Below are 126,590 nucleotides of genomic sequence, written 5' to 3'. Positions count from 1 at the left end.
CGCGTTCACAGGAGTAACGCTCCTTCACGGGGAACCGCTCCTGAGGGTGCGGACGCACTGCACGCGTGCTTCCGGTGTCGTCCAGCCCCCAGCCTCCACTGACTGTCCCTCGCCTGCAGCAGTGGGACCGTGACTCCGAGTCGCAACCTTGTGGCTCCCCAGTCTCACCCGCCTTCTTCATCCATACTTCATTTTTGATCAGCGAGAGTAGACCGGATGTAGATTCTTCAGTTAAATGTTATCACTTAACCAGCATGGTAAAAAACGTACAGAAAAGGAGCAGTAAACCAGTGGTCACAGAATTCGATTTTGTGGTGGGTTGGACACATGTTTTCTTGTGTCCCCACCTCGTGAGCTTCTATAACCAAGGGTCAGGTATTACGTGTACCACCCAGACCTAAATGAAGATGCTCTCTGACCGCCGCCTTTCGTGGCCTTAACTTCCTGAAGTACTGAGGATGCAAATTTCCTTTCCTACAGTAATCATGAAGAGGGTGATTATATGTATCGGAACTTTTTCCTTTTCCTGTAAAGCTGCTAAACACTTGCAGGCGCTAAACTAACGAGTTGATGGGTTTATTTTTAAGTTGTCTCTCCGTCGGATAGCTGTTTCGTGCTGCACCCTCTTAACGGTAGTGCAGTGGGTGCTACCGGAGTGGTCCAGGTGCAGACTCCCGGGCAGCTGCTCCCCGGCTCAGAGGGGGTGCGAGTATGGGCAGCAGTGCGCACTGAGTGTGGCCCGAGGACTTGGTCTCAGCCCTCCCGGTCACGCGGTCTCATCCGTCCTGCAGCCGGCTAGGTGGGGACAGAAGTAGGATTCTTTATGCCACCGACGTCCAGTGTGGTAGACAAGCGTGCTAGCTGTTGGGAGAGTCTCCGAGCCTTTCCCTAAATGAGGAGGAGTTCTCAGCAATCAGTAACTGCCCGCCCCAGAAGCAGCATTTATTGGAATCCTTCTGCTTGCCTTCATGCTAGCTTTCACGTCACGAAGAGTGTTGCGGGTTCTCGTAAGAAGCATTCTTTGGCAATGACTTTTTCCTGGAAACACGGGAGATGTGACACTGGGCTGCTGACCCCTTTGTCTGCCTGTTCGGTGGGGTGCGGAGGGCGGCGCTCCTGCGCGCCAGCCTATCTCCAGGCGGAGTGGGCACCCCCTCCCGAACAGCGTGCTTCTGGCTCGGGCCGGAAGCAGCTCGAGGTTTGCGCGCTCGGCCCTCCTTCGCCTGGTCTGGCACTTGCGGGAGAGGCAGCACTCGGGGGTAATTCTCGGCTCCTGGGGCCTCAGGGCCTTTGTTCCGTCTGTGAGCTTTCCGTGTGCATTTCTAAAGACCCGATGGACATGCGGAGCGATTTTCCCGGTGCTTAAGCCTTGGTGTGTTGAAAGCTGGAACGCCTCATTTCCATCCAGAAAAGAGCCCCTTCCTTTGACCGACTCTGATCGTGATACAGTCCCCTGGTCTCTAAACCTCAGGGTTTCCCACCCTCGGCACCGTTCTCGCCGGCCCAGCCTGGCCCACGGCTTCTTCCCTGTCTCTGTTCCGTGCCCTGCCTTTCTCCGCATCAGCCGGAGCCTGGCTTAGCTGTGGAGGCAGCCCCTTAACGCTGTCCAGCCTTCAGGGTCGTCGTCCTCCCGCTGCTGCCCAAGCCTTCCAGTGGCCCGAGTGCCGCGCACATGGCCCAGCCTCCCGCCCGCTACCATCTGGCCAGGAGCAGCCTCTCTGGCTTCCCTTCTTAGCTGGTCCGCGTGCACTGGGTGGGCTCCGCAGGCCCCGCCAGCACTCGCCCGGGACGCAGATGTGCGCCATGGGGCAGCAGGCACAGCTCCTCAAGCCGGTGAGATGGTGCACGGCATCGACCGGCTGCTGCGAAGCCCTCCCGCATGGCGACAGCCTTGTCCTCGCCGGTGCTCTGGTCAGCGTGCGCACCTACCTGAGGCACAGTGTCAGCAGCTGACCCACAAGGGCCGGCAGATGGGGGCAAGCGATGAACCTGTCCGCTCAAGCCCCTGGAGACTGGGGTGACCTGTTCCTGCGATGTGACGGCCTCTCCTGGCCAGTCCGCGTGCCCACGGCAGGCCAGGAGTGCCCTGGCCTTGCCCGGACGTCTTGCCCGCTTCGCTTGCCCTGAGCTGCCCCTGCCTTGTCTCTGCTCACTGAGCACGTGTCTGAGTCGGGCTGGTGCTCACTGTTCCTAGAGCTATCTAAGAGCAGCCCCGCAGGCGGAAGAAGCCTGATTCGCAGCGTTTGGTGATTCCCAGGTGTAAATACCCAACTGGGGCACATGGGACGCTCCCACTGTGCAGTCATTGCAGCTGGGAAGGGGTGTGGGCTGTCGCAGGTAGGGGACTCTGGCCCAGCAGACTGTCCCCTAGGGATGCGACAAGTGAGCAGAAAACAGACCTGGGTCAGCTTCGTAAAACCTTCCCTGATCCCAACCCCGAATGACCCTTGAACCTGTGTGCACTTACAGATAGGTGTAAGTTTATACAGATAGGTATAAGCTTATACCACTTTACATCATGTTTCTTTTCAGCAATGTTATTTCTGGAGAGTCCCTGTTTCTCCTATTAGATTACAGGGCATCAGGGGCATGGGGAACACTCAGCAGGTGGATTTCATTGACAATGAGCCTCAGTTAGCCTAGTTCAGTAACTGAAAGACATGTAAAGAAACACCAACTGGGTTTCCTTCCGCGCTAATTTGGTGTAGAAATGGTGGCTACATATAGTACCACAACAAAACACTGCTCACAGAGCACTCATGAATTAGGAATAAATACCCTTCAAGATCTCTTAAAATTCTGCAAGATCCTGACAGCTTTGTGTAAAATAATCCCTTTGCTAATCTGCAAATGGAATGTCCAGGCTCCCTTGCCACTGCAGCTTCCTCAGTGGCTGCATCTTTGCCATCTCAGGGCTCCGAGGATCTCGGTGGCTTCCTGCTGTGGCCGTCCCTCGTCACTCGTAGGGCTGCACTTCCCCTCTTGAATCACCTGGGATGGGCTGCTTTCCTGACCAGACCCCCACCATGTGTAACAGCATACACATTTTTCCTCCTCTCATTGAAGGCTATTCACAATACATGTGAAACTAGACCTCCCCCCTCAGTCTCCGGGGCTGGCTCAGACCCTGGCCCTCTCGTGATCTGGGATCAGGAGTGAAGTTAGGAGACCGACTGCAATCAGCAATTAGGTTAAACCTGCTCCCTTCCCAAAAGACCATCAATCAGTTCCCCTAAACTTAATTCCTCTTCATTCGTGGAAATCCACTTCTACCTGCAGGGGTTTACATCTCAAATTCTCTCATTTCTACCTCACAAGTGAATAGTGCCCAGTATAGGGTTGGCTGCTTTTTTTATTATTATTTTTATTGGAGTAGAGTTGCTTTACAATGTTGTGTTAGTTTCTGCTGTACAGCAAAGTGAATCAGCTATATATGCACATATATCCCCTCTTCTTTGGATTTCCTTCCCATTTAGGTCACCACAGAGCACTGAGTCAGGTTCCCTGTGCTATACAGTAGGTTCTCATTAGTTATCTATTTTATACATAGTATCAATAGTGTATATGTGTCAATCCCAATCTCCCAGTTCATCACATACCCCTGCTTTCCCCTCGTTCTCTACGTCTGTGTCTCTATTTCTGCTTTGCAAATACATCTATACCATTTTTCTAGATTCCACATATATACTTTAATATACAATATTTTTCTCTTTCTGACTTACTTCACTCTGTATGACAGTCTCTAGGTCCATCCACGTCTCTGCAAATGACCCAATTTCGTTCCTTTTTATGGCTGAGTAATACTCCATTGCATATATGTGCCACATCTTCTTTATGCATTTCTCTGTTGATGGGCATTTATGTTGCTTCCATGACCTGGCTATTGTAAATAGAGCTGCAATGAACATTGGGGTGCATGTGTCTTTTTCAATTGTGGTTTTCTCTGGGTATATGCCCAGTAGTGGGATTGGTGGTTCATAGGGTAATTCTGTTTTTACTTTTTTAAGGAACCTCCATACTGTTCTCCATAGTGGCTGCGCCAATTTATATTCCCACCAACAGTGCAAGAGGGTTCCCTTTTCTCCACACCCTCTCCGGCATTTGGGTTTGTAGGTTTTCTGATGATGCCCATTCTAACTGGTGTGAGGTGACACCTCATTGTAGTTTTGATTTGCATTTCTCTAATGATTAGTGATGTTGAGCATCCTTTCATGTGCTTCTTGGCCACCTGTAGGGTTGGCTTCTTAATAGTGGAATTGTGTTTCCCCCCACCCCTGCTTTTATCCCAGTCTCGTTTAATGGAGTGTAGACTGCATTAGATGGTGGTGAGGAGAATCCAGCCATAATAGCATACCTATTGTTAGCTGGATTCCACAGAAAATCGTGGTATTAAGATACTGGTTAGGCTGGTAAAGGCTATGAGACCCCGAAATTCAATGGCTTAAATGAGAGAGGTTTCTCTTTCGTGTAACAGCCGAAGCAGAAAAACAGGACTGATGAGGGCAGCTTCTGGTGCCGAGGACACAAGTGCCTTCTAACCTCCAGTCCCATCTGTGGCCTCGGACAGCTGCTCTAGGTTCCACTTGTTACTGTCTGCATTTTCCCAGGTGGAAGGCACGTCGCACACCCTCGTTCCAGGGTGTCACTCACTAGCTGTGTACACCGTCTGTTGCCTCCACTAAGTCACCAGGCCACAGGATGTGTGTTTGTAGCAGTGTGTCCAGCTCCAGCTGGGACTTTCTGTTATCAAGAGGACGGATGCTACTGGCAACGGCCTCTATCGCAATACACAATCTCTCAAATCAGTCCCCTGTGCTCTGAATTCCTGGGATTTATGATTACTATAACAAAATCCCTCATGATGGGGGCTGACCCTGCTACCCTTGAAAGGCATGTATATATATACAACTTTTATGTTTTTTGAAGTATGAAAGAAGGGGTAATAACAGCTAACGTTTATGAAGTCCTCACCTTGCTCTGTAGCAAGAGCCTGGCACATATTAATCCTCATCTCTGAGACAGGGGCAGTCATCCCATGTTACCCCTGAGAAAACTGCAGCACAGGGAGATGAAAGAATCCACCTACAGTTACCCAGCAGGCAGGGAAGGTCTGCCCAGGGCCTGGCACTCATCACTGCACAGTGGCACAGATTCACAGAAAGGTCAAGACTGGGGAGCAGCTGGGGACTGAGGTCTGTTCTCAGGTACTTAGAAGTTAAAAACAACAAATGGTAAGATTTCATTCTAACATGGTGCTTGCTCTTCCTTTTTATTTATTTAGGTTGCGCTGGATCTCACTTGTGGCACACGGGATCTTTTTTTAGTTGCCGCATGCGGGCTCTTAGTTGCGGCATGCATGTGGGATCTAGTTCCCTGACCAGGGATTGAACCCGGGCCCCCTGCACTGGGAGCGTGGAGTCCCACCCACTGGACCACCAGGGAAGCCCCTCTTCCTTTTTTTTTTTTTTTTTTTTTTTTTGCGGTACGCGGGCCTCTCACTGTTGTGGCCTCTCCCGTTGTGGAGCACAGGCTCCGGAAGCGCAGGCTCAGCAGCCATGGCTCACGGGGCCAGCTGCTCCGTGGCATGTGGGATCTTCCCGGACCGGGGCTCGAACCCGCGTCCCCTGCATCGGCAGGCGGACTCTCAACCACTGCGCCACCAGGGAAGCCCCCCTCTTCCTTTTTAAATGTAGACAGAATTTACACTAAAATAGGCACCGATTTTAAGCGTATGTTTTGGTGAGTTTTGACAAATGTCAACCAATGTGTACCTGTATTACTATCAACACAATAAGATGCAGAGCGTCTCTTTCACAGTGAATGTCCCCTCATGTCCCTCCCAGCTCACCACCCCACTCAGAGGCAACCCCTGTTCTGATTTCTATCACCATAAGCTCTGCCTTACCACTTTTGTGTGGGGTTCTTTTGCTTAGCATGGTTTTCAGATTCAGCCACCTTGTTGCTAATAATAAACCTCCATAGGATTATCATATGATGATTCCAAATTTGTTTATCCATTCTTATGGGGTTTATCCAAACATCTGGGTGTTTCTCGTTTGGCTATTATGAATAAAGCTGCTATGAACATTCTGTGAACTTTCTTTTTCACACCTAGGGCTGCACTGCTGAACCATAGGGAGGCCTACGTTTAACTTTACAAGAAACTGCCTCATAGTTTTCAAAGTGGTTGGCTCATTATACACTCCTACCAGCAGTGTATGAGAATTATAAAACTGCTCCACATTCTCACCAAAATTTGATACTGTCTTCTAATTTTAACCATCCTGGTGGGTGTAAAGTAGTATCGTGCTGGGTTTAATTTGCATTTCACCCATCCTCAAATTCACTGATTCTTCTGTTGTGCTCGATTGACTGTTAGTACCATCCAATTTTTTTTAACCAAGGATGTCAATTTTATTTCTTTAGGTTTTTTTCTATTTAAAAAGTTAATGTATAAATTACACAGTAAAATTAACCCTTTTTATTGTACATGCCTGAGAGTTTTGACAAGCATATGTAGTTGTGTGACACTACCACAATTAAGACAAAAGCTTCCAGCAGTCTTTAAAATTCCCTAAGCCACTTTATAGTCAGCCCCTCCCCCGCCCGCGGCGACCACTCCCCTGCCTGTCCCTTTGCGTGAACGTCCAGTGAATGGGGTCACACAGCGTGGAGCCTGACACCTTAGGTACAGCTGTGCATCCGTTTCTGGGAAGCCGTGGGTGCCCACAGGGCTAGGGTGGTGAGAAAGTAACCTACTCCGGCTAAGAGAGTAATCCGAGCCCGATAAGCCAGACGCAGAGACGAGTCTGCTGCAAAGTTAACAGGAGTCACGCTGCGGCTGGAAAGTCGGCTTGCTTCGGCGGAGAAACTCGTTCTCTAGAATCCCAAGCTGTCAGAACCTCTGCTGTTTGAAAGTGTGTCCGTGAGAGTAACATACCCGACGTTCGCCTGTAGGATCTTGGTCGCTTTCACCTGCCGAAGCAGCCAAGTTTCCACCCAGCGCAACACAAAGCTGGTTGTTTCCAGGGAAACCGGAGCGGTTCATTTGTGGTCCCGCCGAGACCGTAACCTGGGCCCGGCCAGCCTGCGGGCTGAAGCCCCAGCGCGGAATCCTCGCGGACCGCATGGCCGCGCGCCGAAGCCCGCCCAGGACGACCCCTCCCCCGGACACCCCGCCCCGGGCCTCTGGGACCGCTGGACCCGCCCCGGGGGGCCGTCCGCCCGCCCGAGGACCCCGCGTGCCGGCTGCCCGCGCCACTGCCTGACAGCGTCCTCACCGGCCCCGCGCCTGCAGGGGCTGCGGTCGCGCTCCTCCGTCGGGCCGCCGGGCGCGGAGGCGAGCGCCCTGTCTCGCGCGTGCAGACCCGGCCCCGCGCCGGCCGTCCCCGTGCGCGGCGCCGTCAGTCAGTGGCGCAGGCAGCCCGGCACGCGGGGTCCTCGGGCGGGCGGACCTGGGCGGCGGCGGCGGCTGCGGCGACGGCAACGGCGACAGGACGAACGGCGGCGATGCTGTGGCCGCGGCTGGCGGCGGCCGAGTGGGCGGCGCTGGCCTGGGAGCTGCTGGGCGCCTCGGTGCTGCTGATCGCGGTGCGCTGGCTGGTGCGGCGGCTGGATAGGCGGCCGCGGGGCCTGGGCCGGAGCGGGCCCCCCGACCCGCCCTGCGCGGCCGCGGGCCCAGTCCCTGATCCAGGTAAGGCCGGTCCGCCGGTGGGCCCGCGCCCCTCCCCGGCCTGGATCCTCAGCCCCCTCTTCCCCAGGCCGGGACCCCCTCCCCTCCCCTCCCGCCTCCCGGGGCTCTCCTCCCCGGCCTGAGTCGGGGGTTCTGGGAAAAGACCTGGAGTAAAAGTCACGAGTCCTCCGCGCACAGACGGTGGGAGAGAGTAGAGGGTGGGAGCCTGGGTGCCGCGTCTGTGCGCAGTTTTGCTGGTTTGACCCCCTGATTTGACTGAGAAGACCGTGTGCGCCCTGCGCGCTTCCGGAACGCGCCTTCGTTCAGTTTTCATTCACCCTCTTACCCGCAAGTCTGGTTTCTTCCTGGAGGATAAGCAAGAGCTCCTCAAGTACCCTGATAAGATGAAATTTTATTAGCAGAAAGCATACTTGATGACCTACCTTGAACTCTGAGGGCTAAAGCCGTCCTTATGGGTGACTTAGTTTTTACAGCTGAGGAAACAGGCTCCAGGAAGGTCCTGCTCGGCAGAGATGACACAGGTCCAAGGCAGAAGCCAGGTGGGGACGTAGGCCTGTTGACACGAGGTCCAGCTTGCCTTCCACCCTGTTGAGATGCTGGTTGTCCTACCTTCTCTCATCCCCTTAAGAAAGTTTCAGGTGGTACTTTTAGGAAACAGCATGCTCAGTTGTCCAGTTACACTGGCAACACCGTGCCAGAGAACCCAGCGCAGGACGCCAGAGGCGAAAGGCTTGCAGACCCTAAAGCTAAAGGACGTGTGAGGCCAGTGGGGTCTGGGGCTACGAGATTAGAGTTTCGAGTGACTTATTCATTAAATTCTTTTTTAATTTTTAGCTTTCATTTCTAAGTCATTAATGCAGAGCAAATAAACACATGTGAAAAGATGTTCGACATCACCAGCCAGTAGTGAAATACAAATCGAACTTACAATGAGATACCACCACACACCGATGAGAATGGCTGAGATAAAAAATACCGACGACATTTGGTAATGCTGGTGGAAATGCTGAGAAACTGGGTCTCATTTACTGCTGGTAGAAATTTTAAAGGTGCAGCCATTCTGAGGTCAGACTGCCAGTTTCTCAAATAGTCGAACCTGTACTGCACTCCTGCGCATTATCCTAGAAGGACGAAAACTTATTTTCACACAAAAACCCATATGCGATTGTTTATAGCTTTATTTGTAATTGCCAAAAACTGGCAACAGCCCAGCTGTGTCTCGAGGGGTGAATGGTGAAATTGGCACCGCCGAGCTGCGGAATGCTGCTCCCCAGTGAGGCAGAACTGCTGATCCATCAGCAGCTTGGGTGGAGCTCAAGGGCCTCACGCGGAGTGAAAAAAGCCGGTCTCAGAAAGTCTGTAGTGTACAATTCCATTTATGTAACATTCTTGAAACGGAAGTATTATAACGACAGAGGACAAGTCAGTGGTTGCCGAGGGTAGGGGACAGGGGCGGAGGTTGGATATGACAGTAAAAGGTCAGCAGGAGGGAGATCTTTGTGGTGATGGAACAGTTCAGGAACCAGTCATGTCCGTGTGAAGCTATACGTGTGATAAACGATCATGGAATTACATACAGAGAGCCACAAGAGGACAGTGGCTGCAGAACCTGGCGAGGCCACGGTCTAGTTCGCTACGCTGCGCCAGGGTCAGCGGCCTGGTTTGGATGACGCACTGCAGTGTTTACGGTGTGCCACTGAGGGAAGCCACGTGATGGGTCCACAGGACCTCTCTGCACTGTGTTTCAACTTCTTCTGTTTATTATTATTACAAAATAAGCAGTTAATGAAATCCACTTAGATTCCCCAACGTTAGTATCTTACATAATCACTACAAGTAGGAAAGCCAGGAAGTATTATCCAGTCTGCAGACCTACCTCAGTTTCCTATACCTGTACCTTTACATCTCTGTCTATCTATCAGTCAGTGGATGGAGGTCTGGCAGACACTTCTAATTCCAGCCCAGGGTCAGCAAACTGTGGCCCACGGGCCAGATCCTGCCCGCACCTGTTTTTGGAACACAGCCATATTCTTCCTTCTGTGGCTCTTGAGTGTTTGGGGGGACTTAGGCTCACAAAGACTCAAAATTTACTCCCCAGCCCTTTACAGAAGTTTGCTGAGGGCTTCTCCCTTCTCAGTGAGGAGACTGGCTCTCATTAGCCACAGTGTATCCAATTATTTGCTGGTTCCTAGAGCACACATAAGATAGCTTCGGAATTGCTCACCTATACCACTGTGAAAACCCACCTGCCAGCTAGAGTATAGTGTTTGTCTGTCCTTCCTCTGTCTTTACCCTTAGAGGACGTGGTCACGTGCTGTTATCTTTCAGTTAGTACGTTCCTTCTCTCCCACTCATTATGATACGAACTTGTAACACCCTTGAGCGAATTTGTTTTGGTTTGCGTTCCACTTGGGGGTCTCCCCCGTCTATTTGTTTATCCACGTATTTTTTGTGTATGTGAATTAAACATGCTTCTAAAGGTCAGAACATGTAAAGGCGTATTCAGAAGTGCTGCTCCCCCTGCCCTCTGTCCTTACTGTCTGGTTCACACCCTCCCCTGAAGCTAAGCAGTCTCATTATTTTCTGCTTTATCCTTTGCTTCTTTTCCACACGTGAGCAGATACTTGTTTATTGTATTAAGAATATTAGTAACAGGGTGTCCCTGGTGGCGCAGCGGTTAAGAATCCACCTGCCAATGCCGGGGACGCGGGTTTGAGCCCTGGTCCGGGAAGATCCCACGTGCCGCGGAGCAACTAATAAGCCCGTGCTCCACAACTACTGAGCCTGCAAGCCACAACTACTAAGCCCATGTGCCACAATTACTGAAGTCCGCGTGTCTAGAGCCCACGCACCGCAAGGAAGAGCAGCCCCCACTAGCCGCAATTAGAGAAAGCCCCGCACGCAGCAACGAAGACCCAACGCAGCCAAAAATTAAAAAACAGAAAAGAATATTAGAAACAGAGTGTACATGTTTGTCTTTATTCAAGTTGACTTTCTAGCATGCTATGTATTCTCCAAGGCTGATAAGTCTGTATTACTTGATAACTTCATAGCCCTAACTGACATTAATGGATAATTTGTCAGTGTCAAACACATCCATTATTTTATCTAATTCTCATTACAAGCTAAGAAGTAGAGCTGTTGTTATGTCTTTTTTATAGATGAGGAAACTGTGGCTTAGAGTTACATAACTTGCCCAAGCTCACCCAGTTAGTGATATAATGTAATGTAATTGTTCCATTTGGGGCTTGCTTGATTACAAGGACAGAACCCCCTCAGACTAGCCTGTCTTAAAAAGGTAGCTTTTAGGACTTCCCTGGTGGTGCAGTGGTTAAGAATCCGCCTGCCAATGTAGGGGACATGGGTTCGAGCTCTGGTTTGGAAGGATATCCCAGGTGCCACAGAGTAACTAAGCCCGTGCGCCACAACTGCTGAGCCTGTGTTCTAGAGCCCGCGAGCCACAACTACTGAAGCCCGCGTGCCTAGAGCCCATGGTCCGCAACAAGAGAAGCCACCACAATGAGAAGCCCGCGCACCACAACGAAGAGTGGCCCCTGCTCGCTTCAACTAGAGAAAAGCCCACTTGCAGCAATGAAGACCCAACACAGCCATAAATAAATAAATAAATAAATAAATAAATAAATAAATTTACTGGAAAAAAAGGTAGCTTTTGAGTAAACACACAGGGAGGGTATGCAGAAGAGAATATTACCAGGATTGGGTGGATTCCTCTCCGTTTATTCCTGGCATCTGCCCTAGTTGCCCCTACCCCTCAGACTTTGCCTTGCATGTGGCTTCAGCCTGTCCTATACCTTTCATATCAGTTCCTTATCACTTCTGTTGCCCTTATACCCAATATTCAGAGACTACCCTTAGGGGTGCTCCCTGAGTGGAATCCTGTGGTCAGTTGGCCTCCCCCTTCATGTTCTTTGGCAGCTCTAGAGGGGGCTGTGCAATACATTCACTGTTTAAAATAAGTAATAGCCATTTTTGAAATCTTGGAGGGGGGAGGGTGGTATCATAAAAAGTTATTAAAAAAGAAATATGCAGAAATTTCCATCATCCAGCTGCAAGTAGTAGGTATTAGTATTTTGAGTCTTGTTTTATCTGTCACTGCCCCCTCTGTTTTGCTCTCCTGGAGTAATTTAAAGCCAATCCTGGGATATCCTATAATTTCATCTGTAAACACCTCCTAAAAGCCTCTACTCTAGCTTCACTGATAAACAGTATTAACACGTCCGGTTCTTTCTTGATCGCCTCTTCAAGTCTGTCTTCTTTCTCACCTGTCTTTCAATCTCTGTTGTTACTCAGATCCCATTCTTGTCTTACTGGCCATGTGTGTTCCTTGTTATCCCTGGGTTATAGCCACCGCCTATGGGCTCATGACTCCCGGAGCTGTTTTTCTCACTCTGAGCTTATCTTCTGAATCTCAGACTTGAAAATCAGAATGCCCACTTGATGTGCAGTGGGTGTTTCTAATGCTCAACGCCTAAATCCCCATTTGTTCTTTCATATTCTCTGCCTTGGGCAGAATCTCCTTCTAAGCGTCCAGGCTGGAAACCTAGGTATTATCTATCATAGGCTGACTGCAATCCCTCAGACACCCCCCCACCCACCGACCCCAGCATCTAATCTGTGGTCGAGACATCCTTTTTCTCTAGTCTGAGCACTCATCTCCAGCCCCATTAACTGCAGCAGTGGCCTGTACCCTGTCATTTCTTACCTTCTCCCCAATTCTGGCTGACCATGCGTAAACCTCTACCCCATAGATTTAACTGCTCTTTCTGTAAATATACTGATTAAAGCTCCAGCTGCAGTTCACATCCGCTTGCTTGGTGGCTGAATACCTTGAACAAGTTTACTTAGCTTCTCTGATTTAGGATCTCCATCTGTACAGCAGGAGTGAGCAGTGGTGAAAAATCTCCATGTGGAGTTATCGTGAATTTTAAATAATTTCGTGCAGGCAGGGTGCTTAGGACAGAGCCAGGCATGTGGGAAGCCCCCCAGACGTTAAACATTAGCTGTTTGTTTTCAGTATTAGCAAAATGACTGTGGAGCTATCTGTATGCTCTTCTGTTTAAACCTTTGCATAATTTCTCATGACTTATGAAATAAAGTGCAAATGTATCCGTAGGATAACTTTCTGCAGTTGGAGTTTTGACGCATATTATCCAGTTGCTTTCCTGGGAATTTGTTCCTAATCACACTGCAGGTGACAGCTGATGGGTGTGCCTGTTTCCCCAGCATGCTGACCTCCCTAGAATGTTGGTGTGATCGGATCATGTCATGACACTGGGCTGTAAGATTCTTGTCCGAATGAACCAGACACTGCCTATCTTAATCTTGTTTAGATTGTTATAAATCCGGAAACAAAAACCTAATGAAAATTCTCATAGAAAGTTCATAGACTCCAGAGAATATGGGGAAATAGTGGATTGAAATGAAAATTTGAAGCCAGCTTTTTTTTTTTTTTGGCTGTGCCACGAGGCTTGCAGGATCTTAGTTCCACGACTAGGGATTGAACCCCCTGCAATGGAAGCATGGAGTCCTAACCACTACGGCCAGGGAATTCCCTGAAGCGAGCGTTTTTGCCACTTTTTAAAAAATTGAAGTATAGTTGATTTACAATATCATATTAGGTTCAGGTTACAGCATAGTGATTCAGTATTTTTAGATTGTACTCCATTAAAAGTTAAAGTTATTACAAGATAATGGCTATAATTTCCTGTGCTGTACAATCTATCCTCGTTCCTTGTCTAGTTTATACATAGACATCTCTTAATCCCATACCCCTATCTTGCCCCTCCCCTCTCTTTTCTCCCCACTAGTAACCACTAGGTCCCTAAATCTGTGAGTCTGTTTCTTTTTTGTTGTATTCACTAGTTCGTTTTATTTTTTAGATTCCACACATTCGTGATTACACGCAGTATTTGTCTTTCTCTGCCTGACTTACTTCACTCAGCATAATACCCTCCTTGTCCATCCATGTTGCCGCCAATGGCAGGATTTCATTCTTTTTTATAGCTGAGTAGTATTCCATTGTGTGTACATGCCACATCTTTATCCATTGATCTGTTGATGGACACTTAGGTTGCTTCCATATCTTGGCTATTGTAAATAATGCTGCTATGAACATTGGGGTGCACATAGTTTTTCAAATTAATGTTTTTGTTTTCTTTCTAAGAGTGGAATTGCTGGATCATATGGTAGTTCTATCTATTTATTTATTTAATTTGGCTGCATCGGTCTTAGTTGCAGCACTTGGGATCTTTATTGCAGCATGCGGGACCTTTCGTTGCGGTGCATAGGCTTCTCTCTAGTTGTGGCGTGAGGGCTCAAGAGTGCATGGGCTTAGTTGCCTGGCGGCATGTGGGATCTTAGTTCCCTGACCAGGGATTGAACCCACATCCCCTGCATTGGAAGGCGGACCACCAGGGAAGTCCCTATTTTTAGCTTTTTGAGGAACCTCCATACTGTTCTCCATAGTGGCTGCACCAATTCACATTCCCACCAACAGTGCAAGAGGGTTCCCTTTTCTCCACACCCTCTCCAGCATTTATCATTTGTAGGCTTTTTAATGATGGCCGTTCTGACCAGTGTGAGGTGATATCTCATTGTGGTTTTGACTTGAATTTCTCTAATAATTAGTGATGTTGAGCACCTTTGCATGTGCCTGTTGGCCATCTGTATGTCTTCTTTGGAGAACTGTCTATTCAGGTCTTCACCTCCTTGGTTAAGTTTATTCCTAGGCATTTTATTCTTTTTGATGTGATTTTAAACGGGATTTATTTTTTACTTTCTCTTTCTGGTAGTTCATTATCAGTGTATAAAAAAGTAACAGATTTCTGTGCATTAATCTTGCATCCTGCAACTTTGCTGAATTCGTTTAAGAGAAGATGTACTTTACAGCCATCAGATTGATTTTTGTTGTCTTGGGCCTAGGTGAAATGACAATGGATACCATCTTGGCTCGATTGAAACTCCTGAATCCAGATGACCTTAGAGAAGAAGTTATCAAAGCTGGATTGAAATGTGGACCCATTACATCAACCACAAGGTTTATTTTTGAGAAAAAGTTGGCTCGGGCTTTATTAGAGCACAGTACACTGCCTTCGCACCCTCCAGACCACGCCACTGCAGGTGCCCCAGCCCTGGGCCAGGACACACAAAGGGTTGTGAAGTCTGCGGTAGGGAGCCCGGCTGAGCGGGTCAGCTTTTCTGAAGACAGAGATTTTGGTTATAGTGTGGGCTTGAATCCTCCGGAGGAAGATGCCGTGACGTCTGAGACCTGCTCAGTGCCTTTCAGTGCCTTGGCCGGGGTCGGCAGCCACGAAGCCATGCTGCGGGCCTCTGCAGAGCCGCCTCTATACTATGGGGTGTGCCCAGCGTACGAGGACGCCCTGGCGAGAAATGGTAATGTGACCAGCGCCGTGGTTCTTACACAGGTGGTGCGTGGACAGCAGGGGGAGAGGGGTTTTGAAAATCACAGACTACAGAGGAGAAGAAAGAAGACTTTAAACACCATAATCTTATCACTCCAAATTAACCATTGTTAGCATTTTTATATAGTATGTTCCTGAATTTTTTGTAAATCTATATAGAAAGTTTTAGAAATTAAGAAAATTGGATTCTGTGGAGATATACTTCACTTACAGATATTTATGGGCTGGTTCCATTTTTTGATTAACCATCTCCCTCCCTTTTTTTAAAAATAAATTTATTTATTTTTGGCTGCATTGGGTCTTTGTTGCTGCACGCGGGCTTTCTCTAGTTGCGGCGAGCGGGGGCCACTCTTCATTGCAGTGCGCGGGCTTCTCATTGCGGTGGCTTCTCTTGTTGTGGAGCACGGGCTGTAGGCGCACGGGCTTCAGTAGTTGTGGCTCGCGGGCTCTAGAGCACAGGCTCAGTAGTTGTGGCACGCGGGCTTAGTTGCTCCATGGCATGTGGCATCTTCCTGGACCAGGGCTGAAACCCACGTCCCCTGCATTGGCAGGCAGATTCTTAACCACTGCGCCACCAGGGAAGTTCCTCTCCTCCTTTCTCCTTTTTCCTTTTTTTTCAAATTCACTGTAACCTGACCACCTCTTATATTAATGAATGCAAATGGCCAATGAAGGTATAAATAATTTTCAACATTAAAGAGTTGTAATTTTAAACAAGACTAAAATAGATAGGATTGGAAAGAAGTAATGAAAGCTTGATGTTGATCAGAATGAAGTTGCATTTTGTAAAACAAAGTATATATGATGTATACATTTTATAGTCTGTAAAGTAAAAGTGAAATTTCTTCCTCCCCACCAGAATCTTACTCTGTAGAAGTAACCACTTAATAAGTACTTTTGTGTATCGTTCCTCACCCTACTTACTCTGTTTTATTCGTATATATAAATTTACATTATTTTTATTTTTAATATATTTAAATTTAAGAAAAAAATATATCTGTATGTATGTACATTGTTTTTATTTTTATAAAATTGGTAACTATAAGTGTCCGGTCAAAAGGTATGCATTTTTAAAACTTTGAGGGCTACTGCCCTCCAAACGGTGTTACCATTCACTGTGGATGAGAGAGTAACTTTTCCAGTCTCTCTGCTATACAATATGGAATGTACATTCTTATCTATCTAAAAACAGAAAACGGGCGTCTTGTTTCTATTCCATCAACCATACTGCATGTTATTAAACTTCCCTTTTTGTCTTTCAAATAAGGGAAATCTCTATCTTGATTTAGGTCTATTACCTTTTTTTTTCTTTTTTTCCTTGTGTATTTCATTCCTGTGACTCATGTATTTTGTAACTGGAAGTTTGTGCTTCTTAATTTCCCTCAACTTTTCCGTTAATCCACCCACCCACCTCTGGCAACCACTTGTTTTCTGTATCTGTTACTCAGTTTCTGTTTTGTTTGTTTTGTTTTTTAGATTCCACATAAGTGAAATCATATGGTATTTGTCTTTCTCTGTCTGACTTATTTCACTCAGCATAATACCCTCCTTGTCCATCCATATTGCCGCAAATGGCAAGACTTCATTCTTTCTTTCTTTCTTTATTTGTGGCATGCGGGCCTCTCACTGCCGTGGCCTCTCCCGTTGCGGAGCACAGGCTCTGGACGCGCAGGCCCAGCGGCCATGGCTCACGGGTCCAGCCGCCCCGCGGCATGTGGGATCTTCCCGAACCGGGGCAGGAACCCGTGCCCCCTGCATTGGCAGGTGGACTCCCAACCACTGCGCCACCAGGGAAGCCCCTATTGACCTTTTTTTTTAAATAAGTAAATAAATTTATTTATTTATTTATTTTTGGCTGCATTTGGTCTTCGTTGCTGCGCGCGGGCTTTCTCTAGTTGGGGTGAGCAGGGGGCTGCTCTTTGTTGCGGTGCACGGGCTTCTCATTGTGGTAGCTTCTCTTGTTGTGGAGCACGGGCTCTAGGCACGTGGGCTCAGTAGTTGTGGCTCGCGGGCTCAGTAGTTGTGGCTCATGGGCTCAGTAGTTGTGGCTCGCGGGCTCTAGAGCACAGGCTCAGTAGTTGTGGCGCATGGGCTTAGTTGCCCCACGGCCTGTGGGATCTTACTTCCCTGACCAGGGATCAAACCCACATCCCCTGCATTGGAAGGCAGATTCTTAACCACTGGACCACCAGGGAAGTCCCTAGTCATAGTTTTTTGCTTACTTTTTAAAATTATTTTTATTTAGATCGTTAGTCCAAAAATTTTACTTTTTGGTATGGAATAGTATACTTGGATATAAAAACTACATATACAGGTACAAGATATGTATCATTTATATCCATGTACATACATATGATCAAAGTTATTGTGTTCTTTTCACTAAGTAAACCCTTTTTTCTTGAAGATTAAAACTCTGAAATATTAATAAGAGAAAAGCCAGACCGCTGGCTAACAGTCGTTAGTTACCAAACCCAGGGCTTCAAGTGTGAACTAAGTGACGGTGGCTGCAGTTCCTCGTCTCTGCTTTTCCCACACAGAAAGGGTTCATGTTTATGAAGACAAGAAGGAAGCCTTGCAAGCTGTCAAAATGATCAAAGGATCCCGATTTAAGGCTTTTACAAGCAGAGAAGATGCAGAGAAATTTGCTAGAGGAACTTGTGATTATTTCCCTTCTCCAAGCAAAGCCTCTTCACCACTTTCTCCTGTGAAAACAGTGCCGCTCTTTAGCAGTGGTGGGTTAAGAGGTAAATTGTCTGGCATTACTGTCAGATTTACTCCTGGGTATTTTGTTCCCTCTTTCCTGGTAACTAGTTCTCTCCACCTTTGAGAGCAGCCTGGTTTGCTGGGAACAGAGAGCTGAGGCCCAGGCCATGGAGCAGCTGGAGGAGGGTGGGTCAGTAGGCTGGTCTGGGTGGAAGTGGCAGGGGCCAAGTGGGTCAGGCAGCTGCTGAGGGGACCGTGGGAGAAGCCGCAAAAGGGCCTCCATCGCCTTCTGTCCTGTCCCCTTTGTCACACTCTTGGCCCTGTGGCCGGTTGGGTTCAGGGCCCTTTTAGGTGCTGAGACCTTTCTACTTCCCCCCGTGAAGCTACACTTCCTTCTAGGACTGTGGCATCTGCTTGGCTGCAGACGATTCTGCGGTGGCTGAACCGTCCAGCCAGAAAGCTGGCCAGCGCCACTCCTAGCTCAGGACCAGGGTCTTGTGAGGGGCCTTTGCTGTCAGCATCGTACAGAACCCCGGCATCCCAGCCTCGTCTGGTCCCCTCCACTCCATGGGCTCACGGCTGCTCTGCTCCCCAGGCTGGCTGGGGCTCCCGAGGATGCGCCTTTCCTTGCAGACGGTTGGCCTTGGATCGAGAGTCCGTGTGCCACCTCACGGAGGCCAGAGTGATTTGGGGCGCTTAGAGGCCCCTCACACTTGGTGAAGGTTCCTCAAGATAGCCTTCCCACCTCCGCAGGTGTCGTGATTCGGCAGAAGTCCCTCCTGGCTCCCTGCCTTTCTGGGGGCGCTCCTGGCTCTTGGAAGGCCCCTCGCGAGTGTGGGTGGCGTCCTGGCCGCGTGCCCTCGCACTCCTCCCCCGCCTTCTCCGCAGAGCCCTCCCCTCGCTGCTGCGGGCTGGGACACACGTCCGTCTGCTGTGGATCAGCTTGTTTCTTACTTTTCACTACAAGGAGATCGTCAGCCTCTGTGGGAAAGATTTTCTTGCCCTCAGTGAAGCGCATAGTGGATGATGAGAAAATGTGAACTTAAATGTTCTTCAATTCTGTCTCTTAACAGATGGGTTGTACTTGTCTGATTCAGAAACAGCAAGCAAAGAGCGAGCAAACAGTTATAAAAGTCCTCGTACACAAGATCTCACGGCCAAACTTCGGAAAGCTGTGGAGAAGGGAGAGGAAGACACCTTTTCCGACCTTATCTGGAGTAATCCCCGGTATCTGATTGGTTCGGGGGACAACCCGACCATCGTACAGGTAAGCCTGCTTCCAGCATCATAGCATCAAGACTGCGGTGGTGAAAGTGAAGCCCCAAATCTGTGGTTTTGTTCCAGGAAGGATGTCGGTACAACGTCATGCACGTCGCTGCCAAAGAGAACCAGGCTGCCCTATGCCAGCTGGCCCTGGAGACGCTGGAGAGCCCCGAGTTTATGCGGCTCGTGTACCCGGACGACGAGCCGCATATGCTGGAGAAACGCATCTGCTACGTGGTGGACCTGTACCTCAACACCCCTGACCGAGTGGTGCGCCTCGTAGCCGGGCTCAGGGTGGAGGCAGTGTTGGGGTGTTTATTTACCATGTCTCTGCACTGCGTCAGCTCAGAGGAGATGTGCGTTTGTTGAGGTCAGAGAACTCCGAAAGATACGGTTGGACCCAGACCCGCTCACGTGAGAAGTGCACCCCGCTGGCTGGCGCGCCGGGGTCCCAGCTGGGGTGGAGCCGTCCCCAGGACACGTCCCTCCTGGCCTTTGTTCAGAGAGTCCCAAGCTGATAGGAGGGTGGGCGAGTGCCACAGAGCTAAAGGGAGAAGGACGTAGGAAGGTTTGGGTGCCTTGTAGTCTAGGGTCCTAGATACGTCTTTCTTTAAATTTTTATTTCATTTATTTATTTATTTTGGCCGCGTCAGGTCTTAGTTGCGGCATGCGGGATCTTTCGTTGCGGCGCCCGAGCTTCTCTCTAGTTGTGGCATTGGGTTTTTCTCTCTCTAAGACGTGTGGGCTCAGTAGCTGCAGCACGCGGGATTAGTTGCCCCGTGGCACGTGGCATCTTAGCTCCCCGACCAGGGATCGAACCCATGTGCCCTGCATTGGAAGGCGAATTCTTTACCCCTGGATAACCAGGGAAGTTCCAGTGGGGAGATGGGGCACAAAGCTTAAGTAAGGATTCTTGAAACAGAAGAGTTTTTACATATTTATATGAGGGAAAACCCAGAGATGGCTGAGAACCAAGGATTGTTTCTGAGAGAAACCGAGGGGTGTGAGAAGTCGTGGTGGGCAGGAGAGGGAATTTTAAAAAGCCTATTGTATTATTTCGTAACATACTGAATATGATACATTGAACCCCAGAACTGCAAGCAAGAATAACTTCTCAATTAGCAAGAAAGGAAAGGGGGAATGGAGATAAATTTGGCCATGCTAGCAAAATTAAAGAAGGGCATAAAAGAGAAAACGGTAGCTACATGAAAGCAATAGTAAGTGTGAAATAGGGCAGAAGGAACCAAATCCAAGTGTATGAGACTAAGTGTGAACACAGTAAGGCTGTGCGACACTTCAGTCGGGAAGTGTAGCTCCTACACGCGATGCAGGACACGTGCCCGGCGGGAAATACAGTCTTCTCTTAACGCCTGCAGCGCTTGTTGAAAATACGCATCTGTGGATCCACAGAGACCGCTGAATAAATTCTGGAAACTAGATGTTACAGGTCATGTCCCCTGACCATAGGCGCTAAGAGTAGGAATCGCCTCAAGCGCCTGGACTGTGTAGCAAGGCCGGGGGCTCCCCAGAGGGTGTGGTGTGGAGGAAAAGCGGGGTCACCAGGCGTGGCGGGAGGGCCCACAGCCTGCCGGCTGCGCGGGAATGGGGCAGAGGCTGGGGTCAAGTTGGCGGGGCTCGGAGCAGGTTAGAGAAGGACGTTGTGTGGGTGAGGGAGAGGGGTGGCCAGGAGGAAAGGGGTGTGGGGGGCATGTTGCGGTCTGATGCCCTGAACGCCGAGTGGACGCGGCCGCCCCGATGTGCAGCGGCCCCGGCCCCGTGGGGCTGGCCGGGAGCTGTGCCGATGCTGGAGCCTGGGCCGCAGGGCTGGAGGCGACTCAGGTAGACCATGGACCAGGAAGCGCCTGACTGGAGCATAGCTCTGCTCGTTCTTCTTGTGCCGTCTGCAGCTGTGGAAGGCCGGCCGGAGGTGCTGACAGGGCCTGGGTGGCCCACGGAGCCCCGGCGGCTGACTGTGTGGGAGAGGGAGTGGTGGTGCCGACAGGATGTTGAGGTAGCGAGATGCCCCTAGAAGGTGTGGAGCAGGGATCGGAGCCGGCCTGAGGGTATTTGCTTGCACAAGGCCCCGGGGTCGCCTAGTGGAGTGGGGGCTGGAGCTGGGGGAGAAGCTCTGGGCGAATGCAGCATGGCGTCCGGAGGGAGGGACCTGAGGGCTGGAACGTGCGGTGGCCGCAGGTGGACTTGAGCGAGTTCTGTTTGGGATGAGCTGCCTCTGAGCCTGAGGCTGTCCAGGTGAAGGTGCCGGAGGTGGTGGTTCCACAGCTCGGGGGCTGCTGGCCTGCGGGCAGCCCGGGGAAGGATGCCACCAGGGGCAGGTCCGCACTGGAAAACCTCGTGAAGTCAGGAGGGGAGAGTTTCGTTTGCTGCAACACTAGCGACTAGAGAAAGTTCTCAGCACAGACCGGATCGTGGTCTTTGCTTCATTCTGGAGGTTGTCTTCATCTGTTTATTTTGCTTTTGTTTGTTTTTGTTTGTTTTTGTTTTTGCGGTACGCGGGCCTCTCACTGTTGTGGCCTCTCCCGTTGCGGAGCACAGGCTCCAGATGTGCAAGCTCAGTGGCCATGGCTCACGGGCCCAGCCGCTCCGCGGCATGTGGGATCTTCCCGGACCGGGCACGAACCCCTGTCCCCTGCATCGGCAGGCAGACACTCAACCACTGCGCCACCAGGGAAGCCCTATTTTGCTTTTTGAACGTTGATTTTAAGACATTGTACAGGGCCCTGAGTTGTTAAAGCTGCCGTTTGCTGAGCAGGTGTTACACCCTAGCTCTGTTGTAAGCTTCCCACAGGCACTAGACACGCAGGAACTGGGACGTTGTGCCGGGCTCACGCCCTGGCATAAAGTGGGTGTGTGCTAGCATGCCAGTTGCTTTTCAGTTATAAAAGCACTGTCTTTTTATAGTCTTTTATTTTTGAGTGTTTTTGTTTGATTGTTTGTTTTACTAAATACCTATTTTTACCTTAAAGCAACCTTAGGAAGCAAAAAAGTGTGTATAAGAAGTAAGTGTTCTTCCTTTTCATCTCTCTCAGGGCTACGACACACCATTGCATTTTGCTTGTAAGTTTGGAAACGCAGATGTGGTCAATGTGCTCTCTTCACACCCTTTGATTGCAAAAAACCCAAGAAATAAATATGATAAAACACCTGAAGATGTAAGTACCTATTAAAATGCTATTACTACGTAGTGTTAGAAATGAAAATACATAAGATTACAGTCTGCGATCACAGCTGCTGTGACCACGCAGGTAACTCTGTGTGACTGTGTGTGCCTTGTGGCACACCTTAGAGCCCTAATTGTTGAGTAAGATGCACTCTGTGAAGACGCTGCCTCTGTAAAGCCAGGAGGGAGCGAACTGCCTGTTTGCTGATTGTATTTTCCTGAACCTGGTGGTCAGGTTGTTCTCAGCAGCTCACTGTCTTTTGTCAAGTTCCCTCTGTGAGTCCTTCAGCTGACCAGGGTCAGAGAGAGCAGAGGAGGTGGCACTCACGCTGCTGCTGCTGCTGGTGAGGATGGTGGTGATGAGGATGGTGCTGGTGAGGATGGTGGTGACTGACTGATGGATGGTGGAGATGGTGATGATGGTGGGGTAACGTGTTGGTGAGGATGCTGCTGCTGCAAGTAGCTGACATGTGTTGAGCTCAGTGTGCACCAGGCGCTGTCCTGAGCCCCTCCCCGGTACTCTCACCTGGCCCATACAAGCCTTAGGAAACAGGCCTTGTCATGATCTGTCAGCAGTTGGGCACATGTGCCTTAGAGAGGGCAGAGGTGCCTCTGTGCAGTGAGGTGGAGAGGAGAGTGGGCCTGAAAAGAACTGGAAGATGGTTAATTTGTACCAGGCATTGGAGTTGTGAGCTGGCCTGGACCTGCCAGCCCTTTGGAAGTAGAATCTGTAAGGTCCGATTCTGGCAGTGCCACTTCCTCTGTAGTTGCTGGGATTATGTAAGTCGTGCCCACTTCTGTAGAAAGTTTAGAATACAGGTAAAAAGGATAAAATTTACCGGACAATTCCGCAACTCAGAAATTACCATTATTTTGCATAAATCTGACTCAACTTTTTGTGTGCATGGGTATGTGTATTTTCTCAATATAAAGTGCTATTTGGTAACACGTTTTTAGAGCGTTGGACATCTCTCAACAATCAGTTACAGAATTTAAAAGAAAATACTTGCACTACTTGAAGGGTCCACTGTGCGGTTGTAGTTTGTTTCTGTCACAGGCTGGCAGGAGGTGGTAATTTTGTGGTTCCTTCCTTCTTATTTTAAGGTTATTGGTTCTTTTGTTTTTTTTTATTGTTTGTAGCTAAAATGTTCACAGTTCTCTAATGGCTGAGAACATCGATTCCTGTAGTTGCAAGAATAAAACTTGTGTTCATGTTAGATGGGAGTTGTATATCAACCCAGCCAAACCATAGCAGACAGGCTCCTAGCCAGGGAGGCGCCCAGACCGAAGGTGCGGGCGTGTCTGCATCTCTGCTCTGACTTGATGGTGTACCTTAAGATTTCCTTTCCTTGCAGAAAATTAGGAAATGGAGAGCAGCATAAAGAAAGAAGACAAAATTCGCCTGTAATCTCAGAGCTGGTTCTTCTTTGTCCTGGCCCCTCGAAGCCGTTACAGAACGAGAAGGAGGGCTCCGCTGTTCCACACGCGTTTTTATTGTGGGCTTTATGAGATGCTCAGCGTTAGGACACTACCCTTGTTTCACCGACTTTACAAGTTGCCCTTATGAAATCATTTTAATGATAAGATGTGATCAATCAGATTTAGAGCGTTTACGTACTCTGTTTTTTTGAAACAGGTTATTTGTGAAAGAAGCAAAAATAAATCTGTGGAACTGAAGGAGCGGATTAGAGACTATTTAAAGGGTAAGTGGGGAGTGGGCGCCCGAGGTGTGGCCCACGGTGGGGCAAGTCCTGGGCGGCATCTAGGCCAGGCCTTGTGTGCAGGAGTGAAGCAGGGGCTGCTGGGAGCCTCCGAGTTACCCTGTGCTGCACCTCCCGCTCCTGGGAGACCGACTTGTCTGTCATTTGTCTGTTGCTCACGGCCTTGCCCCTCGACCTCCGCGGCCCTCTTCCTCGGGCACAGCCTGCAGGGTGGCGGGGAGGTGGGAGGGGCCTGCCTGGAGCCCCTTGGCCAGCCGGTCCCCCGCCCTGCGGCCTCGCCGCCCCGGATCGCCACACTCCAGGCCGAGGGCCTTTCAGACCGTGGCCTGCGGGGCAGCGCTTTGCACTCGGCTTTCGGGGCCTGGCGCCTCTGGACCCAAGCTCCCGGCTCGCAGGCCGCAGGGGCGCGAAGGCAGCCAGGGGCGGGAGGCATTTCCCAGCCCTTCCTCTGCCTTGTTTCCGGGCAGTTTGAGGAGTTGGCCCCGCGCGCTGGAGGGCCTGGCCTCGGATGCTTGAGGCTCTTCGGCCTCCCCCGTCTGCCCGTCCTTACTTCTCTCTCGGCTGCCATTCCTACCCGACTCCCCGTTGGTCTCCGTTTAGTGCAGGGGTTGGCCAGGCCTGCGGTGGCGCCCAGCGGCCACCACTGTCGCTCGCCCGATGTCTCTGGGTCTTTCCTGCCCCCCGCCCCATCCCTGTGGCCTCACTGCCTTTCTTCTTTCCAGGTTGTGATTCTGTTTGGAGACGGGTGTTCAATGATACAAAACTGTAACGTACGAAACAGAAGAGGGAGCTGGGGAGGGAGGGGGTCAAACGTGTCTTCTTTGTAATGTTCCTCTGCTTGGCTTCCGCTGCTCTGGTTCACAGGTCCTGCCTCGTAAGAACCTGGGGGTGAGCAGGTGTTTGCCGCCCCCCCCCCCCTTCTTTTTACTTCCCTGCAGAGGAAGAACGCAGGGCTCGTTATGTGCAGGAGTCTGGCGTGGACTGGCCTCTTGCCCGGGTCCTTTGGCTCCGGGGCTGTGGCGGCCTTTTCATTCACCGTTAGCATCGCTGACTCACGTGCAGAGCCCTTGGGGTAGCAACCGCGCTGTTGCCCAGGCTGGTTCCCAGGTGCCTGACATCCACTGGGTGTGGGGCTGTCCACGCAGATGGTCCAGCCCTGGTGTGTTTCCTCTCCCAGGTCACTACTACGTGCCCCTCCTGAGGGCAGAGGACACGTCTTCTCCCGTGATCGGGGAGCTGTGGTCTTCAGACCACCCGGGCGAGGTCTCTCACATCAGCCACGGTGGAGGTGGCCCCAGAGACCCCGTTCTGACCCTGCGAGCCTTTGCAGGGCCCCTGAGTCCGTCCAAGGTGAGCATCTGTGGAAGCTTCTGGAATAGCTCCTGGCCATCCCACCAGCATGCTGGGTTGTTCCAGCCTTTTGCTTTGTGTTTGGTCCTGGAGACCAGGACCCCAGAGAGTTGTCAGTGAGGCTTCAGAACTTCCCTGGAGAAACGAGTGTCTTGACCCTGTTCTTTCTTTCTTTCTTTCTTTTTTAACATTTATTTACTTATTTTTAAATTTATTTTATTATTTTTATTTTATTTTTGGCTGTGTTGGGTCTTTGTTGCTGCACATGGGCTTTCTCTAGTTGCAGGTAGCGGTGGCTTCTCTTGTTGTGGAGCACAGGCTCTAGGCGCTCAGGCTTCAGTAGTTGCGGCACGTGGGCTCAGTAGTTGTGGCTCGTGGGCTCTAGAGCGCAGGTTCAGTAGTTGTGATGCACGGGCTTAGTTGCTCCGCAGCACGTGGGATCTTCCCACACCAGGGCTCAAACCCATGTCCCCTGCATTGGCAGGCGGATTCCTAACCACTGTGCCACCAGGGAAGCCTGCCCCTGTTTTCATTAGCCAGGGCAGGTATGTGATGAGCCGTGCTTCCGAGAAGCGAGGTTTACCTGGGCTAACGCTCCTCACACCAGCGTCACCTGACTCCCCTCCCCCAGGTGCCCATGGCCCTTCGCACACCATATTGCCCAGGTGGCTAGGCTGTCCATTCCAGGGTCCTTGGATTTGTACTGTCACTAGGAAACTTCCATTTGCAGACTCCGGTGTTCACCTTCCAGACTGAGGTACTTCATACACTGACCTGTATATAATCTTTCCTCTTAAAAGAAAGTTGTGGCTTCCCTGGTGGCGCAGTGGTTGAGAGTCCACCTGCCGATGCAGGGGATGTGGGTTCATGCCCCGGTCCAGGAAGATCCCACATGCCGCGGAGTGGCTGGGCCCGTGAGCCATGACTGCTGAGCCTGTGCGTCCGGAGCCTGTGTTCCACGGCGGGAGAGGCTGCAACAGTGAGAGGCCCGCAAAAAAAAAAAAAGAAAAGAAAAGAAAGTTGTAACTATCGATAGTTAGTTCTCTGAAACTATAAAAACGTTAGGATTAGATTCAGCTGCATGAAATACCGAAAGCACAAATATTTATTTTCCTGTCATGTGATGGCAAGGTGTCTCAAGGCCCTTGGGGTGACAGCTCTGCAGTGTCTCCCTCGGGGCCTCCTGGGTCAGCTCTGATCCTCAGCCCAGCCCAGGCCTTGCCAGGGTCCCTCCTGGCCTCACCGGGACGCAGCCACGGCCCCTTAGCTCCAGGGCAGTGGGCATGTTGCGCGCGCTGGGTTGGTGGGGGAGGGCTGCCTGGTGACGTGGATGCCTAGTGCAGCTCAACACACTTCTGTTCTAGGCAGAAGATTTTCGCCGACTCTGGAAAACCCCGCCTCGAGAGAAAGCGGGCTTCTTCCACAGCGTCAGGAAGTCTGATCCGGAGAGAGGCATCGAGAGAGTGGGAAGGTACTTCAAGGGCACGAAGTGACAGGGCCAAGCGCTGGTGTCACCTCGCGTGCTGTGCCCTCGTGTGTTGACTGGGGCTTTCAAAACAGCAGTTCCCAGAAGGCGTTGACTGGAGAAGGCGTTGACTGGAGACTTTTAAGGCCTTTTCACTAAGGTCTAATTCCTTGCGAACGTGCCCCCTGCAGCTTGTGCAGCAAGTCTCTGTTAAAACAGTCCCTCCCGGGGGTGGGGTGGCCGAGGGGCATGACAGTGTGTGGGAGAAGGTGCCGCACAGCCATGGAGAAGATCAAACACAAGAGGGGGGCGTGGCCAGAAGCTGCTAGTGAAAGAAGCCCCTGAAAAGTGTTTTCCACAGTTCAGAAGCTAATTTACAGTGTGAGCAAATAAAGCTCAATTGAATCATTTTAGAACTTTTTCTCAAAATATGTGCCCAGCCTTAGGTTTACGACTTGAAAGTGAAAAGGACCTCTAAATGTTCATGTCTGGCCCAAACCCGAATCATCTCCGACTTTGTACGGTTTCATGAGAACCGAAATGTCCTGTTAGTGGAGTTTTACCGTTTGCCCTTTTTTTGATGGCTCGTGAGTGTCGGTGTGAGCACTATACTTGGGCTGGCGTCTCCTTTCTCCCCGTGACCCTGGCTTGCTCTGTAACAGGGTCCTACCCAGTGAGGGAGTGCTGCTTCAGGAAGTGGAGTGCACTAATTCAGCCCCAAATTTAGGATAACATGGAATTGTAGCCAAGGTTGCAGGTGCCGTTTTGGCACTTCCAGTGTCAAATGGCCCTTTTCTGTTTAGTTAGTTCTGTGAGTTTTTCTTCTGGTCTCACAACTGGTTAATTTGCTTTATTCTTACAGGCAGCTGGCTCATGAGCTGGGGTATCCCTGGGTCGAATACTGGGACTTTCTGGGCTGTTTTGTTGATCTGTCTTCCCAGGCGGGCCTGCAAAAACTAGAAGAATATCTCACCCAGCAGGAAGTGGGCAAAAAGACCCAACAAGACATGGGGGAAAATGCCGCCTGTCTGCAGGAGGACGCCTCAGCCCTCGGTAAGAGCATGCAGTGCGTCTGCGGCCGGCGGGACTGGCAGCCCGTCCTGTGGCCGCATCCGTGGCAACCAGCCGGCTTCCTTCTCCTTTTCCTGCCTGTGAGGGGGAACAGCTGGGCCTGGAGCCTGGCATTCTGTCTGCGGGCTCCTGCTTGCCTTTCCCAAGGCATGTTGCAAGTGGTTTTCTGTCGTGGAATCTGAGGAGGGAGGAGGCTTGGAATGCGGGAGTGACTCGTCGCAGGGTTTGCGCTGTGCGGGGTGACACCCCACAGCCCCCATCCATACCGTCTCTCCCTCACAGGCCGTCACAGGAAGTGCAGCAATTCCATCTCCGTGAGGGCGTTTCTAGATGAAGATGATGACATGAGCTTGGAAGAGATCAAAAACCGGCAAAACACAGCCCGAAACAACACCCAGCCCACGGTGGCTGCTTTTGGAGACTCGGGGTGTGACATCCTTCCCTTGGAGCAGAAGACAGACCTCATAGAAGCCTCAGCCCCGACCAGTCCCCGCAGCAGCAAAAATGGGTTTTGCAGCCCCCCGAGTGACAGCAAGACCCTGGGTGGGAAGAGGCCAAAGGCCCCAAGTGGGGAGGACGCCTTCCTGTCACCTGTCTCCGGCTTGACTGTGGAGTTTGATAAACTGAATTTGCAGAATCTACAAAGTAGCTTTTCTAATAAGACACCCCGTCCAACTGTGAAAACTAGAGATAAGAGGATCCTGACATCAAGAGTGAACCCAGCAGAAAGTGACATGTTAGGACCTCTTGCTGCTGACAAACTCGGGAATGACCAAGGAAGGACAGAGCACGGAATGTCAGCTGGAATGGCTGACATGTGCCTGGACCCCGACAGTCCCACGCAAGAGGCCCGTCACGGTGGCAGTTCTGAGCCCTCGGGGGTCCCTGCCTCGAAAGAGTCCGTCCAGAGCCTCTTCCTTTTTGGGTATGAGTCGGGAAGCACACACACGTCGAGGGGCAGTGGGCACGGGCGCCACTGTGTGATTCCCAGACAGTTCCCTCCACCCTGGCCTGCCTGACGGGCACTTGTGGTTCCGTCTCCCTCGCGAGTCTGTGTGGCTCCTCGGGTGTCCTCCAGGCCGGTGGGAGACGGCGGTCTCCTTGCTCGCTCGTCCTTGCAGCCTCTTTGCTTCCCACAATCACTGAGCTGTCCTGTGGGTTTAGTTTGTTTTTGGAAGAAAGGTCGTCTTGGGGTCGGTCTCAGTTGCCCGGCTGATGGCCCGTCCCACCTTCTGCTCCATCATCCTGGAGGCGGGGTACGCAGAGCGCATCTTCCCAGCAGGGCTGGGGCCGGAGTCTCCTCCCGCGGGCAGTGCGTCCCCCCGCTGCCTGGATGTCGGCCGGACCGCCGGAGCCTGCGGTGGCGGTGCTGGGGCCTCACACACGCCTCTGTTGCTCTGCTGGTTCTGAAGGGGGCGGTGGCGCCAGGTGCGTGTGTGGTCACGGCTGTTCTGCTTCTCTCGCACCTTCTAGAGAAGAGCCGTCAAAACTGGATCGCGATGTTCTGGCGGCCCTGGAGTGTGCGGACGTGGACCCTCACCAGTACCCGGCCCTGCACAGGTGGAGGAGTGCCGTGCTGCGCTACTCGCCCGCGGACAGACAGAGGTACCTGCAGCCCGGCGGACGGTGTCGCCAGGTTCACGGGGGAGCTCCCCGCCCTTGGCCGGGGGTGGCGGAGCAGAAGGGGTGCTGCTGAGAGCTGAGGGGGGCGGGGTGGGGCAGCCAGGGTTCCGCTCCGGTCCCGCGCCCCTCGTGCGGGACGCAGTAGTGTGAGCTTGCAGTCACGTGGGAGGCGTCTCTTCCCGGAGCCCCAGTGGTCCCCGGGTCGGGGGCGCGGCTCCGGTCTGTGGCCTCCGCTCTCCCCACCCCGCCCCGCCGTCCCTGCTGACCGCCCATTCTCCGTTTCCTCAGCTGGCCCAGCCCCTCGCTGAAAGGGAAGGTGAAGTCTCAGCTGCTGGACATCGGTGGCCCTCCTAGCGGCGGCAGCCCCGGGCGCTGCAGCCCCGGGCGCTACAGCCCCGCTCGCAGGGGCCACCTCCACCGGATGGCGCACCTGGCCCAGCTCGCCACCTTGTAGGGCCCGTGCGCGCTGCTGGGGCGGTCAGCTTTTTCTTTGGGTTTAAAAAAAAAAAACAAAAGGAAAAAAGGAACAAGGAAAGGTAATGTGTTTATTGCTAAAGTTTCACCCAGAGAAAGGATATCAGTCCTCATTTAGAGGGTAAAAGAATTTTAGAAGATGCAGGTGTCCTGTATAAAATGTCGCTTTCTGATACTTGGAGAGAAGTGGGTGAAAGCGAACTCAGACGCAGATTTCCTGGAAACCGTCAGTGTGGTGGCGACAGGCTCGTTAGCTGCCCCAGGGGCACAGGAGGGCACCAGAGAGGCCGGGGCGCCCCGCGGGCCCCCGTCCCCCGAGAGTAGCTGCACTCACTTCAGCTTTGTTCCTAAAACACAGGTGACTTTCGTGCCTCTTCCTTTCCTGGGGAGGGTCTTTGACTTCCTGGCTCGTGACAGAAAAGCCTCTCTGCTTTGCTGCTCAGCCCCGCTGGTTAGACAGTGGCGAGGTGGGCATCCAGGAGTGAACGAGCCTTCAACGTGTTGGAGACTTGCAGCGACAGTTACAAGTTGAGTCATTTAAGTGAGTGACCAGAGGATGAAACTAGCTTTTCTCTTGGAAAAAGTCTAGCCGTTGGGAGCCATGCAAAGAGTCACACACAGCTCCCTCACCAGCAGTCACTGGAAGGTGATTTCCTTTTCACCAGCACTTGACCTTTCACAGTGCACCTTATTTAGCTGCCAGTGCAGTGGTAATAAAATAATCTGAAAGGCGTTGCCTAGTTTCGAAATGTACCCCATATTTTAGAACACATTTCAGTTGGATTTGCTTTATGAAAGAGCATTGCGTTTTGGTACAGAAAAGAAAGGTTTACTTTGGAGGACGTATCTGATCCCAGCTCCGTTCCTTTAGTGCAGTTTGTCGCCCCTCCCCCTTGGCTGTACCTGCTGGAGGGTCTGCGCAGAGCTTTCTGTGCCAGGACGCTGCAGCTGAGCTGAGGGCTGTTTCTCTGGGTGTCACCAACGACTGCTCACAGCGGTGTTCTGGGGACACTGCCAGTGTTTTATCCAAAGTGAAAACTTCTAACGCTTCTGCGGAGTTCAGTGCCTTTTGTAAATCACTTTTGCTTTTCCCGAACTTACTTTTTGAGAATATACAGTGATAGCAAGTAGACGTGAGATTTTTTAGTGGTAAATATTCTGAATTTAAATTTATGTAAAAAAAAACCCAGAAACTTATTTCTTTCACACGATAACGAGAGGCAGGTCAGGAATATTGGAACCAAGATTTGGATTTTAAAATTCAAAAGGTTGTTACACAGGGTGTTTTCACTTGTGTAGCAGACGACTTAAGCCTAAGACAGAAAAATACATTCTGTTCTAAAAACCAAATGGTATTTAAAAGACATCTCTATTCTCAAAGAAATCAGAACACAGATGTAGTCATAGTGATGATCTGTTTTGTCTAAAATTTGACCGTGCCGTCCTATATATTTTTGTAAATATTCAGATGGAAGCTAAAGTGATTTGCCCGTATTTTGCAGACTTCTGCTCCTGTTTTCTGAAGTTTAGGCCTTCTTTGATTGTTTCTCCATTTGTTTGTATAAGTTGGCCCCGGTTCCACTGAATGCATAGTCATGTGTCCTGTGGTGATTTTGTCTTTTTAAAACTACTTAATGAAATAAATTATTTTTAAAACCATGTGATCATCATTCTGAGCTTTCAGGAAGACCTCTCTCGCCTGTGCCCAGGCAAAGTGTCCTTTTTAGCAAACTTTTAAGCAGTGTTTTGGTTAAACAGAACATTGATCTGAGAGTGGTTTATCTGCTGTTTGGGGCCCTTTCCTTCCTAACAACACGGTTGTGAAAAACCTTGGCATCAGTTCAACTATCGAATATTTTATAACTGCCCTGGGAAATGGGGAACCTTCTTCTGACATTGACAGTGTGTCGCTTCTTCAGTTGGGAAGAGGTGACAGGAACCCTCTGAGCGGGGGGCAGCGGCTAAGGTGCCACGGGCTGCATGCAGGCGGCTCCGGAAGGTTCCCCGCTCCTGGATCCAGACGGACCCTCCGGGATAGTGTTTGGATGTTTCCAGAGGCATTTGCAGCTCAGAGGGAACAGCTGTGGGGTGACTGCCTCGTCAGGCGTCCCCAGCCGGGTTTGCCCCCCAGGCTGCTGGAACCATACAGGTCTGTGTGCGCGCAAGGCCCGCAGGGAGGGGTTTCTTCTTACATGTGCCCTCGGCCTCCTTCCTCAGCCGTCTCAAAAGAAAGAAAATATTTTGGAACAAACAGCAACACGGTCAGTAGGAACCACTACTGTTCCCACTGCTGTCAGCTCAGGATCCCTCCTGTCACACGGGCTCTTGGGGTGGTTTTCCACCTTGGTCAAGCTTAGGATGACGTTCCCGACGTTTCAGAAGTTCTCGGTCATCTGTCCTACCTCGGGGCGGTTTCCAGTGCGACCTCCCTGGGCCCCTGTAACTAACTAACTGACCCCGTCCAAACACCACTGTCCTGCTCCTGGGCTCCTTTCCTGTTTCTAAAATGCTGCCTTGCTTCTCAAAGGTCAAGTGTAAAGGGGGGACACGCCACGGAAAAGCCAGGTCTGCAGACAGGACAGCAGGGTGGCCGCGCAAGCCCGAGGGTCCAGGGGCCCAGGGCCCGGCCGCGGGGCCTCACAGCGCCCGAGGCCACACACGGTGCGGCCTCTGGCTTTTCTGGTCTCAGCCGTCAGCACGGCCCCTGGGTAACTTGTCGCAACTATTTCGCAGAATGGTGTGTGCCCGCTGCTTTTACTTACCGAGCTCACCGTCCTGGGTCAGGGCCTCTCACTGAGGGCCTGGCGGGCAGACACCCTGCAACACTGCCAGCCCAGGGCGCACAAAATACTGGGGAAAGAGCCTTCTGCCCAATCTGTCTCAGCAAGTTTGCGGCTGTTATGCTGCACAGGCTTCCTGCTTCCTTTAAAACACTCACAATTAGTACTTTGAAAAACCAGTAAAACACAATTTCATTCTGTAGGTATTTCCAAAATTGACAGAAATGGATCGAATATCCCAATTAGTTGCACTGACTGCAAAAATGTTCACAACCACTTCATAGAAATTGTACTTCCGTCTAAATAAATGGAGATTTGGGATGGACGTGTTGTATCTAAATATTTTAATCCACAAGCATAAAAGATTAATAGCCACAGGTAAACAAGGACTGAACTGTCAGCCAGACACTTTATTGAAACAGGGCCCCTCCTGGTCCGTCACTGCCCAGCCCCGCCCACGAGAGCAGCAGGTCGAGTCACCTCCCTCACCTGCTAAGGTGCCCCTCCTCTGTGTCGGAAAGGCCTAGCAACACACGTGAGTTCAGATCCAACAGTGTCAGGGCTGTGTGACTCGGGAGTGAGAAATGGGTTTTCAAAACAAGAACCAGATGAGGAAAATCTTCAATCGATGAAAACTTAAGTGACAAAGAGTTCTAGGAAATGAAAAGAGTGTAAAAAGCAGCGAAATAAGTTACGAATGGAAGAGCGCTGGTGCCCACCTCCTCCTGCCTGACGGGCTCTACTGACGGACAGCTCGCTGCGGCGTCTGCCGCGGCCCCTGTGGGGACGGCATCTGGGGGCCTCGTCCAGTCCCTGAAACAGGCCTGCTCGTTCCTGTTCCTGAAACAGGCTCATCCTGGTGGACAAGAGTGAGGCAGAGACACTGCGAGAGACGAAGCTGATCTGACCTGAGTGCTTCCCTTCTGCATCCTGGGCCAGAAGCTCAGCGCTGCAGCACTGCTTCGTGGATCCTTCTCTCCGGCTGCTACGCCCTGGAGCCCTGGCCCTGCGGCGCGGCCTGTGTGGGGGCAGGGGAGGAGCCCGCGGTCTCGGTGGCACCCACACCAGGCCGGCATGGGGCTGAGGAGGAGAGCGGGGCCTCGAGGTGGCCCTCAGGAGCGAGAGATCTTGTCAGGAGGCATGAATCCCGTGTCCCCGAGGGTCCTGAGCGCCACTCGGCCATCTGGCCGGACTACCAGGTGCGTAATGCTGCCGTTGTTGAGGGAAAGGCGGAGCCAGCCTTCTGGAGGGAACTGCAGCGCCCTGGAGGAGAGAGCACAGGCTGGGAAGGGGCCCACCCCAGATGACAAGGCCTCAGGGGACTTCCCTGGGGCTGGGGCCAACACCTGCAAGTCCCTCCCATTTTCAAATGGGGTTTCTCAGAGGAAGGAACTGTCGGGTGGATGCCAACCCATCAATCAAACAAGGGGGAGGTGACAGCCCAGCCCCTCTGGGACGGGGGATCAACCCAACTCAAGGCTTGCATGTGAGTCACAAACACACTAGTTAACAAATGCATGCAACTGAATTGTTCTTCCAGTGTCACCAAAAGGGGACGGGGGCAGCCAGAAGGTGCGGCAGGGGCAACCCACAACCCCGGAGCATTTCCACGCGCTTAACGCTTCTTAGGCACAGTTGGTATCTGCTGAAGAGCCCAGCAGGACTATGGCCTCCGTCCGAGCCGCCGGACCCCTCTGTGCCCCAGGACACTGGGGTGAACAAGCGGCACCCCCGTGGCTCGCCTTCAACTGGCATGCCCTCTGTCGAGTTTTGCCGACTTGAAGGATTAACTACCTACACGCTGATTTTTCAAGGCTCAGCGTCACCCTCACCGCTTTCAAAACTGCCCTAAGTTAGGGAGCAGAGCGCCCTCACGTGTCCCGGGGGCACAGGCCGCTCCCAGCCCAGACGTCTCCGGCCGGCCCTCAGCACTGGGGTCAGTGCTGTCCCGGGATATGGGAGGACGCGTGTTCACACAGCCCCGAAGTCGCCCTGAGCGGCACACGGGCTGGGGCTGCCCCCGAAGCCCAGCCCCTCCTCCCAGCAGCTCTCAACCCGGCCGGGAACCTGGCGCCGCAGCCTGCTCCTCCGGCGCAGGGCTGCTCGCCCCGGGCCACGCGGGCGGCTTCTGAGGGCAAGCGAATGGGCCCTCGTGAGAAGGGGGACCCCCTCAGCTCCTGAAGCACCTGCGGAGCACCTTGAATGGCCCCGGGGGAGGCTGGGTCCCCACTTGCACTAAGTGGGATGTGGTCAAACACACTAGCACCCAGCTGGCCTTCCCAGGTCCAGGGCCCTCCGTGACTCTGCCTGGGGCTCAGCGCAGGCATCACTGTGAGGGCCCTGCACCTCTGGTGCCAGGACGAAGGGACCTGGTTGCCCCACGGACACAGGAGCCCCGCAGGAGCAGCTGGAGCTGCCAGGGACTAAGGCGCTCACAGGTTATCACCCTGCACAAAACAGATCCGTGGGTCCTTCGTCACACACATTCCAATTAACAAACAAAGGGACATACGAAACCATTAAGCAAACACCACGCACAACCACGGGGGCAGGAGCCATCGACAGGTGCTGAAACCAGCTGGGGGACCTCAGGGAAACGGGCGCTCGCGTTGCCTCCTACAAAGTGGGACTCCGCGTTGGGAATGGCAGCGCACAGCGCCTAAACCAAGCGACCACGTCAGCATCGCCCGGGAAAGGCCGCCCACGGTGGGCACCTCAGTCTGGTCTGTTCCCAGCAAAAACATGCAGTCGTGAGAAAGCCGTTCTACCAGACCACCGGCTGGGCCTGGCGGGCACCATCAGACAAGAGGAGGGGGAGCCGCGCTGGGGGCACAGGCCGGCGGGGGAGGGGGGAGGCGGGGCCGTGATGGGGTGGGGCAAGGCGGGGGGCGGGGCGGGAGGCCGGCGGGGGAGGGGGGAGGCGGGGCCGCGGGCGCCCCGTTGGGGCCTCACCTGCACACGATATAGCGGATGACGTTGGCGTGGCAGATGAAGATCTCGTAGCTGTCCTCCTGCTGCTTGGTGTCCGCCCGGTGGATGTAGTTCCGGAAGGCGGCCTCGATCCGCGCCCCGTCCTCATAATACTGCTGGGGGCAGAGGGAGGGATCGTCCGTATGGAGGCAGTGCGCGGGCCCGCCGCCAGGAGCCCAGGGGCCGCCAGGAGCCCAGGGGCCGCCAGGAGCCCAGGGGCCGCCAGGAGCCCAGGGGCCGCCAGGAGCCCAGGGGCCGCCAGGAGCCCAGGGGCCGCCAGGAGCCCAGGGGTGGAGTGGAGGCCGCTCCCGGGGAAGGCCGCCCGGGGGGAGTTTTTACCACAGCCTCCGGCTTCCAGTGAGACACGGGGGGGTCAGGCTCGATGGGGGCGCCTTCCCTCAGCAGGTCTGTGCTGACCTTGCAGACGCCTGCGGAGAGACACAGGACTCAGGGCCCCTTCAGGAGCAGCCGGCCCGGGGGGCGCCTGGCACTCACCTGGCAGGTGTTTGCTGATGATGTCAGTGGTCTCTACTGCACGGGTCATGGAGGAATGGACGATTTTATTAAACTTCAACCCCAAGCTTGCAAGTCGGAGACCGGTTAGTTCAGCCTGCTCACGACCTTGAAGGTGGAATACACTGGAGAATTACACGTCGCCGGAGTCCCTGTTTGTTTACTTCACAAATACTTCAGTCCTTACCAAGCACCACTAGGTTTGGGGGACAAGACGGGCAGCCCCTCCCGGGGCTCAGGCCTAAGGAAGGGGTCAGGCTTTCAACAGGTAAAATCAATGAGACAAACCAGCCACCTTCAGCCCCATAAGGAAGAAACATTGAAGACAACGGCCATGGTGGAGGCTGGCTGAAGTTTGGGTGGGGTCCTGTTTACTATTTCTGGGTCCCCCACACCATTCCTACTCAACTTTGTCCAAAGATTGGGTGTCAGTGCGCCAGTGACCACCTGCCGCTCAATCACCACCACTAGGGTGTTAACACATGAGGACGGACAGCCTCAGCACTGCTGCAGCCTGGGTGCAAATACAAATGCTTTTCCTCAAATGTATCTTAGAATCCAGTCGAAACGCCCTTGGAAAGTCAGTCTCAGCTGGATGCACGATACCACAGATGCAGCTTTACTTCCACCCGGGCCTGAGGACAGGCCAGCAAGCCCCTTCACACAAGTGGGTGCTATCTCATTCAACAGACAGATTTTTTTAAATGTAAACTCTATCTCCAACCTCCCTGCCGTTTCCTTGCTAGGAATTTCTCCTACAGACACATGAGCACAAAGACCGAGGCGGTCCCGCCCGGCGGGGGCGGCTGAGACCCGCCACCGTTTATGAGGAAGGCTCTCCAGCAACGAGGTCAAGCCAGAAGGAGCACCGGGCGGGGCGCCTCCGAGAGCCTCGGGCCCGCGGGCAGGATCCACCTTAACGAGGACGTTTTCAAAGCCTGTGTCAGATTTGGCTGATTATTACTAATAATGACAAGGCTCGCATCTGGGTCGAGAACACCCGACACAGGTCCAAAGAGGCCCAGCGCCCCAAGGGCACCTTCAAGGAGGCCCAGCCACGTACCCAGGGGCGTCAGCGTGCGGTCCTTCTCCAGGGAGGCGTCCACGTGGTACTGCGAATGCCTGATGAGGAAGATGTGCCGTGTGGCCTTGGCCTTGTAGTGGTCCAGCCTGGACGCCAGCTCTTCTTCTCCGGGCTCCAGGTTCCTCTTCCGCAGGTTGACCAGGGACAGTGGTTCTCTCCTGATGCAGAAATACGAGACGGTGTGTCCTGTGCCCCTGCTCACAAGTCACCCCCAGTCTTTCTGACAGAGGGGCTTCCTGGGTTGGTGAGGCACAGGGGAGGAGCCAGCACCCCCCTTCTCTTGGCGCCAGGCCCGCCCTGGGCGGCTGGATGTGAACAGAACAGACAGGCGAAGCTATTGTGCTGCCCACGTCCTTGTGAGGAGACTGACAGTCACAGCAAGGGGACCAGGGACGCAGAGAGGAGGAAGGAGTGTCTGTGGAAGGGCAGGTGGGAAATGCCCACAGGGTGGCCTCACTGACGGGGACGCTGTGCTGCCCAACAGTAGCCACTGACCATGTGGCTACTTAAATTCAAAATCATGAAAATTAAATACAATTAAAACTCCATTTCCCCAATCACACTAAACACATTTTCAATGCTTAGTAGCACATGGGATAGTAGGCATCACATCGGACAGTGAGGAAAATGCTCCCGTTACCACGGAAACCCCCTGGATGGCCCTGCTGGAATGCTGGGAGGGAGCTGCAGCAGAAAAGATGCTGAGACACCAGCAAGTCTGGTGAAGACAGGCACTCTGACGGCTCATTGGCCTCAAGCTAACAGAAATTACATGCCTGTGAGACCGGCAGAGCTGGGCAAAGAATGTACTCAGCTGAGGCAGTGCTGGAAGAATAAGTTTTGAGGGGAATAATGGTGAATTCACGGGTTCTGCTTGGGCCGTGCGAACCTGGGGAACCTGGGGTGCCTGTAACATGGCCAGGCCGAGATGCCACACTGGCGGTCACGTGGGAGCTGGGGCTGAGCCAGAGAAGACATCTGGGACCTACAGGCACAGATGCAGGAAGCCTGGCTCCTCAGAAAGAGGCTGCAGATTTCACTGGATGAGGCCCTGGAACTTTCTAGCATGGACACCACCCCCCTCACCCCCCCATAAATCTAGACTTGGCAAGTAAATACAGCAATGTTGGCCTCATACAAGGCTGGAGTCCGGCTCTACCTCAAGTCAGTCCTTTAACCTGAGTGACTCTGTTTCCTTAAAAAGGCCCAAGAAATTCACAAGATTGTACTGATGTTTGAAAAAGAGAATATGACCCCAGTCTTATCCCAATTGAGGAACATTCTATAAAATCCCTGATCAGCCCTGCTCAAAACTGTCAAGGTCATCAAAACAAGTCAAGTCTGAGAAACCGTCAAAGCCTGACTGTCCTGTGGGATCCGGGAAGACACAACGGACAACATGTAAAAACTGAGGAAATTTCAATAAAGTACGGACGTCAGTTAAAAATATCGTATCTATACTGGTTCACTGATTGTGACAAGTGTCCCATATTAGTGTGAGGTGTTAACAACAGAGGGAATTAAGTGTGGAGTATACAGGTACTCTATCATCTTTTTCTGTAAATACAAGATGATTCTAAGATAAGTTTACTTTTCAAAAATTAAAGGTTAAAAAGAATACCTATTTAGTTCCCGATACAACTAGGCCAGCAATAAATATTGGATCTGTGCCCCACACTCAAGAGTGTCAAGGAGTGAAGAGCTGGGACTGGGTAAGCCATCCCACAACCCAGAGCAGGGCTGTCCAATAGAAACAGAACACCGGCAACATACGTAATTTAAAATTTCCAAGTGGCCACATTTACAAAGCAGGAAGAAACTGGTGAAATTTCAGTAACTCACTTTATTTACTCCAGCATACCAAAACTACTATCGTTTCAATACAGTATTTTAAGATCTGCACTGCTCTGGTTTTTAAATTTAATTAACGTTAAGTAAGACTAAAAATTGCTTCCTGATCACAGGAGCCACACTCAAAGGGCTCAATAAGAACACTGACAGCGCGCGGCCAGGTGGGACCGGGACCCCTGGACCTCACGTTCCTACTCAAGATGGCTGCTGGTCCTGTCCCCGCGAGGCCGCCTCGCGGAGGCCCCTTCCAGGGCCCATCTCCACCTCGCCGTCTCAGCTGTATCGCAAATATGGGACCAACGTGCCGTCACCCAATCTGAGGATTCCGAAGTTGGGAAACGGAAACAAGGACAAGAGCCCTACAAAGGTCCAAGCCCTCCGTCTAGGACTGAAAACGACCACTTTGGGCTTCCCTGTGCGCCAGGCACTGTCCCTGGCATCACGGTGCTCCTTCCTCAGAACGACTCCCTGGGCAGACGAGGAAACTGGCGCTCAGAAAAGGGGTCGAGGGACGGCCCACGTCCACAGCCACCCTTGTGGCCAGAACCGAAAGAGAAACCCGCACGCAAGCCTGCCCCGCCCGCCCCTCCGCGGAACCGACCACACCGACCGGCCGGGACGGCCGGGGCCCGGGAAGGCTCCCGCCGCCGGCCCCGCACCTGTCCCAGTTGGGGTCCCAGACGCCGGGCCCGGGGCGCGCGGCCCGCGCCCACGCCGGCGGCTCGACCACGCGCGGCTCCGCGTCCCCGCCCGCGCGGGGCTTCCCCACTGCCACCGCCGAGAAGAACACCGCGGCCGAGCCCCCGGCCAGGCCGCAGGCCGCCAGCTGCAGCGCCTGCCGGAACGCCATGCCGGCCCGTCCCACGCGGGGCCGCGTCGACTCCGCGCAGGCGCCTTCGGGCGCGGACGGCGCGCCGCAAGGGACAGGCTTCGGCGGGCGCGCGCTTCCGGCCGCCGGGCTGCGCGGGAGTCGCCGGGATGGCCCTGCCTGCCGCGGGCGACTTCCGGGAACGAAGGCGGAGCCCGGTGGTAGGCGGTGGTTCTGAGACCCTTCCCTCGACCCGCTGCGGGGGGCCCGGGGCGGGAGTCGTTCCTGCCTTCGAGCAGCTAGTGCTTACGCGGCGCCCCCGGGGAGCCGCTTGGGCGGGGGCGCAACGGGAGGACCGAAGCCGGCGCCGAGCGGCTGGGCCGAGTCAAATGCGGGAAGAGCCCATGGGGAACCCGTGCCCCGCAGATGACTTGGGGTTCTGGTTTAAGTGAACTGGGAAACTCCCGCAGGGTTTGCTGGTTGCCTTGTTTTTACGGTGGCAAAATACACATAACGCAAAATTTACCATCGTAACCGTCTTTTAGGTGTACAGCTCAGGGGCATTAAGGACATTCTCTTTGTTGTGCAAGTATCACCACCATCCCTCTCCAGAACTTTCTCATCTTCCCAAACTAAAATTCTGTCCCCGTTAAACACTTAACTCCCCATCCCCTTCCCTCAGCCCCTGGCACCCACCACCCTACTTCCTGTCTCTATGAATTTGCTCCAGGGACCCCAAAGAAGTAGAGTCAGACTGTATTGCCCTTTGCGGACTGAATTATGTCACTTAATGTCCTCAAGGTTCATCTGAGTCGTAGCATGTGTCAGAATGTCCTTCCGTTTTTTTAAGGATGAATAATATTCCATTGTATGGATGGACGACATTTTGTTTATGCATTCATCCATCAATGGACATTTGAGTTGTTTCCCAGTTTTAGCTACTATTGTGAATAACACTGCTGTGAACATGGGTGTGCAATATCTCTTCAAGTCCCTGCTTTCTGTTCTCTTGGGTGTATACACAGAAGTGGAATTGCTGGATCATCTTGACAGACTTTTAAATGGGGAAGTGATACGATCTGATTTACATTTTTAAGTCACTCTGGATTTTGAAGAATAAATGTATTCCACAGAAATACCCAGACCTCTGCTTAAGCATGGTGTCTTGAACCCATATATTTATGTCTCCTTCTTCCAGAAGGTCGCTTATTAAAATGATAGCAAAAAAATTTAAAAAGACAAATCTACAAGGACATACTTGAGTCCACAGAAGAAACAAAGCCAAGAGATCAACTGACAAAATTTTGGAAGCTGTAAATCAGATTGTTATTGATCTGAGGAGATGGAATATCTGTCGCCTGCACTGAGGGAAGCCAAGAAGCAAGTTCATCTATTCCGGTGAGTCTGGCAGAGCCTGGCCAGTTACAGTTACTAGCCCCACCTCTGAGCTCTGAGGACACAGCAGGACTGACTGAAAACCTGAGAGGTTGCACTATTCATCCCCTCCATCACCAGTGTATTCAGGTGACTACCTCACCTCCAACATGGCAGAAGACTAGAGAACTTTCATTACAGAGGATCTGAACCAGAAGGCCTCTGGATCTGAGAACACCTGACAGGTGAGACTGGGCTGCAGTAATAAAGATGAAATTATATGAAGTTCACATACTAATAGTAGGACTCTAACCCCTTTTCTCCAGTTAGCCACAAGAATGTTGGCCACTGTGCTTATACCATGCTCCCCTACAGCCACCACTCTCCCTGCCCCACCCCCCAACCCTGGGCAAGAAATGAAAAGATTCCTCTCTGGGTAAACTGACCAGCCCAGGAGAAAATACCTCAGTTATTGAAAATGGGTGGTCCCCAACAAAACTGGGTCCCAGGCTTCCCTGGTGGCGCAATGGTTAAGAATCCGCCTGCCAATGCAGGGGACACGGGTTCAAGCCCTGATCCAGGAAGATCCCACATGCCGTGGAGCAACTAAGCCCGTGCGCCACAACTACTGAGTCTGTGCTCTAGAGCCCACTAGCCACAACTACTGAAGCCTGCACGCCTAGAGCCCGTGCTCCGCAACAAGAGAAGCCACTGCAATGAGAAGCCCATGCACCGCAAAGAAGACCCAACGCAGTCAAAAATAAATTAATTTTAAAAAAAGAAAAAAAAGATCAACATGGACTTCCCTGGCGGTCCAGTGGTTAAGACTTTGACTTTCAGCGACTTCCCTGGTGGCACAGTGGTTAAGACTCTGCACTCCCAATGCAGGGGGCCCGGGTTTGATCCCTGGTCAGGGAACTAGATCCCCCATGCTGTAACTAAGGAGCCGGCAAGCTGCAACTAAGACCCGGCACAACAATGACGACAACAACAAAAACTTCGTCTTCCAGTGCAGGGGGTGTGGTTTTGATCCCTGGACATATGGAGCTATGCCTCTCAGCCAAAAAACCAAAACATAAAACAGAAGCAATATTGTAACATATTCAATAAAGACTTTAAAAATGCTCCACTTCAAAAAAAATCTTAAAAAAAAAGAGAAAGAAAAGGATCGACAGACATTTCAGGAAATCCCGATAGGGTAACACAAAGATCAAACAGGGGAAAAACAAAAAGCAAAAAACCCTGAGAAAATAGAAGCAGCACGCGAGACAGAAAAAAATTCAAAAAATATATAATTAGGATCCCAAGAGATATTGTATCCATGAAATAAGGATGGGAGGCAATCAGGAAGCAATGTTCTAAGAATGAAAAAGCAGGGAGGGAGGGCTAAAGTAAATGACCAACGGGAAAGCAGACCCCGCTGCTGAAAGGGTGGCATACAGGGCCGCTCAGCAGGTCAGGGCAAGCCCTGGTCTAGAGGGGCCCGCGTGCTATGGGGCCAGGTAGCCAAGCAGTAGTACTGTGATATATGTTACCACAATTTCTTAAACGTTTTAAAAAATCTGAGGGCAGCCCTCTGATCACCCATTTCTTTCAAAGCAACAGCAATTATTCTGAGAAATTAAAATCACCACAGAAAAAACTACGTTATAGTTTATTGTGATCCTAATTCAATCCAAGGTGAGAGGTGAAATCATCTCTACTGTATTTTAAGTTTCTTAGGGGAGCACCACCTGAGGACAGGGACCACCTTTTTAAAAACGGATTCTGACATTCAGAGATTTCTGTTTCTCCATCGTCATTTTAGGGTCATCTTGAATCACATGATCTAGAGGCAGGCTGGGTTGTGCCTGCTCTCTCACCCGCACCCCCCCCTCCCCCCGCGTCATCAGTGTGTCTGAGGACCCCTCCCGGTCATCTTCACTTCCGCAGAGAGGCCAGGTAGGTATGCCAGAACAGAGCTGCCAAGTCGGCACAGCGCACCCGGAACTGCCGGAGAGAGCACGGGCTGCAGCACGAGCAGGGCCCTGGGCACACTCATCAGGCACCCACCCCCCAGGACAGAGCTCAGTCGCGGGTCAGTCACGCACCCACTGCCGTACCTGCTGAGCCTTTCCTGCGTACAAGGCACTGTGATGGGGCCCAGCAGAGAGGGCTGAGGACAGTCCCTGCCTGATGGTGTTTACGGGACAGCAGGGAAAATACTCCTTCACTGAGCACTTCGGCTCCTGGCTCAGCCTCTCACCCCAGGACCAGTCATGCAGGTGGCCTCACCCGGCTCCTCCCTGACAACCCCACGACCTGCTCTTCACCCTAACCCATCCTATGCCACTACCCTGCTTCTATGATCTGACAGGCATACTCCCACCTGAAATCACCTGTAGTCAATTACTGGGTCTCCCAGGCACATAAGCTCCATGAAAGTAGCAGTCTGGTCTATCTCATTAGTCACTGTAGCCCCAGAGTCTAGAGCAGCAGGGCATACAGCAGGTGCTCAATACATATGTGTTGAATAAACTCCCTGCCCCTTAAGCACGCGCCGGCAACCACCTTTTAGGAAGGTCTCTAACCCCAGGCTTGCAGCACTGTCCCTACACTAGTCAGGACTCCATTTTCCAGCCTCTCTACTTTCCCTGCCATAGACCCTTCCACGTCCTCAGCCGGTCTGTCTTCTCATGTCTTTACTTCATCTTCTATATGCCTTAGAACCACAGTGCATAGCCCTGGTTTCCTTCCCTTCTTGTTCCTCAGATGCACTCCCTGGAAAAACCTAGATCCTCCTGCCTTCTCACCTGCCTCAGGCCCCAGGCCCCTGCACGTAAGTCTTCAGCCTCTCCTGGCTCCCCCGTCTCCAGTCAGCTTCCTCTCCTATCCTCCGCAGCACCAAGGTGACCACTTCTTTACTCCCCTCAAAATACCCATCCCCCCAAGCCTCCCCACCCCTCCCCCTCCCAGAGGGAAGACAAGGTGTGGCCGGGGTCCCCAGTGAACAGTGACCTCCTCTCTCTGCTGTGCTCACAGGGGAGGCGAGCCTTCCACCTGAAGTGCCCCTCTGCTTACGCTGCAGTCCCACGCCCACCCCCGGCACTGGGGCAGCCTGGGGTGCCACCAGCATGCAGCGTGGCCACTCTTCTCCCAGCTGCAAAACCTTCTCCTCCCCTGGCCCACTGCTAACTGCCATTTTCCCCTCCGCTTCCCAACAGTCCGAGAGACTTTTTGAGACTTGTAGTTTATCTTCTACCTCCCCACCCACTCATCAGTTCTCAGCCATCTGGCTTCAGCCCCATCGAGCCACTGAAGCTGCTCTTGGGAAGGCCATTTTTAAAGCCAATGGAAACATGCCGATTTTTATTTTGATTTAACTTCCTGCAGCATCAGCTATTGCTGTCCATCGCTGCCTCTGGTTTTCTGCTACCCCTTGGGGGGTGTGTGTGTGATTACCAAGCCCGTCCCCTCCCCTCTTCCCACCCTTGCAAGGTACCTCTTTCCCAAGGGGGCTCCTGCCCCAGGTCTCTTTCTCTCCTCTCCCTAAAGCAGGATGGAAATCAGCCTGTATGAGCTAGTTTCAGGTAGGTTACTTAAATGGGGTGCAGAAAAGGGTTAACACAGCAGGCCTGAGGCCTGGGAATCCCTGGAAAGGCCTGTTTGAGAGGCTGGTGCTCGGCTGGTGTCTGGGAACTTGGATTTCATGTGGGGTTCCTGCCTTTCCTCCCGGGGTGTAGGGAACTCTGGTGCAGGGGGCGGTGCCCATGTGTCCAGCCCCCATTAAACCCTGGGCAGAAACGCCACGTGCCTGCGTTTTGCGGGTGGGTGAGGGCTTGCTCTGTGTGGTCCTCAGGGGAGGGAGGGAGGGAGCGAGCACAGGATGCCAGCAATGGATTCCCAGGATCCAGCTGTGCATCCTGGCTGCGTGGCCCTCATAAACTTAGGCTGTGAGCCCGTCCACCCGGCAGTGGTCTTGGGACCCAGACACAGATGGGCTGTACCGCGTGTGGAGGCAGTGGACACCGGCAGGGCCTTCAGCAAACCGGAGGGCGGCCTCACCGCAGCCTGCCTGCGGCCTGCGGTCCCGCTTGCAGAGGTTCCCCACCCAGACGCTCCGACCCTCGGCTCAGAGCCCCTTGCCCCGCCCTGCTGTGGCCCTGACGTCCCTGCAGGGGAGGCTGCCCTCCCGCAGCTTCGTGGGCGCGGGCTGCAATCCAGCCCTAGAAAGCCGAGCGCTGCCCGGGAGGAAAGGGCGCAGCGTGGACGCCGCTTGGGAGGCCCCTCCTTCTATGTCACTTTGCCTGCCAGAATCCAGACCGGTAACGATTCCGGGCGAAGAGGAAAGCCCCAGAAGGAATCGGAACTTGGGGTGACCCTGAGGCTCAAAAAAAAGAAGGCTGGCGGGGGTGGGCTTTGGGGGAGCTCGAAGCCCCTCTCTGGGCCCGCGGTGCCGGGCTGGCCTTACTTGCAAAGGGACTTAGTTGACGTTAATAAACTGCACTGGAGTCCAGACTCGCCAGTTCATCTGCAGCGCCGGCCAGAATCCTCTCTTCATCTTCGCAGTGAAGGCGGCCGCGTCCTTCCCCTGGAGAGTGGGGAATGCAGGGGGAAACGCAGACCGTGAGCAATACCGGGGCCCCAAAGCCTGACACAGTGATTTCTTTAAAACTGCAGTTTGTTCCATTTATATGGACACAGCACACACGTGTGCTTGAGCAGCGGTGCAGCAAGGAGCTAACAATCCAGCAGGAAAATCATCAGAACAGCGCTCACACTGTGTGCAACCTTCGCCCAATGACCCCTGAGAGCTGAGCTGACGATGGGATTCACGCTGCTGGTCTGGGCACCAGAACTGCTCTGCTGATGGCTCAGCTGTCAATTCTTTCCAAAATAATCTCCAAAGCTGATGCATTTCCAATCAAAAGTTGTCAGGAGCTTTTAAAAAATGGACCCCAGTAAATTGATTCTAATTGTCATCTGGAAGGATAAATGCATAAGAATAGCCATCTTGAAAAAGAATAAGAAAGGAAGGCTTACCTTACTAGAAATTTTTAAAAATGCTGTAAAATTATGGCAATTAAAAAGTCTAGTAGCAACAGCCCAAAACAAACCAAATCATGGAAATGTGGAAATGAATAGAATCCAGCAAAGAACAAAGAGTCCAGATAATGGCCTGTACACATGGGAATGAGAATATGATAAAGTTAACATTTTCCTATACTGGGGACTGTTCAATAAATGGTAACGAGACAGTTTGCTATCTAAGTGGAAAAAACTAAGACTGAAGTATATCTCTCACTATATTAAAAACAAACACATAATACTAGAGGAAAGTATAGGAGAATATTTCTATTATCTTTCGGCCTATCAAAATGTACAAATAAAAATCACAAGAGTAGAAGAAGAAAATATAGGAGAATATTTCCATTATCTTCCTTTAAGGAAGCCTCCAAAGGAAAAGAATGACAGATTTGAATGCATGAATTTTTTAAACTCCTGTATGGAGAAAGCCACCATAACACCCTTTATTTATATAACTTATGCAAACAATTTAACTTTATATGAAGTTAAAAGACAAACACCTGGCACCTCCTGGTGGCACAGCGGTTAAGAATCCACCTGCCAATGCAGGGGACACGGGTTCGAGCCCTGGCCCGGGAAGATCGCACATGCTGCGGAGCAACTAAGCCCGTGCGCCACAACTACTGAGCCTGCGCTCTAGAGCACGCGAGCCACAACTACTGAAGCCCACGTGCCTAGAGCCCATGCTCCGCAACAAGAGAAGCCCCTGCAATGAGAAGCCCACGCACCGCAACGAAGAGTAGCCCCGCTCGCCGCAACTAGAGAAAGCCTGCGCGCAGCAATGAAGACCCAACGCAGCCAAAAGTAAATAAATTAATTAATTAAAATAAAAAAGTGTAGGGAAACAAACTTCACACAGAGGGAAAAGCCACAAGGGTTAGGAGCTCTCAAGAGTCACAAAACCTGTGTCTGAATCCTGACTCACGGACTCGTTACACGACCTCAGGCCAGTGTTTACCCTGCAAATAACTGAAGGCCTCAGCTTCCTCAACCGTCAGGTGGGGTTGATGTGAGGCTCAAAGACCTGAAGCACTGGATGCAGAGCTTGGAACAAGGCAAGTGCTCAATAAATGTCTGCTGATGCTATTATTCTGCACCACTGCAGGGAGGACAGAAAACGACAGCCTTTTTGGGACAATTCTAGGAATTAACCAAGCAGGAATCCTTACACAAAAGGGACAGGCATACGGTGGGTGGAACGGTCTGCAGTCTGTAACACAACGTCTGCATCACAGAATGCTGGATGCAGAAGCACCTGTGGTGTGTGTGCCGTATGGATAGTGTGGTCCCACGTGTCTCATGATGTGGTGGGTACTTTATGCACTTTGGTAACATTTGCCATATACGTAGAGGCAAATGTTTTTGTTCTTTAATGGAAATATACTCCCTTCCTATTTGGAAGGAAAAAAAAGGGAGAAACTGCTGTGGTACCCTCACTCCTAATATGGGCACCCTCTACTTTCTCCTACCTCTGATTTCCCAAGGACTTCCCAAATATTTCTTTTTACTATCAGGGATTTATTAGCAATCACAGTGAAGTTTAAACATCTTTTCTACTGCCCACCAGGGTCACTTTAGACAGCATGGGTGTTCTCCTTACTAATAAGAACTTGAGGTGAGGTTTCAAAATAAAACCCAAGTGAGAAGCATTCACCTGCTGTGACTGGTTGAACGAATTACTTTCAGGGCAGAACATGACACGTCTCGGGCACGGAGGTGGAGAGGGGATGGTGAGGGAGCCAGTTAGTGGAGTGAGATTGGGCAAACACACCTCCCAGGTCTTCCGTTGTGATGTTAAGTCTACACTGGTAAGTTGCCTCTTCAGAGCACTTGTGATGTCCAGACCCTGAGTGACCACAGGCTTCTGCAAGGCCACTAGGGGGCTGGAACTTCTGTGCCATGGATCTCTCTGGCAGTCTGGTGAAGCCCATGGACCCACTTCTCAGAATCATGTTTTGTAACGTATAAAATAAAATATGTGGGACTACAAAGAAACCAATTATACTGAAGTACGGCTATCAAAATATTCAGAAAAAATTTTATGACAGACCAGTATATATGCTTCTTTACTAACACATTCAGTGCTGAGACTTGCCAGCAGGTGTAAGGAGTGATAAGCATCACTGATACTCTGGGCTATAACTGTGACAATGGACGTGTGACAGCCCACTCTCTGGGACGGCCACCGCAGGCCAACAGGTGCTGCTAATACGACTGTGCTTTGCTTCTGACGTTCACAGAGGACAATGTGAAACTTAAGTTTGAGTGTAAATTCACAGAGCCTCTGCATTCCAACCACAGCATCCCTGTCCAAAGAAGAGCTGGCCTGCATGAGTGCTATATGGCAGAGACCAACCTCCAGGGAGTTCACGATGAGGAAGAACGATGACAGGAAGGCGGGTGCGAAGAGGAGGCGGCCCAGCAGCAGCCTCGTGACGCCTGCCGAGGGGGCCTCGGGAGGGATCCAGTCCCCACGAAGAGGTGGAAGGAGTGACCCAGCGGCCCTGTGAAAAAGAACCTGAGGCCCGCGGTGGGGCTGAGCTGGACACACCCATCCTGGGGTCAGCTTCACCCCCAAACCCCAGACCCTAAACCCTGAGTCCCTCAGCACTGACCACACAGGTCTGTGTGGCCCTTCTAGAAAATACGCTTTCTACGACTCCTCTCCAGGCATTCTTTTTTACCTCTGACAGACCAGGCTCGTTCCTGACCCCAGCTGTCACATGGCTGGCTCCTTCTCAACACGTTGGCTTGGAGAGTTCCTTCCGACTGTCCTGAATAATGAACCCACCACCATCACAGCCACTCTCTACTCCAGGGCCTGTCTCATTTTCTTCAGAGCACTGATCACTGACTGTCATGGTCTCATTTGCTTAGTTATATAGTGCCCTCTCTTCACCCCTAGAAGGTAAACGCCACAAGACAGGATCGCGTCTGTCTGTCCACTGCTGTGTCTGCAGTGCCTAGAACAGGCCCTGGCTCAGAGAAGGTGCTCGGTAGATAATGGGAGCATCCCTGGTGTCAGAACTTGTCATCAGTCTCTTGGATCATTATCAGGGCTGAAACCTGGTGCTGTGCACTGGCTTGTCTGTATCAGGATTATTCATTGCAAAGAGCACAGAGCACTCAGGAGAGAACTGAACCCAGCCACCACGCCTACAGGGAAAACAGACCAGAGGCCCCACAGAGTCCAGAATCAAAAGATGGGCGAGGGCCCAGGGGCCTCCCAGCTCGGCAGTGAAGAGTCTTTAAACGAGCAGTTCTCCCCTGTCTTTCCCCACCCTTTCACGGAATGTTAAGTGGCCCAGGGCAGGGCTGCTCAGGAGGAAGAGAACGGAAGTCTTGAGGATGGAAGATTGTGATTGGATGACCTCCCAGGTGATTCTGATACACTCCCCCTCTCTGGGGGGATTAGGACTTTAAATATGTTATGGAAAAAGCTGAGATAACTCGAGTTAGCATGCTTACAAAATGTTATTTGTGAATTCTGAACTGAAAAAAATCACTCTTGTTGCAAAAGACTTCAAAATAATCCATCTATACAAACACTACTGTTCGCCAGAGAACTCAGGGTGGATTTAATAGGTAAAGCTTCTGAATCTCTGTGCTTCTGCAATTCAAAAAGTGGTTCAGAAACGACAATTTTCAGGATACGTACGTATTTCTCTTCTGGATGTTTATGCTATGAAAATAACAACAGAAACTAACTGGCCATATTCGAGTCTGTTTTCCTCTTTCAGGGTCTTTGGGTCTTGAAGTCTGATTTTAGGTTCAGGTGACCTATCTGCTCTCAGGTTTCTCAGCCCAATTACAATGGCCACCCTCACCCATGCAATTCAAAACAAAAACCAAATGAAACTATAAAATAAGTGAAGCTAATGTTATCCACCATTCTGACTTTCTCCCATGATGACTTCGATGCTTCTTAAAAAACTTTTTCTGAGGTAGATAATTCCAGGTCTTGATATCCTAGCTTTGTCACACTTAGCCTGCTACTGGGTAAACCAGCCCCTTTATGGAACTCACCTGTAAATGGCATATCTGAGAGGCCCTCTGACATCTAGCTTTTGAGAGCAGTCTTCTTTTTCCTGATTCTTCTCAATCAGCTGGGCCAGGAAGTTCCCAAGTGCTGACAAAATGCCACTGTGGACAGAGAGGTATTCAGAAAACGTGCAGGAGGGCATCTGTTCTTGCACATAATTAGCATGGCGGTTCTAAGAACATGCTGGGGATGGGTAGAGATGAACCCTTATCAGAGCAGCCGAAATGTGAGGTCCCTACATGAAAAGGTGGAGACGGCAGAATTTAATATACACACACAGGAGCACAGTAAGATTTCCATCTGGTGGGTGGTATCAGTGTCATATCCTGATTGTGATGTTATCCTATAATTTTGCAAAAGGTTACCATGTGTGGTTATAAAAGGGCAACAGGAGGGATCCTTATGATGAAACTTTTCTGTATTTTGACTATGGTGGTGGATACACAAATCTATACATGTGATAAAACTGCATGGAATTAAACACACAGTCACTCATGGACGAGTACAAGAAAAGCTGGGGGAATCTGAATATGACCTATGGGCTGTATCCATGCCAGTGTCCTTGTTGGGATACTGTACTACAGTTTTACAGAATGTTGCCAATGAGGAAAACTGGGAAAAGTATACAAGGGATCTCCCTGTATTATTTCTTACAACTGTATGTGAATCTACAATTATCACAATAAAATTTTCAAATAAAAAGGTCAAGACAGGCCCAGTTGCTCAAAGGCTTGGTCTACTGCTGCGTTCTGAGAAGCTCGCTAAGCTATAAAATCCAAAATTCTTAGAAGGGACAGTAAGGAGCCTCTTGATCTGGTCCTTGGCTACTTCTTTCTCATCGTCCCCCTTGCTCACTGTTCATGTTCTCCAGGGACACAGACCCACCTTCCACTCCACCATTATTAGCTAGCTCCTCCCTCAGGACCTCTGCACCCGCTGTTTAAATGTCACCTCCTCAGATAAAAACTGCCCTGACCACTTTATCTGTGTGATACATTTATCTGCTTTTTGTCTAGTTCTTTACTAGAATACAAGCTCCGTCAGGGTAGGAACTTACTTACCTTAATCACCGCTAATGCTCCCCACACAGGAAGCAGCTGTGCACAAGTATGAACGGCTAAATTAATAAAAGGGGACAAACTTATAAAGTCGACTAATTGAAAGTAATGAAGGGGGGATGTCTCACAAAAAGCTCAGTACTCCAAATCAAAGGGCCGACCTAACCGAGCACCGAGAGCGCTGTGTCGGCTTTCTCCCACATGCAAAGCTGCCAAAGAAAACAAGCCTTAACACCTCCCACCCCGTCCAGGCTTCCCGCGCACTTCCTAAAGGCGTTCACCTCAACCCATTCTAGTTCATTCTAGTGCTCAAAACAAGAGCAGGTACTAACAAGCCGGAAGGTAGCAGCGGACGCCGCGCAGGCTGGCGGGTGACAGACTTCTCCCCCGGGGCCCCATTCACCCCTGACGGCCGTCACCTCCGGGGCAGAGGGGCTGGAGGCCCCGAGGTCTGCAGGGTCCTTCGGCTCGTGCACTCCTTTAGTCTGGTCCCTGGGTCCACATTTTAGGGTGTCTAAGAGTTACGGTTCGGAACCGAATATACAGTACGGCACGTGCTGAGCTTTCTGGTTAATTTAAGGCCTCTGGAGGGTCGTTTTGACGCACCAGATTTTGCCTTTCACGCTCAAACCCCCACGTTGGATGCACCTATGGGGCTGCGTCACCGGGCGTCCGAGCTCCGGCCCCCCGCCCAGGCCCGTCCCCTCCGCCGCCGCTCCGCGCCGACCTAGTGGTCGCCTTGGTGAGCACCGGGTAGAGCCGCAGGAGGCGCAGGTACTGGGCGAGCGCCCGCCAGGGGAATGCCCCGACGTCGGCCTCGGCCCTCAGCTTCGACGCCGCCGGCGCCATCGCCTTCCCGGCGCAGCGCGGGCCGGGGACACCGACCCCACTGGGCTCCGGGTGCGGGGCAAGGGGCTGGGACGGCCGGACATTTCCCGCCCCGCCGCGAGCCGCAGGGGCCCCCGGGACACAACCCTCGGCGCGCCGCGTGAGCACCCGCGCACTTTTCCGGGAGTTCCTAACGGGCCACCTCCGCCTCGGGCGCCGGCGGCGATTGGAGCTCGGCGGGGCGGGGCGCATCGAACCTTCTGATTGGGCGATGGTGTGCTTCCGGTCTCTCGCGAGAGTTGGTGGGAGCGCGCCAAATTTTTACGGGGAAGCTGCGGCGGAGGAGTTGGCGCCAGCTCGAAGCTATGGTTCTGAGGAACAGCGGGCGGCGGCGCGCGGAGCCGGGCTCGGACGGCGAGGCCAGCCGGTGAGGGGGGGCCCGGCCTCCCGGGCGGGGGGCGGGCGGCACGGGAGCGCCCCCTCCTCAGCGCGCGGGGCTTCCGCGAGCAGCGGCGAGAGCGCCTGGGGCGCTCCCCACGGCCGCCCGACGTGGGCTCCGGATTAAGAGTCAGGCGTCTCTCCGCCGCCGCCCCTCGTCCCGGTGGTGCCGCCTTGTCGGCGCCGTGTCCGGGGCCCTCGGCGAGCGGCCTGGCGGCGGCTCAGCGGGGACTCTGCGTCTCTGGGACGGGGCCGTGGGGAGGGACGCGCCGGAGCGGGGCTCGTGCGGGGCTGCGCTGCGGGTGCGTTCTCCTCGGGGGAGAAGCCCGGGGCCACGCCAGGAGCGCGCCGAGGCGGTGTAGCCTAACCTGGGGTCGGCGCCCAAGCCCCGGGCGCGCGCTGTGGTCGGCGCGTTGTGTGCTCGAGTCGCGGCGGTGGAGGCGCGCAGCGTCGGCCTCCCGGTCCCGCCCGCTGCCTGGCGCGGGCCCGGCGGCCCTGAGCGCGGTGTGGCGCCGCTGCCGAATAGGAAGAGCCGCTGTGGACTTTGGGCGCAGCGCTCGGACAGTGTCGGTCCTGTCGTAAGCGGTCAGTAACGGTGGTTGTCTTTGTTACGGTTGCCTCCGTCGTTCGGGTTTTGTACTATCACGGGGTTAAAAGTGAGTTATGCGGCTCCTGAGAAAAGTTTTGAGAGGCGGTGTGGTCCAAGTGAGCAGTTTTCGAGTCCACTTAATCCAACACTTGATGCCAAGATAGAACCCAGGGTATTTGGAGGAACGTATTACTAGTACAGAGCGCCGCACGCCCGGGAGCAATTCTCCGTAAGTAGCACTTCATTCAGTCTTGACTGGGTAAAGATCTGGGCCTCAGACTGAAGTTACCTGTGTTCTCTAGCAGGGCCTGGAATACAGTTTTTCTGCGGTTTTGATTGAAGGTGGATCCAGAGATTTTAAAGCCATACCGTGCGGTGGTGTGTTGGTTTCCCACTGCTGCTGTAACAGACGACCACTTAGTGGCTTACACTGTACCAGTGTATTCTCAGGTCAGAAGTTCTAAAACTCAAGATGGGGCAGGGCTTCTTTCGTTCTGAAGGCTTGCGGGGAGAATCTGTTCTCTTGCCCTTTGTAGTTCGTAGAGGCTTCTTCCTCCACCTTCAAAAGCAACACTGTCGGATCTCCAGTCTCTCGCTCTGATTTCTGGCTCCCTCGCGTAAGGACCCTTTATGATGGCAGTGGGCCCATCCAGGTGATCCCCATCTCAAATTCCTGAACGTAGTCACACCTGCAGACTCCATTTTGTCGTGTAGGATAACACAGGTTCCTTGCATTAGGACATAGACGTCTGAGGGGGGAGGGTTGTCAAGTATCCTGCCTGCAACAGGTGGCTGTAATCTTTTGTGAAAAATAAGGATCCTAATCTTGAAATAGGTCATTCTGTTCTTCAAGTGGAGGTGATAGACCCAAGGACTACCTTCAGGCAAAGGAGTTTTTCTTAAACAACTCTCTGACCACTTTTGTTTATAAGTTAATAACTAGTGAAATGTGTTACAGTAATTAAAGACATGAATTCTGCACAGGCTTAGTTCAGATCTTTTTTTTTTCTTTTTAATCTGGTCTCTATTTTGTATACTTAGCTTTCTTAGACTGCTTCCTTTCTTGGATTGCACATACATATTTTTCTCTGCTCACTGGTTTATAAAGTAGCTCATTTATTTACATTAAGACAAAAAGGCAGGACTTCCCTGGTGGTGCAATGGTTAAGAATCCACCTGCCAACGCAGGGGACACGGGTTCGAGCCCTGGTCCGGGAAGATCCCACATGTCGCGGAGCAACTGAGCCTGTGCACCACAACTAATGAGCCTGTGCTCTAGAGCCCGTGAGCCACAACTACTGAGCCCTCGTGCCACAACTACTGAAGCCCACGCAGCTAGAGCCCACGCTCCACACAAGAGAAGCCACCGCAATGAGAAGCCCTTGCTTGCCGCAACTAGAGAAAGCAATGAAACACAGCAATGAAGACCCAATGCAACCAAAAATAAATAAAATAAAAAAAGACAAAAAGGCAAGGGATATCGATTCTTAGCTGTACATTTTTGAGGAGTGCAGAATATAGTTGGCTTAGCTAATAAATAGGCCTTCTGCCAAAAATATACAGGGTCCAGAATCTCAGAACTGCAGTTTAAAGAAGAGACTAGCTTTTTTTTTTTTTTTTTTTTTTTTTTGGGCTGTGTTGGGTCTTTGTTGCTGCACGTGGGCTTTTCTAGTTGCAGAGAGCGGGGGCTACTCTTCGTTGCGGTGCGCGGGCTTCTCAGTGCGGTGGCTTCTTTTGTTGCGGAGCACGGGCTTTAGGCACGCGGGCTTCAGTAGTCGTGGCACAAGGGCTCAGTAGTTGTGGTGCACAGGCTTAATTGCTCCGCGGCACGTGGGATCTTCCCGGACCAGGGCTCGCACTGGTGTCCGCTGCCTTAGCAGGCCGATTCTTAACCACTGCTCCACCAGGGAAGCCCTAGCATTTGTGTTTTAAGTTGGGATGCTAATAAAATAATTGTTCTGTTTTGAAGATAGATAAGCCATAATCACTCTGGTCGATCTAGATGGGATCACACCTGTGGAGTTAAAGATTGTGAACAATTTGGGATCATCCCAGCCTCTGGAATCAGAACAGTTTTGGATAGTTCTGTTGGTGGAAAGTCTTCGTCAAGTACTTAATTTAAGGTTTATGATCAAATCTGTATGAAGAGTTATTTACAAAATCCTAACCAGAGAAAGGCTTGGGAAGTTTGAAGCAGATGTACTGAGCTGAGAAGTGATTTCCCTTCTCAGTTGAGATAGTTCCTCTCACACAGAACAATATTATATCCCCACTTTTATCTATATGTGGTTCTACTGACATCTAGACTCAGGCGTCCCAGAAGATACATCGTGTTTTTAAGGTACACTTTATTCTGCCACAACAGGTGAGTTTCTGTAACCCCAGTTTGCTCATATGTAGTTGGTAAACAGGAGAATATCAGTAACATGTGGAGATTATATTGGTTCATTTGCAATTTTCTCTAGGCAAGGGGGTTGGAATCCGCAGTAGGGAAGGAAAGAGCTCTTGGCTGGAGTGTTGCACAGACATGTGCACTGTTGGCTCTGTTTGAAGAAAATTTCATCTGAGCGCCTGCACCAGGGCCTCCCTCCCATCTCGGGTGGCAGGCTACACTTTTCTCCTGTGCTCAGCAGTCATAAACCAGGACCTCTCCTCTCATGTTGTACATTTAAAACAAACAGCTCTTTAAAAACGTGGTTAATGACGTTGCTGTGTAGAAATTAAAGCTACCTTACAATGTTTATAAACCAGGTAAAAGAGAAAACGGCCTAGCCTGGGTCACTGCTGTCTCTATACACGCAGGCACTGCAGACCTCCTTGTTGCACTTTGCTAGTGTGAAATGCGCTTTCCCAGATGTGCTGTAGCCACCTCAGTGTGTGTAGGAGTACTGTGCTTTATTTACATGTGCCTTGCACAGGGTAGTGCCTGAAAAGTGTTCAGTCAATATTTTTCCAACTCAAATTACACGACTTGAAAACAGATGAATTAGTTCATTCAAGTTATTTCAAATAACTCTGACATTACAGAATTTTACCTTGTAGATGACAAAAAACAGATATTCCCCTCTGTTTCTATTGATCTTCAGTAAATATCACACATACTATATCAAGCACCCACTCAGCTACAAAAAATCCTATCCTCACATCATATGCATCATGTGATTTAATCATCACTGCTCCTTTTTGGTAGAACTAGACTCCCCTCCATTGGTCATTCATTTTTTCATACATAATACTGTGCTGCCAACTTGGCACTTTTCAAAGTGCTTTTACATTCATTGTCTCTAATGCTCATGAAAATCCTGTGTGGTAGATACCGTTAATTGCATTTTCCAAGAAACAAACTAAATTTGGGAACTAACATTTAAAAAATAAAGAAACAACTTTTTATTTTGAGATAGTGGTAGATTCTTATGCAGTTGTAAGAAATTACACAGAGATCCCTTAACCCAGTTTCCCCCAGTGGTAACATCTGATGTAACTGGAGTGCAATGTCACAACCAGAAAATTGACATGATACAACCATGCATGTACACTTATTTATGTGTGTGTGTATTTAGTTTTGTGCACTTTGTGTATTCATGACCACCACCACCACAATCAAGACACAGAACAGTTCTGTCCCAAGGATCCCTCGTGCTACCTTCTTATAGCCACAGCCACCTCCCTTCCCCCATTCGTGGCAGCTACTAATCTGTTCTCCATCTCTAACTGTTATTTTAAGAATGCTGTATAAGTGGAATAAAATATGCAATTTGGGGGAGTTGGCTTTTTCACTCAGCATAATTCCCTTGAGACCCATCCAGGTTATTGCATGTATCAGTAAATTTGTTATCAATGAATTGTATTCCATGGGAAGGATAAAACATGGGTTAAATATTCACCTGTTGAAGAATATCTGGGTTGTTTCGGCTTTTTGTCTGTAATGAACAAAGCTGCAATGAACATTCACATGCAAGTTTTTGGTATGAGCACGACTTTTCTCTGGGATAAAAGCCCAGGATTGCAGTACTGGACTTTGTGCATTTTTAATATCCCACGAGGCAGCAGTGTCCAGCCAAGATTGTTGTTTTTATTAGTGTTCTGGTTGCACAGGTAAACAAGTTTTGAGGGTTCTGCCCCAGTCATCTTTTTCCTGAGACCTGTTACCTTAATGAGCTATTTTGCCAAATTTGAGGTTTTTCAGGGATGCTCCTACCATGTCACAAACGAAATTCTTACACTAGGCAGACTGAGGGCTGTGGGAGTAGATAGTGTCATGATCAGCGGAGACCGGATTTCACTCCTTTCACTCAGGGACGATGGCCCCTCTACCTCTGTCTCGGCACTCAAGCGCCTGGAGCGCAGTCAATGGACAGATAAGATGGATCTGCGGTTTGGTTTTGAGAGACTCAAGGAGCCTGGTGAGAAGACAGGCTGGCTTATCAACATGCACCCTGTAAGCACCTGTGCTTTTCCTCCATCTTCCTCTTTCCATTCAGGAGGGTGGCTGCACCCCTTGTGGCATAGCCCTTGTCTGAAGAGTAGGTGACCCCCAGTGGGAACCTGTTGTCTGGGCAATACAGGTAGAGATGGGATTGTTCGTAGCTCTCCTGCTTTCCTCTCTAACTTCTTTGGGTCATAAAGAGGCCACTGGGAAGACTGAGGTAAGGGGCATCCCTGTTACCCATAAGAATAAAGCTTTCAAAGATGAGGGGGGAACAGAAATTCCCATTTGGAGGCTGTTATGATGCGGTTCTTGTGAATGGGGCCAGTAGTGTTTATGCAAAAGGGTAGAGAAAGATTTTGTTTTTAAAGTGCTCAGTTTCCCAGAGAAGGAGGAAAAGGCTCTTGTGCTGTGTAGAGGATAACTTTGTGCCCGTGTTGACTGCTTCTCTTGTAGACGGAGATTTTAGATGAAGATAAACGCTTAGTTAGTGCAGTGGATTACTACTTTATTCAAGATGATGGGAGCAGATTTAAGGTAAGCCCTTGACATCCAAGAAGCTAACAACCACTCAGTAATGAGGCATAGCTGGGCTCAAAATGGCAAGTGTCCTTTTAGCTCTGCAACTGTGAGGAGAGGGATTGGGAGGCTTGCGGTGTGCAGCTTCCTGAAGCCCTTTAGGGACATGGGCCCCTTGGAGCTGCATTAGTCACCACTTAAGTTGTCCTAAGAGAAGCTAGCTCAGAAAGACTGAAAGATGAGCAGCATTGTGTCTCTTAGACTCTTGCCCCTGTGATATGTGCAGGTCCTAATTTTCTATTGCACTGTCTCTCTTAAGATATGTCAAGGTCAAGGATGCATTGGATCTAGGCTAGGCTATATCACGGGTATAACAGCAAACAGCCTGTCTTCATTTTTCTTCCTTTTTTCTTTCTCATCACCCCCCTGAATGGGTGTGACTCTTGCAGGTGGCCTTGCCCTATAAGCCATATTTCTACATTGCAACCAGAAAGGTAAGTCTGTGGTTCATGGCATCAGGTCAAACGACCTGTGCCTCGTTTTGTGGGGGGATTTAAAACTGGAAATAAAGAGTCTTCAAGAGAAATAAGCAAGGAAGGAAATAGATTTTACTAATGGGAAGTCCTTTCATTCTGATCCTGATTTAGGGTTGTGAGCGAGAAGTTTCGTCTTTTCTCTCTAAGAAGTTTCAGGGTAAAATCGCTAAAGTAGAGACTGTCCCTAAAGAGGATCTGGACTTGGTGAGTATCACCCAGCCCTTTCAGGGTAAGTGAGGCCGGGTCCACCCTGCCCGTGGGGTGAGATGGGAAGAGGACAAGTTCCACACCTGTGGGACAGTATAGATGATGGGCTTTGGTGACTGTCCCTGTATCCTCTTAGAGAACTCTAGTGGCATAGTTGGTGCCACATGCAGAGTTGAACACGGTGCTTTGGAGTTGCCAACTCTTCAAATCATTTATTTACCTTTGAATCGTCTCTCCTTATTTCCTCTCCCCAATGTAGTATTTTTTTTCTCTTTGAATTCATGAGCACCATCTCTTCACTCTGTAGCCAAATCACTTGGTTGGGTTGAAACGAAATTACATTAAGCTGTCCTTCAACACCGTGGAGGACCTTGTCAAAGTGAGGAAGGAGATCTCCCCTGCTGTGAAGAAAAACCGGGAACAGGGCCACACCAGTGATGCCTATACGGCTATGCTCACCAGGTAAGCTTCATTCACATAAGCAGAGCAGCCAGTCAGTCCACAAGGACTGTTTCCCATTTTTCCTACGTTTACAAGATGGGTAGGAGGTGGGAAAACTCAGCAATAAAATTACCTTAATGATTGGCTCCATTCAATGTGGAAACAGTTTTGAGCAATTAGGTAGACTTTCTTTCTTTCTTTTTTTTTTTTTTTTTGCGGTGCGCGGGCCTCTCACTGTTGTGGCCTCTCCCGTTGGGGAGCACAGGCTCCGGACGCGCAGGCTCAGCGGCCATGGCTCATGGGCCCAGCCGCTCCGTGGCATGTGGGATCCTCCCGGACCAGGGCATGAACCCGTGTCCCCTGCATCGGCAGGCGGACTCTCAACCACTGCGCCACCAGGGAAGCCCTGGTAGACTTTCTTATATGTTCCCTTTGTGTTAAATAAATGGTGGATTCCCAGGCTGTATTTTAGCTGTCCCTTTTTTCTTACATAGAGGGTAGATTTGTGGCTCCAAATTTAGTTGCTGTAACAGTAGACATTTTAGATTTCTAATCCCACCATCTTAACACAGTCTGTTTTCATGGTTTTTAGTAAGTGTTAAGATGTCTGCAATTTTTATTAAATACCTATATTTACATAGCACATCTTCTCCAGAGATCCCTGGGTATTATACAGAGAAATTTAAATATAGGACAACAAACACTGTTCATTAAATATTTAGACAGCAACAGTAATAAGAAACAGGGTAAGAGATTAAGAAGAAATCTTGGCTAATTAAAAGTTATGAGGACTTCCACATACAGATGGCCAACAGGCGCATGAAAAGATGCTCAACATCTCTATTAGGGAAATGCAAAGCAAAACTACAGTGAGGTACCACCTCACACTAGTCAGAATGGCCATCATTAAAAAGTCTACAGGGCTTCCCTGGTGGCGCAGTGGTTGAGAGTCCGCCTGTCGATGCAGGGGACATGGGTTCGTGCCCTGGTCCGGGAAGATCCCACATGCCACGGAGCGGCTGGGCCCGTGAGCCATGGCCACTGAGCCTGCGCGTCCGGAGCCTGTGCTCCGCAACGGGAGAGACCACAACAGTGAGAGGCCCGCGTACTGCAAAACAAACAAACAAACAAAAAAAACTACAAATAACAAATGCTGGAGAGAGTGTGGAGAAAAGGGAACCCTCCTACACTGTTGGTAGGAATGTAAATTGGTGCAGTCATTATGGAGAACAGTATGGAGTTTCCTCAAAAAACTAAAAAATAGAGTGCCATATGACTCAGCCATCCCACTCCTGGGCATATATCCGGACAAAACCATAATTCCAAAAGATACATGCACCCCTATGTTCATAGCTGCATTATTCACAATGGCCAAGACATGGAAACAACCTAAATGTCCATCGACAGATGAATGGATAAAGAAGATGTGGTACATATATACAGTGGAATATAACTCAGCCATAAAAAAGAATAGAATAATGCCATTTGCAGCAGCATGGATGGACTTAGAGATTATCATACTAAGCGAAGTAAGTCAGAAAGGGAAAGAAAATACTATATATCACTTATAATGTGGAATCTAAAATATGACACAAATGAACTTATCTACGAAACAAAAACAGACTCATGGACATACAGAACAGACTTGTGGTTGCCAAGGGGGAGGTGGGGGGGGAGGGATGGATTGGGAGATTGGGGTTAGCAGATGCAAACTATTATATATAGAATGGATAAACAATAAGGCCTACTGTATAGCATAGGGAACTATATTTAATACCCTGTGGTAAACAATAATGGAAAAGAATTTTTAAAAGAATGTTTATATATGTATAACTGAATCATTTTGCTGTACAGCAGAAATTAACACAACATTGTAAATCAGCTCTACTTCAATTTTTAAAAAAGGCACACAGAAAGTTAAGATGACTTCAGAAGAACTAATTGTATCCTCTGACAAAAGTTGATCAGTTTGGGACCCTGAACATTTCTGCACACTACCCCCCAACAGTGGCCCATTAATTACTTTTCAGAATATTGCAAGTTGTAACCAGAGACCGAGTCCCCAGAGGCCTGCCTTCTCTAAAACCCATTGCCTTTCTTTCCCCCCTTAATAGTCCATTCGGTATTTGAAAGCTTAGTGGGCTAATATTGGAGTGAATATTCTAGTGACAATGATTCCCTCTTTGATATGGTAAGAATAATTATGATACAGAAATAGTCACTGTTTACCTGTCACTTCACCATGCCTACAGCTTTGTGGCTAGTACCTCATGACGCTCTTGCAGGGTGGGCCTGTTACTGTCATCCTCGTTTTCTTGATGAAGAAATAAGCTCAGTGAGGGTGGGTCACATCTGTAGACATGCCTCCCAAGTAACAGCTTCCTTTCTTTGCTCTTTTAAATGGGGTGTAACTTACGTCCTATAAAATGAATGTCCTAAGTATACTGAATTTCCTTGTGTCTGTGGCCTGCTGCTTGGTGGGGTGGGGTTCATCCAAGGTCATTCCTTACGAAGGGCCTGTCCTGATCATCTCAGCCACCTTGTAAAACTTTAGTGTTTTCATTGTATGGACACTGGTCTTCCCCCCTCCAGCCCCTAGCGGAGCATAGTTGAAAAAGCTGCCGTCTTTATTTTGCAGTGTTCTACAAGGGGGCAGTGTGATTACTGACGAAGAGGAAGCCTCTAAGAAGATTTCTGACCAATTGGACAACATTGTGGACATGCGAGAGTACGATGTGCCCTACCACATCCGCCTCTCCATTGACCTGAAGATCCATGTGGTGAGTGGGCTATTGCATGTGGGCAGTTCCTGATAACCAGGAGGTGATACTGAAGGATAGATCCATAGAGTTGACTTCCTTGGACAGATGTAGAAGTCTTTAGTTAATGCACCACACGTCCTGCAGGCTCACTGGTACAACATCCGGTACCGAGGAAGTGCCTTTCCAGTGGAAATTGCCCGCCGCGATGACCTTGTTGAACGACCCGTAAGTACTACTTGCATTTCTTCCATCTTAAACTTTCCAGTTGTTTTTGGAGAGTGAATTCTGCGCTGAAAGGTGAATTTGATTCAGGTTTGTTTGCTGCTTTTTCCTCAGATACCTTCTTAAAAGAATTATGGGGTAGTTGTTTTTTTCATCAGTTTCTGACCTGACAGTATAATTTGACTTTGCACACAGACATCACGTGACGTCAGTATTTGAGCTAGGCTGGATCGGAACATTTGAGGGAAAGCTCTGACTTCCATTTTGGGTGGTTAATAGTAAAGTGATATGTTGAAAAGTGGATTCTTAACTGGTTTGGGGACAGCTTTGTGATCTTGGGAAAGTCTATACTCTGTTTTCTCACATCCAAAATGAAGTTGTCAGTTCTGTATCATAATCTCCTGTCAGGGTTGCCATAAAGGACAAAATGAGTGATGCATTTTAAAGAGCTTTGAGACTCAGGTGTTCTGTAATTCTAGACTTTTCCTGTGAACAGCTACTCTAGCATTTTTTCATATGTTTAAGTTTTCATATCCTCATGGTATTCTGGACATAGGTCATTCATCCCCAAGATGCCAGTCCCACTTCCTCCTGAACCTTTCCCGGCAGCAGCTTGACTCTTACTTTTAGTAACTGGCAGTAGAGGTGGAGGTGGTGGGTGTCAAGAGGACCACAGGGGCTCCAGAGCTCAGCTTGGTTTGTGGCCGACTTAATGCTACATTTTGTCCCTTCAGGACCCTGTGGTTTTAGCATTTGACATTGAGACGACCAAACTGCCCCTCAAGTTTCCCGATGCTGAGACTGATCAGATTATGATGATTTCCTATATGATTGATGGTCAGGTGAGTGGTGCCTTCTGGGATGTAAGCTCTCTGTGAACAAGGACCATAGCTGGTCCCCAAACCAGAACAGTGTCCACCCTTGGTTAGTACTTTTTTTGTGAATAACGAGTGAGTGGAGTCCACAGAACCTGTTCTAACATCCAGCCACGCCCTGCCTTCCAGGCAAATCTGAGGATTAGGTAGAGTGTCTCTTCTTGGGAAAGCCAGGGCGCTTCAAGCTGCTGCAGAGATTTCGTAGCGAGAGTCTCTGGGCTGCGTGTGAGAGGTGTGTCTTTGGCTTTGTGTCTCTAACTCATACTGACTGCTAATGAACTTCCCAGGGCTACCTCATCACCAACAGGGAGATCGTCTCAGAAGATATAGAAGATTTCGAGTTCACCCCCAAGCCAGAATATGAAGGGCCCTTCTATGTCTTCAATGCGCCTGATGAGGTAGAGGTGTCACTTGGGAAACTGCCTGATGTTTGGGGTAGAGTGGGAAGGGGAGGCAGGCCTGGTGACCTTCTTAGGCCTCAGCATTCCTCTAATCATAGCAGCAGCTGGACTCAGTCCCCAGTGGTTGGTCCTCGTTCACCTGGAGGCCCTGTTGGGTTGGAAATAACAGGCTCACGTGAGGTTGCTGCTCCTCAGCTTTGGAGAGCTGCCTGGAAATCGCTTGAAGGAGAGTAAAAGCAACCCTCTGACTGCTAAGATTTGTTGAATTCAGGTTCATCTAATCCAAAGATGGTTCGAACACATCCAGGAGACCAAACCCAACATCATGGTCACCTATAATGGGGACTTTTTTGACTGGTGAGTCAGAACGGGGGTGGGGGGTGGGGGGGGAGGAGCACCGCTGGGTGGCGCGGGTGGGCTCCGCACTGTGATTGAGAGGAGTTCGCATGAGGCGTCCCCTGGGGGCAGTCTTCCCGGTCTCTTAGGAATTAGAGACTCACTGCCCCATGTGCTTGTCCATCCTCTCATCATTAGGCCGTTTGTGGAGGCCAGAGCAGCGGTCCATGGACTGAGCATGTACCAGGAGGTTGGGTTCCAGAAGGACAGCCAGGGGGAGTACAAAGCACCCCAGTGCATCCACATGGACTGTCTCAGGTAGGCCCCACAGCTCACCTGGCAGCTGGTCACAGTGTCTCATGAGGGCTTCCTGTGAGTGAGGTCCAAGGTTCCCTTCTCGCACACGCTGGTCCTGTCCACAAGAAGTAGCTCCCATCATCTGAGAGAACAGCGGCTGCCGGCTCTGCCCAGGTCCCGGGATGTGTCTTTCATCATTTGTTCATCCTTCATTCAGTCAGCAAACACATGCTGAGCACTGGTCCTCAGGGTGTGGAAACCAGACCAGAAAGAAAGACCTGGTAGAGTGAGGCCCGGTGCTATGGGAGCTCGTGGAGGGGCCTTGGCTTCCCACACGAGGTTGGGATGTGGTAGTCAGGCTCGTGCATGGTGTCCAGGCAGGCTGGGGTGTCCAGGCTGAGGACAAGTGTGCAAAGTGGCTCAGAGTGCTGAGGGGCAAGGCTGGAGTGGAAGGAGGTCTCGTGGGCTTTCTGTGCCTGATGGGGAGGGGTTTTTATCTTGGTGGTCATGGGGAGCCATTGATGCGTTTTCTCTTTAGCCCTGGTGTTACGGCACGTGGATTGAAGGGGCAGGCTGGGTCATAACGTGCACAGGAGTGAAGAGGGCTGGACTAGAGATATTTGAGAGCCGAGGACTTGGGGATCTCTAGATTTGGGGACAGGTGCAGGAGGCATGGCGAACTCTGGTTCTCAGGGCTTGGGGTGGGCTTATGGGGGAATAGAACAGGGCTCGGGTTCCGAGTAGCAGCAGGCCTGGGAGCCCTACCCACGTGGAGGGCCTGGAGACTGTGGGGCACTGTGATGTGGTAAAAAAAAAAAAAAAAAAAAAAAAAGTGATAGTTGATAGATTCTCAAGAAGAGAAGTAAAAGAGAAGCGGGCACCCTCAGTGGAGGCAGCAGCGCCATGGAGGCCCCAGTGGGGCATTTCTGAGGGAGAGGACGGCCCACAGGGCAGAGAGGCCAAGGAAGGTGAGATTGGATGCTGCCAGTAAGAAGATGTGGGTCCTAGAGAGACAACAGTGTGTGTCATGGGGGAAGAGGTGGAGATGGGCGCGAGGTGGCCTGGAGTGTTTCTGTGCTAAAGGGATGGTGCAAGAGGATGAGGAGAGTTTGACGACAGGGTGTGAGGGGCGGGGAGAGCAGGGCAGAGCCTGGCTGTAGAGGGGACAAGCCGTGGAGGGATCCAGAACGCCAGAGGGCGCAGGTTCCTGCCTGCCCCCCTTTGCGTTTCTCTGTGAGGCTGAGAGGAAGGCCGTGGGGCTGGAAGGACTGGCTCTGGCATCTCCTTGTTGGTGGGTTTGTCTGTGAAATTGACTGGATCCGGGTGAAAGCTTTTTACAAGGGACCTGCACCACGTGACGCCTTGGAGATCTTTGGGTGCCCATCAGGACCCTGCATCTTCCTGTGGTGTGTCCGGCTTTGCAGCCTCTCACAGGTTCCTGGGCTTCGTCTCAGAATCATTTCTGCCTTTTGCTCTTTCTCATTCCCAGGTGGGTGAAGAGGGACAGTTACCTTCCCGTGGGCAGCCACAACCTCAAAGCAGCTGCCAAAGCCAAGCTGGGCTATGACCCCGTGGAGCTGGACCCCGAGGACATGTGCCGGATGGCCACTGAGCAGCCCCAGGCACGTGCCCTGCCTCGCTGAGTCGCCCTTCGGCTGGCGGTGGTGGCCTGCTGGGCGCCTCATTGACCTTACTCTCTGATATTCTCTCCTTAGACGCTGGCCACCTACTCGGTGTCAGACGCAGTGGCCACATACTACCTGTACATGAAGTACGTCCACCCCTTTATATTCGCCCTGTGCACCATTATCCCCATGGAGCCCGATGAGGTCAGTGCCTCTCCTGGCCCGCTGCCTGCCAGGGGTGGTCCCAGGCAGCTGATGCGGACGCAGCCGTTGGAGTTTGGTGTTTGGCTTAAAGCCTGGTGTTTCCCCCGTAGGTGCTGCGGAAGGGCTCCGGGACGCTGTGTGAGGCCTTGCTGATGGTACAGGCCTTCCACGCCAACATCGTCTTCCCCAACAAGCAGGAGCCAGAGTTCAGCAAGCTGACAGATGATGGCCACGTGCTGGATGCCGAGACCTACGTGGGTGGCCACGTGGAAGCCCTGGAGTCGGGCGTGTTCCGCAGCGATATCCCCTGCCGGTTCCGGATGGTGCGCCCCACCTGAGGCTCCTGAAGCTGGGCCTCTTCCCGCCAGTGCTGTGGGCGGACCCAGGAAGGACCCAGCCCACAAGGGCTGAAATAAAGCCCTTGCCCCTTGGGCCCCTTGCCAGCCGTCCTTTGTCTGGCCTGCCCTTTAGGGTGCTGTAGGGCGAGCACTTGGCTCCTGGAGCATTCTCTTTGTAGCGTCCCACCTGAGGCAGGTTACTTGGTGCGAGGGCATTTTCCTCTCTTACTCATGTCCTCTCTTGGTTGTTTGTGTTAGAATCCTGCTGCCTTTGACTTCCTGCTGCAGCGGGTGGAGAAGACCATGCGTCACGCCATTGAGGAAGAGGAGAAGGTGCCCATGGAGCAGGTCACCAACTTCCAAGAGGTGACGCACGGGGGGCTGGAGGGGGGACAGTCCGCTTACACGTCTCGCCTTGCACATTGGCTTCTTTCATCGGCATGTTTATTGTGCACCTATTGTGTGGTGGCGCTTGGGCGCCGAGACAGAGGACACGGGGCCTGGTCTGGTCTAGTTGGGACAGGAGAGCGTGGTGCTCGCAGTGAGTGACTCGATTTGGTGAGGTGGGAGAATTTCACAGAGATGGCGAAGGCTTTCGGGACAAAGTGGTGGATGTGGGAGAGAGGAAGGCAAGTGAAGGGTTTCGTGCCCGTTTACCTGAACTGTATTTTGTAGGCAGTGAGGGGCCATTGGGGGATTTTAACTTTTTATTGTCAAGAGACTTTAAAAAATGATGGTAGGGGTTCCTACAAATTACAGGGCAGAATATAGTGACCGTAAAGTCCATCCCATAATGGTTAGAAAATGCCATATGTAAAGCGTGTCACATGACTGGAGGCCCCAGGCGCCTCCCACTTCGCTGTCCTGTTCCTTTGGATGCGGCACATCTTGGGTCTCTGTCAGGTCCTGCTCACCACTTTAACATATTCAGCTACTTTAGTACTTTGCAGTTCTTACCATTTCTAGGATTGATTTCAAGAAACGCCTTATAACAGATTCACCAGGCAAAATTCAAACAAGAACGTGTGCACATGCTCTGCAAACTATGAAGTACTGTGCAGCTCTTGTCAGCTGCAGCTGTCATGTACTTTGGGAACTCTCTGTGAACCAACCTGAGAAGGGAGTCTAGGCTGAGTAACAAATAGGAGTTAAAGAACAACTTGAAAGGAACAAAGTTACTACTTTCTTTTTTGAGGGGTTGGTGTGGGTGTGGGCGCAGCAGGTGGGATCTTAGTTCCCAGACGACCAGGGGTCAAACCCAGGCCCCTGGCAGTGAGAGCACTGGGTCCTAACCACTGGACCACCAGCGAGTTCCCAAAAGATACTACTTTCACGTCCAAGAACCAATGAAATGAGTGAGGAGTGAGGCTTAAGGTATGCTAACTGGAGGGACTCCAGACACCTTAGTGAATCTGGATGTGAACTCTTTCTAGGTGACAAGTAGTATGTCTTAGTAGCTGTCTCCAAAGTCCCTGAAACTTCTCTATAGGGTGGCCCAGGGTCTTTAGGGGAAGGGCAGCAGGTTCACCTTTTTGTTCCTGAGTGATCATCCGGGCAGTGGTATGATGACAGCTGGTGGGAGGTGTCAGCTGGGGGCTCACAGCGACGTCTGGCCTGTCCAGGTGTCATCCCCTGTCATCCCAGCCTTCCGCCCCTTGTTTGGGTCGTCTTCATCTTCCCTCCAGAGTAGCATTTCAGACCTTGCCTTAGCACAGAGATGGATGGGGGATTGTTCTCCAAATGGCTCATTTGCCTGAGATTCAGTTAGAAACAATAAGTATTACGTTTCTGGTATTTCCTGTTCTACTTGATAGATGTTCCTTTTAGTCATTTTTTCCTTACTAGCTTGAGTTTGACTTCTTTGGAGGGTTTTAAGGAATTTTTTAATACTAAGGTCAATTTTGCATTCAAGTGATTTTCTAATGTGACTTTACCAAAGTTAATGTATTTCATAAAATATGGCTACCCTTCTGATTGATGTTTTTCTTCTGGTTAATTTTTGCATAATTTAGATGTTTTCCAGTTTATACTTGAATGTCTAGAGATTGGCAAACTATAGCCCATAAGGCCTGTTTTTGTACAGTCAGCAAGCTAAGAATGGTTTTCATATTTTTTAAATGTTGTAAAAAAATATGTGATAGATTGTGGCCACAAAACCTGAAGTATTTATTATCTGGCCCTTCACAGAGGTTTGCCGACCCCAGATCTAAAGGTTTTTTTTTTTTAGCCAGCTTGTCTAAGAATGCCAGTGTATTCAATTAAGTTATCTAATGAGTGTTAGATAACTCCTAAATACAGTAGTTCTCAAATTTTAGTGCTGCATATACATTTTGGATCAAATAAGTACATACCTAATGTTCTGGTTTAACTAGGTGTTACATTTGGGGAGTGAATAAAAATAAAACAAAAATACGCGGCTATCAGAGCCTGTTTAGCCTTTTATAGTTTCAGTGACTGTTTTTGTTTTTTAGGACAATATTTTTATTTCTAGAAGCTCTATTGGTTCTTTTTCAAATGTGCTTTATTTCTTTAAAGTGGACTTTTTCTCTTGCTGTTTTATTTATTTTCTAATTTTAATTTTTTTTTGAAGTATAGTGATTTATGTTTCAGGTGTACAGCAGTGTGATTCAGTTATATATATACATATATATATATATATACACACATACGCATACGTATGTACATACATATGCATATATTCTTTTTTTTTTTTTTTTGCCTGTGCCGCGTGGCTTGCAGGATCTTAGTTCCCCAACCAGGGATTGAACCCATGCCCTTGCAGTAGAGGTGCAGAGTCCTAACCACTGGACTGCCAGGGAATTCCCTATATATATATATTTTTTTTCATATTCTTTCCAATTATAGGTTATTACAGGATATTGAATATAATTCCCTGTGCTATACAGTAGGTCTTTGTTGTTTCTCTTCCTGTGTTTTAGATTTTTGGTCTTTATTGTCTTTAATTAGCCTCATTTTAGCATGTTTACTCCAGGAGGTTACTTCTCTGACGTTCTCAGGGGTCTCCTCCCACTGTGTCTTCTCTCAGTCACGGTGGGTGTTTTTTCCCCATGCTCAGCAGTTTTGGAATGTGAATTCCTCTTCAGTAGGAGGACTGTCAGGTAATTTTACAGTTTCTTCCTGGTTCCACAAAAGTGACACAGGCCTGATGTCCCTTCTTATCTGGTTCCTTGGCTGGAGGGTCTCAGTCTTAGTGGAGAGTTTAATGCAAATCACAGACCTCTTAGCACCCGTGATGACAGATGCTCAGGGAAGATGCTTTCTTTGCCCAGAGCCCAGAATGCACATGGTTTTGGTGAGCAGACTTGTTCTAGTTTATTCTTTTATGGAGGTGGCCTTTGAGAGTCCTGCCTTTATTTGGGGCTCTGTGTTTTGTCTCCCTGTTGTGTGTAGCCTGCCCCTCCCTGAGGAGGCATGAGAAGTGTGAAGGAAAGAGCTCACAGCACAGGCCTGAGGCCACTGACCTCGGAAAGGCCTGCTGCTCGGCTGCCCTTGGCGTCTGGGAACTCGGGTTCCAGCAGGTTTCTCGCTTCCCTCTGATAGGAAGGCCGCACGGAAGCTCAGTTGCTTGTGCAAACAAGGTGGTCTGTGTGAGCACCTGCTTTCCTTCTGGGATTCCGGGTTTTGGTCCATGCAGGCAGAGCTGCCTACGTGAACGGCCCCCAGTAAGAACCCTGGGCAGTGGGTCTCCACGAGCTTCTCTGGGAGACAGCGCTTCTCATGTGTTGTCATGGCTTGATGCTGGAAGAATTCAGCTCATCCAAGCTTGAGCCTGGGCTCTCCCCAAGCGCCTTTTTCCTTTGCTGATTGAGCTCTGTGTCTTTTCCCTGTGAGTCACCAAACCTGGGGATGGTCTTGGGGACCCCAACACAGGGCCCGGCCCTGCCAGGCACCCATTGAGTCAACTCACTGCTCTGGTTTTGAGTCTGCTCATCACTTTTGTTCTCTGGGGATGACTTAGAAGCTCAGAACTGCATTTACAGGGATATTTTTCACATTTCATTTAGGATTTCTAGGTGTTTGGCATTAGGAGGGTTTTTAAGCTAATAGCCTTGGCTGGAAACAGAATCTGATTCATTGGTTTATAAAGTAATGCTGGAAACAGTCTAGCATCACAGTTCAGAGCAGGTGTTTGGTCTAAGAGGGCCCGTTCTTGAGCCCATACTCACCTCTTAAAACTTCTCATCCATCAGATGAGGGATGGCTGGGATGTTGATGTTGTGTCACATACCTGCACCATGGGGGCACTCGGGGCACCCAGGAAGTGTGGCTCTTGATAATCTAGCTGGGTCCCCTACTTGCTAGCAGATGGGCCGTGCCATGTGAGGCCACAGACTCTGCACTTTTCTCCCGAACCCCAGAGTTCTTTGGGGTGGAGGCTGCTGCTTCCCGTGATGCTGTCCTGTCTTTTCTTGCAAGTCCCCTGCACATCCAGGGCCTGGTGTTGGTGCCTGTCATCTGTCGTCCGTCTGCAACCCATGGTGCTTTCTCTGTCACTCTGTACAGTCTCCAAGTTTTCGTCTTGGTCGCCAGCCTCCACTTCTTTCCCCTTTCTCTGTAGGTGTGTGATCAGATTAAGGCCAAGCTCACCTCCCTGAAAGATGTTCCTAACCGAATTGAGTGTCCCCTTATCTACCACCTGGACGTGGGGGCCATGTACCCCAACATCATCTTGACGAACCGCCTGCAGGTGAGAGAGATTCTCACATCAGAATCAAGCTCTTTTGCCCAAACCCAAATTGCTCCCTTCCTGTCCCCTCACAGCCCTCTGCCATGGTGGATGAGGCCACCTGTGCTGCCTGTGACTTCAACAAGCCTGGAGCAAACTGCCAGAGGAAGATGGCCTGGCAGTGGAGGGGCGAGTTCAGTGAGTGTCCGCCCTGGGTGGTGCTGCTCAGCAGGGAGCCCAGCAGGGGCTAGGTCTCTATCACACACTCTCTTCCCATCACCCCTCCCAGTGCCAGCCAGTCGCAGCGAGTATCATCGGATCCAGCACCAGCTGGAGTCAGAGAAGTTCCCTCCCTTGACCCCAGAGGGCCCAGCCCGGGCCTTTCACGAGCTGTCCCGCGAGGAGCAGGCTAAATACGAGAAGCGGAGGCTGGCAGGTGAGCAGTTGGGACAGCGCGCATCTCCACAGACTGCGTTTTCTCTGACTTGAGTCTTCGTTGGGCTGTGTTGGTGTGTCACCCCTTGAGGTCAGTCGAACCAGTTGTTGCACTAGATGAGACCACTGGGAACTAGTTCTTCCTATAGGCTTCTTTTTGTCATTTATCCTTCGGTGCGTGTTCAGCTACCAAACCCTCCCTGTGGTCTTCATGTGTTTGGTCCGTTCATACGGGGCTGCCGTTTCTTTGATATGCTTCGCTAGCACGTCTTTCTGAGTTTTCTGCTCCTTTGCATTAACCTAAAAAGCCACGTTTGTTGGCATCCATTGCCTAGCTTTCTTGGCTGTGTCCAGGAGGCCTGTCTGCTGTGTGGAGTCTCACGTGCCCCCTACTCTCAATTGTGCCTCAGATTACTGCCGGAAGGCATACAAGAAAATCCACGTGACCAAGGTGGAAGAACGTCTTACCACCATCTGCCAGCGGGAGAACTCCTTCTATGTGGACACAGTGCGTGCCTTTCGGGACAGGCGCTACGAGTTCAAAGGTCTCCACAAGGTGAGGCTGACCTTTGTGAGGTCGGAACAGAGTCTAGTTTCTGAGGTGAAAATCCTTGCTTGGCGCTGTCTGGATGTGTTACTCCCCACCTCTGGGCTGGTACCTGCATTCAGACAATAAATGTGCAGTTGTTCTTAACTTTGAAGAATTAAGGGCCTGGGGCCTCGCAACTATTCTGAATGATTGCTTTTAAAGTAATTATCTAGAGCAGTGGGTCAGCAGACTATGGCTGGGCCAGTCATTTTTATAAATAAAGTTTTATTGGAACTGAGCTGCATTTGCCCGCAGCAGAAACTGAGGCCTGCATGTGTACAGTACACACCATGTGGCCCTTTACTTTGCCAACCTCTGACCAGGAGGAGTGAGGGGGGTGTTTTTACTGACATGTTTGATCCAGGATTAGGATTAGGATTAAGGGAAATACATAGAAATACATAGCAATACCTCAGTTGTAATATCAACAAATAATTGTGTTCTATTTAAGCAAATCATTTTTTTCTGAGAGACCTTCCTTCACTGCTAGACTCAGTGAGTCTTCACATCCCACCCTGCCTTGATAGACTGTCATCATTGTGCTTTATTATCATTTTTAACTTTTTTGGCTTTTTATTATGATAAAATATACACAACATGAAATCTAACATTTTTAAGTGTACAGTTCAGTGGCATTAAGCAAATGCACATTGTTGTGCAGGTATCACCACCATCCCTCTCCAGAACTCTTCATCTTGCAAAAACGAAACTCTGTTCTACCTTAACAATAACCCTCCATTCTGTACCTTCTGTGGACTTTGGTCACTCTAGGGACCTCATATAAGTGGAGTCCCACAGGATTTGTCCTTCTGTGACTAGGTTATTTCTCTTAGCCTAATGTTGTCAAGGTTCATTCATGTTGTAGCTTATGTCAGAATTTCCTTTTTAAGGCTGAATAATATTCCATTGTATGGACATAACACATTTTGTTTATCCAGTCATCCATCGGTGGACAGTTGGGTTGCTTCCATGTTTTGGGTATTGTGAATATTTCTGCTGTGAATTATTCACCCATGGTGTACAGGCATCTCTTTGAGATCCTGCTTGCAGTTCTTTTGGGTATATATCCGGAAGTGGAATTGCTGAATCGTATGGTAATTGTATTTTTTTTCTTAAAGGAGAAAAATTTTATTTTACTTTAAAATTTTTTAAAAAATATTTAATAAGAGTTTCAGAACTCTTTTTTCTTTTTTAAATTAATTAATTTATTATTTTTGGCTGTGTTGGGTCTTCGTTTCTGTGTGAGGGCTTTCTCTAGTTGTGGCGAGCGGGGGCCACTCTTCATCGCGGTGCATGGCCCTCTCACTATCGCGGCCTCTATCGTTGCGGAGCACAGGCTCCAGACGCGCAGGCTCAGTAGTTGTGGCTCACGGGCCCAGTTGCTCCGTGGCATGTGGGATCTTCCCAGACCAGGGCTCAAACCCGTGTCCCTTGCATTGGCAGGCAGATTCTCAACTACTGCACCACCAGGGAAGCCCTACTTCTAAATTTTTAATTAATTTATTTGGTTGTGCTGGGTCTTAATTGAGGCCCGCTGGCTCCTTAGTTGCGGCATGCGTGTGGGATCTAGTTCCCTGACCAGGGATCGAACCTGGGCCCCCTGCGTTTGGAGTGCGGAGTCTTAACCACTGGACCACCAGGGAAGTCCCGGTAATTGTATTTTTAATCTTTTGAGGAACCACCATACCTTCTCACTTTATTTTAATTAAACTATTGAGTTACTTGTTCATCTGTCTGCCTCCTCAGAGTGCCGAAAGTGTAGTGACTGTCTTGTTCTTTAGAGTCTAACATATTACCTGGCACATAGTAGGCACTCAATAAATTTCTTAATTTTTTTTGTTCTTTAAATACCAGACCTTTAAAAGAATTTCTTCTCACATTGGACGGGGAATTTGCTGAAATATTTATGACCTTCTTTGCATTTCTTTATCAGTTGCTCTTACTAGGGACCTCCTGAGTAGCTCTTGTTTCCCTAGTTAATAAGACACAGATGGGCCTGGCTTCTTGTTCTAGGGTACCTCAGGACGGCCATTCGCATCGCGGAAGCTTGGCAGTGCGGTGTCGCCGGCCCCCCACACTTCCTGTTAGCTGAGACTCGCTTCATTTCGATGGAGCAGGGGGAGCTAAGCTGCCAAACGCCAGCCTCACAGCTGCTGGGGCTGAGCTGGGGGAGCTGAGCTGCCTGTCGGCCTCCTTGAGGCTCAGCGTCCCGGGAGGTACAGCCTGTGTTGACACGAGGGCCAGGTGTCACCGTGTTGAGCCTCCCACCCCGACCCCGGCTGGCACTGGGCGCTCCTGGAGTCCTGCGTGCCCCCTCCCCACCCCCTCAGCACTAACAGCCTGATGTCTTCCCGTGTGATACAAATCCTGGGAAGCCTTTCATTCGCTCAGCACGTTTACGGAGTGCCTGTTATGTGCCCGACATTCTTCTAGGTACTGAAAAGGTATCAGCTGGGGGAGTAAAGGTGAAATGTTCTGAGATGCAAGGAGAATGTCCGGTGTTTGACCACTGTGACAGCATGTAGCCTAGCAAACGGAAAGAAATGCTGCTCGGGCAGGAAGTGAGTTCATACGCCCCCGAGCGTCCATGTCTGTCACCGTCCCTAGTGGCTGTGTCTACTTTATTGAGGTAACATTGACGTGGGATAAATCTGACCCTTTCAGGTGGGCAGTTCTATGGATTTTGACAAATGCATACAGCTGTGTAACCACCACCACAGTGATGAGAACATTTCCTTTGCAACCAATTACAGTAGCACACGGTCCTGGTTAGCGTTGCGGTGTCCATCTTCCACCGCTTGGTCTAGTGTCTGGTAAACAGTTGCGTGTTCATAAGTATTGGCTAAGGAGTAAATTGTTATTCTAAGATGTTGCCTCTAATGACGTGCACTTTGCTTTCAGTCAGTGGTTTGTGAGTTACGTAGTTTGAGAGACCCTGTCACTCAGCTTGTCCAGTCTATTAATAAGAGAGTAAATGGAATGACAGGACTTGGACTGGGAGCCCCTGGGCCTCTAGTGGAGCGAAACCCCTGCCTCTGTCACTGGTCTTCAGGCGTGGATTTCATCCCCTTCTCCAGGTAGCTGCCGGGTTCTGGGTTCTGTCCCAGGAGGCTGAAGTTGCCCCACGTCTGAGGTGTCCAAGTGAGTTGTTGCTGTCATAGAGTATTTTCTCCTAGGCCATAGTCTCACAAGAAATAAAAATGTAATATCAATATATTCCTTTGTGTTCAGCACTCCTTTCAGGATATCTGTCTTACATGGGGCAGTTCTAGATTGAAGGTGATTCCGGATTGGTGAGAACCAAGCGTGCTGACCCTGTGAGGAACAAGTTGATGTTGTTTCCGTGTTAAGTTTCTCGGGTGTGATAGCAGTATTGAGGTTCTGTGGGAGAGTGTGCTTGTTCCTGGAAGTTGTATGCTTAGGTATTTAGGGGGCTCTGGTCATGAGAGCTACATCTTCCCATTGTTTGTGCCGAGAGAGAGAGAGAGAGAGAGAATGGAATAAAGGAAATATGGCACAGAATATCAACAGTGGCCCCTCTTGCATATGGTCTTCACTCTGCTTTTTTTCAAGTTTCCTATAGACTGGAAATTTGCAACATAGTAAACCTTGGGCCACTGGCCATAGAGAATGTGAGCTGGAAGAGTGGGGGATGATCACCTTGTGTGGGTCTCAGGTGTGGAGAAAGAAGCTATCTGCGGCGGTGGAGGTGGGAGAGGCAGCGGAAGCAAAGCGCTGCAGGAACATGGAGGTCCTGTACGACTCCCTGCAGCTGGCTCACAAGTGCATCCTCAACTCCTTCTACGGCTACGTCATGCGCAAGGGGTAGGCTCCTGCCCGGGTGCCTGGTGGGGCCGGTGGGGCTAGTGGACGAAGGGAGGAGCTGAGATGCGTGGGGCCCATGGGCACGAGTGAGAGGGGAGAGGCAGGGCCCCAGTTCAAGGAATGTGGCAGAGCAGGTTGGGTAGGGGTGGAGGTCACGCTGGCTCAGAGGGTCCTGGGCATCAGCGGGGTCAGTACTGCTGGGCGTGTTCTTCTGAGCATCCTGGGCTGCAGACAGCGGTGTGGTAGTTTCTGGCATACGACCAGTGAGGGGTGTAAATAAAGCCTTCTGAGAAGTCGAGAAAGCCAGGGCCGGGTGTCCTAAAGCCCCATAGAGACTGTGCCCGTGATCAGAGGCCAAAGGGAGATGAGGCAAGGTGGGGCCTGTGTCCATTGGACCGACAGCCAGGTGGGTGGGGGCCTCGGGAGAGCAGGTGATCGAAGGTGAGGCCTAGCCCCTGTGGTTGGAGACTGGGAGGGTCGGCATGGTGGCCTGGAGAAGGGGAAAGGTGGTGATGGGGCCAGGGACTGGTCTGAGGGGGAGAGGCCTTGATTCTCTGTTGCTGCTTTTTAATGGCAGAGAGGGAGGGGCTGAGAGCAGGGCTAGAACCGGAGCAGAGTTCCCTGGGGCAGGAGGGCCTGGCCTCAGGTCGCTTGACACCTCTGAGACCCGGTGTGAACACTGAGCCAGGTGGGCTGGTGTTTTCCCTGAGAAGTCAGGGGATGAGAGTGGGCTTTGGGAAAACGGAGGAGGCGTGAGACGGTGCTGGGGAGAGTGGGAGGGGACTCAGGGACACACGGCCATCTGGCTGGTATTGAGAGTCCTGCTGAACTGAGGTTGTGAGCTGTTGCAGTGGCAGCATGTGGCATCCTTCCAGAACTTTCCTGAGCGGAGCCCTGCACCTTGAAGTAGGAACAGAGGAGTGTCCTCAGCACAGAGCTAAATTCAGCCTTAGTTCTTCCTTGCTTCAGATGTCCCCTCCTCCCAGCCCCAACTCTAATGACCCTCTAGAGGGAGCCCCTCCCACCCCCTCTGCTGTGACTGTCCCTCCCAGGGCCCGCTGGTACTCCATGGAGATGGCTGGCATCGTCTGCTTCACGGGGGCCAACATTATCACCCAGGCACGGGAGCTGATTGAGCAGATTGGGTGAGTGCTGCACCTGGTCAGCTGCTGAGGCTGGGTGGGCTGCGGCCTGGTGGGGAGGCCGGATGGCTGGGGGAGAGAAGGGACAGGTTGATGAAGATAGAGCTGGAGAGGGGCAGGTGTTTCGTTCTGTGGGTTCACGACCGGGGGAGCCTTGTCCACCGTAAGGACTTGACAAGGGGGTTCTTGCTCTGTAGGCGTCGATGTCCACCATCCATGTGGTCTCATTTCTCTGTTTCCCTGAAGGAGGCCCTTAGAGCTGGACACAGATGGAATATGGTGTGTCCTGCCCAACAGCTTCCCGGAAAACTTTGTCATCAAGACGACCAGTGTGAAAAAGCCCAAGGTGACCATCTCCTACCCTGGGGCTATGTTAAACATCATGGTCAAGGTGAGCCTGCGTCTCCAGTAGGGGGCTACCGTCTGGGCTTGGCTTCCTCGTGCCACTGCTCTGACGGGGATTTGGGAAAGGGGGCTGGGCTGGCTGTCACTGACATGCTCCCATCCTGACTTCAGGCCTCCCTGTCTCCAACGTTCAGATTGTTTTTCTCTAGCCTGAGCATCTGTCCAGAAAACGCTATGCTCAAAAGTTACCTGAGTCTACATTCGCCTTCAGCGTAATACCCAGACTTACAGAAAAAATGCAAAAATAGAATAGAGAATTTCTGTATATCCTTCAGCCTGCTTCCCTTAATGTTAAGTAAGATCTTTTATAAACTGCAGTGTAATTGTCAGAATTAAGAAGTCACCTTGGCACCACACCGTAACTCAACTACAGCTGTATTTGGATTCCCCACTTTTTGTGCACTGCGTTTGGGCGTCCTGTCTCCTTAGTCCCCTCCAGCCTGGCAGCCCCTTGGTCTCTCTGGTCTGTTATGACCAGGACACTTCGATACTGGTCAGGTGCTTTGCTAACTGAGCCTTAATTTGAATTTGTCTGTTGTTGTTTGTTATTAGACTGAAGTTATTTGGGGTTTTTGGAGGAACACTCCAGAGTACATGCCCCGTGTTAGCATTCTGTCAGGGCATGGTGTTGGGACCTGCACTCCCGCTGCCTGCTGGCTTCCCAGTGTCGCGTTATTGGAGTGAGCCAGTGAGTCCACACTCCCAGGAGGAGTGGCAGAGTCTGGCCACATAGCAAAGCCACCACTGTAATTAGTAAAGACAGTGGAGGAGATACTTTCGAGATTCTGCAGATGTGCCGTTTCGCTTGGAACCTTCGCCCCCTGGTTTTAGCGCTAGCAGTGGTCTCAGCAGTGGTTACAGCAGGCATCACTCTGCCCAAGGCGACTCTAGTTCCCTCATTCCTTGAAAATTATTCATCGGAACCTTCTGTAAGGAAGAGCTGCCACCCTTCCCTCCCACTTACTCCCTTGCTTGTCTCTTTATTGAGTCATTTGTTAGGTCGGTGTGGGTTTGCGCATGTTTGTTCTGTTGGGCCACAACCCAGTTCTGTCCTGGCATGTTTTGTTACTCAGCTTGTTCCCCTTTGGCCGCTGGGGGCTCCTCCATATTCACCCGCGTGTCCTTGAGACATGGCCCATTCTGGGGTTTGGGTTTGGCTTTTTTTGGAGTACTTTCTTACTTCCTGGGACTACAAGACACTCCAGCCTCATCTTGTATTTCCCCTGTCCCACCCTGGAATCAGCCACTTCCCCAAGGAGCCTGGCTTCCTTTTATTGGAGGGTGGTGTTAGAAACCGAGATGGGGTCTGAGGTGTCACTGCTGCTCACAGCAGATTGGCTAGGAAATGTGTGTGTGTATAATAACCCTGCACACATGAATGTACGTTTATTTCTCTCTTTATCTGCATATATATTTAAATATATAATCTGAGTCTATTGATATATCCAGCTCCAATCTATTCTCTTTTCCTTATTAGTAACTTCTTTCTCCTGTTTCTAGTTTTCCTAATGTATTTATTTATTTGTTCAACCCTAGTATTTGTGTAAAATAGGTTCAGAACCATGTGTCTGTGAGCAGTAAGCTCACCAGCTGCAGTCGAGCGTTTTATCTTTAGTCTTACACCACCCAGGCAACACAAGGTTTGCCAGAGTTTCTTAAGCCAGCCCTCTGGCAGGGTTCTGTCATGCAGCGATAATGAAGTTAAGCTCGTTTGTCCCAGTCTGCAGGCTCTCTTGGGGTCACCCTAGATCCTGGTTGAATGTTTTTTAATTTGCCTACAGTAAAATTCACTTTTTACAGGGTGAGGTTCTGTGGGTTTTGATTCACACATAGAGGTGTGTGTCCACCACCACAGCGCAACACAGAATAGCCCACTACCCCAGAGGTTCCTGGGTGCTGCCCCTTTGTTGTCAGCCCTTCTCCTTACACCCAAGCCTGGCTCCCCAGCATGTCCTTTGTGTGATAGTTTTGCCTTTTCCAGCGTGTCCTATGAAAGGAAACATGCGTGTGACTTTCTGGACCAAGCAGGATGCACTTCATTTTATCCACGTTGGACACGTGTCAGAACTTGATCCCTTTCTCTTGCCAAGTGGTGTCCATTGTATGGAAGAGCCCCAGCTCTTGGCTGATCTGTCCACCCCTTGGAGGGCAGCTGGTGGTTTCCAGGTTTGGACGATCACAAGTGAGGCTGAGCCCCTCTTCATTCTTGCTGTGCAGGAAGGCTTCACCAATGAGCAGTACCAGGAGCTGGCTGAGCCTTCCTCGCTCACCTATGTCTCCCGCTCAGAGAACAGCATCTTTTTTGAGGTTGACGGACCCTACCTTGCCATGATCCTTCCAGCCTCCAAGGAAGAAGGCAAGAAACTGAAGAAGAGGTAGGAATCCCACAGACTTTATGCTTAGGAAAGGAAATGGATAGACTAGGTTTAACAACTCCTCCAGGAAGTGGACCAGGAGCCAGGATGGGAACAGACCTCAGTTCTAGTTTTTTGGCCTTTTTGATTCAATTTGGAAAGCTGTTCTCGACACTGATGCTACCAACTCTGTTCTCCACCTGTTATATTCTGGTTCTACAGATGGCAGGCCCTTAAGTCATTTTTAGTTTGGAGAAGCATAAACCTCAGGATGGAGAGATGTTTGCTGCTTGATGGATGCTAGAGGGGTGGGTAAGAGCAGGAGGAAGGCCGAGGGCGAGGAGAAGCAGCCAGCATCCCAGGCTTTCCCTCTCTGCTGTGCTTGCCTGTGTTTCTAGGTATGCCGTATTCAATGAGGATGGTTCCCTGGCTGAGCTCAAGGGCTTCGAGGTCAAACGCCGTGGGGAGCTGCAGCTGATTAAAATCTTCCAGTCCTCAGTATTCGAGGCCTTCCTTAAGGGCAGCACCCTAGAGGAGGCGTATGGCTCTGTTGCCAAGGTGGCCGATTACTGGCTGGACGTGCTGTACAGCAAGGTAAGGCCACCCTCCTCACCTGGCTCTGAGGGTCCTGCAGTCAGAGAGGGTCCTGGTGAGCAAGGTGACAGGTGAACTCAAGGCTAATAATTCTGATGGGCTCCCACTACTTCCTTAGTTCCAGGGCCTCTCAGAATCCCCCCTTAACTTCTATAACCAGTGACAGAATTCTGTGAAGGAAACAAATAGCATGATAATGAACGAATTGTAAGCTGTTTGTCCTCAGATAGGCCCCCTGGACTCCTCATCGCTGAAGGAAGCTGCTGGCTCCTCAGTTGGTCCAGCTGCTGTCCGGCTGGCCTATGCCTCTTCTCCCTGCTGGTTCCTCCTTTCCCCATCTTCCTTTTCCTTTTAGGAGAAAAATCAATTCTCTGTCTTTTCTCTTTTTCTGCAGTCTTTGTGCTAATAGCTCAATAAACGTTTCTTGATATTTTTCTGCACACTTTAATAAAAGGTACGGTTTTGTGTGTGGTGTAAGTGTTGCTGTATGCTGGTATGAGACAGCCCTATTACACTGCTGCCTTCAGCTCATCAGGCTAGAGAAACGCAGACTTTCACTTGGAGGAAAGTCTCGGGTAGCCTCACGGTGGTGCTCCCTTCCTTCCGCGTGACGTTTTGCCCACTGCCTCTTTCTCCAGGCAGCTAACATGCCTGATTCCGAGCTGTTTGAGCTGATCTCTGAGAACCGTTCCATGTCTCGGAAGCTGGAAGATTATGGGGAGCAGAAGTCTACGTCCATCAGCACAGCCAGGCGCCTGGCTGAGTTCCTAGGGGATCAGATGGTGAAGGATGCAGGGCTGAGCTGCCGCTACATCATCTCCCGGAAGCCTGAGGGGTCTCCGGTCACAGAGAGGTAAGGGTTTCCAGTGTTAAGGAAGGAATTCCTTAAGGGTCTCGTATGCTCACATTGAAAACCTGCATCTGTTGTGGAACCTCTGTCCTTCCATAGAGAGATGAGCTTCCTTAAACAGTACAGGGAGGGATTTCCCTGGTGGTGCAGTGGTTAAGAATCCGCCTTCCAGTGCAGGGGACGTGGGTTCGATCCCTGGTCGAAGAACTAAGATCCCACATGCCGTGGGGCAACTAAACCCGCATGCCGCAGCTACTGAGCCCGTGCGCTGTAGAGCCTGCTCGCCGCAAGAAAAGATCCCCTGTGCTGCAACTAAGACCTGATGCAGCCAAAAATAAATAAATATTTAAAAAAACAGTGTAGGGATAGTCTGGATTTAGAAAAGGGAGGAACTAGGCCTCAGACCCCCTGCAGGTCAGATGACAGGAAGGCTTTCTGGGGCCCTGGTGGGACCCCTGAGAGAGCGTGGTGAGCCCATCCACCTGGAGCTCGGAGAATCTGGGTTCTTGGGAGACCAGACTGAGAGCACCCTCTCAGTCAGGCATAGGGGAGTGGGGATGTCTTGGAGGGTCTGCTACGATGGGCCCCATCACAAGGTCCATTTCAGGTTTAGGACAGGACTCCAGATCACTCACACCCCCGAGGAGACTGATGCTGTGCTTTTCGAGTTGGGATGATTGAATCACAGCTACGTGTTACATCACTGATAGAGCAAGAAAAGCAGACTGCAGGGCGACACATGCAGTGTACTTCCACCTGTTTAAGTTTACACACATAGAAAGTACTCTTATTTTTTTATGGGTACACAAAATAGTTCTATAAAGCATGCATGGGATTGATAAACACCAAGAAAAATATGGTGTTTACTTCTATATGAGGAGGGTCAGGAGAGCTGCACTGGGGACTTCATCGTCATCTTTATTTTTTCATCCATGAAATAAAAACGGCAGGGCCAGTTTGATAGGACTGGGTGGTGGGTGCACAGGTGTCTGTTGTGTTCTTTCTAAGTTTCTTCATGATATTTCACAATAACAAATACTTCCTCCAATGAAAGAAAGGGGTAGTGACAGTTGCCCTATTGCTTTGCTAATGATGTGAAAACTGGCTTCATTTTCAGGTGAGCAGGTGGGCTCTCTAATATTTTACCCAATGAATAATAATTTTTTAAGTGTTTAATTACATACATGCACATGAATATATAACTTATGTAAGGACACTTGTATAAATAGCTCTGTTAACAGTGGCCAAACACAGACCAGATGGCCAATGGTAGGGGATTGTACATTAAACCGTGGTATTTTAATATGATGAAGTATTCTTTAGTTATTAAGTATGATAAACATCAGATATAGGTATAGTTTATACAAATAACTACAATAAATAGAAACATAGGTTACAAAGTAGGTCATAATAACTTATTTCCATGTAGAATATGTGTGTACTTGATAAGTGCTATGACCTGGTTTAGGGAGGTTTTCACATTGTTGAGTTTTGTGTCTCTTCTTGCCCAGGGCCATTCCACTCGCCATTTTCCAGGCAGAGCCCACGGTGAGGAAGCACTTTCTCCGGAAATGGCTTAAGAGTTCTTCCCTTCAAGACTTTGATATTCGGACAGTGAGTGCTGGTTTTTTCCTACTCTCAGAAGTTTAGAAGGAAAACTAGACAGGGCAGAGTATCCCTGACTCAGGTCTCCTTTTTGGCTGGAGACTTCACTCTTGATTTCCTCCTTTCTGTTATGTAATGAATGAGGAAATAGTTACATTTTAGGGCAAAACTGGAGAAGCTAAATGTTGGGGAGGCCCGTTTAACTGTTCTCTTGGATGGACCAAGGCTTGGGGTCTGGCGCAGGCTTCCAGTGCTGGCTTGGCCCCCTACCAGCTCTGATCCCGGGAGAGTCGTTTACACTCTCCACTTCAGTTTCCTCCTCTGCGAAATGGGACCTTTTACCTTAGAATTTCTGAGAGGGTTAAGTAAGACACGTGAAGCATGCCGCCGCTGCTGCTTTTCTCTCGCACACCCCGCTTGTTGCTGGCTTCCTGCGTGCTCAGATTCTGGACTGGGACTACTACATCGAGCGACTGGGGAGTGCCATACAGAAGATCATCACAATCCCTGCGGCTCTGCAGCAGGTGAGGTTGAGAACTGGTGGAAACAGGGCGCAGTGTGACCTAAAAGCTACAGAAACCTGGGCCTGGCCCAGACTAACAGCATCAGACAAGTGATCGATCTCACCTTTATGTAGGTGAAGAACCCAGTACCACGTGTCAAGCACCCTGACTGGCTACACAAAAAACTGCTGGAGAAGAACGATGTCTACAAGCAGAAGAAGATCAGTGAGCTCTTCATCCTTGAGGGCAAGAGACAGGTAATGGGGCCTGGCCCAGGCCAACAGAGGCTGTGACGGTTGGTGCTGGGCAGTGTCCCAGGGGCACACAGGGCACCAAAGTCTCCACACTGCTGTCCATAATTTTGGATGCTTCCTTCCATTCAGGCATTTACAATGTTTTTTTCTTTCTAAAAATGTACACATTGATACTTTATCCTTTAATTCCTCCCAATGTTCTTCTTTTGTGATAAGAAACTTTGTGAATCATCAGTTTAGGGTGAAGAACTATGTGTAAATGGAGGATATACTAATTAGACTCAGTAACTTGGAATGCATCACTATACCTTGAGACCTCAGTTGTCTAAACTGTAAAAAAAAAAAAAAAAAAATTCTGTTAGAAACTCCAAAAAATACTGAAGACAGTGTAATGAAAAGCACAGCTAAAATCAGAAGAGCAAGAAGAAAATTCTGAGGTGCTGAAAATGGAAAGTGAGCTTCAACCAGAGCAGTAAACAAACTCACCTGCTAAAAGCAGACTCTCAGGTTGAATTTTTACAGTCTAACTATCTTATTTATAAGAGCTATACTTAAAAGGGCTCAAAATGATTAAAAGGATGAAAAAACATATATATCAGGTAAATATTAACCAAAACAAAGCTGATGTAGCTATATTAATGCCAGACCAAAAAAATATTTAGGCCAAAAAATATTAGTAGGGATAAGGATGGTATTAAACTATACTGAAAATCACAATTCACTAGAAATATATAACAATTCTAATAGTTTAGTTTCAAATTAATTAATGTCAAAATTACCTAAGGTAGAAGAAATTGACATCTAATCAGTTTGGGATTTTGACACATCTCTCTCAATTGATAGATCTAGCAGACCAAAAACTAGTAAAAATGTGTACAGTTGGAATGACACAATTGCTAACTAGATTTAGTAGCTAACTAGATTTAGTTAACAAATAGAACCTTGCACCCAGTAATTAAAGGATACACATTCTTTTCAAGAACACCTAAAATAAGACTGTCTGTATGCTGCAAAGTGCATTGCGACAGATTCCAAATAATTTATATACAGACCATATTGTTTGGAAACTAAAAAGAAACACATTTATAAGTAACTCATGGATCAAAGAAGTCACAATGGAAGTTAGAAGTACTTACTGAATGAAAATACTATCAAAATTTGTAGTATGCAGCTAAAGAGGACTACAAATGACACATAATCTATTTAAATGCATATAATAGAAAAGAAAAACCAGTAGAAAATTAAGTAAGCTTATAGCTGTGAAAAATTCGAAAACAGTAGAGTAAACCAAGAAAGTAGAAAGAAAGAAGTTATAAAGGCAAGAGCAGAAATGAACGAACAAACAGTAAAACCAAAACCTTGATCTTTGAAAAGACTTATGAAATAGACAAATCTTTGTCAAGATAGGTATTTCAGGTTTTGTTTTAATGAAAGCATTATCATTGCAGATATAATAAAGCCTGAAAATAAATAAGTAGTTACCTTTCCTAAACAATTGGAAAACTTAGATGGAATGGATAGTATCCTAGAAGAATTATTCAAATTAACCTAAGAAAAAAAGAGAAAAACTGAATAGAACTTTAACCATTAAAAAATGAATCATAGGGCTTCCCTGGTGGTGCAGTGGTTGAGAGTCCGCCTACCGATGCAGGGGACACGGGTTCGTGCCCCGGTCCGGGAAGATCCCAAGTGCCGCGGAGCGGCTGGGCCCGTGAGCCATGGCCGCTGAGCCTGCACGTCCGGAGCCTGTGCTCCGCAACGGGAGAGGCCACAACAGTGAGAGTCCCGCGTACCGCAAAAAAAAAAAAAAAGAATCATAATTAGAAAGAAACAAACACTGGACCCAAATGGTTTCTCAGAGGGATTTTACCGAACTTTTTAAACAAATTATTCCAGAGAATAAAAAAAGAGGCTCCTTAGCTCATTTGGTAATCTTGATAACACTTGTTACCTTGGTAACAAACTGACAGGCCAGGAAAAGGAAGGAGTGTTATAGGCCATTGGCAGTAACAAACAACAGGTACAAAAATAGTAACAAACTAAATTTTGCACCGTATAAAAACAGTAACATTGTGTACAAGCAGGACTTATGCAAGGAATGGCAGGTGTTAACTTCAGAGATCTGCTAATTCAGTTAATTTTAGGAAAAATCTGTTCATCATCATCATCAAAAGAGAAGACTTATGGGATCATTTCCAATAGAGGCAAGAAAGAACATTTGATAAACTTTAATGTCTGTTCGTGATAAAACTTTGAGCAGGCAAAATCATAAAAGATGAGATGTTTCCCTGATAAAGTCTCTGTCGAAACTCAATAGCACACATCATATTTAATGGCACATTAGAATCATTAAAGTTGAGGAACAGGAGATGGATGCCTGTTACCATCACTTCTATTCAAAATTGTTTGGAAGTCCTGGCCAGCATAATTCAACAAGGAAAAGAAGTTAAATTTTAAGGATAGAAAGGCATAAAACTTGTTATTTGCAGATGATATAATTGTTAACACAGAAAATGTAAGGAAACCCAGGAATTGTTTTAACTAATAAGACATTTCAGCAAGATCATTAGATACAAAGCTGATATATAAAAATCTGTAGCTTTATCTTATACTAGAAACAATTAGGATTTTGTTGTTGTTGTTGTTGATTTTTGGCTGCGTTGGGTCTTTGTTGCTGTGTGCAGGCTTTCTTTAGTTGCAGTGAGCGAGGGCTACTCTTCATTGCGGTGTGTGGGCTTCTCATTGCAATGGCTTCTCTTGTTGCAGAACATGGGCTCTAGGCGTGCGGTCTTCAGTAGTTGTGGCGTGTGGGCTCAGTAGTTGTGGCTCTTGGACTCTAGAGCACAGGCTCAGTAGTTGTGGCACATGGGCTTAGTTGCTCCGTGGCATGTGGGATCTTCCCGGACCAGGGCTCAAACCCATGTCCCCTGCATTGGCAGGCAGATCCTTAACGACTGTGCCACCAGGGAAGGCCGGCATGCAGGATCTTAATTCCCCAACCAGGTATTGAACCTGCGCCTCCTGCAGTGAAAGGCGGATTCTTAACCACTGGACCACCAGGGAAGTCCTGCAAAAAGTTTTTTCATGTAACTTGAAAGTCTAATCCTAAAATTCATATGAAGAACAAGTATAAGAAAAACAAAAACAATTTTGAAGATTAACAAGAGGAAGCTTGTCTTAGTATGTAACAAGACACACAAGAAAGTCTTATTAAGGCAAGACCATACAGCAGTAGCGCTAATAGGTACCCTAGAAACAGATCCAAATACGTATGGGAGCTTGGTCTGTCACAGAGGTAGCGTTATACATTATTAAGGAGAACGGAGTGCTTATTCAATAAATGATACTGGGGGAAATGTTTTTTCATATTTCAAGAAGTAAGTAGCTATCTCACACTGAGTATGAAAACAAATTCCAAATACAGATCTAAATTGAAAAAGAAAACAACTGTTTAGAAAAAAACACAGGAGGCTATCTTTATGATGCTGAGGTAGAAAGAGCTTCTTAAGGCATGCATAAAAAACGATCACAAAGGGAAAGACAGATGCATTCAATTAATTAAAATGTAAATTTTCTGTAGTCTGAAACAAGAATGGCAGAACGTTGGTATTTATTGAATCTGAGTTATAAGAACCATGGATATTCATTACTTTTGTAATTTTTATAATAAAAAGTAAAAAACACACACACTTTTATAGTACAGAAGTCACCATAAACAGACAAGTCATAATTCGAAGAAGATACTTGGAATGTACGAAAGTTAGGAATGGTCCATAAGCATGTGTATATTTTTCTGTTGCTATGTAGCAAGTAATCCGAGAACGTAGCAGCTTAAGTAACAGGTGTTTTTGTTTTTTGTTTTGGCTGCGCCGGGTCTTTGTTGCTGCGTACGGGCTTTTTCTAGTTGTGTCGAGCGAGGGCTACCCCTCGTGGCAGTGTGCAGGCTTCTCATTGTGGTGGCTTCTCTTGTTGCGGCATGCAGGCCCCAGAATGCATGGGTTTTAGTAGTGTTTGCAGCGCGCGGGCTCAGTAGTTGCAGCTCGCGGGCTCTAGGGCTCAGGCTCAGTAGTTGTGGCGCACGGGCTTAGTTGCCCTGCAGCGTGTGTGATCTTCCTGGACCAGGAATCGAACCTGTGTCCCCTGCATTGGCAGGTGGATTCTTAACCACTGCACCACCAGGGAAGTCCCACAGGTGTGTTATTATCTTGCACTTTCTGTGGCCTGTGGTTCTGGAATCTGGGGACAGCTTATCAAGGTCCCCTGGCTCAAGGTCTCCCACAGACTACAGTCAGGTGTCATCAGGACTGTGGTCTCATCTGAAGGCTTCCCCAGCAACTGGGGAAGGAGGTGCTTCACTCTGGTAGCTGGTGGCAGGATTCACGAGTGGAGCCGTCCTCATTTCCTTGCTCCATGGACCTATCCAGAGGGCAGGTCACAGCCTGGCAGCTGACTTCAGAGCAAGCACTGGCTAAGAGCCAGAGTGGCAGCAGTTCAGAGATCACTGTGTTTTATAATCTAATCTCAGAATGACATCCTGTCACTTTCGTTGTAATCTGTTCATTTGAGGCAGGTCACTGGGTCCAGCCCACACTCAGGAGGGAGTCATACAGGGGCATGAACAGCTGGAGGTGGGGGTCATCAGGGCCATTTTAGAAGACTGACTGCCCCAGGGTCAACCCCACTGTCAGTTAGGTAAATGAAAAATGAAGTATTTAGATACCACATCACACCAAAAAATGAGTATGGTGACACCAACTATTAGCACATGTGGGGAAATAGGAGCTTATCTGTATTTCTGGTGGGAGTGTGAACACAAGGTCTTCAGGCAGCATGTGGAAGGATGGTTGTTGACGAACCCAGTTTCTAGTTCTGAAAGAGTAGAAATTAACCATTCTTCATTTTAGAATGTCATGGATAGGTAAGCTGATTTATTTGCATAATGGAATATCCTACAGTTAGAATGAATGGACAATGTCCACATGCATCAATAGGGATCAATTTCAGAAATACGTTATTGAGTAAAACAAGTTGCAGTAGGTTATGTACCATGTGTCTCCGTTCATATAAAACTGCAGCTTAAAGTAATGGTATATAGGTTTATAGGTACGGAGTAAAAATTCAAAATGTGTGGGGAGTGGTAGGCACTGTGCTTGGGGGCTGGGAGGGAGAAACAGGGGGCCTTTACCTATTCTTTGCAGTATTTTATTTCTTATGAAGAGGAGAGAGTTCTGAAGCAAGCACAGAAAAATGTAAACATTCACTTCATAATGGTGATGCCTGAGTGACATTTTCTGTCTGACCGTTTCACTCTTAAAAGTTTAAAAATAGATTAGTCTGTAAATGAATACGTTTGCATACAAGTATTTTACCTTATTCAGAGGTGCACTTACGGTGATTTCTAGAGAGAGCCGTTCTAAGGCTCCTTTGGATCTTTGCAGGTGGGCGTGGCACAAGCTTCAGAAGGTGCCCAGAGCCTTGGCGCCCCCGACATGGAGGACTTCGGCCTTGTGAAGCCGCTGCACTCGGCAGTGCCCGTTGCTACCAAGAGGAGGCGTAGCCACTGGGAGAGCCAGGAGGAGGCGCAGGACCTGGAGCTGACGGTGCCCTGGCAGGAGATCTTGGGGCAGCCTCCGGGGCTTGGATCCACCCAGGCAAGAATCCTCAGGGGGAGGAAGCAGGGACGCTGGTCAGGCCTGACCTGTGACGAGCCGTCTCCCTGCAGGGTCTGGGCCCTGAACTGGGCCTTGACCCCTGAGCAAATTGGCAAGATGTACCCAGTTCTTACAGAGCACTTGGGGACTGTGGAAGGGTGTTTCTGTTTCACTCGTGCTCAGCTGTATTTCCTGTCTCCTCCTCTTGCCCTATCCCAGGAAGAGTGGCTGGTCTGGCTCCAGTTCCACAAGAAGAAGTGGCAGCTACAGGCTCGACAGCGCCTCGCTCACAAGAAGAGGCGGCGTCTGGCGGGGCCAGAAGGTGCACCGAGGCCTGGGACCGTCCGAGAGGGGCCCTCCACAGGGCTGGGGGGCTTCTTGCGAAGAACTGCTCGCAGCATTCTGGACCTCCCGTGGCAGATCGTGCAAGTGCGGACAGCTAGCAGTGGGAGGGCGGGACACCCCTGAGGGCGGGAGCATGGCTTATGGGAACGAAGGGGTATCTGGATGGCTCACGATCCTGGGGACCTGGTCTGGAATGGAGCAGGAAGGGCAGGGCTTTACCTTTGTGCCTCTGTGACAGGGCCTGGTGCTGGAGGCCACCTGGGAGATGGCCTGTCCACAGGTATTGAGTGCCTTCTGTGACACGGTGAGACACGCACTGTTGTGCGACCTGTGTTTCCTTTCAGATCAGCGAGACCGGCCAGGCTGGCTTGTTCAGGCTGTGGGCTGTCATCAGCAGTGACCTGTATTGCATCAAGCTGAACATTCCCCGGGTATTCTACGTGAACCAGCGGGTGGCCAAAGCGGAGGAGGGCCCTTCCTATCGGAAGGTACGGGGGGCAGCTGGCGTTGCTGACCACTGAGGTCAGCTGTCTGCTCAGCCTCTGAGGTTGTCTCCGCTATGGAGGAGGCCACGCAAAGACCTAGTGAGCTTTGTGGCCTTGAGAGGGGCATTCTGGGGCCTCCATCTCCTGAGAACCTTCTTGGGACGCTGTAAAAATGCATCGAAATGGTGCTGCGAAGCGCCAAGTGAACGCTCAATGATGGAAGCTGTGGGTATCACTGTCCTTGCTGCGCCGTCCTCTGGCATCTGACGTCCATGTAGCAGGGAAAGGGCTGGGTGGACATTAGTCAGAGGCTGCAGGCTCTGTCTCCATAGGCTCTTTTGATGTTAACGGCTTTATTGGGGTCTAATTCACATGCCATACAGTTCACTCATCTAAAGTGTACGATTCGTTGGCTTTTAGTGTATTCACAGAGTTACGCAGCCATCTCCACTGTCAATCTTAGAACGTTTTCATCACTCCCAAAGAAACCCCGGGCCCCTTAGCAGTCTCTCCCCTCTCCCAGCCCTCAGTAAGCACTGGTCCACATTCTACCTCTAGATTAGCCTCTTGTGGACATTTCACATACGTGGGGTCCTACAGCAGGCGTCCTCCTCTCAGCTGTGGTGTCTTCAGAGGCCGAGCTCCCAGTCAGCTCCACCCAGAGCTCGTTCACTGAGCAAATGAGCACGTTTCTTGGTTGGGTGCTAGGAACCGATTAACAGGTTGATGTCTAGTTGAGGAGATGAGATTCGAGTATTGGTAACTGGCAACTAGACAGAGGAGCCTTCTGGAGAAGGTGAAACTCGATTCTGACCAGAATATTCAGCAAAATATGGATCTAGAGAGAGGATGGGGTGGGTGTTGGGCAGCAGAGGACAGATGATCTGGAATTCTGTAGCTTTCTTGGATGTGATGTGATGTAAGTTTGTAGGAGGACATCCTTCCTTGTAGGATATTTTCCCCTTTGGGCACCCCTCTCCTGCTCCCTCCTCGCCAGGATTCCCACACTCCTTTCCTAGTCTTCTGTCCAGGAAAACATGGCTTCTCTCGCGGTTTTTGCTTCCTGCACCCTTAAGGTTAAACCCAGGAGAGAAAAGAGGAATATAAAGCGGGAACACCTGCCCCTCACAGTCTGGGAGCTTGTCTGCTTTTTAGAAGCCTCGGGCAGCTTCTTGAAGTTATGCCCAGACCTCTTCATTTTACTCATTGGGAGAGATGGGCTGTAGGGGTTTACTCCATGGTTGTGGGCACCAGAGGTTCTAGGCCTGTTTAAACGATGCATGGCTGTAAGAGTGTGCGCGCATGTGTTTGCCTGTGCCTTGTAGCACACATTACGACTTAGCTCAGTTGTGGGGTGAGATCATCGCCATATTGTGTCACCAGGTGAATCGGGTCCTTCCTCGCTCCAACGTGGTCTACAATCTCTATGAGTACTCGGTACCAGAGGACATGTACCAAGAGCACATCAACGAGATCAACACTGAGCTGGCGGCGCCGGACATCGAGGGCGTGTACGAGACTCAGGTAACTGTTTTCCCAGCTGAACTGTGCAAGGATCTATCCGGATGGAATAGAGGGAAACAAACCCCACAGAGGCATGGACAGGCTAGCAGCATTGGCTGTGGACTTCATGGGCACAGTGAATTTCAGCAGCATGTCTGCCGAAGATGGCCACGGGCCTGTGCTCTCCCCCGTCAGCCCTCACACCACTCTGTCTGCCCCCCTTCCAGGTTCCGTTATTGTTTCGGGCCCTGGTGCAGCTGGGCTGTGTGTGTGTGGTCAATAAACAGTTGGTGAGGCATCACTCAGGCTGGGAAGCAGAAACCTTCGCTCTTGAGCACCTGGAGATGCGCTCTCTGGCCCAGTTCAGCTACCTGGAACCAGGTATGGCATGTGCCAGCCGCCCTTGCTTGACCCACCTCCTGCTTATCTCAGGGTGACAGGCCATGTCCTCCTGCAGGGAGCATCCGCCACATCTACCTGTATCACCACGCGCAGGGCCACAAAGCTCTCTTCGGCATCTTCGTGCCCGCACAGCGCAAGGCGTCTGTGTTTGTGTTGGATACCGTGAGTTCTGGGCCAGGCTGTGGGCGAGCCTCGCTGGGGGAGGAGCATATCCCTGGGCACGGAACTCTCGCACCCCTGACCCCACTGCTGCCTTGTTTCCAAAAGCCTTCGCCCAGCAATTAGAAGTGGATCCGCAGAGGTAGCCCGGCCACCCATGTCCACTCCGGGCTGCCCACTTCCTTCCCTGTGGGGAGAGGCGCCGACCCAGCCCTTGTTTGTCTAGGTGCGAAGCAACCAGATGCCCAGCCTCAGTGCCCTGTACTCAGCCGAGCACAGCCTTCTGCTGGAGAAAGTGGGCCCTGAGCTCCTGCCCCCCAGCAAACACACTTTTGAAGTTCGGGCTGAAACAGACTTGAAGGTCATCTGCAGAGCCATCCAGCGCTTCCTGCTGGCCTACAAAGTGCGTGCCGTCGGGGTCCCACACTGCGGGAGCCCCCTCCCTCCTTCCCTCCTTCCCTCCCTCCCCCGGGCCGGGTCCACCTAGCTGTCTCCTTCCCTGCGCCCAGGAGGAGCGCCGTGGGCCCACACTCATCGCTGTTCAGTCCAACTGGGAGCTGAAGAGGCTGGCTGGCGAAGTGCCCGTCTTGGAGGAGTTCCCGCTAGTGCCTGTCCGTGTGGCTGATAAGGTCAGCTACGGGGTCCTGGATTGGCAGCGCCACGGAGCCCGGCGCATGATCCGGCACTACCTCAACCTGGACACTTGTCTGTCACAGGCCTTCGAGATGAGCAGGTGAGCCGAGTGGAGGGGTGTCTCTGCCCATCTTGGTCGTGGCTGGCCTCACGGGTCTCTGGTGGCAAGTCGGCCTTCCCCGCTTCCCTGGTCGTTGTCCCCTCTGGGGCTGGCTGACCCCGTGCCCCTGCAGGTACTTCCACATCCCCGTTGGGAATCTGCCAGAGGACATCTCTACGTTTGGCTCCGACCTCTTCTTTGCCCGCCATCTCCAGCGCCACAACCACCTGCTCTGGCTGTCTTCCACATCACGGCCTGACCTGGGCGGGAAGGAGGCTGACGACAACCGCCTTGTCGTGGAGTTCGATGACCGAGCCCCTGTGGAGGTCAACAGTTCAGGCTGTTACTCCACAGGTGGGTGGGTGAGGCGCTTGGGGGCCTGGGCTGCTGCCTCTGCCGCTTGTTGCCGTTCTGTGCTGCTGGGAACGCTCAGCCCTGTTGGGCCGAGAGCCTGGGAGCCGAGCCTGCAGGGCTCTGCGGGTGTGTGCTCTGCAGTTGGCCGCCCCCAACAGCAGCCTCAGGGATTTTTCTGAGATAGTGCTTGCTGGGGTCAGGCTCCGCACCCAGGAGGGGTCAGTGCATAAGCGGTGGTGTCTGTGTGCAGTGTGCGTGGAGCTGGACATTCAGAACCTGGCTGTCAACACCATCCTGCAATCTCACCACGTCAATGACATGGAGGGGGCCAACAGCATGGGCATCAGCTTCGATGTGATCCAGCAGGCCTCCCTGGAGGACATGATCACGGGCAATCAGGCTGCCAGCGCTCCCACCAGCTACGACGAGACGGCCCTCTGCTCCAGCACCTTCAGGTACCCAGGGGCTTGTGACCCTGAGAACATCACCTGACCTTTTCTTCTTCTTGTGCCCTCTCCTCTCCAAAGGCCGAACAACAGTTTGGGTTCTAGAAGGAGCAGTAGAAATCCTTTTATCTTCTGTCCTTGTTTCGGAAACTAAGAGCTAAGACAGTGTCAGTGGGGTTTCCCTCCGCCTTGCCAGAAACCAGCATAGGGCCAGGCTCCTTCCTCTGCTCATGGGTCTTTTGCTGCCCTCCAGGTATGGGTTGACAGTTCCTGTGGCCAGAGGCGTGCCTGCAGGAAATCGCCAGTTTACTCGGGGTGCGGGTGTGTATCGAGTATCTGCTGTGGGATGCACAGCAGGACATGCATAGTGGGTTAAGCCACACAGAAGGGGGTGCGAATTGCAGCGGTGACACGGGCAGGGAGCACGTGTGCTCTCCACAGCCCACCGGGTGATATGACTGTGGCCCGTTGTAAAGATGAGGAAACTTGAGGCCCCGTGCTTGTGGTCGTGCTGCAGTTGAGGGGAAGGGTTGGTGCTCAGGAGCAAGTCTTGGGATTCAAGAATGGTTTTCTCCAACCGCCACTCCTGTTGCATTCTCACAGAAGGCGGGCAGAGCTGGAAGGAGCAGGCTGCAGGCCAGGGGGCTGGTGGAGAAGAGGCTCAGGGCCCGAAGGCACGGTGTGGTCAGGGCCGAGGGCTGCTGGGCAGGGAAGCGGCCGCTGTGTCCCAAGAGGTGCTGGCAGCAGAGCTGCCACGGGGCGGGGATGGCTGCGAGCCACCTGGGGCGACACAACCAGGGCAGTCGTGGTGAAGCAGATCGTTAGGCCCATGACTGGCCCAAGGGAGGAGGGCCCTGCAGGTCTCTGTGGTCAGTCTTCTCCTGGTTCTCCCAGCAGGTGAGGTGCCTTCTTGTGGGGCACCCCCGTCTTCTCAGCTCTGTCCTGGCACCAGCCGTAGGGAAAACTTGGAAGGTTGTGTTGAGTGTGGTGGTGTTGAGGGGTGCAGATGAGTCACAGAGGGCCGAGGAATGGATCTGAACAGTGAGAAGGGAGGGGGCAAAGGTGACAGCAAAACAGGGAAGAGCTGGTGCCAGCAACAGAGGGGGCGCCCTCTGAACCCCTCCTGCAGGATCCTGAAGAGCATGGTGGTGGGCTGGGTGAAGGAGATCACGCAGTACCGCAACATCTACGCCGACAACCAGGTGGTGCACTTCTACCGCTGGCTCCGGTCCCCGTCCTCGCTGCTTCACGACCCCACCCTGCACCGCACGCTGCACAGCATGATGAAGAAGCTCTTCTTGCAGTGAGTGCTGCCCGTGGCCTTCTCCGGGCTATGCTGATCCCTCAGTCCCCAAGCCAGAAAGATGGCAGTCAGCACCTCTGGGAGTCAAGAGCCCACTTGAACCATAGCGATCAGATGGGTCCCAGGAAGAGCTTAGCTGCCATCGCAGCTTCCAGAGACACGCTGTGCGATGCACAGTCTTTGTTGCTTTTTCATAAGTCACTGTACACTGTGCTTACTGTTCTGCACCTCGCTTGCCTTCGTTAACAGTAGATCTTAGGGAGCTGTGTGTGGATGTACCACGCTAATGGACATTCAGGCTGCTCCCACAACTTTTGCTGTCACAGCGACCAGCGTGGAGTGGCCTTGTACGTGATGAGGTCGTGCAAACACGTCTGTAGAACAGCCTTCAGGAAGTGACGCTGTTGCAGATCTGATCGATATTATCAGATAAATCTAGATGGGTGAACACCAATTTGATCAGTATTATCAGAGAGCTCCCTGTAAAGGTCGTACAGTTCATTGTGCTATTAGATATGATTGGGAATGTATGTCCCCACTCCAGGCCACGCCGCCATGCGGGGTATTATTGCCAACCAGATGGGATAAAATGCTCTCTTGGTATACCCTTAATATGCAGTCCTTATTATGAATGAAATTGGACTTCCTTTTCATATCCTTTGCCCATTTTTCTGTAGATTTGGGGTTTTTTTTCCCTCATTAATTTGTATGAGTTCTTTCTAGATAAAAATTAGCCATTTTTCTGTGATGTGAGTTGCACACTTTTTCCTCAGTCTTTGTCTTTGGTTTTGTTTACGGTAGGGTTTTGCAATGCAGACCTCTTTGTTCTTTGTTGCTTCTGGGTTCTAAGTATGTTTTCTGCTTCAGGACGATCAGCTTTTTTCTCACAGTGTCTTCTGGTCTTCTCTGGTGTCTTGACCGTTGATTCTGAACTTGGTCTGCAGGCTCATTGCTGAGTTCAAGCGCCTGGGGTCATCAGTCGTGTATGCCAACTTCAACCGCATCATCCTGTGCACCAAGAAGCGGCGGGTGGAGGACGCCCTTGCCTACGTGGAGTACATCACCAACAGGTGTCAGCATTCCTGTACCCTTCATTCATCTGTGTCTTATCTGATCCATTCACCTGCTGCTGACAGCCTTAACGTGTCTCGTAGCATGGCTCTGTTGGTAACGAATGCTTTCTGCCTTTGGGTATCTGAAAAAGCCTTTATTTCACCTTTGTTTTTGAAGGATATTTTTGCTGGGCATAGAATTGCAGATGGATCTTTTTTGAAAGTCTTTTTTTTCCTCTTTGTTTCTTTTTGGATAATTTCTGTTGTTATGTCTTTAAATTCACTGATCTTCTGCAGTGTTTAATCAGCCATTAATCCCATCTAGTATATTTTTCATTTCACACTGACAGTTTTCATCTCTAGAAGCTTGGTTTGGGTTTTATACATCTCTAGAGTCTACTTAACATGGTCAGTCTTCCCTCTGGTTTAACACATGCAATACTGTTCTAATAACAGGTTTTTTGTTTTTGTTTTAATTAATTTATTATTATTTTTGGCTGCGTTGGGTCTTCCTTGCTGCATGCGTGCTTTCTCTAGTTGCGGCAAGCGGGGGCTACTCATCGTTGCGGTGCGTGGGCTTCTCATTGCGTTGGCTTTTCTTGTTGTGGAGCACAGGCTCTAGGCACGCGGGCTTCCGTAGTTGTGGCCCGCGGGTTCTGGAGCGCAGGCTTAGTAGTTGTGGCGCACGGGCTTCGTTGCTCCACGGCATGTGGGAACTTCCCAGACCAGGGCTTGAACCCTTGTCCCCTGCATCGGCAGGCGGACTCTCAACCACTGCGCCACCAGGGAAGCCCCCTAATAACGGTTTTAATTCCTGTTCTGCTCGTTATTACGTCTCTGTCAGCTCTGATTTGTCTTCAGTTGATAGATTCTTCTCCTTATTATGTGTTGTGTTTTCTCTGCTTCTTTGCACACCTGGTGATACAGGATGGGATGCCAGACATTAAGAATCTTGGCTTGTCCGCTGGGTACTTTTGCATTCCTGTAAATATTCTTGAGCTTTATGTTGTTACTTGGAAACAGTTTGATCCTGTGGGGCATTTTTTGAGGTGTATAGGCAGAGCCAGAGCAGTGTTTAGTCTAGGGCTCATTATTCCCACTGTTGAAGCAAGACTTTGTGAGCACAGCTGCACGTGCCTGAGTTACGAGGTTCTGAGAGCGGCGGGAAGCAAGCACCCCAGGCCTGGTGTGGTTTTCTCACACTTGCGCGTGATCCATGCTCTGCTGAGTGTGGGGTTTGCTCTGTGCCGCTCTCGCCTCTCAGCCCTGCGGCGCTGGCCCCTCCTGGCTGGACGCAGATGCCTCCCTAGTATCATGTTTCCCGTGTTCCCTAGAAACTTTGAGGGATGATAAAATGTGCGTCTACTTTATATCCCTCTTTAAATAAGTAGAGGGTTAAACAGATAATAAAAGAAGTGGGGAAAGTGGGAAAAAAGGGGAAAACTATTGATTTCATTTAAGCAATTTCTGTTTTGCTTGTTTTAGCATCCATTCTAAAGAGATCTTCCATTCTTTGACAATTTCTTTCTCTCGATGCTGGGAATTTCTTCTCTGGATGGATCCCTCTAACTATGGTGGAATCAAAGGAAATGTTCCATCTAGTATTCACTGTGGACAGGTAAGAGGTAACCAGTCTTAGAGAGCAGAGGTTGGAATCTGAAGCAACTTTAGGGGTCCACATTGGTCCCTTCAGTGCACACTTGAGGGTCGCAGGCCGAGAGCCAGGCACACGGTTCCAGGCCCCGGTCATGTAGTCCTTGCTTTCATGGAGTCTGTGAGAGCAAAGATCACGAACAAGCAAACAAGTAGATGTATACGCCAGTGTCAGCAGTGATGAGGGCTCGGAGTAAACAAAAAGCAGGGTAGAGATAGAGAGTGAGCCACGGGGGAGGGGCCGATTTGGATGGGGAGGTCGAGGAGTCCTCTGAGAGGGTGACGGAACTGCAGTGTTAGGCTGCCGTGAGTTACAGGATAAGCAGAGACAGTGGTCACAGGTATGGGCAGAGAGCTGGCCGGGGCCAGGCCACTTGGGCCTGAGGGCTGTGATGGACACTTGGCTTTCAGTGATGGGGAGATTCTGAGTGGGGGAGTGTCAGGGCCTGACTTCCACTTGGATCCTGAGTGGACAGCACCGCAGGAGGTCAGGGTCTGAGTGGAGCCCGGTTAGTGTCGGCCCAGGGGAGGATATGTGGGGCAGGGTGGAGTCAGGGAGAAGGACTCTGGTGGGCATTGCAGGTGGAGTGGATGGGCTAGCAGAATGAATGTGGGGTGACGCCCGGGGGCACAGGGGCGATGTCTGGGCGAGTAGGTTGTAGGTGGGCCTGTGCTTGGGTGTGTGAACCCCGATGGACGGGGCAGGAGAGCGAGTATGGGGAGAAGGGAGCTGTGCTTGGCTGCGGCGTGTGGTGTTTGCCGAGCCTGACGTTTGCTTGACGTGCACAAGGTGGAGATGCAGAGGTCAGGTGGTGGCAGGGGCGTCAGGGGAGGGGCTGGGGGTGGGAACTTGGGGTCATCCCAGCTGCTGAGCCTGGCAGCTGGGGCTGGTGAGAACACCTGGGGGTGAGCGTGGGTTGAGAGGCCTGAGTGCCCCCAGGGCAGGTCCCCATGGAGGAAGCTGCCAGTGGGTAGGGGAACTGGGGGGATGGGGCCTCAGGCATCAAAGGGAGAGCGGTCCCAGAAGGAAGGAGCCGTGCTGCTGAGAGCAGATAGGAAACAGAGGCTGCCCTTGGTGCTGGGGTTGGGAGGGCCACTGAGACCACGATGGGAGAGAAGGAAGCGCAGGCCATGTAGACGAATCAAGGGAAGGCAGTGGTGGCTGCTGCTCTGAAGGATGGCGGCCGTCAGAGTTCAGATGTTGGACATTCTTGCCTTCCTGGGAGGTGGGAGTTGAATAATTTTAAAGTGAATCCTCTGAAAGAGCAAACGAGAGTAGCAGTCAGCTGTGTACTGAGTGCTTCTGTGCACCAGGCACGTTCCATAAATGACCTTATTCTTAAAGCCGTCCCGCAGGAATCTCACCTGGGCTTGGGGGGCGAACAGGGCACCCGTTGGGCGGTGCTGCTGTGCGCAGACGTGACTGGGGTTGTCTCTGTGTCCCAGCAAGACTCCCCCGAAGAGGGCAGAGCGGAGGGGGAGGAGCCTGAGGAGGAACCTGAGGAGGGAGAGGAGGAGGGAGGTGCACAGGAGCTGGATGTCGAGGACCTGCTGGAAAACAGCTGGAACATCCTGCAGTTCCTGCCGCAGGCAGCCTCCTGCCAGAGCTACTTCCTCATGATCGTTTCAGGTGAGTCGTCCACACTCTCCATAGTGCCTGAGCCACGCACTGGGAATAACGTGGCCCTGGTGGGAGCACGCCCAGAGTCGGGGGCCCCTGAGGGGCGCCCTGGCTGCACAGCACTGTGAGAGGCAGGGAGGAGACCCTCGGCCCTCGCAGAAGCTCACCGTGAGGAAGGCTGCCCTTCCCGGGGCGTCACGAAGGCTTCGTGGCCCTGCCCCCGAGGTTTGTGCGCGTGCACGTATAGTGATCAAGGTAAACCCCAAGTAGAAAAGTTTAGACACTTCCTGAATCGACTGCCCCACTGGCTGGTCCTTGAGGCTCAACTTACGGTGTAAGAAACGCCTATATTTCATCTGGGTCTAAAGGTTTAGTGTTAGTAACACAACATTTTAAATCAACTATACTCCAACAAAATTTTTTAAAACGAAGAAAAAGTTTTAGTGTTACAAATCAAATTATTTAGCTTGATGTGTAAATGAAGTGTGTAAATTAAACACCTGTTATAATTCAGAGCTAATCATTAGAACAGTTGATGAAGAGCATCATAAATTAAATCATAAATTGTCAGCAGACGCATAGACGTAGATATAGGTGCACCCATGTACATAGCGACAGAGGTAGTTCCATTGTGGTTATTTTATATTTTATATTTATATTTTGTCGACTTGTCTTTGAGCCCTTTGCTTTCTTAAGTTCTCTTCTGGAATGTGTGGGCCTGGTGGAGACTTTGGAGAAGTGTGCTGTGCCTGGGGGTCGAGGCGAGCCCTCTGTCTTGCCGTCCAGTGTGAAGGTTGACACGTGTTGCCTGAGCTTGGGCGTCAGCGAGTGCCCTGCGTGTCCCCATTTCTCTGATTGACTTTGGCTCGTCTTAGTGCAGCAAATAGAATCATCGCTACTAATGACATTTCAGCCAGTCTGGCCGGCAGTGTGACTAGCCACAGGGTGCCCCCGGATTCTGGGATGTTGGCGGCAATGGCAAATCTCGGGGCCTGTGGCCTGAGCCTGCCCTCTCTCTGCAGCGTACATCGTGGCCGTGTACCACAGCATGAAGGAGGAGCTGAGGCGCAGCGCCCCGGGCAGCACCCCTGTGAGGAGGAGGGGGGCCAGCCAGCTCTCCCAGGAGGCCCAGGGAGAGGCCGGAGCCCTTCCAGGTGAGCGCCCTTGCCACGGGGGGCCACCACTGTGTGCTCCTCAGGGGTCCTTCCCTCGGTGTCGCGATCGCCGTGCAAAATAGGGAGCAGGCATCGTGTTGCTTCTCTTCCCAGGAATGATCACCTTCTCACAAGATTATGTGGCGAACGAACTCACTCAGAACTTCTTCACCATCACACAGAAGATTCAGAAGAAAGTCACAGGCTCTCGGAACTCGACTGAGCTCTCAGAAATGTTTCCTGTCCTCCCCGGTTCTCACCTCCTCCTCAATAACCCCGCTCTGGAGTTCATCAAATATGTGTGCAAGGTGAGGACACTCCCATTGACGTGTGTGCAGGTCACTCCTTTCTTCCAGAAACACCCACTGCGCCCACTCCATGCAGCCGCTGTGGGAAAGACCTCTGTTCTCACTCCGCTGAGGGGGCACAAGTCAGTGAGGGACAGGTGAGCTCAGAGAGCACAGGTGCTGAGAGGTGGGCTCAGGGGTGGGGCAGGTGAGGAAGGCCCTCTGATGGGGCCTGGGGCTGAGAATGAGACCACTGTGGCTAAGAGGGTCTGGCCATGGGCAGAGGGGATGCAGAGACCCTGGGGAGGGATGACCTGGTGGTGCTGGTGAAAGGTGAGTAGTGGAACGGCAGGTGCTCATGGATCACGTGGGGCTGGTGGGCCAGACTAGGAACTGGACAGGGCTCCCAAAACGTCTGGGCTGCTGTGAAACCTAAGAGGAGAGCTTGCTCGGATGCTAAATGCCTTTCTGGGAAAGGCAGGCTGCATCAAACGATGGCATAATATTACCAGATGAGGACCCAGCCGGCGTTATCCCTTACGGAGCATTTTCCTGTCCGTTAAATTACCTCCCAGCAAATCACAGTTTCACAGTGATCAATTGGCTTCTGATTGTGGTGAAGAAATGGTTTAGTGTACCATTTTAATTCCTTGGTAGACTTCAGAATTTTTAAGTTTTATTTTTATTAAAGTATAATTTACAGGGACTTCCCTGGTGGTCCAGTGGCTAAGACTCTGCCCTCCCAGTGCAGGGGGCCCGGATTCAGTACCTGGTCAGGGAACTAGATCCCACGTGCCACAACTGAAGATCCCACATGCAGCAACGATGATCCCGCGTGCTGCAACTAAGAGCTGGCGCCGCCAAGTAAAGAAATAAATACATGTTTAAAAGAATAAGTATAATTTACATACAGGAAAATTCACCATTTTAGTGTGCATTCCGTGAGGTACCCAATCACGCCTTCAGGATACAGAACCAGAGTCCCCACCCCTGGCACGCTCTGATCTGTCTGTCCCTGTGTTCATTTACTTTTTGAAAGTTGCATGCAGTAAAAGTCACTCTCCGTGCAGTGCAGTCGTTCGAGTTTTCACACATGGATAGGGCTGGCCAGCAGCAGCCAGGTAGGTACACAGCGGTCACCACCCCAGAGACTCCCCCACGCTTCCCCTCGGGCTCAGCTCCTCGCGCCTGCAGCCCTGGAACCACCGATCTGTTATCTGTCCCTGCGTTGTGATCGCTTCCAGAATGTCACACGAGTGGAATGGTTGGTCATGTAGCCTTTTAGGTCTGACTTCCTTCAGTCAGCAGAATGCACCTGGGGCTCCTCCATGTCATTGCTTGTCTCAGTGCTTCGTTCCTTTCCATCGCTGAGTCTTCTTCTCCCTTGTTGTGTGGGAGAACCGCAGTTCCCCGGTTGAAGGACATTCAGGTTGTTTTCACGTTTTTGGTGACTGTTAGTAAAGCTGCTGTAAACATTCTCATAGAGAAGGTTTTGGGTGAACATAAGTTTCATTCTTGATAGAAACCTAGCAGGGGACTGGCTGGGTCATGTCGTGCTTGTTTCTAAAGTGGCCCCGTTTTGCCACTTTTCAGGCCTCTCATCAGCGGTGTATGGCTACAGTCCAGCTGCTCCACAACGCGCTAGAACTTGGTGGTGTTGATTTTCAAGATTTTATCTGTCCAGATAGGTGTGTAGTGGTATATCATTGTGGTTTTAACTTGCATTTCCCTAATGCTAATGATGTGGAGATTTTATGCATGTGCTTGTTTGCTCTCCATGTGTTTTTGGTGAAATGTCCAGAGCTTTTGCCCATTATTAAAAATTGTTTCTTTTTAAAATAATTTTTATTGGAGTATAGTTGATTTACAATGCTGTGTTAGTTTCAGGTGTACAGCAAAGTGAATCAGGGTTGTTTTTCTTATTGTTGAGTTTTGAGAGTTCTTCATATATTCCGTATATAAGTCCTTTATCAGATCTGTGACTTCCAAATACTTCCTCCCAGAATTTGGCTTGCCTTTTCAAAATTCCATTTTTCAGTGAGCAGAGGGTCTTAACTTTTATCTAATTTGTCACTTTTTAAGGGTTGAGCTTTTGGTGTCGTATCTGAGAAATCTTTGCTTTAACCAAGGTCACAAAGTTTTTCTCTTAGGTTTTCTTCTAGATTCTAGAAGTTTTATAGTTTTAGGTTTTATATTTAGTCTGTGATTCATTTTGAGTTAATTTTTGTGCAATGTGCATGTTATAAATTGAGGTTCATATTCTGCATAAACATATCCAATTATTCCAGCATTATTTGTTGAAAAAATCAGCCTTACTCCATTTAAATATGTTTGTGCTTTTTTCAAAACTTAACTGGCCATATATATGTGTGTGGGTCTGTTTCTGGGTCTCCATCAATCTGAATATCTGTCTGTTCTCCAATACCACACTGTCTAAATTTCTGTAACTTTATCAATATGTCTTGAAACCAGGTAGTGTGAATGCTTTAACTTTATTCTTCTTTTTCAAAATTATTTTGACTATTTTAGTTCCTTTGCCTTTCCTTATAAATTTCAAATCAGCATATCAATTTCTACCAAAAAAAAATCCTCTTGGATTGTTGATTGGAGTTGTTTGGAGTCTTGGATTAATTTAGGGAGAATCGATATCTTAATGTTCAGGCTTCCAATCCATGAACCATTATATCTTTCCATTTATTTAAGTTGTCTTTGACTTCTTTCATCAGTGTTTTTGGAGCTTTCAGCATAAAAATAGTGCACATATTTGCACCTCAGGTTTTTATGGTTTGGGTGCTATTGTAACGGCACTGATTTTTTTTTTTTTTTTAATTTCGCTGCGCTGGGTCTTAATTGCAGCACGCCGGATCTTCATTGCTGCATGCGGGATCTTTAGTTGCAGCATGCGGGATCTAGTTCCCTGACCAGGGATCGAACCTGCGCCCCCTGCATCAGAGGAATGGAGTCTTAACCACTGCACCACCAGGGAAGTCCTATCCTGAGAGTTTTAATCATGAATGGATGTTGAATTTTGTTAAGGGCTTTTTCTGTGTCAATTGAGATGATTGTATTGGTTTTTATTCATTAGTCTCGATATGGTGAATTACACTGATTTTCAAATGTTGATCCAGCCTTGCATTCCTGGGGTAAATCCCACTTAGTCGTGATACCAGTGGGTTCAATTTGCCAGTATTTTGTTGAGGATATTTGAGTCTGTGTGTGTGACAGTTTTTTTTTTACTGTAGTTGTACTGTCTTTGTCTGGTGTTGGTATCAGGGTGATACTGGCCTCACAAGATGAGTTAGGAGTGTTCTCCCTCTTGTGTTTTCTGGAAGATACTGTGTAGAATCAGCATTACTTCTTCCTTAATGTTTTGGTGAATTCACTTTCATTTTTTTCTGTCTCTTAATTACATCCAGTGTTCTCCCTATGTAAAAGACATGTATAATGTATATATTTTAAATAATACTGCCCAGTAGGCTGTCGATCCTCATTATAAATGTGCTTGCAAATCCACCCACTTGGTTTCAGATCGACCGTAAACGCTCCTCCTAAAGAAGTCTTCTAAGTGGCGTTTGGTTCTGTGCTCTTGGCATTGTGCTAGGACAGGAGTTGTAGGGCTGGGAGAGGCCAGTGAAACATGCCAGTGCTGTCTTCTCTTGTTTACAGATGGGGGGTGAACGAGTCTCCTGCGGCTCTGCAGGAGCGACTTCCAGTGCCAGCACTGCGGGCACTGACACACACGTGTGCTGCAGAGGCGTTTCTCGGCTGGCCTGGGAGCCCCCCCACCGTGGAAGGTTGAAGTCAACCCCTTTGCAGTGAGACTGTAGAGCTCTGGTAGACTTAGGACTGCCTGTCATTGAGGAAGAAGGAGCCAGTAAGGAGAACACGTAGAGCACACTTCGGTGTGTCCCAGAGTTCCCCGGAGCTGACAGAGACCACAAGGCCTGGGGGCAGGGCCTCCACTCCACTCTTATGGCCCCGAGTCGGGGAATCACTGATGTACAGAAGGCAGGAAGAGTTGAGATGATGCTGAGAAACAGTAGCTTAGAGAGTTGGCTGTGGGGTTTTCTGGTCCAAACAGCAGCAGGGAGGCCCCGGGAGCTGTCCCTGATGTGGGCTCTGTTCTCTGCAGGTCCTGTCTCTGGACACGAACATCACAAACCAGGTGAACAAGCTAAACCGAGACCTGCTTCGCCTGGTAGATGTCGGCGAGTTCTCGGAGGAGGCCCAGTTCCGAGACCCCTGCCGCTCCTACGTGCTCCCTGAGGTCATCTGCCGCAGCTGTAACTTCTGCCGGGACCTGGACCTGTGCAAAGAGCCCTCCTTCTCTCAGGTGGGCCAGCTCCGTCAGGCCCCTTGCTGGTAAAGCCAGAATATCCAGGCATCAGTGGATCAGGGGGTCCTGCAGTACTCCCTATCAAGTGACCCCAGTCTCCACCTTTACTGGGCTACACCTACTGGGCCCCCAGCTAGCTTCGATGTGAATTAGAAACAAACACCCTTTTCAGGCCACTCAGCTGCCACATGCCAGAGCCTTGTCCTGGTAAACACGTAAGTGATGACAGTGGTGATGTGAGTGTGCCCTGGAGCTGTGAGCAAGCAGTACCACAGTTCTCACCACGAGCTTTTCTCTTTCCATCCCTTCTCAATACTGGGGCTGAGGAAGGTGACCTGGTCCCTTTCCTTCTCTGCCTAGGATGGGTCTGTGCTGCCTCAGTGGCTCTGCTCCAACTGTCAGGTAGCCTACGACTCGTCAGTCATTGAGATGGCCCTGGTGGAAGCCCTGCAGAAGAAACTGATGGCCTTCACCCTGCAGGACCTGGTGAGCAGCGGGGCCTGGTGCTGGGGCTTTTCTGCACCCAGCCCGACCGCCCCTCCAGTTGGTGGAGGGTTTGTTGATAAGCAGTTCGCACCCACGGGAAACTAGAGGTGTACACAGGTCTCAACATCGTTACCTGGCCCTCCAAGGTAACCACCTCTTGGGTCAGGCCTTGTCCATGAGCCCAGGTGACTCATTCATTCCTACAGCATCTGTTAGGCACCTACAGGGGCCAAGTGCTGGCTTCATGGACCTTTTTTATTCTAGTGGAGGGAGATACACAGTAAACAGGACAACTAAGTGATGGTAAGAGTAAAGAGAACCAACAGGCAGTGTGTGAGCAAGAGGGAAGCTTTCAGCATTAGTTGGAGGAGTGGTCTCACCAAGAGGGAACATCTCAGCAAAGACCCGAGGAAGGTGTTGCGGTCCAGACAGGGAACAGCCGGTGCCTGGTGTGATGGATGGGGGAGCCCCAGACTCAGAGTCAAGGGTAGGGTGTCCACCGGGAGGGTGTTGGGAAGCAGTTGGGATGTTTGGATAAAGCCCATTATCGAGTCTCAGATTTTATTCAGAATTGAGGTGAAGGCCATGGGGGAGGGAAGCCTGTCAGGTGCCAAGCGACTGGCCAGCCCTGGCCTGGGCCAGGGAGGCTCCTGACTGGGGCTGCTTCTCATTGCAGATCTGCCTGAAGTGCCGGGGTGTGAAGGAGACCAACATGGCCACGTACTGTAGCTGTGCCGGGGCCTTCTCCCTCACCATCCACACCAAGGTGGGGCCTCCCGTGGACAGCCAGCCCTGCTGCCCCTCGGCCATTGGCCCTTTCTGGGTCTCGGCCTTGCATCTCTGTGCCTCCTCTGGGACTAGTTCTCACTGTGACTGGTCATTCCTGTAGGTCTTCATGGAGCAGATCAGAACCTTCCAGAACATTGCCCAGCACTATGGCATGTCGTACCTCATGGAGACCCTGGAGTGGCTGCTGCAGCAGAACCCCCAGCTGGGACATTAGCAAGCTGGGCAGCGCCCCCATTCTCTTCTCTGACTACCCACATCCAAGACGGGCACCCAGGAAGACGACCCTCAGGGAGCAGGTCATGCAGCCCAGAAGAAGCGTGAACCAGCCAGAGCAGGAAGTGGCTCCACCTCCAGGTTCCCGGGGCCCAGCCTCGGCCGGGGCAGCCCTCTCTAGGCCCAGCCTCGGCCGGGGCAGCCCTCTCTAGGCCCGAGAAGCGTCTCCAGCGAGGGGTCCCAGGGCTGCCTTCTCGCTGGATGAACACCCCTCTGCTGCTGCACGGCCCTCCCTGCCCACTCCTCTGCTGCCCTGAGGTGCCCTTGGAGGTCTTCTGTTTGAGCCGAGCCCCTGAGGGTGGCTGGAAGCCAGACGCAGGGCGAGGGGCACCTGAGTGGGAGTCTGCAGCCCCAGCTCTCCAGTTCCTTGCTTCCGGGAGAGGTGGCTGTCCTACAGTCCACGCCAGCGGCATGCGGGCCGCATCCTGGGGACCCTGGCTGAACCTGTGGAGACCTGGGCATCTCTCACACACTGAGTTCTGGGGCTTGGGCCCCTCTGTCTGTGGAGATTCCCAGTCAGAGCAGCCTTTGCCGGAGTGTCCGTATCATGGCGTAGTCACCTCGTCGGCAGCAGCGAGACTGGGCGGGGGGCGGGAAGGCTGAGGAAGGGGAGGGTCTCAGGCTGGGGCTCAGCCGCAGCGGGGCGTGGCACCTCTCCCTCTGAATCTGCCTGTGCTGTGAGGGGGCCACTGCAGCAGGAGGCCTGAGGGCCCCGGGGAGGGAGGAGGCGCGCCATTATCGCGGACTTCGACATCATATGTTAGCACCTGGATTCTAGAGAAGTATTTCTTCACATGCCAGACTAGGTTCTTTCCTTCAGGTCTGAGGAGTGGTTGGGAGAGGATGGAGAAAAGGGCAACAGCAGTTTTATCGGGATTGAGGCAGTTCTGTTCTTGCTTCTCAGCCTCAGGGTTCAGTACAAGACCTGTGACCCCAAGGCGGAGAGGGTCCTTGGGCTGTACCCCCTTTAAAATGCGACACTCACCACCAGCTTGTTCAGGGCCCTGAACAGAGGGGAACAGAGATGTGCCCCTTGCTGCACAGAGATGTGGGCCGTGCTGTTTTCTCCTCCCGGGTGGGGCTGAAAGAGGAGAATGGGCCAGGCTGGGGGACCCTTTGCTGAGCATGAGTTCTCGCTCCGTTCTGCCAGCAGCAGCCCCAGAACATAAGATCAACTCTGTGCACCTCATTTCTAACTAAATGCAACTGGAAGCAAAAGAAAACCAGCCAAATTGGCGAGAACACAGACATGTTAAAAGTGAATCACAGGGGCTTCCCAGGTGGCGCAGTGGTTGAGAGTCCACCTGCCGATGCAGGGGACGCGGGTTCGTGCCCCGGTCCGGGAAGATCCCACATGCCGCGGAGCGGCTGGGCCCGTGAGCCATGGCCGCTGAGCCTGCCTGTCCGGAGCCTGTGCTCCGCAACGGGAGAGGCCACAGCAGTGAGAGGCCCGCGTACCGCAAAAAAAAAAAAAAAAAAAAGTGAATCGTAAATTCAGAAACCCCAAACGGGTGGGCAGTGGGGGCCCCACTGTTGGCTGTGGAGCCTGGTTTAAATTTGTTCTCGTTATCTCAATTTACACTTTGGATTTTCGTTTTAATTTTACACTTTGACACTTCCTACAATTTTCACTGTGTGTATGTTTGTGCACTGCGCCTGGGTTTCTGGAAGGAAGGAAAGAAGACTAAGTAACTGACGTCTGTCTGTCTGGGTTTGTTGGCCCCTGGGTACTGCCCACCAGGCGCATCCAGGCCCAGTGACTGCAAGAAACCTGACTCGGCTTGGAAGGGGATGGAGCCCGTCAGCCCCCAGATGGAGATCAAATCAAATCAGGGCCGAGTTGGGGAGGAGGAGGGCTAACGGCGCTTCCTGGAAGCAGAGCCGAAGTCCCAGGGGAGCACGGAGGAACGAGGAGGTGGGGCTGCGTGTCTCGCCCCCCCCCCCCACCCCACTGTGCTCCCTGCAGCGGGGCCGGGGATGCCAGCGGAGGCCAGCTTAGGGGCTGGGGGCATCTGGGGCGGTGGAGGCCCTAGGGTCACTCATGCTTGGGGGTGGGAAACCTGAGCCCCTGGCCCTGGTTCTTGAGCTGCAGCCCAGCTCCAACTGGAAAAGCTGGTTTCTCTAAAACTAGAGCTGGATGTCACAGGCATTTGAGTGACCCGGGGAGCTGACGAGCATAGGAGAATCTGCAGGGGGGCTGGGTGGGGGCCTCTCAAGGGTTTGTGGCTCCAGTGAGTGGTGCTGGTCTCGTTGGCAGGTGGGGAGGCCAGCTCTGACTTTGGGAGTGACGGGGTCACAGGTGAAAGGATCTGTGGGAGGGACTATGCCTCCTCAGGTCTGTGCACCATCATACCCGTTGCTGGGGAAACCACCGTCCAACCAGGTCGTGGTGTCTTCAGAGCAGGGCCTGGCCAGGCAGAGCTGCTAAGTGGAATGACCACTGTAGCATCCAAGGCCGTAACCAGATTACCGGTAGGCCTGATCCAGCTAGTGCCGGCTTCCCACAGTCCTCCAACCTCGTTCTGCCCTGTCCACCCCTGTTCCCCAGCACCGAATTCCTTCCTCCACCCCAATCCCCATTTGAAATAGAGCCGCAGGGCCTGGGCGGGCATTTTGGTGTGAGCCTAAGCTTTCGTTTTCCTTGGGTACAACTCTCATCGCCTCCCTCCTGGCTCTCTTCCTCCTTGAGAGGTTTGGGGTCTAGGAGGAGCCTTTTCCTGTATTTATTTTGAGGTTTGGGGCCCGGGATGAGCCCTGCAGGAAGCTGGTAAGTGCACTGCCTGAAGGACATGCTGGGATGAGTCTAGGGGTCCTTGTGCGCTCTCAGCCTGTGTGTCCCCCACCTCCACTGGCCCCCAGGTCAGACATGACTGTAGCCTGGCTGGACGTGGGGGCAGCAGACACATCCACACACTCTGCACGCAGGCTGGCTAGAGGGGCGATACGGAGGGCCAAGCACACCAAAAGAGAGAGAGACCCCCGTGCGCAAAGACCTGCCATTGCATGTTTGTCTTTTTAAGAGCCTGAACATGCTTTTCCCCGAAGACGAGGCCAGGAGGGTCTGGTCACAGCTTTATTGGATTCTGGATGTGTGATTTCCTGGCTATGAGGTGAGTGAAGGGTCGGGGTGGGGGTGGGGGGGGGAGGAGCAAAGAGCCTGGGAGGAGAACAGCTAGGGAGAAGGTGGAGGTGGGGACTTGCCCCCTACAGGCCCCTGGGCAGTTGGGGGACAAGATGGACAGGCCGGGATCAGGTGCCGTCCCCTTCATGTCATCCCACTGCCTGGTTGCACGGGGGCCCTTTGGCTGCTGGTTTTGCTGCGACGCAGTGTTGAGGTGTGTGGGCAGGGCCCAGGTCCAAGGTCCAAGCCATGCTGCCCTGGGGAGTGGGGCGCTCCTGGGGCCACAGACTTCAGGGGCCCCCAACAGGCCCAGGTCTTCAGTGCAGCACGACAGAAGGTGGGAGTGGGCTCAGAGCTGGGCCAATCCTCGGGCGTCTGTGAGAGCGCAGTCCTGTTGGGAAGGCTCAGAGGTGCCAAGCCCTGGTCCTGCACCCCGCTTGGGAGCATCCACCATCTGCTCAGACGGGGCAGAGGTGGGGCAAGGCAATGGGGGTGGGACAGCCCAGGCCTGGCTCTGCCCCTCACCTTGCGGTTGGCCAGCCTGGCCTGGGTCTGCGGAGCAGGGATAGGGTGGGGGAGGGCCCTGGCCCAAAACAAGGGCCAGGGTCACAGGCCAGCTGCCTGAGGAAGGCCCTGGAGTACACACCTTGTCAAATTTCTTATGGCTGTAGACCTTGTTTTTGTTCATGAACGTTAGCAAGATCCAGTCGCACAGGAAGGAGCCCTGAGACCGGCAAGACCAATGCGTAAGAGCCTGGCACCTGCCCCCCCGTCCCCCCACCCCCCGTGACCCTAGTGTGCATCCCTTACCACCCCGATAGAGGTCAGCGCTGTGGCCAGGTTAATGATGGTGGGAATCAGGCTGAACTTCCCTGCCTGGAGGCAAAGAGGCTGCCTGAGATGCGGGAGTGGGGCTCAAGGGAGGCGTGGGGTGTGGTAGGAGAGATTGAGGCTGGGCCAGCCCAAGCCTCAGGTAGGCAAGGTGGGCTGGTTTACCTGTCCGTGCACGATGACGTCAATTCGGATCCCGTAGGCTTTGATGAGTGTGCGGGTGGTGGTACCGTTTACTTTGTAATACTTGGCGAACCTGGGGCGGAATGACCCGGAAGCACGTCAGAATCTGGGAGCGAATGACCCGGGTGCAGGAAACCTGGCCACCTGACCCTGAGGAGCATGACGGGGGGGGGGGTGCACCTGTTGCCCAAATGGGGCAGCTCCAAGACTCAGCCGACCACTGGCGCCCCTGAACCTTTGGGCACCTGCCCTGTTGACTCCTGGACCTCCACGGCTAGGGCAGACGAGGACCCAGTGTCCCAAGGCCAAGGTACCTGAAGTTGTAGCCAGATGAGGCTGGGACATGCTTGGGGTCGAGCCTCCGGAAGGAGTATTTGGGGTTGCACTTTGACGCCGACAGGTCCAGGTCACAGTCCCAGTTGATAATGACCCCAATTACACCACCCTGTCCAGAAGTGGGCACAGACACGGGGTCAGGGTGGGCTCACAGAGAGGGCCTTCAACAGCCCCAAGGTCCTGCTGAGGCTATGTGTGGGGTGCATACTGTGAGGCACCCAGGGCAGCTCAGGGCAGAGAGCTGGGGAAGGGGGCTCGTTGAGTGCCCTGCTTCTGAGGCACAAGGGGATGCCAGGAGTCAATAATTTAGCAGGAGCCATGCACACCCAGATGGGTCAGACGATCGTGTTTCTCTTTCCTCTGCCCGAGCAGGGCCAGGGCTGGCCAAGACTGCAGACGGACTCGGCTGTAATGAGACCCTTTGTGTGCAGGTGGGAGCCGGCACCTGGACGGACAGCTGTCCCCCCACTCTCCCTGGTGCCCTCACCGAGACTGCCAGCTGCGTGAAGTTCTCCCCTGCCTGCTCCACGATGTAGCCCAGCTTGAAGATGGGGCAGTAGAGGTCAGAGACCTCATGGAATGTGCAGTGTTTCAGGTAGCCATCCTTCCGGTTCTCGATGTTGCCCCTAAAGACAAGGCCTGGTGGCATCAGATGGGGAGGGAGCAGAAGCCATGCACCCCCAAACAACACATTCCAAGAGGCAACCCCCCCCGCAGCCCATCCCTTGTCGCCACGCGCTAATGGCTCTTACTTGGAGAACTGGAATTTGGGGTAGTGGATGCTGTTCTTGATGAGGATGGTGAAATTGGGGGCCATCTTACCGAGAAACTGGCTGAGGAGGCACAGACCGGGTGTGTTTAGTCTCCCCTTCTCCCGGTCCCCCAGGCTCCCCGGCTGCGCTGCCCCTCCCGTCCTTCTCCCCCCACACACCCCGACTCCGGTCAGGTAGGGGAAAGGAGCAAAGGAGCTTGGCCCCAGGTGGGTGGGGACAGCGGGTGTGCACACCTGACTGAGGCCCCGTCCTCCACCGGGCACCAGGCGGACACCTCGCAGGTCTTGGAGGACCCGTGGTAATAAGGCACGCAGCGCCCGGTCCGCAGGCCTGTGGGCAGACGCGCGCTCAGGTGGCAGATGCGCCCTCAGGGGCGCGGCCCGCCCCCGCCCCCAGTTGGCACACACTGACCGTTCCCCAGCATGTCCAGCTGCCCAGCCACGCAGTCCTCGTCCGAGTCGCACGTGGCGTTTCTGACCCTCATACTCTAGGGAGGAGGCTGCTTGGTCAGGGGCCCGATACTCTCCCGCAGGCACAGCGGACCAGGCAGGGCCCCTCCCTCCCTCCCGCCCCGGCTCTGCTCTCTACCCGACCTCACCTCGGCGCAGGTTCCGAGGGTCTGGAAGGGGGTGACCTCGATCCTGGTGATGATGCTGAACACGCTGCCCCCCTGGGCTCAGAAACAAGGGACGGTCGGCCGGCGCCGGGCAGCTCGGCCGCCGCTCGGTCCCACCCTCGGGGTGCTCGGGGGGGGGGGGGGCGGGGCCCGAGTGGCGCACCTCGGGGGGTTTCACGTACTCCTCCACGTCCCACACTTTGTTCTCGGACGAAGTGATGCCCTTGACCTTGGTGATGACGGAGCTCTCGGGGCCCGTCTCCCTGTCCTGGTAGCTCTTTTGCACGATGAACACGTACCTGTGCGAACGGGCAGGGCCGGCTCTGGAGGCGACCCCGCGGCAGGCCCGGGACCCCTCCCCTGCCGAGTCAGCTCGACTCCGGCGGGATCGAGGCTGCGTCACCGTCTCTCGGGGGCCGGCCGGGTAGGCTCTGCGGCGCCCGAGGGGCCAGCCTGGCGGCGGCCGCCGGCATTCTCCTCGCCCCCTGCCCAGAGCGGCCCCTCCAACCTGGGACGTCCCGGTGGCGCCCTCCCGTACGCTCCTGACCCCGCTGGACACCCCCTGCCGCCGGGTCTCCCCCCGTGCGCACCCACCACACGAAGTAGAGCAGAATGAGCAGCTGCACCGTGCGGTACACGATGCCCAGGCGCCGGTTCTTCACCACGATCACCTTGGGCGTCTCGTAGTCCCAGAACGCGGACCAGCAGCTCCGGGCCAGGCGTCGGGCCGCGGCCGTCCCCGCGGGGGTCTTGGGCTCGGCCGCCGCCATGGCCCCGAGCTGCTGGGACAGGAAATCGGGCTGGGGGGCGCCGGCGTGGCCGCCTCCCGGGCGTGGCCTCGCGCTCCCCGCCCTGTCCCGCCTCGCCCCGCCCCAGGTCGGTCCCCGAGCCGCGGGGGCGCCGGGCGTAGACACGCAGCGCACCTGGCAGGTGTCGCCAGGTGGGGCCCCGAGCGGGCAGGGTCGGGGTCGCGGCAGCCGTCGCCCCCAGCCCGCTCAGGGAGGGCGCGAAGACGGTGCAGGTTCTCGCGTCCCTCGGGAGGACACTTAAAACTCGGGGGGAAGACGCGGCAGAGCACTGCCCGCCTCCTCTGCGTCTCCGCCGGTGTCTGATGCGCAGCGCGCACTAAACCCGAAGGGCAATCCCTTTAAAAAAATATATGTATATTTACCCAATTTTGTGGGGATACAACTGACGCGTGAAGTTTTGTAAGTTTAAGGTGCACAAGGAGATGATTTCCCAAGAGCAATCCTTGATTCGTGTCCGCGGTTCCCCGCAGCTCGGCAAAGGCACCCCTGCCTCCAGGGTTCAGACAAAAAATCTGGATCTCTTTCTTTGCCCTAACAGTCCTCTTGCTTTTGTCTACAGATACACGTCAGGGCCGTTGGATTCTAGCCCCTTCCCCCCCACACAAAGCGCCCCGCCGCGTTTCTCACCTGGATTTCCGCACTCTAGGCTTCTACCCATTTCCGTCTCTTGTTTTGTTTCCTATACAGCTCGGAGGAAACATGTTTTTGTTTTTACTTTTTGTACCTCTACCCCCACCTCATTATTTTGGACCAAATCCCAGACATCGTACCATTTCACAAAATGATAAATGTTTTACACATTTTTGAGGTGAAATCCACGTAGCATTTAATTAGCCGTTTTAATGAACAATTCATTGAAGTTTAGTACACTCACAATATTGTGCAACCACCATCATCTACTTCCAAAACATTCTAATCATCACCAGATAAAACCCCATGCCCATCAAGAACTTCCCGTCCCCCTGCTCCTTGCACATACTGGCAACCACCAATCTACCTTCTCTCTATGGATTTATCTACTTTGGATATTTCAAATAATGGAATCGTAGAATATTTGCCTTTTTGTGTCTGACTTCTTTCACTTAGCGTAATGTTTTCAAGGTCCATCTGGGTTGTAGCATGTGTCAGTACTCCACTCCCTTTTATGGCAGACCAATATTGCACTGTATGGATATTCCACAATTTATCTGTTCATCCACTGACAGACATTTGAGCTTTTATAGTTTATATTTTGGCTATTGTAACTAGTGCTGCTATGAGCATCCGGGTACAAGTATTTGAACAACTATTTTCAATTCTTTGGTGTATATGCCTAGGAGTGGAATTTCTGGGTCATATGGTAATTTTGTGTTTAACTTTTTGAAGAACCATCAAAATGTCTCCCAAGCAGCTGAACCATTTTACATTCCAGTTAGCAATATACAAGCATTCCAGTTTCTATACATCCTTTTCAACACTTGTTATTTTCCACTCACTTATGGCCATCCTAGTGGGTGAAATTATATAATTTATTTGGATTAATGTCTATTCAAGTCCCTTGCCCATTTAAAAAATATTTATTTATTTGGCTGCATCGGGTCTTAGTTGCAGGATCTTTCGTTGTGGCACCCGGGCCCTTCGTTGCAGCACGTGGGCTTCGCTCTAGTTGTGGCATGCAGGCTCCTCTCTAGTTAGAGCACAGGCTCTCTAGTTGTGGCATGTGAGCCCTAGAGCATGCAGGCTTAGTTGCCTCGTGGTGTGTGGGATCTTAGTTCCCAGACCAGGGATTGAACCCATGGCCCCCACATTGGAAGGCAGATTCTTAACCCCTGGATCACCAGGGAAGTCCCACCTTGCCCATTTTTTAATTGGGTTAAAAAATTTTGCTGTTCAGTTGTAAGAATTCTTTATGTATTCTGGATAGTAGACCCTTATCAGATATATGATTTTCAAATATTTTGTCCCATTGTAGGTTGTCTTTTCACTTTATTGGTAATGACCTTTGATGCACAAAAGTCTTTATTTATTTTGCGGGATTCAGGCCTCTCACTGCTGTGGCCTCTCCCATTGCGGAGCACAGGCTCCGGACGCACAGGCTCAGCGGCCACGGCTCACGGTCCCAGCCGCTCCGTGGCATGTGGGATCTTCCTGGACCGGGGCATGAACCTGTGTCCCCTGCATCGGCAGGCAGACTCTCAACCACTGCGCCACCAGGGAAACCCAGAAGTCTTTTATTTTGATGAAGTCCAATTTATCTATGTTTTCTTTTGTTGTTTCTGCTTCTGGTGTCATTTCTAAAATCCACTGCCAAATCCAAGGTCATGAAAATTTACCCCTGTTTTCTTCTAAGAGTTTTATGATTTTAGCTGTTATATTTAGATTGTTGATCTATTTTGAGTTAATCTTTGCTTATGGTGTGAGGTAGGGCTCCAACTTCATTCTTTTGCACGTGGATGTTCAGTTGTCCCTGCACCATTTGATAAAGAAACTATTCTTTACCCACTGAGGGTCTGGCATCTGTGTTGAAAATCAACTGGCCATAGACATAGAGTTTATTTCTGGGTTTTCTATTCTATTGCATTGTCCTATCTGTATTATCCTTATGCCAGCACCATACTGTTTTGATAACTATAGCTTTATAGAAAATTTTGAAATTGGAAAATGTGAGTCCTCCAACTTTGTTCTTTTTCAATATTGTTTTGGTTATTCAGTGCCCCTTGCAATGCCATATGGATTTAAGGAGCAGCCGTACCATTTCTGCAGAAAAGGCCATTGGAATCTTGATAGGGATTGCATTGAATCTGCAGTTTGCATTGGGTAGCACAGCCATCTTAGCAATAGTAAGTCTTCCAATACATGAACATGGGGTGTCATTACATTTATTTACATCTTCTTTAATTTCTTTAAACAATGCTTTTTCATTTTTCTTATACAACTCTTTCACTTCCTTGGTTAAATCTATTCCTATGGTTTTTTGGTTTGTTTTGGATGCTATTGTAGAGAGAATTATCTTCATTTCGTTTTCTGATTGTTCATTGATGGTATGTAGAAGCACAACTGATTTTTGTGGGTTGAGCTTCTACCCTGCAACTTTGCTGAACTCATTTATTAGTTGTAGTAGTTTTCTTGTGGATTCTTTGGGATTTTCTGGATATAAGATCCTGTCATCTGCAAACAGAGACTTTCTTTTCTGATTTGGATGCCTTTTATTTATTTTTCTTGTCTGATTTTTCAGGCTAGAACTTCCAGGATTGGTGTTAAATGTTAATTTAACTTCCTTAAATGTTAACTTGTAAAATTTAGAAAAGGAGGGAACACATCTCAACTAATTCTATGAAGCTAGCATTGCTCTGTGGAAAAAAAAAAAAAAGGAAGACATCACAAGAACAGACTAATTCCTTAAAATATAGGTGCAAAAATTCTCAAAAAATGGGCTTCCCTGGTGGCGCAGTGGTTGAGAGTCTGCCTGCCAATGCAGGGGACACGGGTTCGTGCCCCGGTCCGGGAATGATCCCACATGCTGCGGAGCGGCTAGGCCCGTGAGCCATGGCCGCTGAGCCTGTGCGTCCGAAGCCTGTGCTCCGCAACGGGAGAGGCCACAACACTGAGAGGCCCGCGTACCGCAAAAAAAAAAAACAAAAAAACAAAAAAACAAAAAAAAAGCAAACCAACTGTTAATTTAATATCCAAAAATTAGTTATATACCATATCAACAAAATAAAGGACAAAAACCACATGATCATCTCAGTAGATGCAGAGAAAGCATTTGACAAAATCTAAAACATTTCTTCATGATAACAACACTTAACAAACTAGGACTAGAAAGGAAATTTCTCAACCTGATAAAAAAAATAGTATCTACAAAACACCCACAGCTGATATCATTCTTTTTTTTTTTTTTTTTTTTTTGGCGTTACGCGGGCCTCTCACTGTTGTGGCCTCTCCCGTTGTGGAGCACAGGCTCTGGATGCGCAGGCTCAGCGGCCATGGCTCACGGGCCCAGCCGCTCCGCGGCGTGTGGGATCATTCCCGGACCGGGGCACGAACCCGTGTCCCCTGCATCGGCAGGCGGACTCTCAACCACTGCGCCACCAGGGAAGCCCTGATATCATTCTTAATGGTGAAAAGAATAAATGCTTCTCCCTAAGATCAGGAATAAGAAGGGGTTGTCCTCCCTTGGTGCCTCTATTCAACATTGTCCTGGAGGTTCCAGCCAGGGCAAGTAGCAAGAAAATGGGGACAAAATTAAAATAGAAATAGAAAATCCTAAGGAATCCACTAAAACGTATTAGAACTAATAAGCAAGTTCAGCAAGGTTGCAAGATGCAAGATCAATATGTAACCGAGTAGGACCCTGTGGGTCCTTCCCGGGACAGACCCTCCCCTGTCCTCTGCCTGCCTCTTGTCTGTAGAAAAACTTTAGCCTCCTAGGCCTTCCCCTAGTTCCAAAGAACAAATTTAATCAGAGAAGTGAGAAAATGCAGAAAGAAAAGAAAACAGTCAAACAAGACAAAATAACAATATTTCAGCCATTAAACAAAGTCAAGGGCCTTTAGTTCTTCCTCAAGGGCTGTAGATACTATGCTGAGCCGTGTCCTTGAGCTGTTTTGCAGATACTGAAACCCCCACCAGATGGAGGAAGTTAACTGTATGCTGCCTACACGCATGTAGACCCCAGAATGGCTGGAACCTGAAGATTGATGATGTTGACCCCCAATTACCTCACCACCAACCAATCAGAAGAAGGTCCACGAGCTGATCAACCACCCCACAACCTCCCTCCCTCACCCTGTCTTTAAAAACCTTTCCCTGAAAGCCTTCGGGGAGTTCAGGTCTTTTGAGCACTAGTTCCCTGGACTCCTCGCTTGGTACCTGCAATAAATGCTGCACTTTCCTTCATCACAACCCGGAGTCAGTGGGTTGGCTTTACTGTTTGCAGGCGAGAAGACCCAAGTTTGGTTCAGTAAAAAATATATAGGGGGCTTCCTTCCCTGGTGGCGCAGTGGTTGGGAGTCCGCCTGCCGATGCAGGGGACGCGGGTTCGTGCCCTGGTCTGGGAGGATCCCACGTGCCGCGGAGCGGCTGGGCCCGTGAGCCATGGCCGCTGGGCCTGCGCGTCCGGAGCCTGTGCTCTGCGGCGGAGGAGGCCGCAGCAGTGAGAGGCCCGCGTACCGCAAAAAAAAAAAAAAACCAAAAAACATACATACATATATATATATATATATATATATATATATATATATGGAATTCCCTGAGGGTCCAGTGGTTAAGACTCTGCACTTCTACTGCAGGGGGGTTGGGTTCAATCCTTGGTCGGGGAACTAAGATCCTGCAAGCCAGGCAGTGTGGCCAAAAACAGAAATATATAAAAATCAGTTATATTTACAACACTTGCAATGAGCAATCTGAAAATTAAGAAAACAGTTCCAGGAACTTCCCTGGTGGTCCAGTGGTTAAGAATCCGCCTTCCAATGCAAGGGATGTGGGTTCGATCCCTGGTCGGGGAACTAAGATCCCACATGCCTCGGGGCAGCTAAGCCCCCCATCCCCACCCCGCACTGCGACTAAGACCTGACAGCCACAAATAAATAAATAAAAAGAAAAGAGTTCCATTACAATAGTATTCAAAAGAATAAAATACTTAGGAATAAATTTAACAGGACTAGTGCCCACCTTATCTGACACCTATAAAACTTTTTTTTTTAATTAAAGAAGATCTAAGTAAGTTGGAAGACAGTCCATGTTCACGGATTGAAAGGCTTAATGATGTTAAAATAGCAATTCTTCCTGAATTTACCTACAACTTTAGCACAATCTCTATTAAAATCCCAGGTGGCTTCTTGGCAGAAATGAATAAGCTGATCCTAAAATTCATATAAAAATGCAAGGGATCCAGAGTAGCCAAAACAATCTTGAAGAAGCAGAGTGAAGTTAGAGGACTCGCACTTCCAAATTCAGACCTTACTACAAAGCTACAGTAATCAGAACAGTTACCATAGGACCCAACAATTCACTTGCACTTACTGGCATAAGGATAGAAATGTAGATGTATGGAACTGAATTGAGAACAAAGAAAGAAAATATAAATATGTAAACCAGAATAAAATAAATTGATTTTGACAATGATACCAAAATAATTCATTGGGGAAAGAGTAGTCTTCCGACAAATGGTGCTGGGACAACTGTATATCCATATGCAAAAGAATTAACTTGGACCCATACCTCACGCCATATATGAAAATTAATTCAAGATTAAAGACCTAAATGTAAAAGCTAAAACCATAACACTCTTAGAAGTAAACATAGGTGTAAATATTTGTGGACTTAGGTTTGGTGATGGATTCTTATAAATGATAACATAAGTATAAGCAAATACAGAAAATAAATAAATTGAACTTCACCAAAATTAAAAAAATTTTGTGCTTCAAAGGACACCATCAAGAAAGTAAAAAGACAACCCATAGAATGGGAGAAAATACTTGCAAATCATAAATATGATAAGGGATTGTACCTCAAAAACTCTTACAGCTCAATAATAAAATGATAAAAACCAATTTGAAAAAGGAGCAAAGGATCTGAATAGGAAGTTTTCCACAGAAGATACACAAATGGCCAGTTAGCATATGAAATTCTACTCAACAGCATCCACTAGTAGGGAAATTCAAATCAAAACCACAGTGAGAGACCACTTCACACCCACCAGGATGGCTGTAATTGAAAAGAAGATAATAACAAGTGTTGGTGAGGATGTGGAAAAGTCAGATACTTTTTATGTCCAGTGGGAATGAACAGTGGTGCAGCCGCTTTGGAAAACTGTCTGGCAGTCTCTCAAAAGGTTAAACCTAGAGTTATCACAGGACCCAACAATCCACTTCTAGGTGGAACACCCAGAGGACACGAAAACGTGTCCCCACGGAAACTTGTACATAAGTGTTCATGGCAGCATTATCCATAATGGTTAAAATTGGAAAGAGCCCAAATGTCCATCAACTGATAAATAAATAGTATGTGGTATATCCATACAACAGAATGACTCTGCAATGAAAAAAATGAAGGACCTTTTACGTTACAATGTGAGTGAAGCTTGAAAAAATTTTGCTCATTGAAAGAAGGGAGTCCCTGGAGACCACCTGTTGTATGAATCCACTTATATGGAATGTGCAGAGCAGGCAAATCCATAGAGCTGGAAAGCAGATTAATGGTTGCCAGGCACTGGGTGGGGGGAAGATGGGGAGTGAGGGCTACAGAGTCCTGGGACCTCCAGGGGGCCACGGTGGGATGGGGCCCTGCTCCCTCGTTGCCTGTGACCTGGAGGCAACAGAGACCCTTCCCTGGGGTGTTGCCCTGCTCCCGGGCCCACGGATGCTGCTGTCAGCAGAGGCGGTTTCTCCCTGTGCCTTGAAGGGGAGTGGCTGGCCAGTCTGCCCAGCACGGGTTACAGGAGCACACAGTACAGGGCTCTCCACAGGCCAGGGGCTGGTCGCTGTGTGTGGCCCACTAGTGGCCTGACCCCAACAACTGCGGCGTTCAACATCTGGCACTGACCCCACGAACAGTGGTCGTGAGGGAGGAGAGGTGTGAGCAGCTCTGAGAGGCTGTCACACGGTTCAGGAAAGAAGAGAAACTGGGGAGAAGTGATAAATGGACTTGGTGGGCCCCAGGCAAGAGGATTTTTAAAAAGGTTCACACCTGGGGCTTCCCTGGTGGTGCAGTGGTTGAGAGTCTGCCTGCCAATTCAGAGGACACGGGTTCGAGCCCTGGTCTGGGAAGATCCCACATGCCGCGGAGCAACTAGGCCCGTGAGCCACAACTACTGAGCCTGCGGGTCTGGAGCCTGTGCTCTGCAACAAGAGAGGCCGAGGTAGTGAGAGGCCCGCGCACCGCGATGAAGAGTGGCCCCCGCTCGCCGCAACTAGAGAAAGCCCTCGCACAGAAACGAAGACCCAACACAGCCAAAAATAAATAAATAAATTTATATATTAAAAAAAAAAGGTTCACACCTAAAATGTCAGGGCAAAATACTGGCATTTCAGGGATAGAAGAAACCCACACGAACAGGGAGATTTCTCCCCTGCAGGTCACCCTCCTCCCCCTGGGCAAAGTCCTGCCCGCCCAGCTGTGGCAGGGGTTCTGTCTTCTGAAAACGTATAATGTTTTTTCCTTATCTTTTCTCAGAAGAAAAGGTATGTTATAAAATCTCGTTTGTCCAAGAATTTAGTGATTTCTTTCACTGTTTGAGAAGAGTGTTATGATCATGCTGAGGACGACAGGACAGCTGCAGGGTGCCCCCAGGAAGGTGGCTTTGCCGTGTGCACCCGCCCCGTTAGAACTCTCCCGTTAGCAGCCTCTCAAAGTCAGTGCGAAGCCTGTGTCTGGACCCCAAACGCTCATTGTGAGGTTCAGGTGAGTTGTCTTGAAGCGTCCTGGAAGGAAAATTAAAAGTGGAAAGTCCTAATGCAAACTTCAGGCTGGGAGGAAACAAGCATGGCCCCAACCACAGAGTCAGTGGTGACAGTTAAGGTGTCAGTTAAAATCTACAATCTGCATAAACATATTTAAATAAGTTAAAGAATTTTATCAAAAGCTTTTTTCTGCATCTATTGAGATGATCATATGGTTTTTATTCCTCAGTATGATAATGTGGTGTATCATACTGATTGATTTGCCAATATTGAAAAACCCTTGCATCCCCGGGATAAATCCCACTTGATCATGGTGTATGATCCTTTTAATGTATTATTGGAGTCAGTTTGCTAGTATTTTGTTGAGGATTTTTGCATCTGTGTTCATCAGTGATACTGGCCTGTAATTTGCTTTTTTTGTGGTATCTTCATCTGATTTTGGTATCAGGGTGATGGTGGCCTCATAGAATGAGTTTGAAATTTTCCTTCCTCTGCAATTTTTTTTGGAATAGTTTCAGAGGATAGATGCTAACTCTTCTCTAAATGTTTGGTACAATTCACCTGTGAAGCCATCTGGTCCTGGATATTTGTTCCTTGGGAGTTTTTAAATTACTGACTCAGGGAATTCCCTGGTGGTCCAGTGGTTGGGACTCCGTGCTTTCACTGCCGTGGGCCCAGGTTCAATCCCTGGTCAGGGAACCAAGATCCGGCAAGCCATGTGGCGTGGCCAAAAACACTGCTTCAATTTCAGTACTGGTAATTGGTCTGTTTATATTTTCCATTTCTTCCTGGTTCAGTCTTGAAAGATTGTACCTTTCTAAGAATTTATCCATTTCTTCCAGGTTGTCCATTTTATTGGTATATAGTTGCTCTTATGATCCTCTGTATTTCTGTGGTGTTGGTTGTAAATTCTCCTTTTTCATCTCTGATTTTATTGATTTGGACCCTCTCCCTTTTATTCTTGATGATTTTGGCTAAAGTTTTATCATATTTTTTTCATTTTGATATGTTTTATTTAACCTAATACATCCAAAGTATTATTGTTTCTTTTTTTATTACATAAAGAATTTAATTCATCTATGTATATACATTTTATATAATATTCTTTTCCAGTATGGTTTATCATTGGATATTGAATATAGTTCCCTGTGCTATACAGTAGGACCTTGTTGTTTATTCATTCTATATATAAAAGCTTACATCTGCTAACCCCAACCTCCCACTCCATCCCTCCCCCACCCCCTCCTCCCCCTTGGCAACCACCAGTCTGTTCTCTATGTCCATGAGTCTGTTTTTTGTTTCACAGATAAGTTCATTTCTGTCATATTTTAGATTCCACAAATAAGTGATATCACCTGGTATGTGTCTTTCTCTTTCTGACTTACTTCACTTAGTATGATAATCTCTATTTGCAAGATTTATCAGTTTTGTTTATCTTTTCAAAGAACCAGCTTTTAGTTTCATTGATCTTTTCTTTTTTTTTTAGTCTCTATTTCATTTATTTCTGCTCTGATCTTTATGATTTCTTTCCTTCTACTAACTTTGGGTTTTGTTTCTTCTTCTTTCTCTAGTTGCTTTAGACGTAAGGTTAGGTTGTTTATTTGAGATTTTTCTTGTTTCCTGAGGTAAGCTTTTATTGCTGTAAACCTCCCTCTTAGAACTGCTTTTGCTGCATCCCATAGGTTGTGGATCATTGTGTTTTCATTTTCATTTGTCTAGGTATTTTTGATTTCCTCTTTGATTTCTTCAGTGAGCCATTGGTTGTTTAGTAGCATATTGTTTAGCCTGGACACATGTTTGTGTTTTTTGCAATTTTTTATCTTGTAGTTGATTTCTAGCCACATAGCATTGTGGTTGGAAAAGATGCTTGACATGATTTCAATTTTCTTAAATTTACCAAGGCCTGCTTTGTGGCCCAGCATGTGATCTATGCTGGAGAATGTTGCATGTGTTTTTTTGTTTTTTTTTTTGCGGTACGCGGGCCTCTCACAACAGACTGTTGTGGCTTCTCCTGTTGCGGAGCACAGGCTCTGGATGCACAGGCTCAGTGGCCATGGCTCACGCACGGGCTTAGTTGCTCCGCAGCATGTGGGATATTCCTGCACTGGGGCACGAACCTGTGTCCCCTGCATCGGCAGGCAGACTCTCAACCACTGCACCACCAGGGAAGCCCTGCGTGTGCTCTTGAGATGAACGTGTATTCTGCTGCTTTCAGATGGAAATCTCTATAAATATCATAATATTCAACATCCATTTATGACAAAAACTCTTCAGAAAGTGGGCACAGAGAGAACATACTTCAACATAATAAAAGCCATATATGACAAGCCCATAGCTAACATCAATGGTGAAAAGTTGAAAGCATTTCCTCTAAGATCAGGAAAAAAAGACAAGGATGCCCACTCTCACCAGTTTTATTCAATGCAGTTTTGGAAGTCCAAGACATAGCAGTAAGAGAAGAAAAAGAAATAAAAGGGTTCCAAACTGGAAAAGAAGGAGTAAAACTGTCACTGCAGATGACATGACACTATACATAGAAAATCCTAAAGATGTTACTAGACAACTACTAGAGCTCATCAATGAATTCAGTAAAGTTGCAGGATAAAAAATTAATACACACAAATCTGTTGCATTTCTATACACGAACAATGAAATATCAGAAAGGGAAATTAAGGAAGCAATCCCAATTTACCATCGCATCAAAGAGAATAAGACACTTAGGAATAAACCTATCTAAGGAGACACAGACCTGCACTCTAAAAACTATAAGATGCTGATGAAAGAAATCAAAGATGACACAAACAGATAGAAAGATATACCATGTTCTTGGATTGGAAGAATCAATATTGTCAAAATGACTATACTACCCAAGGCAATCTACAGATTCAATGCAACCTCTATCAAATTACCAATGGCATTTTTCACAGAACTAGAACAAAAAATTTTAAAGTTTGTATGGAAACACGAAAGACCCCAAATAGCCAAAGCAATCTAGAGAAAGAAGAACAGAGCTGGAGAAATCAGGCTCCCTGACTTCAGACTATACTACAAAGCTACAGTAATCAAAACAGTATGGTACTGGCACAAAAACAGACACATAGATCAACAGAACAGAATAGAGAGCCCAGAAACAAACCCACACACTTATGGCCAATTAATCTATGACAAAGGAGGCAAAAATATACAATGGAGAAAAGACATTCTCTTCAATAGTGGTGCTGGGAAAACTGGACAGCTACATGTAAAAGAATGAAATTAGAACATTCTCTAACACCATACACAAAAATAAACTCAAAATGGATTAAAGACTTAGATGTAAGACCGGATATTATAAAACTCCTAGAGGAAGACATAGGCGGGTCACTCTGACATAAATCACAGCAAGATCTTTTTGGATCCATCTCCTAGAGTAATGGAAATAAAAACAAAAATAAACAAACGGGACCTAATTAAACTTAAAAGCTTTTGTACAGCAAAGGAAACCATAAACAAAATGAAAAGACAACCTGCAGAATGGGAGAAAATATTTGCAAATGATGCAGTTGACAAGGGATTACTCTCCAAAATATACAAACATCTCATACAGCTCAATATCAAAACAAATAACCCAATCAAAAAATGGGCAGAAGACATAGATAGACATTTCTCCAAAGAAGACATACAGATGGTCAACAGGCACATGAAAAGATGTTCAACATCACTAATTATTAGAGAAATGCAAATCAAAACTATAGTGGGGAAAAAAAAAACAAAACTGCAGTGGGATATCACCTCACACCAGTCAGAATGGCCATCATCAAAAAGTCTACAAACAATAAATGCTGGAGAGGGTGTGGAGAAAAGAAAACCCTCCTACACTGTTGGTGGGAATGTAAATTGGTACAACCACTATGGAGGACACTATGGAGGTTCCTTAAAAAACTAAAAATAGAGCTACCATATGATCCAGCAATCCCACTCCTGGGCATGTATCCAGAGTAAACCATAATTCGAAAAGATTATGTTCATTGCAGCACTATTTACAATAGCCAAGACATGGAAGCAACCTAAGTGTCCATCAACAGATGAATGGATAAAGAAGATGTGGTACATATGTACAATGGAATATTACTCAGCCATAAAAAAGAATAAACTAATGCATTTGCAGCAACATGGATGGACCTAGAGATTATCATACTAAGTGAAGTAAGTCAGACAGAGAAAGACAAATATCATGTGATATCACTTATATGTGGAATCTAAAAAAAATGATACAAATGAACTTATTTACAAAACTGAAATAGACTCACAGACATAGAGAACAAACTTATGGTTACCAAAGGGGAAAGTGGGGGAGGGATAAGTTAGGAGTTTGGGATTAACAGATACACACTACTATATATAAAGCAGGTAAACAACAAGGTCCTACTGTATAGTACAGGGAGCTATATTCAATACCTTGTAATAATCTATAATTGAAAATAATCTAAAAAAGAATATATACATATATATAATTTTTTTGGCCACGGGGCACAGCATGTGGGATCTTAGTTCTCTGACCACGACTGAACCCGTGCCCCCTGCAGTGGAAGCATGGAATCTTAAACACTGGACTGCCAGGGAAATTCATATATATATAAAATGGAATCACTGCTGTACACCAGAAACAAACACAACATTGTAAATCAACTATACTTCAATTTAAAAAATGG

General features: G+C 50.2%; 5 protein-coding genes, 1 long non-coding RNA gene and 1 other non-coding gene across 19 annotated transcripts; 3 read left to right on the top strand and 4 right to left on the bottom strand.

The window, feature by feature from the left end:
* The first annotated feature begins 7,500 nt into the window (after positions 1-7,500).
* On the top strand, positions 7,501-31,642 carry ANKLE2 (ankyrin repeat and LEM domain containing 2). Of its 2 annotated transcripts, none has more exons than XM_060121995.1 (13): positions 7,501-7,693; positions 14,636-15,106; positions 17,673-17,879; positions 18,936-19,105; positions 19,183-19,371; positions 22,149-22,271; positions 23,916-23,982; positions 25,178-25,350; positions 26,715-26,821; positions 27,678-27,868; positions 28,169-28,811; positions 29,360-29,491; positions 29,798-31,642. In XM_060121995.1, exons 1-13 carry the CDS (start codon positions 7,510-7,512, stop codon positions 29,961-29,963), a joined length of 2,823 nt encoding a protein of 940 aa, XP_059977978.1. In that variant the 5' UTR covers positions 7,501-7,509; the 3' UTR covers positions 29,964-31,642. The 2 variants fall into 2 exon arrangements, with proteins under 2 accessions (XP_059977978.1, XP_059977977.1); XM_060121994.1 differs by having other exon boundaries at positions 18,912-19,105.
* A 1,448-nt stretch (positions 31,643-33,090) lies between these two features.
* On the bottom strand, positions 33,091-40,070 carry PGAM5 (PGAM family member 5, mitochondrial serine/threonine protein phosphatase). 6 transcript variants are annotated; one of them, XM_060121997.1, is made up of 6 exons: positions 39,841-40,070; positions 37,310-37,488; positions 36,229-36,354; positions 36,073-36,161; positions 35,716-35,849; positions 33,091-34,045 (listed from the first exon to the last, which is right to left on the bottom strand). In XM_060121997.1, the coding sequence occupies exons 1-6, from the start codon at positions 40,029-40,031 to the stop codon at positions 33,895-33,897; spliced, it is 870 nt and encodes a 289-aa protein (XP_059977980.1). In that variant the 5' UTR covers positions 40,032-40,070; the 3' UTR covers positions 33,091-33,894. The 6 variants fall into 6 exon arrangements, with proteins under 6 accessions (XP_059977980.1, XP_059977979.1, XP_059977981.1 ...); XM_060121996.1 differs by having other exon boundaries at positions 33,091-34,026; XM_060121998.1 differs by having other exon boundaries at positions 33,091-34,026; positions 35,716-35,846.
* A 45-nt stretch (positions 40,071-40,115) lies between these two features.
* On the top strand, positions 40,116-42,488 carry LOC132504532 (uncharacterized). The gene is made up of 2 exons (XR_009534930.1): positions 40,116-40,210; positions 41,188-42,488. It is a non-coding gene; the product is annotated as an uncharacterized LOC132504532 (long non-coding RNA).
* A 795-nt stretch (positions 42,489-43,283) lies between these two features.
* On the bottom strand, positions 43,284-52,528 carry PXMP2 (peroxisomal membrane protein 2). The gene is given in 6 exon segments (XM_060122067.1): positions 43,284-43,352; positions 45,814-45,933; positions 48,787-48,902; positions 48,905-48,948; positions 50,457-50,573; positions 52,258-52,528. Coding segments are annotated over 6 exon segments (588 nt in total). The 5' UTR covers positions 52,380-52,528.
* A 168-nt stretch (positions 52,529-52,696) lies between these two features.
* Positions 52,697-108,474, top strand: POLE (DNA polymerase epsilon, catalytic subunit). Of its 4 annotated transcripts, none has more exons than XM_060122064.1 (49): positions 52,697-52,785; positions 57,682-57,823; positions 58,268-58,348; positions 58,780-58,824; positions 58,978-59,070; positions 59,381-59,535; positions 62,153-62,294; positions 62,421-62,501; positions 63,233-63,340; positions 63,661-63,771; positions 64,046-64,131; positions 64,309-64,428; positions 65,897-66,029; positions 66,123-66,236; positions 66,347-66,490; positions 66,833-66,940; positions 71,154-71,282; positions 71,357-71,459; positions 71,551-71,697; positions 72,107-72,252; positions 75,962-76,110; positions 77,163-77,255; positions 77,499-77,643; positions 79,875-80,032; positions 80,410-80,605; positions 81,244-81,458; positions 82,967-83,069; positions 83,504-83,584; positions 83,698-83,820; positions 89,256-89,468; positions 89,688-89,897; positions 90,158-90,301; positions 91,682-91,822; positions 92,029-92,182; positions 92,259-92,365; positions 92,589-92,765; positions 92,872-93,095; positions 93,229-93,449; positions 93,700-93,904; positions 95,025-95,198; positions 96,143-96,268; positions 97,736-97,868; positions 99,350-99,533; positions 100,547-100,678; positions 100,793-100,986; positions 105,098-105,298; positions 105,662-105,787; positions 106,464-106,553; positions 106,677-108,474. In XM_060122064.1, exons 1-49 carry the CDS (start codon positions 52,724-52,726, stop codon positions 106,788-106,790), a joined length of 6,783 nt encoding a protein of 2,260 aa, XP_059978047.1. In that variant the 5' UTR covers positions 52,697-52,723; the 3' UTR covers positions 106,791-108,474. The 4 variants fall into 4 exon arrangements, with proteins under 4 accessions (XP_059978047.1, XP_059978046.1, XP_059978049.1 ...); XM_060122063.1 differs by having other exon boundaries at positions 66,347-66,559; XM_060122066.1 differs by lacking the exons at positions 97,736-97,868; positions 99,350-99,533; positions 100,547-100,678; ... (3 more) ...; positions 106,464-106,553; positions 106,677-108,474 and having other exon boundaries at positions 66,347-66,559; positions 96,066-96,179.
* On the bottom strand, positions 73,856-73,928 carry TRNAW-CCA (transfer RNA tryptophan (anticodon CCA)). Its single transcript has one exon. It is a non-coding gene; the product is annotated as a tRNA-Trp (tRNA).
* Positions 108,475-109,979: 1,505 nt separating the features above from the next.
* Positions 109,980-114,072, bottom strand: P2RX2 (purinergic receptor P2X 2). Of its 4 annotated transcripts, XM_060170574.1 has the most exons (13): positions 113,881-114,072; positions 113,304-113,488; positions 112,873-113,008; positions 112,692-112,763; positions 112,505-112,580; positions 112,327-112,423; positions 112,073-112,153; positions 111,808-111,946; positions 111,299-111,429; positions 110,967-111,057; positions 110,781-110,846; positions 110,617-110,694; positions 110,171-110,424 (listed from the first exon to the last, which is right to left on the bottom strand). In XM_060170574.1, exons 2-13 carry the CDS (start codon positions 113,477-113,479, stop codon positions 110,320-110,322), a joined length of 1,248 nt encoding a protein of 415 aa, XP_060026557.1. In that variant the 5' UTR covers positions 113,480-113,488; positions 113,881-114,072; the 3' UTR covers positions 110,171-110,319. The 4 variants fall into 4 exon arrangements, with proteins under 4 accessions (XP_060026556.1, XP_060026557.1, XP_060026555.1 ...); XM_060170573.1 differs by lacking the exon at positions 110,781-110,846 and having other exon boundaries at positions 109,980-110,345; XM_060170572.1 differs by lacking the exon at positions 110,781-110,846 and having other exon boundaries at positions 110,171-110,694.
* Between the last annotated feature and the right edge of the window lie 12,518 nt (positions 114,073-126,590).

This window comes from Lagenorhynchus albirostris, chromosome 14 (assembly GCF_949774975.1).
Source record: "Lagenorhynchus albirostris chromosome 14, mLagAlb1.1, whole genome shotgun sequence".
Lineage (NCBI taxonomy): Eukaryota > Metazoa > Chordata > Mammalia > Artiodactyla > Delphinidae > Lagenorhynchus > Lagenorhynchus albirostris.
The sequence above is the reverse complement of the archived record's forward strand: the minus strand, read 5'-3'. Positions and strand labels throughout refer to the sequence as shown.

Coding starts and splice junctions, on each gene's coding strand:
- ANKLE2 (XM_060121994.1), top strand. CDS start 7,510: ATGCTGTGGCCGCGGCTGGCGGCGGCCGAGTGGGCGGCGCTGGCCTGG. Junction 23,983..25,177: donor GATTAGAGACTATTTAAAGG/GTAAGTGGGGAG, acceptor TTCCTCTCCCAG/GTCACTACTACGTGCCCCTC. Junction 29,492..29,797: donor TCGCCCGCGGACAGACAGAG/GTACCTGCAGCC, acceptor CCGTTTCCTCAG/CTGGCCCAGCCCCTCGCTGA.
- PGAM5 (XM_060121997.1), bottom strand. CDS start 40,031: ATGGCGTTCCGGCAGGCGCTGCAGCTGGCGGCCTGCGGCCTGGCCGGG. Junction 37,489..39,840: donor TGGGACCCCAACTGGGACAG/GTGCGGGGCCGG, acceptor TTTCTGCATCAG/GAGAGAACCACTGTCCCTGG. Junction 36,162..36,228: donor CATCAGCAAACACCTGCCAG/GTGAGTGCCAGG, acceptor GTCTCTCCGCAG/GCGTCTGCAAGGTCAGCACA.
- POLE (XM_060122063.1), top strand. CDS start 52,724: ATGGTTCTGAGGAACAGCGGGCGGCGGCGCGCGGAGCCGGGCTCGGAC. Junction 62,502..63,232: donor ATGACCTTGTTGAACGACCC/GTAAGTACTACT, acceptor TTGTCCCTTCAG/GACCCTGTGGTTTTAGCATT. Junction 106,554..106,676: donor CCCTCACCATCCACACCAAG/GTGGGGCCTCCC, acceptor TCATTCCTGTAG/GTCTTCATGGAGCAGATCAG.
- P2RX2 (XM_060170572.1), bottom strand. CDS start 113,479: ATGGCGGCGGCCGAGCCCAAGACCCCCGCGGGGACGGCCGCGGCCCGA. Junction 111,947..112,072: donor CCCAAATTCCAGTTCTCCAA/GTAAGAGCCATT, acceptor CCTTGTCTTTAG/GGGCAACATCGAGAACCGGA. Junction 111,058..111,298: donor TCATCTGGCTACAACTTCAG/GTACCTTGGCCT, acceptor ATTCCGCCCCAG/GTTCGCCAAGTATTACAAAG.